The following is a 142850-nucleotide window of genomic DNA, read 5'->3' as shown; positions in this document are numbered from 1 at the left end:
GAGAGAGAGAGAGAGAGATAGAGAGAGAGAGAGAGAGAGAAGGAGAGAATAAAAAGCACCCCGGTTAAGGGGTGTAACATGACAGAAAGAGGGACAAAACAACTTTCTGCATTTTGTCATGTGAAACCCCACAGGAATAGGTATGACAGAAACCATAGACCCCGGCACCATAGGGGTCTTTCCATTGTTTGAGACAGATTATTTTTTTGGCAATTGGAAGTTTGCAGAAGCGCAAGATTTTTCCCCCTAATTATTCCAGCATATGCTCAGCACCAGTGGTGGCATAAATTGTTCTTGCGCTCTCTCTCTCACTCTCTCTCCTGCTGTAGTACAGAATGGGTGAAGCATGTTTCCCCTCTGGAAAACTTAAGTGAGATTTCATATTTAAAAATCAAGATGACAAGAATATCTGGCTTTCTTACAAGCTTACCTGTTCTTATTGAGACACATTACCTCATAATGGATCACAGTACAATAAATTAAATGTTATGAGCACAATTTCAACAAAAAGCCTTCTCAAAGTAACGCTCTAGATGCAAATTTGTTAAGCCCTTGTTTTAAAAATTCCGAATAAAAAACAAATTCAGCAGTACTCATGAGGAACCATCATACAAACTGTATAAACCCAATTCTCAACATGTACAGTATTAACATCGTGTCACCATCCATTCAAAAGAGACAAACCCAACTGTTGGTTTACATTAACCCAGAAAAGTTGTCCCAACAATGGGTTAAAACAACCCATCATTTTGTGTCGAAACAATCCAGCATAGGTTAATTTACAATCCAAAAATGCTCCTTTTACAAAAACGATACTGTTTTCTGTTGTATTCTATTCTACTAAAACAATATTCAAAATGTACGAGGAACTTTTTTTTGCTGTAATGTACACACTTATATAATCCCACTTGACCCCGCCTTATATAAATAACACACTTAAGTAAACATTCAGTAACATTGAGGTATTTATTTAGTCTATTTTAACTATCTGTAATTGCGGTCTATATTTCTCTTGACACAAACCCTTTTACGTACACCCCATACACTATAGGTTTAAACAGCAAGCTGAGACGCAACAGCCGCATGTGTCTCTCGTCAAGAATAACTCAAGTGAATGCAGGTTAAAAAGTCATTTCTGCTGAAAACCAAATGAGTTCATTAAACAGATTCATCTATTGATGCTCCCTGTTTACTACAGATGAGGTTCAGCACCTCCGACCACCCTCTCCAAATAAATGTCATATTGCACATTTTGCCGCACAGAAGATCAGTGAACTGCAGTTTTCCTGCAGACACAATGTATTCTTGTGTCAGGCTTTGAAATATGTTAGATATGGATTCATGGCAGAAACGGCAGAAAATATAACAGGGCCAAAGCCACCCAATTAACCCTGTGCTGCATTTCTCAACGCGGCGAACATCTTCAGTGCGAGAGCGAAGACGGCGAGGAGGCATCGTCTGACATTAGCACAATTTACTCCTCTAACAGGTTACAAATGTCATGTGATGAATATAATGAGGTTTGATGTCACTTAGCCTGTGGTCATGTATGAAATAGCGAAACACTAGCAAGGACGAGAGAAAAGGATAGAGAAAAGATGGAGAGAGAGGACAAAGAGAAAGAGGGAGAGAATATAGAAAACATCTGAAGACCGTTTTTTCCGAAGAAACATAAAAAACACTTTAAATTAACCAGTGACAAAGTCTTGCAAAGCTCTTCACATTACATGAGAGTACACTTAAACTCTGTCCGGAGCAGATAACCAATGTACGTTTTTTTAGATCTTGAAAGAGCACAAGACCGTTTGAAGAACTTGATGCTGGCAGTCAGGATGCTGCCAAGAGGACAGCTCAATATTTCACTTGTGCTCAGCTGTCAATGGGCCAAAAGTAAAGGCTGACAGAAGGGCCAAGATTTTTTTTAATTATCTCTGACCCAAGCACACTGTGCATCATCATTAGAGAAACTAAATATCACTGGTCACTTACTCAGGTAGTGGTAAACGGCACAATTAATGGGCTGAGAGGGGAAAACTGTATTCAATTTGAAAGCCTTCTCTCCTAATCCATCTCCTCTGATCATGGCCTGTGCTGAGCTACACGCTTTTACATTCAATTACAATAATCGGAGTAAGAGTCAACATTTTAATCGAGGACTGACAATGGTTATCTGGTGCTGAGACAAAGAAGGTAACAGTCGATGAGGAACCTGAAGTTCTATGGGAATATGTTTTATATAATTTAAGGACGCTTAAGGGTTCATACTGAGCGCAACATCATAGGCGAGTACTATGGCAATGCATGCCAATTAAAACTAAATGATAACTGCAAAATTGTAACCGAACTAAGTGTGAATCAGAACTTTGTTAGCAGTAATATATGTTTTATCATGCATTCTGTCTTTTACTGCCTTGTGCATTTTTGTTTTCGACAGAAAGTGACCCTGAAACCTGGCCCTGAATAACAAGAAAATTCACAGCATTCTGTTTAATCACACTGGACAGAGGTTACAACAGCTCAATAGAAGAGATAAGCACTCTTTGATTCAAACAACCATGCAGAACCTAGAAGTAACAATATCAGAAAATGTACTGTCAGGAATTTCGTATTTAAATGTGACCTTATTAGCATCACAGGGATTAATGAAAAAAAGCACTGCAAGATAACACATACTTGACTGTATCTAGACTACACCTTTTCATTACTAAACAAAACTTATGTCGAAAGGTTAGAACTATCTGCGATTGTATATTTTTTGAAATCTTAACTAAAGGCAAATTGATCTACATTCTGTGGTTTGACATCATTATAAGAATATGCTGTTTTAGGGTTAAAGATAAATCTGTTGCGATTGGTCTGTTATTGTGGATTATTTGTGAACGCTACCACCCAAACCCTGGTGGACCGAGACCACACATTGTGACAATACTTAAGCTGTTAGGTTGGGTATCTTTAGGTTCGCTGTTAAAATGTCAGTCTGACCGCTAAGCTAACCAGGACCAAAAGAACCGAACTACAAATATGAACGCACCATTTAAGGAGTAGTTCACTTTAAAATAAGTCCCCATTTACTTTCTATAGTAGGACATAGAAGACTATATATATATATATATATATATACCTTAAGTCGACAAAATTATAAGATGTCATCAATGTATCTCCCAGCCTACCATAGAAAACAGTCGAACATTGACCCTTTTTGTCTACCTCTGACTATCAGTTGAATACTGTCTGTCTAATTTTATCAGCCAATGGTGTGGGCACTAATAGAGTTTTATCTTTATCTTGGTGTCAACCAGCCTTTACAGATAGTGTGAATCAATTTGAGTAAGAATCTATTTCCCACTAGGCCCAAAAGACATCATGTTCATAGACACAGGTTGATAATCCTTTTGATATAATAAACTAAATTGCTAATTAATATATATATATATGCCTTTTAATAAGACATTCTGACAATCTCTGAGACACCGTCAGCCTCCCCCACTTCTCATATATTTCTGTTAATTGCCTGGATATCGTAAGCTGTCCAAATCCCCCGGTACCTTCGTTCATCCTTAGGCGTTCAGCGTGAGGTTTTCCCCATCTTCTCAACACTATCGAGAAACGCCTTCACTAGCCGTCTCCTTCTCGAGCACAGCTTCCTCCACTAACACGCACCTCAGGGGCAGTCGTCAGACTCCTCTGTTGATTTTCATTAATTCATAGACACTAAATTTGCCAGTTTGGGGCTCAGCCTACTTCACCCCACCTGCACCTGTGCTCCAGGGCAGGTAGAGAGCAGCACGCAACCCCTTGTCCCCTGGCAGCTGAATGAAACGAAGGCCGCCTGATTGCTGGATATCACAGGGCTGGGTGATAAAGCAATTAAGGTTCTCTAATTATTTAGCCAGGAAAGGGTTTGCCGGGGCCTGGGAGGTAATTAACTACATATAATGAAATCCTTTTATTACCTCTTTTTTTATTCGATTTGTGTTTCTGACGCTGTTGGCTGCATGGGAGTGGAAGTCTGTGTGGCAGGGGTCTCTCCTGTCCTAAGTTGTCCAGCAGATAAAAACAGATCTTCAGTTAATAGGCTCTCCGTGGACAGATGAGGTCTATTAGGAGGTTAATTTGAAAATGAATGGGGGGAACACAAGAGAGAGGACCATGAACAGAGACAACACAGGAGCCTCATAAACAGCGTCCGTGTTAATGATCCTCCTGCTATCAATAACCATATACCTTTCATTCCATAAACTGAAAATCAAATGATAGGAAAATAGAAGAACTGGTTTTATGGTTTCTCTGATACAACGTTATTCTAATAAATTAACAAGGACAGACGTAAACCGTATGTACACAACATGTCTCCTCTTAAAATAATGGTAGCTCTTTCGACATGGAAAGTAAAAACATTTGCAGACCTAAATTTAGTAGTATGGCTCCCCGTAAGACAACATTTTAAATTTGACTATTCATAAATCAAATTCAAGCACAAAAATCCTCCAGAAACACTGAAAATGCAAATTAGATTTTTTGACGGTAACACGGGATCTGAACTTTTCCATGGAGTCATTTTAAAAAACAGCAAAGCATTGTTCGAATGCATGGCACCACACCACCCCATTTCCATTTTTTTCCCACTGCCCAGGAAAATATGATCCGAGCTCATTGGTGTGTGTATAATGAGGAGGTTACGGTGAGCTGAGAGAGGTCGTGTAATTCCCCGTACCGAGGGACAGGCTTTTTGGGGGAGTTGGCTGAGCACTCCTGCTCTGTGATGCATGTACTCGTGTGTGCCAGTGACGACCCTTCCAAATCCAAGCTTCTTTGTAGGCATAGGGTGCATAAAACACATACAGTCCGACTGTATCAATATCCTCTACTATGCACATGAATGTTTTTTCAAGCAAAACCCAAAAATGAAACTTAAGATTGATTTTCTCAATTCATAAATCATTCATTATTAGAAAAGCATGGTCAAGATTATATATACATAAGAAAAGAGTATGATAATATTAATATTAAGATTGATTTTCTCAATTCATAAATCATCCATTATTCAGAAAAGCATGGTCAAGATTATATATATATAAAACAAAAGAGTGGGATAATATTAATATTGACTTGAATATGGAAAAGGTCAACATTCAAAAAAATACTTCATGTGATGCCAAATGTCACTTAGGATAAAGATACAGAAAACTAATAATGAATAATGACTTCAAATAGGTCAATAATAAACTAAAATCTCATTGATACATTTCATTTTAACACACTACACCAGTGCAGACACCCTAAACTTCATTAAATAGGCCCAGTTCATGAGGGTAACCTCTCAGATGTGGGAATAGCCCCTCCGTTCCATAGGTCACTGCTATTAGCATATCATTTGACAATATGGCCGGCTATTGTGAGAGAGCTTCCCCGAGGAGGCCTGCTCAGGCCTCCCAATGGACGTGAAGAGCCACATCATTCCAGGGTTAAGTATCCCCACTTAATTATGATAAAGACATACGGCACAGTGCTATTCAGTCTCTGCGGCCTGTGTCAATACCCCGTATGGTCAATGCTCTTTTTCCTTTGACCGTCTGACCTCTTAAGAAAGCTTCATCCATCATCAAACTCCTCACCCCCGATCATTGCAAATCATTGCGGCCGGACGCGGCCGGCCTCTGGTGGTCGTGGCCGGGACTGGGGGGTAATCTGCTGGGGGTGATCAATCATGCCTGTGGCACCCTTAGATCAGGGTCCTGATGAAATCGTATTAGGTTTTAAAAGCTAAAGTGAGCCAATCAACTCAACACATGCCAAGACCATTCAAGTCACGTGAAGCCAAAGAGATCACATTTAACGGATTAAAATTCATTCACATGCACACTATTGTATGTGTTTGTTGTTTCATGCTTTTATGTTTACGATTATGATTACCTGACAAGGGACCGCAGATGAAGAATTACTAATTGGCTAAATTCGGTACTATCCATTTGAACATTTATGTAAAAATTGTACATAGTCCTCTTTCAATACATTTTTATAATAACAAAAAAATTCAAAGCACCAAAATGTATAATCATCAAGTATTAGATCTGTTTGTATAAAGGCTTCATAAAAGGTTTTATAAAAGAAAACACAAGAGCATCTACTTGGATACGCAATAATGGATATTTTGTCATCATTTATTCATCTGTATGTCATGCATATCTCATATTATTTTCTTTTTCTGTTAAACATAAAAGAAGAGAGGCATAATGGCTTTTTCCATGAATATGGATGAGTAAATAGATAAAAGTCCATATGGCTTCTGCGGGATATTCCAAGTCATACAAGATCTTTGACTACTTTTAAGACATTGTATTGATGCTTATTTTTGTCCTTTTTGCAGCACACTTTGGTGTAAAGAGCAGCCCTGACATGCCCTAACATTGGTGTTGTGATACACGTAATAAGAAACATAACAAAGGCTTGGAACAACATTAGAGTGAGACAATGATGATAAAAAATGTGTGAACAATTCCTTTCAACTATCTGCTCATTTATCAAAAATGCATATTCGAGCCAAACATAAAAACAAAAAGGACGCTTCATCCTCTCTTCCGTCTGTGGAGGAACACCCCCCCTCACGCCGAAGATGTGCTGCTGACCCCGAAAGCTTTGCAAAACTAGCTCAGCGCTCTAACCCGAGGGTATGTGTTGTCATGCAAGTGAGATAAGTATATTCTGCGTGCGGCCGGCATTTGTTCCATCAGGCGGTGTGGGCTCTGGACCCCGAGCGCTAGCAGTGGGGAGCCCAGCTCAGCACCTGCAGTGCTAGCGAGGTGGCTATGGAGATGCTTTGGCCACAACCCAAATATCTGCCTCTACCTTCTGCGCGGAGCCCAGCCTAGGGAAAGCAGGAGGCAGCAATATTGTGGAACAAATGTCCTCTAATGTGAGCCTGCTGGTTGGAGGCTCCGGTGGGGCCCGCCGCCGCACGGCCTGAATTTACCCTTCACGCAGGCCGGCCGGCAGCATGACGGAGGAGGTGCTGAAGGCAGGTTAACGCTGTGGGGACCTCCAGATGCTCCACGGCCCAGGCACTTTGGCCCAGCAACAAAACGGTGATGACAGAGAGAGCCAGGCTCGGAGTTTAGGCATGCCAATGACTACGGGGGTTATTGAAGACTTATAAATTGCCAAAATGACACAAACTTGGGCTTTGAAGGGTGTTTACTCGCTCTATTTGTCTTCATTGGAGCAAGTTTGGAATGTACCTTTGTCACTTAAGATCAAAGTAACCTCCATCTAAGCGGTTTTAAAGCATCCAGTCATACCCCCTTGTAAGAACTGATTGAAATCGAGAATGTAGAATGCTTTGGGATTGGAATGGTTCTCCTTTAAAGCACTCTTTGAAGTTCATCTTTACGACTCTCGGAAGAAAAACAACAATTACAAGCACAGCTGCATACAAAGCTGTTAATGTTCGCCCTGCAAGAGACGTGCCTCTCACTAGAGGAAATGTTTTTGTTTGTCTGCCTGCGTTGCTCTGTGATTTGAGAAGATTCTGAGATAAGGACGCCAGTCTCTCTCAGGGCTGCTGACAAAGAGAGGGTAGATGTACTAATTTAGAGCTAAAAGTGACAGCAGTGACAAAAATTAATCCATATGTGCCGGTCCCCCATTAGCAGACAAACAGCGTTTTTGGAAATAAACCGCCGGAATGAGTTCATCTCTACACGCTCATTCATACACATAAGAGCGCATATTCATAGTACTGCACTGAGATCAGCTCAAACTACACAAAATGTGGAATGCATTAATACAGTCTGTAAATTTGCTAACCAGTGTCAATAATAATATAATAATAATATCCAATAATAGGCATATTACTGACTGTTAGCTACATTTAGCTACATCTGCATCTTCAATTTCCTCAAAAGGTTTATGGTTTTCTTCGCCTCTCAGTCAATATGGAGCAATACTTGCCGATTCAAATATTGACAGCAAAATTCACTTCAGAAAATGAAGGAATTGATGGGCCATTACCCATACCGTTTTTTTACACAACTGAAAATACAAACATTTGAAAACAGGTTTCACAGTGCATGTTTTTGCAAATTGTACCATTATTGTCTATAAACTGAAACTAAAACATGGTGTCGTAACGTGCATGCATATTGTCTGTGTTTCTTTATCAAGCATCTGCTCGCCTGGCATGTTTTTGTGCATCCACGTGAACACAGAATGTTTCGCGTGTATGTGAAATGTTTCGATAACAATCTTGACATTGCTGACTTGTAAACGTGCCTTAAGACAACAAGATGGTTTCTAATGACTTTCAGGTTGATCTATTAAAATCTCCTTTTTTTCTCGCACAAACTTAATCTAACTTCCATATTTATAGTATAATTTGTAGTATAGACAAATACACTCATAATCTGAAAGCTGGGGGTTTTAGAGGCAGTCAATGATTATTTAGATAAAATTAGAACATTTTAAATAGAACATTAATTTGATGAACATTCTAATAATTAACCCTAAAACTTAAAAAAATAACTGCTGCTTCTTTTTAACAGCTGGTATAGTTGTAAGACACACACGTTTAGCCTCGCATCTCCAGAATCGATAATGCCAGAAAAACATACAGCACAAGCCAAAAGTGTTACTGTTTTATTACTACAAAACAAACCATATTTCAAGTCCAATATATTCCACAAAAAAATAAAACCTGAATGCATTTGATTTAATATAAGATTTGAAAACAATCAATATGCCTAAATTCACAACCATTTCAATAAATTCTCTGTGCAGAACATCAATAAACACGCTTGCAATTCCTGCACTATAACAAAGGCCAAAGCTGTGGGGAGGGCACTGGTGAAAACTATTTGAAATAATTTTCCTGATCAGTGGTCTCACTATCAATTGGAAAGCTTCCATCTGCAATACTGTGCTCTGTAAGAGAGAGCAATATAAACTGGAGGAAGGTTGTCTCGTGTGAATGGAATTTACTTTTAGTGTTCCAAAAATGACTTTCCATTTTTATGCGATTGGTTTAATTTGTGCGCAATTAAAAGTTGCAAACGAGTGAAAACAAAGCGGGTACACTTACAGCCAAATGCCATAAGCAAACTAAAAAAGGGGGGGGAGAGAGAGAGAGAAAGAGCCAGTCGGGAAGTTTACTGATCTCCAGATCGTCGTTTCGACTGGGTGGTGGACTGCTCCAATCTCAAATGAGCAGTCTGGGGCACAGCAATGCAACAGAAGGAGCCATAACCATAGCAACGGCCCAGTCCCCAGCTGTCACGCAGGAGTGGAGATGGGTGCTGTGAGCACAGAGACCACTTAACCTCGGCTGCACTTCAACTTAGGGGAGTCAAGATGCTGTTCAAATCTTCACAGAACCCCACTTAATATGGAGACAATAAACCCTGTGCGTAGACAAAGGATGCTTTTGAAACAGCCAATGAATAAATGAGCTTTGCAAGAGCTCTTCATGTACATTAAGTGCCTTATCAGAACGTTGGATGTCACCTTTCAGAACAAGAGAGAAAAGGAGCCCAAGGCTGTGCTTGGTTAAGCTCTCAAAAATGTGCACATCACATGTTCATTACGATTCATGAAATCACCAACATCCCTTTTATTTGTCTCGGCCAAGAATAACCTTCATTCAGACGTGCTGTAAGCTATTCATTGGACGGCAACGACAGTACAGCTCCTTCAGCAGCTGAGCTCGCTAAAAAATAGCAGCACGTCTGCTGCGGGTATTCAATTACTGACCTGCATCCAATATGGGTAACTGGGTAACTGAGGTCAAGCCATCCCATAATCGACAGCATGCATAATGTCAGACGTAATAATCTTCATTCAAAAAAGCAGATCACGCTCATAAATACAGACAAATCTTTCGGACAGCGAAAAAGAAGGTAAGCAAGACGTAAAATCATACGGGCAGATTAGGGACACCGTTGAGTGCACTTCTATTGGCCTGAAACCCTGTGTCCTTTCCTGAATCCGAGCACTGATGGCAAGCGATTTAACTGGTTTTATATTTACAGCTGGCTGATGGGCCTTTTCTCGCAGCGTGTCTTACACGTGTTTGTGCCAGCAAACCATGAAGCGCTCCCTCGCAATAAGAAATTGTTCTTTAAAGGAAATCGGTTTGCGGAATGGAAAAAGAATTTTAAAAAGAAAGCAAGCACTATAGCAAGCGTCTGAGCCGTTCCACGGCCACGTCTTCTTTATTCTTGCCATGTATTGAGCCAGCAATACCAGCGCCAGACCTTTTGAATCATTTCCAAAAAACACACAAGCCATTTGTTTTCCAAATGCATGTTTGCATGATTAATGCAGCGTAAACAGTGCCACCAACACAAATTCATAACATATGACTTTTTAGGGATTGCAAGGTTATGGGCACCAATTTGAATATGACACTATGATGCATAAGTATTTTGCGGCATATCATAAATAGCAATTGGTATTCATCATAATTTGCGGCTAAGCAAAACCGGCCCCCTCCTGAGAAGGTCATCTCCATATTAATACGAGAGAACAATACTCAGATGAGTAACGATCCATTCCAAATGACAATGTTTGTTTCTAATGACCACTTCACCCAAGCCTGACTCGTGGAAAGTTGCCATATTGTGGCACATCAGCAGGGTTAGTGAGGCAATCGGCTCCGCCATCAGCTGAATCTGATAAAAAATGTTTCTTTCTGAACATGCCTTGCTTGTTTGTTTACGTAGGATCATATCGCAATCTACTGTATACATTGCCATTTGAAAGATAAAACACTTCATACATTTCTTTGTTTACCTCACGTGGCTGATCTTACGCAGAGTGTGAATTAGTATTCTGTTAGGTAGATATGAAAGCTCATGGTTCTGTCAGGTATTTTGCTGGGGGTTAAATGTAGGACGTCACTTTAAGACAAGCAGCACACTCAAAGTCGCTTCTGCAGCATAAGAGCAGTGTTTCCCATCTCAACCAGCTCAGTGATTTACTGCACCCAGCACAGATATTGAATTCCATACACACCTGTACAGAGGAGCTTTAAAGAGCTGCCCAGGCTGACAACTTTTTTGCACAGCTTTTCATTTTAGTCCTTGATACATGTATACAAATTCAGCTTTAAAAAGCACATTGTGGCAGATGAAAAAATATCTGAATAGAGTGAATTTTTCTTTTCTTTTTTTTATAACAGCGGTGAGGTAAAACTGCAGAAAACAATTCAACTTAAAAGTGCATTGTGATGGTCCCATAACAAACTTAAACCACCCAATGCTGTAAAGTGAAACTTATTAGAATTTAGTTTGTTACAAGTTATATAAAAAAGTGGCACACATGTAGAGCACGGATCACCATGTGCATGATAAAACATTTTATTAGTGTTCTGTTCAATGATAAAGAGCATATCATTTTCAGCAATAGTGTAAGTTGCATGTACAGGTATAATGTTCCTGAGTCTTAGCATATGCTGCCAGCGTAGTGAGTGTGCTTAGGTTCCTTCCTTTGAGTAAAAACAACATAGATATTAATTATGAAATATAATTGTAATACAATATGGTAATGCTTTACAATGAGGTTGTATTTATTAGCTAAAGCATTAGCTGACATGAACAATAACTTTAAAGTTAATGTTAATTTCAGCATTTACGGAGACATTTTTTAAATTAAAAAGCATCTGACAGTTAATACACACTTAACTAACATACATATTTGTATTGACATTAACTAACATTAACCAGGATTAATAAAAAACAATATCGCGCATTGTTAGTTTATGTTGTTGATGCATTTACTAATGTTAACAAATACAACTTTGTTGTAAAGTGTTGCCTACACTTTATTAATAATTATATATTAATAGACATGAATTCAAATCCAGATGTCAATTCATTATCAACAAAGGGGAGAAATACTGTATATACGATGAAGAGGAACAATAAGGATGAAAAATTATAGCTTTTTTCTTTGTTTCCGTGTATCTCTTTAAAATTGCAAAACTAAGCTATTGAAAAAGGTCAAATATTATGACAGCCTGCAAAATCTAAAGGTGTGTGTGTTTGTGTGAACCTTCTGGTTGAGGTTACCCACCACTGCGTATCAAACGGTGAATACAAAATAAAATGTACACAGTACACACAAACAACAGACATTTACATAATACAAAAACTATCAAGCAGGGGTCTTCGTCTGCTTTGTTGTTTGTCAATGTGTGTGTGCACAATGCAGCGCATGTGTCATTTTTGCAGTGACACACATTGGCGGTGACAGAGGTCAGACGGGCTGGCCTGTTGTTTTGAAAGGGAAAATGCTGCATTGTCCTGCTGTAGTCTCCTCTGGCTGGGATGCAATGCTCTAATCAGCACTCTCCCCCTTTCAACACAGCCAGAGAGAAGTGAGAGACGGCCTGCGGTCTCCGAGGGGACCTGCCTTCACCCATCCTCAGGGACCCCTCAATGGGCTTTAGAGGCCAAATGAGGTGTAAGTCTATTAAAATGGGGTTTGTCTGCAGATTTCGAGCCCATTGAGGGTCTTTGCTGCGTCAGTCAGGTGCTGTTAATGTTGGTTCAATCAAAATGAACCGATATTAACTTCAGCTAGAAACTTGTAGAAAACATGGACAGATTGGGAATCAATAGGGGAAAATGGGAACGTATGAGATAATTAAAGAGACACGAATCTACCAAAAATCATTATAAGGATGTTCTTTTTACATACGTAAAAGTCTAAATAGTTTACAAATATAATGGGTACCCATTAGGGATAGTTCACACAAAATGTTTATTCTGTCACCAATTTACTCACCCAACCCAAGTTGTTTCAACCCTGTGGAAATGACTTTGTTGTGCTGAACACAAAGCAAGATATTTGGAAAACATCATTCCCTACCATAGTAGGAACCAATAAAATAGTAGTTAGTTTGCTTTCCGAAATTCTTCAAAATATCAAATTTTGTGTTCAACACATATTCAATATATGTTGGTAAATTATGGTCCAGAACTGAAAATTACTAACATTCTTCCAAATATCTTTTTTTGTGTTTGACAGAAAAATAAATGTATATGGGGTTGGAAAAACTTCAGGTTGAGTAAATGGTGACAGAATTTTCATTTTTGGGTGAACTGTCCCTTTAAGTGGGTTACGAATATGATTAAGATTAAGATTTGACCCATGTTCCAACACTACCTGGTCTCCACTATTTGAATACACAATAAAAAACTACAAAAAACAACTTAATTAATGAACGTTTCATAGACTAAGCGTGGTGGATGCTTGTAGAGTCTGAAGCCATATGCCCTACAAACAGATGAAGGAAAGATAAATTAAACAAGGCTGTTTATTCATATGGAGAAACGAGATGAAGAATGGTTTGCAGCAAACAGTGCATTTTAGAGGACGCTGTCGTCACACTATTCATTATATAGGAGCGCCTGTGGGTCATCATGCTTTATCTAAATCAGGTTCTAGCCCATTTTTCCCCAATACCGCCAGGCAAGAGCCATGTGTTCTCTGATTAACCTACTTCAGGTAGAGTCTTCAAGATCTGCCCTTCCAACGTGATCTCCTTGAGAATATATAGCTAGTGTGATTATTCTGGGTCATGTGATATAACGGTGAGAACAATTGGACACTTTGTTTCATTAAATCACAAACGTACGCACAGAGATGGATGAGAGCTGGTCTGACAAAGACATTTCCACTAACTGAATGGTGAATTTAAATATATCTCTACGCAAAACAAACCTTGGGACCCAATTTTGTCTCATTTTTCTTTAATTAAAGGTTCATAGTTTACGGATACCTGATGTCAACGTTCTCTTGGTTTACGTCTAATATTAGGACAGATGTTCTAGCCTTGCAGGTATGATAAACAGAGCCACCACGGCACATTGAAATGCACCATAAAACACAGCGTGGCATAATCCAAAGTAGACTTAAAAAACAGGTTACGTGACAAGAGGCAGCAATCTAATTCAGCCCGGGATGGACTGTCAGGGCTAATTACACGTGATTGTGAAAGTGCGCCTCAGAGCCGAAAAATTTAATTTGCTATTGATTTGCTACTTAAATGGCTCACGTCCATTCTTATCATTATTACATGGAAGCCACAATGCCAATATGCAGAGAGACCCAACACATCAAAGCAACAAAGTCCAGACTCAAGGTCCTTTGTTTGGCAAAATAAATAAATTTCAACATTACCGTTGGATTAAATCCTCTCAACTCGACCTTAGAATGCAAGACCTTATTCTGTCAGTCATGGTATGGGACAAGAAAACAAGTTGATTAATATTCATGAAAATTTATTTAACTATATTCAGGTCCTGGTTCTCTGTGACTTCATAAAACCCTTTTATACCTGTTTGGACATTGAAGGGACAGTTCACCCAAAAATAACAATTCTGTCATTTATTCACCCTCAAGTTGTTACAAATCTGTATTCATTTCTTTGTTCCGATGCACACAGAGAAAGTAACTGGAAGAAATGCTTGTAAGCAGACACAGTAGGAAAAACTACAATGGTATTAGTGCCCCAGAACTGTTTGCTTTCCTACATTCCTCAAAATATCTTCCTTTGCGTTGCAAATTTTCCAAGCCCTGTTTGGTTACAAGCATTCAACAGTGTTCATCACAAAAAAGAAATTGATAAAGATTTGGAACACCTCGAGGGTGAGTAAATGATGACAGAATTTTCATTCAACTGTTCCTTTAACCTAACCAGCAGACCTTTACTAAAAACTTGCCACAAAGTGAAATATTTTTGGCAACACAACAAACACGTTTCTTTCTCTCTTTTTTTAATAGCAAAAAAATTATAAAACAGTAACAATACACTTTTAGAAATAAAGATGCTTCCCGATGCCATTTAACATCCAAAGAACCTTCCTGTTTCACAAAAGGTTCTTTGTGGTAAAAAATTATCTTCAGATTATAAAAAGATGGTTCTTTAAAAGACCTTTAAATGAACGGTTCTTTGTGGAACCAAAAATGGTTCTTCAATGACATCACTGTGAAGAACCTTTTAAGCACCCTTATTTTCAAGTGTGTAGTTACAAAGGTGAATATAGACTGTGAAAATACTTAACACACAAAAAGTGTGTTGACGTTTAAATAAACGGTTGAGAGAGCTAATGAGTAATAATTTATTCAGACTAATTTTTTATTTGCTTTAATGGTGTGGGATGTTTTTGTAAAATGTGGGGCAGAACAATAAAATATATTTGCACACGTTAAAATGTTTTGACAGTTTTTAAGCGCTCACAAATACAGTTTGCTTCCTCAACCTTTTATTGCTCGAGTTTTAAAAATAAGGCAAAAAACAATACAACTTTAGATACTTTCTGAGATTAAACTCTGAACAAAAATCAAAATGGATGCTTCCACCTGACAACAATGTTGATTTGTTGGACAAGCAACAAACGGTGTCTGGCAAATATTTTGATGTTCTAAGCAGTGTATCGAACAGCACTGGAGGGCAGGTGGGTTTAAGAGGAAAGATGAGGCGATGGGTGACGCTTGGGTGGCTGTGAATCTAAATTAGTGGCATACATTGACTAGAATAAAAGCTTTGAACTGATGTTCTTCTATCTGTTACTGAGCTCTAAAGATTTCCCTTCAGCAAGAATCAACTACAGCCTCTTATAAGACAACACTTTCCCAGCAAACAAGCAAAGCGGCTTTAAGATGCATCCAACATCACTTCTGTTTAGATATTTAATTATTTGGTTAGTTATGCTTTCTTTTTAAATGTTAATACATAATAAAGAGACACAATTATGTAACTTAACATTTAAAAACAGCGAAACAGAACCCAAACCTAAAACCATTACTAATTATCAATATCAATTCAACATACGTGCCCATATGTGTTTTTATGAGTTACTCATGTACAGATTTTCCATCAACCGTCAGCCTGCAAACGCCGAGCTCTTTTGTTTGTGTCTGTGGCTGTATTTGCCCCTGGAGACAGTGACAGCAAGTGTAAAACCACTCCAGTCTTTGTTGTTGGGGCTGAGGTCAGCAGACCAACATTGACCTTTGCAGTTCTATTTCAGTGATGGGCATTTGTCACTCTGTGGAGGCCAGTGTGCGGTAATAGATTATTGACCATTGCACAAGTCTCATCTCACCATGTGGCCTGAGCCCCGCTGTTTTCTTTAATCACCAAAACAGAAACTGAAGCAATGAAAATTGAAGTACTTAATCCACATTTTACACTCCAAATTCTAAACTCTCTGCAGAAACATTCATGTTTAGTGATCAGGTAAAACCATATTAAGGGTTATTGGAAACATCTTTTATATACTTTAACCTGTTCTTTTCTTATGGGACATGGCTTCTCATTTGTAAACACAGTTGGCCGGCATGGGAAGTTAATCCAAGAAAGGATTAATTGCAAATTTCTAATTACATTCTCTTAATTAATTTGTGGGATTTCTCAATTAATTAAATGGACACCAAATCATCCTTTCAATTTACTCGGGATGTATTGAGTACAGCTATTTAAACATATTGCTAAAACATGTTACAAGTGATGATATGAGTAGGATGTCAAATCAGTATTCTTTTCTATGTGTGATGTAACATGTCTATCCATTAAATTCAATTTGATTTCTCGTTCTTCTTTAAAGCTAGATCTGCATGCATTGGTTATCATTTATACATTTGGGGTGGTTGTAACAAAAGCATCATAAAACAAAGCAGTCTTTGCATGATCTAATAAGAGTATAAGTCTTCTGATTGCTCCTGTACTTTTAAAACTGTGACACTGCAGGCTTCATTATCAATAGCAATTCTGAGTGTAAATCACTCACATTTTATATGTAAATAAATAAAGCAAACTGGAGAAAAAAAACGTATAATCGAAAAGTGAGGAATAGAAAGCAGTGAAACAGTGATGTGATTTGCTCAATGTTGTGTATTTTGTTTTTGGTGCAGTCTGGAATTTTGATTATATGATAATTCATCTCTGAGCTCCAATTTACCCCCCGCTGTTCGCTTTCTATGTTGGACCATTTTGCGAATGGTCTCCCAGAATGCTAAATGAGCGACTCGTTAAAAAAAGCCTGTCTTCCAGCTAAACCACATATTTATGGACATATTTGTTAGCTTTTTGTCAACATTAAACCTTTAGGCAAATGAGTGTCCATATGTGTTATTATCTGCAAAAAAGTTTGATGCACTCCGTCTTCGAGTTCCTCGTGATATTGGTTACATCGTCGCCAAAAGTAATGACTCGGATGGCATGAAAGATTATAAATTAATTTGCTCTGACTGGTTCTTCATAAGTGATTTTTTGCATTGTAATGGGTTTGATGCGGACTCGAGGTCGCAAAAATTGTCCCTCTCTAGGACGTTGCATAATAACTACCTGCTGTTCGGAGTCTCTGGCCCTGTCTGTCAAACAATCTGGGGACATTTAGTGTTATTTCACCACTGCTTATTTAGCCACAGGAAGCCTATTAATGTCAGCGGGCTGCATCCTCTCTGGAAGCTATGAAAAGAGAGCGTATGTCCCATTGTTTTAATAGATGTACATCTGTGGCCTCAGTGCAGTGTCAGCTTTGCCCTGAAATCTTACTGTACATCTGCAATATAAGCAAAGACAATAATATAATGTTTGACATCACCAAAACTGTCCTGTGGGTTTCTGGCACAGTCCCAAACATGTCTTACCATCTGAGTGAACCAGTACCCAGGTAATGGAAGACTATATTCTATAGGATGATACAATCTGCTGGCACTTTGACTGGTTGTGAAGGCAGTGCCAACAGAAAACATCATAGAATATTAACCCTTTTTGTTGTCTGGCATCAGTAGCAGATGGTGCTGCACATTGGAGCGGGATAACAGCTGTCAATTTCAAGGTACTGCTTCTATTGGAGAATTTTTTTCATTTTTTGCTTCACAGGGAGCAGGAGATGGTTTTTAAAAACATAATAACCAAAACCGACGCACTTCTTCACCCTGATGAACTCCCTTCCCTTAAAAACTGAACGTGGTGCATAGTGGGAGGGATCCAGCAGTGCCCCAGTTGTCTTGAAGACACGGGCGCACACACACAAACCATGACTGCTGAATCCCACTCCCTTGAGTCTGGGACTCTTTTTAAATTAAAACTGAATCCTGCAAATAAATTCCTCATTGTGGGTCCTCAAAGCACGGGAAAGTTGCATGCACCCAAGTGGCGTCTTGGGAATTGTCCTCCTAACCCAGTCCCGATCTTCTGATTTACATGAGAAAGGCAAAGTCTAAGAGACCTGGCCCCTGAGCTGAACCGCTTCCCATTTATTCATTTCTTTACCAACATCGCTCGCTTTCCATCAGGGGCTACGGAGGAAATCATAGTAGCAATTTAGATTTGGTTTAACGTACTCCCGGGGAAAGAGGACAGGGAATTGCCTCGGTGTAGTGTATTTCCTTTCCCGCGCCCAGTACGAGCAGCATCGGTCTAAGAAGCAAGAGATCAGAGAAGAGACGCTGTGTTCAACCCAAATTAACCAGAAAAACGCCATTTTCACTGCAATTTTAAGTGAATAACCGGTGACAACCCATTTTAATTCTACAATGTAATGCATTTATGTGAAACAGGACATAAAGAAGAGAAGAAACGGAAGAGAATGGATAGACCATAGCTTGAATGCACAGTTTTGAAAGAAAGCATCTGCCAAATTCGTAAATTCAGTGCTTTCGCTGATTCATAATTTACTATAAACCTGGAAGAAGTTCTTACAGTCGTTATTTATTTTTGTTTAAAGTTGTTAAAGTAACTGAATAAAACAAATAACAATATAGTTTGGCCCATTGGCAGATAAACCATACACGGTGCGTGGTTCGATTCCACACCTGGTTTGAAAGTGGTTTGACACACCATAGTCAATTCTAATACAAGCTCCTGAACGGTTAGTAAATTGCAACGGCAAAGTTTCATGATCAAATGGAATACATCAATTCTGCACTTGAAGGAAATCAATTTGGAATTGACCTCGGCTCTCTCATCATCTAGGGTGACATTCCCTCTTTATATGCCTGTCTGCATTTGCACTCATCAGCAGCGCTCAGTGCTCGAGAACTCGCAGAACTTGCAGAATCAGTCTATGCTATGCAATGCCTCTGGTCCAAAACCTAGTGAGCTGCCTTGGAGACAGGAAAGGGGACCCATAAGAGAACAATTCGGTCTAGATAAGCAGCATCTGAAGGCTACATGGTACAAGCATTGCATTGTCTTGCTTCTTTGAGACAAAAAATACTTTTAATTTTCAATAAAAAAAGTCATAAGTAGTTTTGTGCAAAGGCCAAAGATGCATTGTATGGGTGAAATTGTTAATTGTTCTTCTGTGCCAAAATTCATTAGGCTATTAAGTAAACATAATGTTCCATGAAGATATTTTGCCCATTTCCTACCGTAAATATATAAAAAATTATTTTGTTGAGTGGATGCAGCAAAATCTTTAACAAAAATGGCGTTGCTAGGCAACCATAGGCCACGCTAGCCATTGAGACGAGGAGGTATAAACAAAGGATATATGATTATGATTATCACTGAAAATACCTTGCAATAACTCTGCTACTAAATTTAATTAATGCTGTGATCCTCTGTGCCTTCACTGAACTTGTCTATATTGGTGGGTTATTGTCACATGACCTTTCAAAAGTTAAAATATTTTCATCTCGTTGCGGCATCAAAACACCCAAAAAAACGGTAGCGTCACACCGCATGCGCATCGCGACCGCGTCGCTCCCTATTTGAGGGCACTTGTCGCGCATCTACATTTAAAATAACGAATATGCGTGCGCAAAAGAAGCGAAATGTGAATTGCCCCATGACTGTTTTATGGTACAAGGTCAATGAAAAACTTTACATCAACACTGCCTACATTTTAGAAAAGACTCTCATCCACGTAGCCAAAAAAATAGCCAAGATGTCCAATAACACAAAATATTTGACTGTTTAAAAAGTTTGTTAACTACTCGCTGTTAACTTTCTGATGAAAAGTTAAAAACTAAGCAATGTGACTCAACGGCAAAATGCAATATGCTTCTGTATTATCATAATCGGACCTGAAATATAAACTCCCTATCCCAGGGAGAGATTTGGGTAACAAATATTTACTTGCTGCATAACAATGGAAAATCTCTCCCTTAGTCGGATGCACAGTAGCTTAAAAGAAACGCATTTCATTTACATAAATAAAGGTTTTCATTTTCATAATTAGCATAGTTTACTGTTCAGCTCCTCAATACATTCTCCTTAGCGCCCCCGTTATTTATCCTAAATGGTATCCTCCCCCAGAAAGATTAATTGAAGCTGGGATAAAACAAAATGGCTCCCAGGGGGTGGACGACTGTTTGTTATTCATGTTGGTCTGAAAACGGCAACAGTAAATCCTCTAAGTTGTTGTTAAGCTGGGGTATTACCATATGTGTGCCATTTCCGCATAGTGACAGCCCCCTTGGATCAACTGGGGACTATTGATCCAACAGCACTCCATTTCAAGTTAATTGTGCTTGAAATGAGGTACGCACTCCCGAGCATACCTTTGTTTGATAGGTGGTTATTTATTTTTATTTGGCCGGATGTTGATATCTGGGAAACAGGAAATATTCCATGCGTTCTGTTTTTGGTGATTCCAAAACCGTGATCAAACTTTCAATACCTGATATGTATCTAAAGCTCTTTGTCTCTCATCTACGTCTTTTATATCTTAATTGGCAAAACACTTGTCATAGCTTAACAGACACCATCTACCGATGGCTAATTAGAAGAGAACATTGATTGAAACGTGGCACGATAAAAACCTCTTTTTATCCAAAATGAAAGACAACGTCTACACTCGAACTCGCTCGTGGAACGTATTACATTAATTAAGAATTTATTTTAAAACACGTTCGTTTAACTCGCCACCTCTAACTGCTGTTCTGAGATGTTCAAATGAATAAATAAACACCACCACCTGCTTCTACAGCTAAGAGCTCTTTTATGAAGAACATCTTCTCACTTTGTGATGCAGATAACGCTCCCACAAGAAATCATTTTCAAGCCATAAGGAAGAAATAAATTGCACGTAAACCAGGCGTTTCACTAAGAGAGAGATAATGTGCAGCCACTTATTCCTCCGTTCCTGGGGATTTTCCGCCTCCAGCCGAGTAAAACTTTAATTTCTGATCGGTATAAGGTGTCTGCCGCTCAGGTGGGTCAGCCCTTTCTGGGACACCACCCAGAAACTGAAAGTCAAAGCGCTATACGCTGTATAATCTCTGTCATCATTAAAGCCAAAGCCGATTAACGTATGCGATGTACGTAAGGCAGCGTACCTTTGGCTCTTAATAGGGCGTACAGTAACAGGATGCAGAAAAATAAGGCGACGGAAGCTCTCATTAGCTCAAAAAGAGAGAGGGGGAGAAAAAAACTGGATAAGCTCAGTTACAGAGCAAACAGTGGCACTTGCTTGGATTAAAGTCCTAAATGGCTGCCGCTTCCTAATCCCCACTGAGAGATGGAAGCGAATGGAAGGGAAATGAGGGTGGATCTGAGAAAGAGAAATGACAGAATATGACGTGCACCTCCTGTGTGATGATCAGGGTCTGTCCTCAGGCACTCCGTGCCCCAAAACACACTTCGTCTTTCTGAGCAATTACTGCGCAGTGGCTTTGCATACTTGAAAGAATATTACATCTAAACAAATAAAGGGGTAACAGCGAAAGAGTACATTAAATAGACAAGCATATCGAGGTAGGATTTCATTTGCATGCTAGATTATTGCGATACTGGTGGTGGAGTGGCCTGGGGGGGCGGCGCTACTTTTAATAGGATTCTAGTCTCTTAAAATCCATTAAATCAATTGAGCGGACACATTTATAATCTGATTTCAAATTCACCATGAAAATGCTTAACCGGTAGCCTCTGCCCCAGGCTGGCCTTCTTGGCAGCTGAATTCCACACCACCAGCTTCCCACAGAGAGAAGCCCAAATTAATAATATCATCCTAAAACTAAACGAATGACATGAATAAAATCACGATATAATTAACAAAAAGAAGGAAAGTATAAATAATGTCCGTCTATGTAGGAAAGCAAACCAAATTTTTCAGATTCTTTGAAATACGTAACGGAGAAATGGTTAGACAGATACAGCGCAACAATTCTGTTGTTCACATCCCGAAGGCTACAGATGCAAAGCTGTGTGAGAAATGAGCAGATCTCTCAGGGCTGTACATGAATGAAGGTGGAGAGCTTTCCGCTGGCAACTAAATCCCTGTTTGTGAACTCGGTAGAAGACGCCGCTGGAGGCGTTCGGTTCTGTGCCCCCGGCACACATGGCCTGACATGGTCAGGGTCATGCCTGAGTGCCTCAGCCCGTCGTACTTTTTCAGCCACTCCGCTCTCTCACAGCTGGGGTGGCAGGGGGATAGACAGCACGAGAGCAGGGCTTCACACCGGCCAGCTGCACAGGGCAGGAGGATGCACCCGCACTGGGGGATATTCATGTTGTTTATAATTGGGGCCGCTACCGGAGGGGGATAAGGGAAAGGGGCAAGAAAGACAACAAGAGGGTGAACGTTAAAGCTTTGTATGTTTCGGTCTCTCACATGACTGGACCGTGTTGTGTTATATATATTTTTTGTTATTGTTTGTTGTGTGTTTGCTTTTGTTTGGAAGGTGTTGATATATAAAAAGAGTAGTCTGACTTTTTTAATGAGTTTCTGTATCAAGTCAATCCAAACCTGTGTGACTTTTTTTGTAGAACAAGAATGAAGAAATTTTGAAGCATGTTGGTGACCAAACAATATTGGCCCCCATTGATTTTCACTGTTTGGACACAGAACCACTTAGACATTTCTCAAAATATATTATTTAGCATTCCACACGAATCATATATAATCCAAACGACATAAGGGTGAATAAATGATGATAGCATTTTTATTCTGGCGTGAACTATGCCTTTTGTGTTTTGTTTTATTTATGCATGCCTTACTTGGGGTTTGCTGTATGAAATGTAAACCATTAAAAGTACAGATTGATGTTTGTCTTTTACAACAAAAAAGACTTGCTGTACTGTATTTTTTCTAAGGTAGCTTGAGTGAGGACAAGTATCCAAATAAACTAAACTCGTTTATATTCTGAATCATGTAAAACCTTCTTATAAACCTTATTACCAAATGCTTCCTTGTCCAATAACACATTATGAAAACACTAATGCCTTCTCTAAATTACAGGTTTGTTCTTTTCTTATCATTATGAAACATCGTTGGGGCACAGTTTTGCAAACAGTTTATGCATTACCAAACAATGCAGGGACAGCACATCCCCGCATTTCAAACACAAAAAAGTGCCACATTGTAACAACAGTAGGCTGAAAATTAGAGCCGTTCTGTCTACATCCTGTAGGAAGCCCCCAGCCCGATCCCACCCTCCTGACAGCTGACCGTGCTGCAGTTTGCCCATCACTGATTAATAAAATCTCCATTCTCCCAACCGGCACCCAACCGGCATGTACCTCGTCTGTGGATGCTGACAACAACATCAGTGAGTGAAGCGTTCAGCGTGGATACAATAGCATTAAGTACTGAACAACGGTCAACAGTGAACACAAACACTGATTTCATTTGTAAAACACACAGCACAAAAAAAACTTAATCGGACGAGGCAATTAGCAGTGTTCTTCCTGAAGACTTTACTTCTCCCCTAACCTTTACACAACAGTTTATGTCAAAGGATTTGTCACCTCCGCTGTGAGGCAGTCTTGGCTTTTCAAAAATACATAATAGGAGAAAAGAAAAGGGGGGAAAACTCCTCCAAGCCTCCGCTGAGGATTTGGCCACTTATATAACTCCCAATTATCAAAACTTCTCCAGGCAGCCTCTGCACTGTTTATATGACTCACAAAATATCTAATACTCAGCTGTGTATAATGCCACTGTGGCCACATGACTGCAGAAAAGGCTCTTGCGCTTTCTGCCCCACTGAGTCAGGCATAATAGGTGTCTTGAAGGCTCCGGGCTCAGGCCAGCAATGCTAACAAAGCCTGGGTGGCTTGCAGGGAAGAGCATGTCTTCAAGCAACTTGCCAAAAACTCATTTTCAGGAGCACTCAGGGATTTCCTCAGGATGCTTTGGTGGTGCTATGACATGGCAGGCTTTAGATATCATGGCGCATGAGGGACCTGGGTGTGTATTGCATAGAAATGACCAAAATAACCGCAAAGGAAAAAAGTACATTATAATATAATATAATATAATATAATATAATATAGTATAGTATAGTATAGTATAGTATAGTATAGTATAGTATAATATAATATAATATAATATAATATAATATAATATAATATAATATAATATAAATACAAAGTATATAATTTATAATAATAATGATTATGTTATGTGTTAGGTTATAAATTATATGTTATATTGCATATACCGCTTACAATAATGACAATCATATTGTTTTTCCTCTGGATTAAAACATTCTGTGAAAATCAACAGGAAAAAGAGGCATTATCCTCAAAGGAGGCCGCTCCCAATGATTGACCACATCTTTCACTTTTCTGCTCTCTCTCCTTAGGCCCACGTTAATGTACCTGTTTACCTGATGGGTGGTCTTGAGCCGAGCTCAAATAAAACCCCTTTCCCTGCAGATCTAAGTGTAGAGTAGCTGCTAATCCGATTTCAGGAAACAACCAAGCCGCCCTCTAGCTTCCCAGCTTATTTCTACACCACCACGGGGAGGAGGTGGGGGGTGCATCATTCAGCAAATATTCCAAGCCAGACTTTGGGACCACCTAACCTGTGGCTTTTATTGCCGACCCCGTAATGAGGAGGGGAATATTACCTTTTCACTGCCTGTGCTTTTTTAACTACGCTGTGCCCTCGCGGGGACATTACAGTGGCCAAATATAAAGCCGGGTTTCATGGAGCCCGAGCTTATCTGGCCTCAGAAAGTATGTGAGACATGCCGGTGAACAAAGGCTCGTCTCTCTGCCAGCAAGCAGGGTGAGGGGATCTCTTTCAGTGGCCACAGATTGCCCTGTGTTCCCTTAATTGACAGACCCTGGCAGGCTGGGACAAAAATGACATGCAGCTGCCCCTAGCCCGGCCTGCACAGGTAGACCACCTTTCAGCAGGAAAATTGTCTTCAATTCTCTATTCTGTATGGAGGTCCTCTACCTCAGCCCTGTGGCCACGACTCAAGAACAAGAAACTAAACAAGAAATTAAAAAATATATGTTTTGTATGTTTAAGCAAACAAAAAAGTATATTGGCAGCAAATAAAGGAATTTTTCTAACAAATCTAATTCAAAGCATTTGATGATTTGGTACTTCAATGTGCAGAAAGAATCATTGACCACAAAAAAGGAAAAATGCAATGAGGAGGAGGGCTTAAAGGGAGCTTCTGTGTTTGAGGAGCACAGACGCAGACTGTCTCTGGTCACCGTTTCTGCCCAGTTTAGTGAAAGCATGTCCTCAGCTGGCCAAACATAGGCAATGCAGTTCCTTAAACACTTCAAACCATTTATATTTATTAGAATCTATTATATTAATGCCTAAATAAAAAAAAATTCATAACACAAATTAATGTCTACATTTCTCGACTGCAATTTCCCAAACTGCCCTAACTTCAATAATAAATGCCTTAATGCTTAAAAACAGCACTAAACATTTAAAATCCAACCGGGCAAGACCATCACAACGATCGAAACATTACAGATTTCCAGAAATATATTTTCAATGTGCACTTAGCGGTGAAGAAGCGAACACATGATTAGACAGATGACATCACCTCAGAGTGCGTGTTAGCAAGGGCCGGCGCTGTAAATGTGATCACTGACATACTGTATACGATGGCATAAGAGGAGGAGAGTGTCACTGCTGATCCCTGATGTACTGTCAGATGTCAGCAGACCCTAGGGGTCTGTTTCTACTGGGAATACTAGCGACCATACGGCATCTGTCACTGCCGCTCAAATCCGACCACCGAGTCTCACCCGCACCACGCCAGATCTGTGCTACAACACACTACTGAAGACCAGACTGAATAAGATCTTTAGATACATGTAACTTTAAAAAAAATTCAAAATATTTTTATTTAACTTTCTCAATTATTATTATAATTTTTTTAACATTTTATTTATTTAATATATTTTGATATTCATCTTTCACAAGTATTATAAACATCAGTGTCCGGGCTTTTCCGGGAGTCATTTTTGTCCGGGAGTTGCTTGTTAAATTATATAAGTATTACAATATTTGACCTTCGATTCGAAAACGTAACTTCTATATTAGACCGTTTACATTTTTATTGTCTGAATAAAGTTTGTACAACAAGTGAATGAATAAATTGAATGTGTTATCTATTGTATGAAATAATCAATATAATATTATATGTAAGGCTTTAGGGATGTGCTTATACAGAAAATAACTTGACTTCACTGGTTAAAAGGGATCTGGCCTGGTCTCCTTAATTGTTAAATCTACAGTTTTTCAAACTTTACTTTTAATTTGTGTACTTATTGATTTATACTTCATATGAAATCCAACAATATTCAATGCAAATATCCAAAGCTTCTAAATATTTAGGAACTAAAATACCCAGAGTGGCCTCTGCATTTATTTCACAGGAGCATTTCGCTATATACAAACTATTCAAACACACGTAAACATTTGTACATTTACATTTACATTTATTCATTTGGCAGACGCTTTTATCCAAAGCGACTTACAAGTAGTTTTTTTATACAGTGACACATTACTGCAGAGCAATCAGGGGTAAGGTGCCTTGCTCAAGGGCACTTCAGTCATGACCTGCTGGCACTGAGATTTGAACCTGCAACCTTCTGATCACAAGCCCAACGCTCTAACCATTAGGCCACAGCTGACCCACGTGTACCCATTTGTATGTGATGTTGGTCAGAGTACAGACTACAGAGAGAGCTAGAAAGAGAGACATGTTGGTCAGAGTACATAGAGAGAGGGAGAGATAAAAATGTCCCATTTTTGCTCTCCCTCACTGTTACCTGAGGAACTCCACTGAAGTCAATAAAAGCTCTTGTGTCTGTCAGAGCTCTTTCACTGCCCTCTTTGATGGCCCATCACTCTAGAGTTGCTCAGAGATGACCTTGATCCCACACTTACTCCACAGCCAGAGGAGCCTGTAAACACTCCCACTCTCAGCCGCTTAACAGTCACACACTATACAAACAAAGGTAAATAACACATGGCTTTGAATGTGAAGGGTCCATTTTCTCTGGTACCTGGACGTCTGCACAGCCCCCGGGGGCGTGATTTGTTTTTTATTTGTTTGTTTTTTACCTGTGTCTGGTAACTATAGCACCTTGATAAACACTATGTCAACGAACAAATCCACCTTTTTACACAGTGGCCAGACGAGAAAATAAAACAGTGCTGGGAAAACCCAATGTCTGTTTTGATGTTGCTTCTGTTTGTTTGTTTTTTACCTGCAGTGGCTTGTAAAGGACAGAATGACTCATTATGAGTCATACTTACTGAGAAATGTAATGAATGAAATCTTAATGGCCGCGTTCACACAACGAAGCACTGCGCTTGTAGAGTAGTGTAGTTGGTTATGTTCATACAAAACTTGGTTAGAAAACTACAAAAATAAGCGGCTTGACTTTGTCTATTAGAGTAACAGTATTTAATCCGCTTCTGTAAGACTGAATGAACACAACAATTCAGGGTAGGTCAATATAGCTGTCAAATCTGACTGAGTAGCCAATATAAAACAAGCCTACAACTTGTTACTAAATGATTATTAAATTGATAGATTATAAATAATATTTTTTCATGTTCTATCGCAATTGCAAAAAAGCTGTTTCAAAATAACAATACATTTCTAACAATAGAAAAAAGATGTGAAGCAGCTGCAAAATAAAACTAAATTGAGCAATTCTTTCCTTTCCAATATCATCACACACCCCCATAACCAAGACTGCAGCTCAAGACTCTGTCTGAGGATCACATCATTAAAATAACTTGTTTTCTTTGCTTTTGTTCACCCAAATGCTCAGGTAGACTGGAATCTTGAGAGCGCTGGTGTAAATGACCTCTCCAGTGGCTCCCGAGGAACACTCAGAGAGCGACTCTCGTCTCAAGCACATAAAATGTTATTGCGTGCTCAGTGGAGCTCTAACCGGGGCACCAACAATAGCCATCACCACTAAAGAGCTTTTGGCTCCGGTGGGAGCTAATGAAACTCAAAGAAAACAGCACTAATTCTAACGCTGGTACCCGAAATGGCCTTGACAATTAGGAGTCGTCTCCTAAAATAAATGCCGTTGTAGGTTTTGCCAACAGATGACAAATGCGCCATCCAAATGACTAATTTATACTGTGGAAACAAAGCTATATGAAATACTCCCGACAGAAATCTGTTGAAGGCACTGTAACTTTAGGTTAGATATGATTTATTTCTAAGGTTTATTATAATGAGGAAACCATTAAGAAATGATGCCGGGAAATGACAAATAAATCTGCAGTCGTGTACTATTTAATCTCCTATATTAATAAGAACTATAATACCACAGTGATGAAGACAGAAACATAATGAAACTTCAAACGCAGTCTATTCTAAAACCTATTCTGAAATGATAACAGTAACGTCCTCAGTATTTCAATAACCTGCGCATGCTTTCCACCAAACACGTAAGGCTATTTCCCGTTACTCATTACTATATTCATTTTTTTTAAATGTCTTGCATTTTAATACACATTCATAACAGTGAGAGTCAACAGTGAACACAAAGCTCAGCATATCTTTGTTTATGCATTAATGCAAATATAATGACAATGTGCTTAGCTGGTGACAGCGTTCACATTAGAGCCTAAAACAAAACAAGACTTTCACATTTCAAACATACGCTCACAAGTCACTCCTTGTTTTTGTGACATTAACATAAAACAATGCAAATAAGTAAACAGAACTTGATAAAACTGATGCCAACATCCAATATCAAAAATATAAATCATATTTTTTAAATAAGCATAATTTACCATATACCTGTGCAGGTTAATAATTATCTTTAAATCAGAAGCAACCACTATCACATTATATCTATGTAGAAGTATATGAGATAAGCAAGCGCCACACAGTCAAGCGTTTCAGAGCTGTCCTTTATTGCCATGCTCATCGCTGTAATTTCTCGACTGCTGGCCACTGATTGCATTTCAGCCCAGAGGTGAATATTACATGCTCACTTAGCACCTAAGATCATACAGACCGCCGTGTGTCTTCCCCTCCACTGGGTACTTGGCAAAGCAAAACTCTGTGAACATAGTATAAACTACAGCTAATCCAGCAGACAACCACATCTGTTCACGGAACAGATGAGAATGTATATCTGAGTGTGGATGTGCACCTTTGTTTAAACAAACCGATTTAAGGGCTGATTTTAATAACGTATAGAAAATATATAGAATAATAATATCGTATAGCCTTATGGTTGTGGCAGAGCGCATAAATTGATCAAATGTATACCCTGAAAGCAATGCAAGTCGCTTTGTATAAAGCTAAATATGATATAAATATAATGTTTTTCTTTATTGTCTTCTCTTGGTACATTCAGTGTAGTTTGGTCAGTAATGTTGACCATGGAGAGCAAACAAATCTTGTGTGCAGGTCAGGTGGCTTAATAAATGGTGTTCATTTTTAAATCACATTAATTTGGCACTAAATTAATGTAACGCTCAAGAAATTGAGAGCATAATTGGCCTCGATGTCAATCAACATTGGGACAATATTTTGATACGCAAACAAAAGGCACAAAAAGTCAGACAAATATTAAGCCTTCCATTAATGTCAGGATGAACGAGAGCAACAATCACTTCCCCTTCGATGAGAGCTGAATGCATTAGGAAACAGTGAATGTGGCTGAGAGGTGTTTTGTGTATTCACGGGCTATGGAGGACTTAACCCTGCTATAGAAGGGTGAGAATACAATAGCTCAGGCACCAGGGGTCTGAAACTATACACTTTAATAAAGTCACCAACGGCTAAATGAGGAGCCGCTATCGCACTCGCATTACCAACAACAAGGGCCGCACTATGCCTCCAGGGGGTTTGTTTTCCACAAATATGCTAAGCTAATGCAGACCCAAAAACACAGAAACCCGATCACAACTCAAGGCTAAGGTTGTGTGGGTTTTAGTCGGCGCTAGTGCTTTTTTCTGCACGAGAAGCTTAGTTGTGGAACTTGAGCCTTAAAAAAATATATCCTACGCATGCTAAAACAGGACACAAAAGAAGCCGTTCGGCTCCGCACCGATGGCTTTCTTGGTCCACGTTGGCGCTGAGTGGCGAGCTACCTGATGGCTATCCCCAGGCCTGTGTTTGCGCGCTAAATAAATTGTTATCTAGTGAGGTTTTTGTCATTTCTGGTTTGGTGCCAGGAACATCCCTCCCAGCCACCTGTCTTTAGATAGGGAGCGAGAGCGAGAGCGGCAAACTTTGGATAGGCTCTCTTTTGGGCCTCCCATTTGGACACAGGAGAGGTCGTAACCTCCCTCTTTATTTTTCCCAAGGCTGTTGGGCTAATGAAGTAACAACAAACCGGGCCGGCGGCTAATTTGGAGTGGCATTTCCTGGCCCCTCTTGGCCCACGGAGATGTGTTTCATTTTCTCTTATCAGTGCTTCAGTCATGTGGCTTTCCGCATGGACGCCCCTGTCTCCCCCCATCGCTGGCCTAATGGAAACTTCGTTAATGTCATTAATCTGCCGTCGAGGACATGCACTAAACACACATCAGCCTGTTCCAGCTTCGGGGAGAAAACACCAGAGGGTGTTTAGACTTGGGCTTCACACAGAGAAATGACAATAAGAGAATTTCCTCGTCGTCTGTTTGTTTCTGCGGAACGTGCGTTTTGTTTTTGCTGCCTCAACCGACTGAACCTACTCTTTGATCTGTGAAAAACACGCGCAAATGGAGTAAAATATAGATCATATATAATATCATTTACAGATTTTTTCATGCTATTCATTCATTTCCTCCCCATTCGAGGACCTTCATGTCCTACTCTCCCTCCCGGGGCCGTATTAAAACAGAGGGCTAGCTTAATGCCATCTTAATGATGAGTCAGGTGACTTGGTAAGGCCACTCTCTAATTAAGAGGCTTCATTCACACATTCCCCCAACTCTATGAATGGACGCTCCAAGACTGACATTTCATATAGTTCCATTCATCGCTAGCAAAAACACGAGGGGGAGCGGAGCTCAGCTGGGAGGGATGGGTAAGCGAGGGGACAGTTTTCTTTTGTGTGCCACTAAGCTTCTGGGGCCAAATGCCAGCAGGCTAACCCCTGTGCTGGCTGCCCATGTGTTTCTCCTTCCTCCCAAACCGAGTAATTAGGAAGATCTTAATGGGTTTCCAGGTTTATTAGTGGCCGAGAAAAGCTTCAAATGTCACTTTAATTAAAGGGGATTCCACGGACAGCTTGTGTGGCAATGTCAACCCTTCAAAAAATTCCTTGTTTGGGCAGGAGAAGTGAAACGGGCCTTCAATGCACACAAAGAACGGTGAAGCTCTAAACGGCAGCTGTCTAGACGTGCGGTCAGATACAAAATAGATCATTTGACCTCGATGGAACATTAAACTGACAGCGATTATCTGCTCACAAATGCCACACATGTGTAGAGTCTGTTCCTTTCATATCAGCGCCAACAATCCGACTCCCTAAAAACCGTCCCATTCAAGAAGCGCCCTCCCAAATTATTTTGGGGGATGAATTTATTCCTGGCATATCCTATGCTCATTCATGCAGGATATAAAATTCTAGATTATTTCTTGCTTGGTTAACCTGCATCCGGTCGCCTCGTTCACAAAACCACTCTAATGTCGCCATTAGTTATGCTTCTATGGTGGCCAAAAGATGAATCCCGAGGTCTCTGCGTTCAATAAATGTGTACATGAATGGTGGAGGCAGATAAAATGTATCGGAGAGATAAAGAAGGGGCCAGTTCATTGCTGGAACATCAGAGGGGAAGATAATTAATCAATATGAAAATAACATGGGCTTCACTGTTAAATCAGAGGCATGGAAAAGCCGATCTGCCTTTTCACCTTGAAGAAGCTCAGAAGACGACAACAAAAACGCAAATATGAAGTTTAATATTACACCGATGCATTCACATTTTTATTACTTTCGAGCCACTACGATCATGAATTATTTTCATAGATCTCAGCTTGTCTGCGGATTTATTCACATTAAATAGTTTTCAGGGTTAAAACGAATATATAAAAAGAATACAAAATGTTTTTTTGTTTTTTAATATACCTTTACACAAAAACTGCAAACAAAATAATAATTAAATGTAAAGGTTAATGTCAATAAAACAAAATTGAATCCATGGCTCATAAAACAGCTTGCTGGACAAACACATTTAACTGTCCTCTTAGCTACGACTGCTTTTGGGGAAGGGAGAACCTCAGTCAAACATTTCTGAGTTTTATAGCACAGGTGTGTAACAGCGGGAGCCTGAAAAGGTGATCTGGTCATTGGCCATTGGAAAACAACTGTGTGTCAAAGGATTGTCTGTGATAGATAAGAGACTCGTAATCACCTTTTATTATTGTGTGTCAATCTGCATCAACAATGCAAACTTGAAAACAGCCCAAACACTAATGCAGCTAACATTTGATTAGTAAATACTATATTTGGATGACAAGACTCATTACATCTTTAATTATGGGGTTACAAAGTTAGGCTGAAATCAGGAAAAAGCTAATGCCTTGATGTAAGCATTTTAGAACCCTCACTTTCATACAAAAATGTATTGCTGTATCACTGTGGAAGTCATTTTCTTGTCTTTCCAAGGAGTGAAAGAAAAATACAAAACAAGAAAATGATACAAATGTATAATTTGCAAGCGAAAACGCTGGGCTTTGAGCAGAAAGCACCCTGCGATTTTTTTGCACAAAGCGCAGAGCCCAGAGTCTACCGCCTGTATTTCATGCTGCGAATTGCATCTGGTGGCAGCAAAGCGAAACAGCAAGCTTTATTTTCTTCAGACAGTAATGCTAGCGTACCTTTGGCACAGAAAGCCAGCGTCTCTCATAGCTCACTCGGGGCTACTCAGTCAATGGAACAAAGTTAGAAGAATGGAACACAGTCTCTGAACAAAACACACACACACACTGGCAAGAGACGGCGAGACCAGAGCTGGAATTCAACTCGCTGTGCAAGATGAGCAATATGGTGACAGGCAAGAGTGGCACAACCCTTCCTCTGAAGCCGAGCGTGTTTTCGTCCTGAAATAACCTGTGTTTTCATAAGGAAGACTATCTTTACAGAAGGCAGGTGAACATGGTATTCATCTGTGCATCCAAGTGCAAAGGTTTGGCTGAGCTAATCTAATTGTGGCCACTATATTTAGCAGTGCACTTTTGCTTTTCTTTGCCGTATTAACGCTTGACAGTGAGCCACGTTTACAGCGATAATAAACAAAGGAGTAAAAAATCTAATCCAATTATGCCAACCCAAACTGTACAGAGATGACCATGAGTGATCAATAAAGTCACTGTTAAAGCGTCAATAATACTTGTACCAGTGAAACCCTTGTCAATGTCTTATTGAATTTCAAACACGTTCTCAATAGAAATCTGATGCTTGTTTGAGCTAAAACGCAGAATTAAAAAGGCTCATTAGAGATATAACACGACTCAACAAGCAGTTCAAAATCTTTTTCGATAACTCTGTTTGAACCAAATGAACATGAATGAATGGTCTGAAACAGCCGAACAGTTGATTCATAATAAAGCCACGTTTGAGATATTGTGATGAATTAGAATTGAAATGTATGTTGTTTTCTTTACATGCATGTCTGGCAATATGTATTCTTGTGGCATAAGAATCAGGTCAAGGTATGATTTAAAGTGGCTCTTATGTCAAGATAAGATGAAGAATCACAAGGTGCTCTCTGACACAAGATAAATGGCAGTTGACCCAAAGACACAAGGAGGTGAGAAGCCTTGTAGCATTGTTTTGCTACTGCTCTAAAAAACATTTCCTGTGTTGCCTGAGAGACGAGCCACCCTCGGGCCATTTTAGACATGGATATATCATCTATGAAAAGTTTGAGATAAGGGCAACTGAATGAGACTGGCTGTACCTGTAAATTGGTAAAGTTCATCTCATCTATCACTTTCAAGCCTTAATATAAAAATTCCAAAATTTGGTAAATTGTTTTTTAGTTAATAATTTGTATCAATAATTCAAATTATTGAAAAGAATTATTGCGATTAACAAGTTAGGGCCTCTCAAGCTATTTCAGGTGGCAAACCAATATAACATTAAAACAAAAATGTATTTAGTGTAATATTATCTCAAGACACTGATCATTTAACTGAAACTACAGAATCAAAATCATAAATGAATGAAAACTGAATCAATTGTTCAATTGTCAAGCAACATTGATGCTTTCTGTAAAATTATAATGATTTTATTTATTTACTTTTTCTTAGTTAAGCCATTAAACTTATGAACAACCTAGACCACAGTTTAAAAATCACCGCTTTAGGAGCACAAAATAAATTGATGTTAATAGGATAGTTCGCCCAACAATCTAAATTCTGTCTTCATTTACTCGCCTTCGAGTCGTTCCAAATCTGTATACATGTCTTTGTTCTGATGAACACGGAGAAAGATATTTGGAAGAATGCTTTTAATCAAACGGTTCTTGGATCCCTTTGATTATTGTTGAAGGAAAAATTACTTTACAATTGTTTTGTTCTGTTGAACACAAAAGAAAATATTTTGATGGCTGTATACAGCAAACAGTTCTGGGTCATTTTTAACTACCATTTTTCCTACTAGGGTAAGCAATGGGGTCCAAGAACTGTTTGATTACAAACATTCGTCCAATAATCTTTCTCTGTACTCAATCAATCAAACAAATAAATTTATGGTGATTTGGAACAACAAGAGAGTGAGTAATTCATGACAGAATTTTAATTTTTGAGTGAACTATCCCTTTAAAACATATGCAAAATGCATTTAAGACACAATTTAACATTCAGACGTGTGGCTTCAGAAAAAAATATATATTTTCATTACATCTCACTCTTATTTCGTCTCGGTGACAAAAACAACATCGCTCCTCTAAAATCCAAAGGAGAAAGAGCGTATACGCAGAGTTACTCAACTGCATGAACGCATGCCCAATTCTGCTACAATATTCTGTGAGCCGCGCAAATGATCAAACTTGATGACAGGCTCAGTCTGAGGAAGAGACAGAGCCTACAAAAGGAAATGTGACAGGCTCTTCTACAACAGATGTTTCTACCGAGGGGAGTCTACTCTCCACTGAGCAGTCTCACACATGAGAGACACCCAAAAGCTCTGGAAACCGTCCTAAAAATGTATATTCACTGTTAAAAACTCTTCCCCCAGCCCCCCATACGGGCGACCCACCACTAAATATTCCAGTCAGAAACGCAGAGGGGTGTTAAAACAAGCAGAAAAGTACCGGTGCCAAAGTTTTACAAAGGGCCAGAAAAGAACCATTGTTAGATCAAAACAAAAGATGAAAACGAAAAAATAGCAATTTTAAGTCTTACCACACAGAGCGTTTGCCTCTATTGATCCATAATCCGGTGAAGAGCCGCGTTATTGACTGAAAACAAAACACATTAGAAAGGCCATTTGTCAGAAATGTTGCTCTTCAGATCTATCACGAAAAGAAATATTTTCCCACTGTAAACGATAACACACGTCTGTTCTTCATTTCCAACAGATCAATGTTAATATGCAGGGGGTCCTGAAGATGGATTGCGGACACCCTTTAACCAGTTAAGTGCTGGGGTCATGGCACACATAGGCCTGATAAGCGATATGAGCCCGAAACAAGGTCTTTATTTCATACAGCTTTCTGGGCGGCTTTGTCTTATATCTGTCATATACAGACTATGTAACATGCATGTACACAGTGTACTGTACTCTATACTAGATATACAGAAGTTCATAGGACAAGCTGACCTTTCAAATTAATTTTAGATATATTTATATGCACTCAATTTTAATATGTTGTTTTGGTCTCTCAAATATATTGTTTTACTGGGACTTGAATCCACTTAAGGTACCATTAATTTCTTCAAAATTTATTAAAAAGATGACTTGGAAAAGTGTTTTATTTGTTTACTTTTGAAGGACAGTTGAAGTTGTTTTCAGATGGTTCGATAAATTGCAACTAATGCAACATTACGCCAAACTAGTAGGACTTTTCTTCTGCAGAACACAAAAGATGTTATTTTAAAGAATGTTGGTAAACAAATAACATTAGATCCAATTGACATCCATTATGGACACAAAGCCACTGACACATTTCTCAAAATATCTTTTTTTGTGTTACACAGAAGAAACTGAATTTAAATTGATTTCAATTAAATGCTTTTCAGGAGAACTGTGTGTATGTGCACTTACAAAATACGTTTCCCAAGATCAGTATATGCAGGCGTTTCCGTTATATTTGAACTATTTAAGCAGACTCCCCTAAATCTGCGTTAAAATACTGCATAATGCCGCCTGTTCACGGCAGGTCTTAGAGAGCAGTGGCCGGTCTGGTGCCTATTTCCTTGAGACAGGATCTAAGCAGGAGCCAGACGGGAAGGCAAGCATTGCCTTGCAGGAGGCCGGATAAGGCAGCTCTGATGGCTTGATACAGCTCCAGACCCCCAAGCCTGATACCCTTGCCACAGAAGCAGGTCTAAATAAAGTTTTTCATGCCTGCAGCACGCATGCTACTGTGTGACATTGGGTTTCCTACTACAAGTCTTTCATATTGTATTCAAGGACAAAGATAAAGCGTGTCCGGATCACAACCTGCCAGGATACGCATGTACTACTGCGACTGCTCAGTTCAATAGTGAAAATGGTAAATTATATATTAAATTTAACAAACGTTATATAACTAGTGTTAAATCTAAATGATGCATATTGTCTCATATACCAGAATAAAGAAACAATTTGTTTCAGCAATTCTATTTTTTACATATTGTACAGAACAGATCAAGAAACTTCATGTGTTTTACAAATACCGTACATCAACTTAACAAAAATTTAGGCTAAACCTAAAATTATGTTCCCTTCACATAAGTGATGGAGAACTTAAAAGCACCTTAGCAGTTTAGCTGTGTGACTTAATTCTATTCATTTATCTCAACATTTGAGGGTTAGAGGACAAGTTGTGAAAAGCTTGAAAAACCTCATTAATAAAACTCGGTGGCTTCAATTACACAATAGATTTGTTAAATTTTTATCAATATCTGTGAGATGAAAACAAAAATCTGTTGATTTGATTTTGGCACTTGGGTAATTCAATTCAAAATCATCTAATATAGAATATAATAAAACACATTCACTTCAAAGTATAATAAAGTTAATAAAAAATGTGAAACCGCTGTACCTGAACTGTGAATCAAACATTAATAAAATAATTAGAGATGTGTTCCGACAGACAGCTCCTGGTATTATTGTCTAAAGTTGAGGAAAAGGTAATTAATTTGGCAGCAAATTTATTCGTACTGTGTTTGGCACCTCTAACGAAGGAGAGGAAATTGCAAAAGCGGAGATCAAGTCTTCTTCCATTGTGTCTGATCAATTGGAAATCTTTCTCTTTTAACACAATATGCTCATTGTGTATCGCGGTCTTCCACTACTGAATGACATGCTTGAGCATACCAGTAACTATGAGTGAAATCTCATTAATTACTTTTTAATATTTTAAACGCAAAATGTTTTAAATGTGGTTATTTCCTTATAAAAGACATTGAAAAAATAAATTAACCTAGAAGTAATTGTGTATTTATTCTTAGGAAGGCACCGAGACCCGATTTATAGTGATGTTAATAGATTTCTACTGAATAAAATAGTAACTTAAAAAATGATACTAGTCATGTAATCAAACCTCCTATAAACTATAACATAAAAGTCTGGCTTTAAAGACGTCATTTAACTGAAATAATGATAAAATACACATAACCGAAATCAAAATGAACACCGCATTGAAGACTCTTTTTATGATAAAAAGGGCATTTACAGCATACAGATTAGAGAGATATTTACCAGAAACTTTAGATAATCAACATAAAACACATTTTTTATGATACAGCTGTAGGCTGTTAATTTCACATCTGGTTTCCGAGTGCCCAGAGCAACAACGGTGTGTGTTTAACAAACAGGAGGGATGGTAATATAGTGTCACAACATATGTACTGTATGTGCATTGTGTTGCATTTAGTATGTTAAAGCTCAGCCCTGTTACAAGATGTGCTTGATGAGACAATGGTCTCTGCTGTTTCAGTGTCTCTGTGGCCCACCTTAAGCACAAGGGTTTTGACACAATGGCAGATGGCCCACATCGTGCCTTCAACTGGAAAATAGTTCTCTTGTGTCAATAACAACAAAATAAGAACAAAAACAGCAAGACTAGTGACTAGAACAACTATAATATTGCCCAGGGCAGCGAAAATCAACTAACAACCTGTACTTATTTTACAACATGAAAAGCTTTTACATAGCCATGCCATGCCACCCTACATATATCCATTTATAGTTGTAAAAAAATATATATTATTATTATTAAAATAATATTTAAAAATAAATGTTTTGCTTTTTAAATTGTTGGATTATTGTAGTTATTGATTAACAAATGTTATTCTAGCAAAAACAAATAAATAGGAAATAAACAACAGCCTTGACCATGTTCTGTAAACGTCATAAAACTGTGTTTTCGTAGCCATACATCATCATGGGTCAACCGTTTCCCTTTGCCACGATGTTTCAGTTTACAAGCAACACTGCAACGATGAAACGTGTAACATGACTCAATGCCGCCACCTAGTGCTCACAACGTGAAGACCACCACACCGACCATTGAAATAGTAAAATATGGCCAACCGCGACAAGACATTTTTAAGCGTCAATTAACATACATATAATATGCAGAAAATATTTCGAAAACAAAGTGAACGTCTTGAAATCTGAATCTTACAAAAATGTTATGTTATTATAAACCAACATTGCAAATAGATAATACATGGGGCTATATCTATAACTGTATGATATAGCGAATCAAAAACAGAACAGATAAAAACGCTTATTTGCTGTTCTGCAATAGCTGTATTTGCTCTATTTTATGCAACATTGCCATGTTTATTTCTTTTTTAAATTAAGCTAAAAAAGACTACCGGCCCACCTTTACGATCCTACCTGCTATAGATCCAGGCTCAGTGTAAGAACTTAGGCCAAGTGGAACAATATGCCTGGATATTTAAGATCTCTCTAAAGGTCAACGGGATATTTATCCTTCTATTTAATTTGAAAAAAAAACTATATATCACGTGCTATAGAATACCAGAAACACTGGCCTCAATGTGAAACTTGATTGAAGCCATACAAGCTTACCCTAAACAGACAGTACTGAACGAGCTCTAATTTACCTGTAATAATATAATCCTCATACTTCTGTGAAGTAAAAATAAACAAATATTAACAATATACCTATATCGCATATGTATAAAAGGTTACAGCTATTAACCATAAAGCTAAGCCTTATTTTTGTCAACCCACTAAGCGTCTTGTCAATGAAGTCTAAAAGAACATACACTATATGTACCTAAATATAGGAAATGACTATGGGTAGCATTCATGCATTCAATTTGTAAGACAATTCCACATGCCACTGACCCAAGAGGGTTAAAGAGAGTCCAGCCAGGATGAGAAGTATTTCTCCTCTACTCATTATCAGCCTCATGTACTGTATTTCCCGCACTAACTAATGAAACAGTGCAGCCGGATAAAACACACAGGCATGATGAAGCATTAATTATGCAGGGCTAAACATCTATGAAACCAATTTGTAACCAGGAGGCGTGACAGCATACACTTGTGTAATAACACCGAACCACCAGAAACCACTAGACTAGAGCACTTTTCATTCCTTGTATGTGGTCGAACAAATGATGATGTATGTGGGGCATTATAAAAGATCAACAAAACACCACTCACAGTAGCCTACTCACTACTGCCTATCAATAAATGTTCGATGGTAGCCTCTGTTCATTCGCAACATACGTCACACAATAACAATCCCAAAGCACATTTAATTTCAGTTACACGACACCACTTTGCGCATCAGCAACTAAGTCATTTGAACTCTTGACACCTTCATTGAAATAACGTTAAGATATGAGGCACTAAACGGTCGAAAAGCGCACGAACATCGTGTTTGTGAAGAACTGTCATGGCAATCACAACAATGACACGAGGGTGTGTTTACATTAATGCGGATATGACGTCACTGGTTTTAAACCTCTGCCACCGCGCGCAGGGTTAATGAATTAGATAAACATTTTAAGATTTGTTGCCATCTTACTAGTTTAAGACGTATATTTTAGCCCTCGGCTTTCTGTTTGTTTCCTTGCAGGCTTGCGGTTTCATCTGAAAGGTATGACGATCACCTTAAGGCCTGTGCGCAGGTTATGGATGCTAGTAGTTAGCCGCCATCAGCTAGCCCACTAAGCAACAGTAAACAACCCGTCACATCGGTGTCAGATACGTTTATTTAACAGTAGATAAATGCATGTTTTGTCGAACGTTTTCTTTATAATAATCATGAGGTTTTATATTTAGTGGCGTTCACAAAGCCTGTTAGCTGAACCAGTTTTGAAGATCACGAACCCAAGCGATTTAAGTATTTGTTGTTTTCGCACACGTGTGTAAAAAAAGATGAACTAAATGCGCATCAATTCAGTGCTGATTTTGCATACAATGAAGTGCATTAAAGACTTTTTCAGACGATGTTTGTAATATTTCAAGCGGCCTCTGCCTGCAAATATTATGAATTAGTTACTTTTGCAGAATTTGTACAATTCATCTTCTAAATTGTTTATTTTTAGTTGTTTACATGCTTAATGCGTCACCTTGGATTTCTGCTTCGTAGCAAAACTGAAATGGGCTCCTAAACAAGTTGTCGTTTGGTTCATTGTTCCCCTTCTGTCTTTTTGGACTGTTTTCTGCTAAGACATGGACATCCAGAAAATTATTCAAGATGCACTTTACGAGTTCATTCAGTCCTATATACCTCAAGCAGACCTCAGGTAAGGGCGTGTCAATTCACCGTGTTTAAATAAAGTTTGAATGTTCTGTGCAAATCTTTAAATTAAGTTCTCTTTTTGTCTATCAAAAGTTCTCTAGATGATGTGATTTTATCGTACATCACTGGGGTGCTAGAAGATTTGGGATCCCAAGAAAGCGTGGAGGAAAACTTTGATGTGGAGATGTTTGTTGAAATGCTGGAAGCCTACATTCCTGGTTTTTCTGATATTGACAGGTAGCCCACCTGTTGTTTCTGTGTTGTATCACAGTTTAACCCTGCTCAAATAACACAACTAACAGTGTGTTATAATTACAATAATTCTGTACATGGAGAATCTTTGTAGTGTTTTGAAAAAGTACCTTTCGCTCATTGTTGAGCCACTCTTGCTTTCAGTGTTAAAGTTTGCGAGATGATGTTTAATCTGGCATCAAAGTTGGCTTCGGCACGGGATGCAGGTAATTCTTACCTCTCATAACAAGAACTGTGTCTTTTTAGATATTGTCATGGAAACATTGTGATGGGATTGGTTTACAGAATTGTGATGTGTTTTTTTTTTGCATTTTACATTAAGAATCCGAGGAGGTGAAAACAGAAGAGAACACATTTCCTTTGTCAGAAAGATCGGATATTATCCAGGAACACTCAAGAGAAAAGACCCACGGCCTCACATCACAAGCAGAGGGAGCCACAGCTACAGAGGTACTTTGTGAGCACAATGTCCGTATCAAGACATTCATATTAAACTGTCATGGATTTCACTGAATCATACTTGGAGATCAAACTTATACAAATTGGTGTCTGTTTGGGGATGTTTTCAGGTGACTAAATCTGTTTGGGATAACCAGGAGCAGCATCTTCTTGAGATGTTTCCCAAATGTAGTGTGACTGAGGCCAGAAGTGCGTTGTCCATTGCTAAAGGAGATATGGAAGAAGCTGTTCGCCTTATAATTGAGGGAGATGTGCTGCTCAAGTGTCCTCCCTCTCTCGACGTGAGTTCACATAAAAAAGTTATAATCGAAGAGACTTTTTACAGACCTGTTACAATATGAGGAGGATATGTTGAAGTTTGTGTTTAAATGCCTTTTTAATGTTACATTTTTAGGGAAACCAAGGGAAGGCTGTATCTGCTGAAGTTGATCAGAAACTTAAAGCAAGCATTTTAGAAAAGTGAGCTTAATTAAAACTGCCTTTAGTCCTTTTACACTGTTTCACAAACATATTTCAGACATCACAATTGTAAAATAAATCACAAAATATTTTTTCTATGTTTTTGAACACATACAGGTACATGCTGGTTGACAGTGAAGAAGATAAAAAAGTGCACAGACCAGTCACTCCAAAGGATGTGAGTCTTTTGTTTAATTTTCCTAAGCAGTTTTTATTTAGTTTTAATCTATATGATTTTAAATAGGTTAATCTTTGTTGGCCATGCAATCGTGAAGAAATAAACGATTTCCATTGCTAATCCTCGATCAAATATATTAGGTCAGGTGGGTATAAATATTTATATTTACTAATTTTTCCTCTGTCTGCTTTTTTTATCTGCAGGCCCCTAAGAAATTGGTGCGCTATCACGGAAGTCAAGTGGTTACCACAAAGGGGGAACGCTTCCATCTAGTCAAGAAAGAAGAAACTGAAGATATGAAGAAGACGTTTGTCAGTCTCAAACCAGCACGCAAATATCGTTTTCATTGATGAAAAGCATCTTGTTGATGTACCATTCAGATGATATTTTATTCAATCCTTTTGTCTTTACCTATGCCTGGAAACAAATGGTTTGGTTTTTATTTTATTGTAGCCTACCTTGTTAAAAATGAGTGTTCATTTATTTAAGTGGTGCTCGAGTTTTTATGGATTGGAATTTGTTTTGCTGTGTATTGTGTATAACTCAAGCAGTTTGTGAGGTACTGTAAAAACTAAACTGTTTTTTTACTAAAAACATTGCAATATACTTAAAGTGACAGTTCAACCAAAAAATAATCACATCATTTAATTACCCCCATGTTGTTTAAAACCTGTATTTGACTCTTCAGTCAAACACAGAAGATATTTGCAGGAATGTTTCGGTGTTTTTGTGTCCATACAATGAAAGTCCATGAGGGCTAATGTAAACAGCAGTTCTTCAAAATATATTTTTGTGATGTGCAGAAGAAAGTCATAATGGTTTAGAATGAGATGAAGGATTTACATTTTTGGGTGAACTATCCCTTAAGAACACTGGAGTATTTATATTTGACTGTTTTCATAAAAATCAAACCTTGTTTGGAAAAGTATTATTACAGTCAGTGAAACATGAAGCTAAGTGGTTGTTCTGTTCTAAAATCAACCAATTTAGCACATTTCCAGTAGCAGGAAAACAGACATACATCATTGATTATATTTTTCATCCTATGTTTATTTTCATATGCAGAAATAAAACACTCCATATATGTTCCTACCGAGATTATTGAATAGCAGGGTCTGTGTGACAGTGAGTTTCTAGTGAAGTTCATAAACAACACTGGACAAATGTGCATAGATCAAACAGCATATTTAATTTCGTTTTTATGTACCGTGTACTCGGCTGGCTATAGTATGTATAGTTTTAGAACTAGAGGTGGTTTGTGTTAACAAACAGCTGTAGTCTCATATCCAAACACTGGTATTTTATACTGATAGTTTGTGCTTGGTGATCTCTGATAACTTGTTGACAAATTTGTGTTTTGCATAGAGACTCAGTTTCAGCTGTCAACATTACCAGTCACTTCCAGTACCACCATGACCCTGAAACTAATGTGCAGTGAATAAATTCAAATATATTCATATTATTTTTGAAGGACCGATTCGTGTTTCTAAAACTAACTAATAAAGTTTAAATGTTTTAAGAACACTGTCTCTGCTCATTTTGTCTCTTCAAACATTAAAAGTTTTACAAAATAATTTTCTAAACCTAAAAATGGATTCTGTAATCGTTTACTCACCCTCAAGTTATTCCAAATCTGTATAAAAATCTTTATTATGATGAACACAGAGAAAGCAACTGACATTTCCGCGACTAACATAGGCTACCAAATCAGTGTCTCTTTACATGTATATTATAGATATTTTAAAGAATTTAGGAAAGGAAAGAGTTCTGGGACACCCTTACACTACCATTGTAATTTTTCCTACTATGGTAGTCAATGATCCAAGATGAACAGAACAAAGACATGTTTACAGGTTTGGAACAAATGGAGGATAAGTAAATAAAAGCATTTTAATTTTTGGGTTAACAATCCCTTTAAGGAATATTCTGAAATATATCAGCCTAAACATTTGAAGACACAAAAGTTTGACTTTTTACTTTAAGGACTAAAAGCAGATTCTTTCAGAACAATTGTAACTCAAAGGCCACCCAGAAATCAGTGCAGATAAGTACAGAGATCATGCAGAAAGTTTTCAAAACAATCGGTTTGTTTTCTTAACATTTTACACCAGTAAGCTCCATTACATTTCTCATGCTGTAATTCTTTAAAGACAAAAATAATTCCTTTTTTATCCCAATCAGATTATTTCTTTGTATCACAAAATTTTGCATCATTATTCAATGTTTATAAGGATTTCAGGTGCCTATACGCAACAACACAATTATTCCCAGAATGTCCTGCGCTATGGTTTATTTATTTCACCTTAGTTTCTCCAGTAATATGACTTGGTAGATGGCTACAATGATGAGCAAAACTCAAATGCGAAGATGTTACAAACAATGTAAAGGCAGTTTAACTGACCTCAACTGATCCTAAAGCCAATAAGACTAACACAGTTGCGATCACAACATATACGGAGGACAATTTTGGCACAATGTATGTCAAATACCAGCGTGTTTCTTGTTTTGTTTCCCTGAACATAAGTCATAAAACTTTCAGCTTTACAGCACACATAAATTCTGTCCTAAAAAGACAAACATTTTTAATAAAATCAGATTTTTACAAGTTCAAATCAAAATAAATGTAATTACAAGTAACATTTGATACAGACAGTTGGCAAATGAGGTTTGTTCTGAATTAAAATCCTGACTGAAATGGTACCATGTACATGAAAACCAAGAAACTGAAACAAAAATGAAGTCATCATAAATCATCACAAATGCATTTACAAATGCAAAATTTAATACAGTGAGTCAGGTACGAAAGGAGCAGAAAATTCCTTCGGTTTTAAAAACATAGTTTGGCTGTCCGTTGCATTCTGCACTACCTCTGCCCTAACAGAAACATTAAGAGAAAGGCAACCACCGTCATTACTGTTTAAAAAAAAAGACAGCATTGACGGTTCAAAACTGTTCAATGGAACGACTGCAGGTTTCAAGTTGTAAATGAACCTCCTTGGTGGATATGCTCGAGGTACTCTGCCAATTTCATCTCGCCGACTCAGAACCATAAAAGTTTAATCATGTTATATGGCACCTTCTTCTTCCCAACATGGGACAAAAACTGACAACAGGCGCTCTGGGTGGTGTCAAAAGTGCTTTACAGGTTCTGCTAATGCATTAGACTATTAGTATGTAATGCTTCACACAAATGGATAAGGGATCTTATAAAGGAGAGATCAAATAAAGACGTCTCACTAGTGGTAATCTCCTTACACCAAAAAAACTAAATGATAACGGGCCCAGTAAATAAAAGGCAGACTGTCATTATAACTGCCAAAATAATGCCATGCACTGGCATTTCAACAGTCCGAATATACACACACACACAAGCATATACTCGTATCCACACATACATATAAACAGACCATTCTAGCAGCAGACAAAAGAGGTTCAGGTCAGGCCATTAACTCAGCCCATGATCATATCTTCCCTTGATCATCATGTTCAGCAATGGACCAACCTGTCGAAAAAACTGAATAATCAACATAAAATGTACTGCCATTATTCTGGTTCAATCTCAATAACAAATGTTGAAAAACTGAAAATGTCGAATTAGGGAATACTATAGAAAAAAATAGTCAGAAGATGAAAAAAGTCGTTTTTGCTTTAGTGACAGTCAAATATAGGCACACACAATTTAACTCGGGTTTAAAGCAGGTTAGCCACAAATATACTTGAAATTAGGTTATTGTCAAGGTCAAAATACACAGGGAATTCCTTAATGCATTATTCATATCTAGTGACTAAAAAAGGAAAAGAACTTGATTGACTGTTCCATTTCTCTGTACCTCATGCGGGTCCCCCAAGGCCTCTCCCAACATCTTCTCTATGTTCCTCATAATGGCCACCTTCTGATGAGCTTTCAACGGGTACTCTATCCTCTTTGGAGTCGGAGCACCCTGGAAATATTTTGTGCAGTATTAGTTGAAGATTCTCAACGCACACAGACTCACAAAGTGTGATTGAGATGAAAAAGCATACCTTGTACCAGAAGTTTACTGTGACTGTTACTCCTCCATTTAACAGGGACTCTATGTGATGCCACCTTGAAGAGTAAAAACACTTATCTTGTGACGCTTTAATGATATTTAAACATCTAAAAATGACTATTAATAAAACCCTATAGCACAATCACTTGAAAATGTAGCTGAAACAAGCACTCTAATCTAAATAAAAGGGCCTTACAACAGGAGGGCGCTCTCAGACAGGCATTGGGAAATATTATGGACTGTAGTGTAGAATTACACAGCTGGTTGGCATCATTTTGCCCCTCAGTGTGTAGGAGAAGCAATGAGTTGGAAGAGGAAACAGCCATGGCTGAGTCATTCTCACAGGCTTAAACCCAAGTCAGCAGTCCATATAGACATTGAGGCAGAGGCCTAATAAATAAAGCACTCTACTGAAAAGTGTCCAACACCGGCTGGGTCACTTCAGTACTATTTGAATGATATTTAACACTGTATCAAATACTTCCCAATTATATACGTTTAAAGAATTCTGTAAAAGTAAACTACAACTTCACCTATATATGGCTTAGCGTTATATTTGCATGTATAGTAGTAAAAGCTTGTTAACTTTGTGATCTAAGAATATTAAACAAGCAACTCTTACCAATACATTGGGATGTAAAGAACATCACCTGGTCCCACAACTGCCTCATATCCAATGGAATTTTTGAAATTAGGAAACTTGTCATAATCAGGATTTTCAAAATCAACCTATAGCAAAAAATGCTCAAAATTATTAAAGTCACAGTGAAATAAAAAATTTAAATTATTTTTCTTCATGAAATATTGCAGCGTTTATAGTTAATAGCTTATCAATGCGGGTCACTTTCTTTTTAAAATTCATGTACCCTCATAAAATCTGAAAATGCACTTCTGCCCTGAAATGACGATCAATATCGGTCGAAACTTCTGGTTCACAGGGACTTTAAGATCTAAGTCTAAAAACATATGACTTACAAAAAATAGACCAGTGGTTCTCAAATTTTTCAGGATACAAAAACCTAAGAACATGTTGGACATGTTGCACATTCCCTATGATCCTTTGACAGCACTCACAGTCCAAGACACAGAGTATCTTCACTTTTTGGTAATCAATAAATTCCATATAAATAAGATTATGTTGCGCACTCTGACCAGCGTGGCCAAAGCACAGCTAAATCACTTTGAAAATAAATATTTCTGCCCAATTTACACATTTATAGAATTTTCTAGTCTATGCAAATCTTTATTTTATGCTTGCAACATGATTTACATTTTTGCTAATCTTACACTGCACATGCAAAAGATATAAAAAATATTAAACAATTTTTTAAATCAAAAATATAAAAAATCAATGAAGAAAATCACACTGCACATGCAAAAGATGCCGAACAATGTGGACATTCAAAAGTTTTCCTTCCATCGAAGCTCGTCAAAAACGCCTTCATTGCCGTGAATGAGTGTTAAGATTTAGCTGTAGATAAATAATCAGTCTCCGCTGGTGGTTATAGCACTGGTGTAGTAAATCTACACTTTGCTGGAGAACCGTTAAACTAATGTGCATCACAAAAAAATCCATGTATTCCGCCATTGTTGTATTTGCTTCTTCTTCTTTGTTGTGTTTGGGTGTACACACGCATATCACACCTCCACACCTAATACGCATGAGCACGATGTCGTTTTCTCATTCTTGCATACTTCTGGGTTTACACGGAAATGAGAATGCAGTGGTTTTCAAAAACTTGCACTTTGAACCCCGTTTTCAAAAGTTTGCGTTATCAGTCGCCTAAAACGCCATTTCCGTGTAAACGAACAGCCAAAACGCATAAATTGTTTTATTTATACTTGTGTATCGGCCTTCTCTAAGAACGACTGGTCTAGGCTGCTATAAAACATATAATACCTGACTCTGTCTGTCACATGGATGATGAACAGGATACGGATAGAGGCAGTCGAACTGATCAGGAGGAAAGAGGATGCACCTCTTATATCCTTTAATTTGTGCAAAGAAATTCTGTTGCTCATCATAGTGTGCCGGTGTCACGTTGCCTTTTGATTAAAAAAACACAAAAGATTAGATGACAGTAACTGCACTGCTGATTTATTAGCTTAAAATCAAAGACAGGCAGTAAGAACAAACTTTGAGAGAATTCTCAAAAGGGAAATTGTACTCAAAACTCAAGAAAATTTGGGCTTTTGCGTATTTGTTTTAACTATTTTAAACGAGAATCTAAAATAAAGTGCATTAAAACTATACCTTCCATTCCGATGAGCAGCAAATTTGAGGTCAGTGGACCCCAGTTTCGTTTAGCTTGCTGTTTGTTAATCCAGTTCCAATTGAATCCAAGGAAATCTACCACAATCTTTCGGCCTACTGTATCATTCAGAGTTTGCTGCAAGTACACCCTGCAAATTAAACAATGAAGAAAATCAATTCACAACATCAATATGTCAAATAGGGCTGTTAAAGGGATACTACAGCCAAGAAACTTAATTTCCCCATGTTTTACTCATCCTCAAGGCATCCTAACTGAATATGACTGTTATCCGTCATTTGCCGGAAAAACAAGGTTTGCGCAGGCTCACAAGCAGCTGAGGGATAATGAAAGTTAGACACGATCGTTAATAGCATTATCAATATGAATATTTCCCTTAAATAAATGCATCGATTTGCTTCAGAACACCTTTGTTAAGACCATGGAACAGTGTCGAGCAGTTTTTTGTGCGATTGATGTACTTTTTAGAGCTTCAAAAAATTGCCCCCCATTCACTCCCATTTGAAGAAAAACAATACGTGGTATTATAACTCATGCTGCATTAATCTTCAAGAAGAAAGTCATATTCAGTTTGGATGCCTTGAGGGTGAGTAAAACATGGGGAAATGTTGTTTCTTGGCTGAAGTATCCTTTCAAGCGATATATCACATCTAGACTAAAATATTGTGTTTAAATAATATATGTCTGTGTACTGTGCAATACATGTGTATATTTAAGAAAATTATAAATTATAAAAATCAATTAATGTTTGTATATCATTTAAATTTATATATGATATACTGATGCAAATATTTCCTAAATATATGCATGTATGTGTACTTGTACGTGTTTATAACTACAAAATAAACATGAACAGTACACAGACATATATTATGTAAGCACTAGGTTTGCCAGAAGAGAATGGCTTTATTGGACATTTGCAAAGATTACGTCATGCACAGGTCAAATTTTGTCCCGTATTTTATAATTAGACTTGGCAACCCTAGGGAGCACAAACTTTTATTCTGGATGAAATTAATCATTAAACAGCCATAATGTCATGTATTGCTTTAGACCCACACTCTATTCTCTCTGAAATTAACAAGATTATAGCTAACTGAATATTATTGTTGCTTTTATTTACTCAGGTCAAAGGGCCAGAAACAACATGACGGATGATATAAGTGGTAAAGCCACCAAAGTACTACAGTAAAAGGTCAGAGATGTGGGCTGGACAGTGGACACCCGTTGGCTTAAGTAACTACCCCAAATTACTATAGTAAAAGGTCAGAGACGTGAGCTGGACAGTGGACACTCGTTGGCTGAAGTAACTACTTAGTCATGTAGCGGAGTAATTTCATTTTCTGGATTGGATTTCGTGTATCTTATTCAGAACATGACATATATACTGTTCGTGTCAGTAAAAATATCTAAAAACTGTACACAAATGGGACTTTTTTTATTACCAAAAACTGTAAAGATCATTTTTGTCTTGACAGGCTCAATATAAGTTAAAGTATAATTAATTTGCCACTTTTTTTGTAAAGTGAATAAAAATATGAAAGACTCGTAATTCATAACAGCAACATACTTGCAAAACATGACATACCTTTCTTTTCCACCTTGCTCTTCTGTTTGATGCATCTTGTCCACAAACTCTGAAAATTTCATTTCTATTCTACGAGACCTGGGCACAAAGTCCTCAAAGTTCACCATTTTCTTCTCGTCATAATACAAGAATTTGTGATTTTCTGCTATGTAAACAGAGAAGTCCCCATTGCCAATGTTCTCTTGCAAGTAGGGTATGTCCCAATTCATAGCGGGGTATACCAAGTTCGTGTCTGTTAACACAACAGGCTCCTAAAAAAGAAAAGAAACCACCGAAAATCTTGAAAAGCATTATCATATGTACAAAACAAGAAAACACTCTTCAAAACACCAGCTTAAATGAGTGTTAAATGCACTGCTTAATGTCTAACTTGGTGTATATTTGGTCGGGCCATCTGTAGTTCATCATCCAGTAAGCATAGTCGCCTTTAAATTATTGCATGTTTTCAAATGCGAATATTTTAATTAAACATCAAACACCAATTTACAAAAGCAGAAATGCACAATACTGCCTGAACCCTGTAGCGAACACGCAAGGCTCGGCGTCAAATCCAACTTGCATAAAATAATACTGATGCTTCACTATGAAAAAAATGGCAAGTGCTACGTGACTAGAAGAACGTACACCGTTCCAACACGCGCGCGCCCGTCCGCTGCAGCTACACCAATAACCCACAGCATCACGCATGCGTCACAACTACAATTTTATTTACAAAAAAATGGCACTACTCATTATGTAGTTAGACTACACCTCTGGTAGGAGCGTTATTAAACGATGCATTTCGTGTTTTATAAATACTTACATATGTTTTACAATCGGCTGGCATTTTTTACATCCATGACACGTCAAAACAGCACGAAACCAATTCCACAGTTAAGTCTAGCATCATTCGATCATGCAATTTTTATATGAGATGTTGCATATTAACTTTAAATTTTGCGTTTTATTTATTTTGTAGTTTAGTGTACTTTCACAGTGCCACTGTTCTCTTATAATACATTTAAAAAATGTTATCTATAATCAAGTAAACGTACGTGAATAAGTGTCACATTGCCCAAACTCCGGTACATATTTGTTGTTTTATTGTCTCAGCAATAAAGATATTAATATGCATTGCACCTTGCTTTCATACCGACATTGATACATTAATTAATACATTGATTTTCATTTATACAAGTTTAATTTCTGCCTGAATTCTACATATCCCATGGCCCGTTTACCAATTTAACAGCTACAACTAAAGCCATCCCATCATAACACAGTAACTTAATAACCATTGCTTCTAATAATAACTTTAGATCTTAGAGCTGATGTTATGAATAGGCAAACTTCAAACTTTTGAAGTTTGATTTACGATATAATGTTTAACCAGGGGTTTTCATTGTCTGCTTGAGTTTGAGTTAGCCTCGCTAGGCTTTGCGAAAGTCAATATCCCTTTTGCGAGTGATGCTAACACCTTGCACAAGATGAGTCCAACTGCAGCTCCTCCGTCTGTCTCATTATAATACAACCCAGGATACATCTGACAACTTACCTCGTTATTTATTAGCATCTCGGCGCGTGGATCCATATGCGAGAGTCGGGGTATCTGTCTTGTTTGAAAAGTGTACTGCCGAAGCTGCGAATCCTTCCAACCTGGATCGCTCTCCGCCGGGTCCGCTTCAGCCACGGTCACGGCTGCCATGTCTTTCGCGTGCGCCAGATGATTGTTTCGCGCCGAAACTACGCCTTTACGACAGAATCGAGCGATCTTAGATCGCAGAGCTTTAAGAGAGAGATGTGCTCCCTCACCTTTACATTCCCAACTGAACCACGAACAGAGTCAGCCTGGTGCCTAGCGAAATGAGCACAGTGGGTGTGAATGAAGAAATGATGGTTTGTTTTCACCGGAAGTTGGACATTTCAAGATAAGGGTCTCTAGCGTCCTTCATCGTATTTCCGTCTAGAGTTACGTTTATCCTAAACTCTCTTTTTAAATTCAAAAGGATTATGATTGATCAAACTTGTATCCTTCATCGGCTGGAACATCGTCAATGTAAAATTTGTTTAAATGTAGAACAAATATTTTGAATTTTAACGTTTTTATTGATGTTTTACATCAGACCGTGCAGCGGCTAAACAAATGTTTACTTGCAGAACAATATAAAAATATATAAATATAAAAAACAAATGTAAAATGGCGTTTTTGCTTCTGAAACAAACCCCCAAATAGTATTTCGTGAAGGCCATTGGATACACACGAGGTTAAATTACAACATAAGTGTGATTTCTACATGATAACCATCAGATGGCTTTTTAACTGGCTACTGTAAGCTCCTCTTTCCTTCTCTCGAGTTTGTAACTTTGTGACATACAGGCCACCACCAGAGGGCGCTGGAAATTTATCCAAAATATACACAGTGTCGCGTAAGAGTGGATTTGTTAGTGTCAGTAATAACTTCACCGGCAGATGGAACTATTGCACATGTTTGATACACTTGCAACCTTCGTCATATATATTTATTCTGCCTCGCCTACACAGCTTACAATTTTAGGAAATATGTGTCAAATTACTAACCATTGTAAATGATGCAGACTTTTAAAAATGATCTAAAATGCTTAGAGAAGTATCTGATGATTTATAGTTAGTGGTGTGATTCTGGCATGTAACGATTCATCTGAAATCCACGTGACCCAACTGTTGTACAAACTAGGGAATGTCAATTGGAAAAGATGAATCTTTCCCACCCACTGCTACTCTCACACCCATGTTGACCTTAGTCACCTCTTAGTGTTGTTCCCCCAGATGTCTTAAGTCATAAATCCTATTAGTCAAGGTTTCTCAGAGATGTTATTTCCTCAATCTCTGTGGATTATATCATCATTTCAGTCAGATGAGAGGTCTGAGGTACTTCACTGTGAATACTAGATCTACACAAACGAAGACAAACAATTCTTCTGTATAGCTTCATTTTAATAAAATATATGTTATTAGTTATATTATAAGCAATGCACATTTTAATAAGAAACATATCTGCTATGAATTCCCATAGTGGGACACAAACTGGGATGGGAAATGCCAGACATGACAAAGTCAAATTTTAGCTTCCATTGTGTCACCTCACTCTCAGCCACCTCAAACTCATGCCCCACTGCAAATCATCCGTGGCAAGGCCAACCTTTCAGTCGTGACCCTGCTTTCATTAGAACCCACAAAAAAGGAAGTTAAGCAGTAGGGTTTAAGGTTGAATCAACTGGGGCTTGGTTTATCAACCGTGCCTTATTTTGTGGATTCATTACCTGTTGTCTAAAATGTTTTGACATCAGCTGATATGATGATCCAGTATCAGCGATACATTTTTACCGTTGCTTAGAAGGAAAAACTAGGCCTCCAAAAGAGTTTAAAATGCAGAAATTTGTTTTATCACATAGGACATGCAATGTTTAGGGACTTTTATAATCCTGTGAATATTATGATTCGCATTTGAAATGAATGTGTCATATAAGACTAACAGCTAAGGGGAGTTTATATTTTGTAAATAAGATGTCAATAAGGTGCTTTAACTGGACATGAGGACTACATCAGAACCAAATGTCCCCAATAAATTAAGTTTTAATTTGTTTTTAAGTCAACATTCAAAGCGCCACGGTCTTGTCAGTGTAATACTGTCGGGTTGGCACTTTCGCAGATGGGATGGTAGCTGGCAAGTATTTGTTTATAAACCCTACTTGTTTGGGTACAATACTTGAACTAACTTCTATTCAGCAAACAGTGTGAATCCATGCAAAGCCTTTTCCCAAAGTCCTTTTGAAGGCGACAGGCCATTGAAGGAGGTGGAGAGGGGGGATTAGTGTCTTCAGTAGCAGTGCATTTCCGAGGGAGCTGATTAGCTCGCCATTCATTGTTAAATCGAGCAAAGGAAGGCCCTAGAAGACTGAAAAGAGCCAAATAGGTGGGCCTGGAATAAAACATCCACAGGAAGCCCAATACAGGCTACATGAAGTTTTCCCAACAAATTTTTCCTCTCCCGAGATGGTTGTATGAAAAAGGAGATTAGCATACAAAATTAGACGCTGGATGATTTGCGGGGCAACTTGGTTCATGTTTTCCCTCTGTCTCAACAAAGTTAATTAAACTAGTCTTAAACAGTAAAGAAACAACCAAGCGCAAAAGTATTGGGAGTGCTTTGAGGATTACTACAACAGAAAAGGAGGCATTTGTGAAGAAGAAATTGAGAGAGGCGTGAAGGAAGGAAGACTATAATCAAATGCTGTCTCCCATTGTGCCTCTGCCCTGGGGTTATGTGACACCAAGCTGAACAATACAAAAAGAAAAAGGTTATATGTGATGAAGACAAAGAAATAATCAAATCTGGCCAACAGCAAATGTGGTTTTGGAAAGTGTGATTCTGGTGAAATTCTGTATTGGCAGTATTGGCTAATCACATCATACATAATAAAGATTATCCAACAAATCTTCATTGTTGATTTTTGATGTTGTCATTATCGTGAAGCACATTTATTTAGCAGAAGATTACAAAAACAACAAATTCATATGCATTCGGACCTAAATCAACAAATACATTACCAAGAAGATTACATATCTTTAATTAATTATAAAAGTAAGGGGATGAATGCAACATAAAAAAACACTACCATAGAAAACAGCACTATAGTATCTGTGCAATAAATTAACAATATACAAAGTGCTTCCTCTTATTTACAGTTAATATACAGTAACAGGATAAAACTATTTTCACGACGCTAAACAGACACTCGGGAAGAAAATGTTTTTTAAACATGATATGGAGACATACCCTGATAACAACCCCTTGTATAATCATTCAAATAAATAATCTAGTAAAGTACATGCCTGTTGGTGAAATCGTTTTTTATAGTCTATTGTGCTTTGAATGATTTGATGCAGTGCTATAACAAAACGCAGAAAGATTTAGTATGGGGTGTCTTACTGTACGTGCATTTAACAACCTAACCCATAGCTGCAAGTGAAATATTACAGATGAAAATATATGTGACCCTACATGGGAAACCACAGGTGAATTATTGTTTTTGTGATGACCTGTTTTCTACATATAATGTAAAGAACATTCTTTGAAATATAACCTTATCCTCTTTAATACTGACAGAGTAAAGTCATGTCAAAGATTGAAATCATAGTGAAATTAATGATTGAAATGCTCCTAATCTCATAATTCGATTGAGACTTTAGATTGGATTTCACAGACAGGGTCACATGTGCTAAGATCTCTTTGAGATCTAGACCTCCTTTAAAGCATTCCCTAATATCCAATTATACCTCTGGACCTCATGTTATTTCCTTCACAACCTAAAGGCATATTCTGAAACAAACACAGCTGCTGCAAACAGTTCAGGACATCTCTAGAGCTTCTTCTTTAACCGATAGCTTTTCCTGCGACTGCTGTCGTTCTTGACTTGTTTGGTCCTCTTAACACAGTAGTACTTTGTCACAGTTTTACGGCACTGCTCGCATTTTACAGCACAGCACCAGTGGAACTTGCAGTTGCAGCTGGACACAGTCTCAGCCCTGCGCTCTTCTACAGCCAGACCGCAGTCTCCACACAGCCGCTTGCAGCTGCGCTTCTCCCATTTGGTCAGGTTCTTGCCCTTTCTCAAGCATTCACGGCCTTCTGTACCTGGCAGGCCCAGGGTGCGGTTCTCCAAGCAGTAGTCGGGGGAGTCCTCCAAATGAACCAGCTCTTTACGCGAGATGGAGCTGAAGGTCTCGGCGATGGCACCGCGGCTGGCCGCGCTGTTGCCTGCTCCACGCAGCAGGTCCACCTTCAGAGCTCTGTGATATTTCTCCTTCAGATAGTTACCCACCTCGCGGAACTCCGGCAACTGCAGCCAACAGGTCTGGGTGGTGCAGCTGCCAGACACTCCGTGACACTTGCACGTTCTCTGCATGGTTCCTTTTACCGCCTTATTGGGAAGAGGAGCTCGTGTTAAAGAATAACCATTGCACTTCTGTGGAGAACACGTTTCATTCAACAGTTCATTCAGAATCAAGGGCATTCACTCATGCATTCCGGAGGCAAATGTTCATGTTTAAAAACACTCTAATTGGAATTGAACTCATCTGTCTAAATATACAATGCTCTCTTTACTAGACAGGCTATACATCCACTTAAAAAACACACAGAAGGAAACTGTGTGAGTTAAGAGGAACCAGTTCAAGGTTCAAGTCTGGGGTCTCTCTTTTCTGGTGGGCATACAATAATTCCTGACTTCAGCTGAAACAAACAGCTGTTCGCTTAAAAAGGAACAACTCTTTTCTGAGGGAGGCACTTGCTCGGCGGAATCAGGGTTTCACATCGAGCCGGATTGTTCGGCACAGGAAAGGGGTGTATTTATTTTGCATAGCCATTGTCAACATGTTTTCTGTCACGGACAGACGCAGTGGTAAGTCCATTGAAGTGTAAGTGAAAAAGAATTCTTTCACATTTTTTCAGTTACAATGATGCTCCAGGTGCCAATCAATTGACAAAACCTGCAGACGGGGCACAGACAGGATAAACAAAGCGCACTTCAGCCGCATGGCCGTGATCCCCGTGGCTTTCTCAAGTACAACAAAGACCAACATAAATGTAAGATCCTTATTGCAAGAATAAAACTAAACACTTATTTGGGAAGCAACAGAATACAGAACCTTTGGAAAGTGCGGACCCCTAGGTCGTCTAATTAAGCTCGCACCACTGATCCCAAGAATCTCAAGTTAAGGGTCTATCATAAAGGACATTCACAGGGTGTAAATAGGCCCTTCTGGTACAACGCACACTCTATTGGAAGAACGAGTGGCACCTTGCTTATAAGGCCGTGAATGAAACTCTTGGGTGGTACGTAATCATTAGAAGCCCTGAAAAATGATTCAAAAGGCACTCTACAATCGGTTGGAGGCCAAAAGAAATGTCTGAAGTTTAGGCGCCGTCTTATGGTGCAGGTGCCCAAACGGCCCGATCGTTTTCTTAAAGGCTTAAGCTGAGAGTGACTCTCTAAAGGGTAAAAATGACTTTATGTACCTTGCGTCCTACTTCATTGTTGTGCAGGTTCATGGCCGCTCTCGCGTCTTGTCCAGTTTCCAGCGCGTCCACAAACTGCTTGGAGATGGCCTCTCCGAATCCCACGTTATCACTGCAGCCTCCCCACAGCCACCCCTGGCCACCTAAAACAGCAATAGCATGATGCTTTTGGACAGACATCAAGCATAAAAATCTACTTATAAAATACATGGCATTACATGTTTTTTAGTTTACAGCTTTTTACCTCGTTGGCCGTTCCGGGTGTCATCACAGCCGCAGTTGTCAAAGTCACCGAGGCTGCAGTTCCGGGTGAGGGTGTACATGACCCCAGCAGAGCTTATAGCATGGAAGAACGCAGTCTCTCTGTTTGCTGTGAACACATGCGGCAATTATATTAATCATTTGCTCTTGGAGTTTGTGCTGATTTTGACATTCTTTTGTGCTACATTGTAAAAGGCACGCTGTTACGGTAAGGAAATCTAATCTTACCCTTAAAATGTTTTTTGTGGGTGTTATCCTGATAAAATTATGTTAAATTATTTAGCTGGAAACCATTTATATGGATGTTATGTTCTCACTATTCTTAGCTTTGTATACTGTGCTAGGCTTTAATGGACTAGTTTTGATGCACTTATGTATTTTGTTGCCTATGTTGTGATAATTGCTTCCAATGTTTCCTCATCTGTAAGTCGCTTTGGATAAAAGCGTCTGCCAAATGACTAAATGTAAATGTAAATGTTATTATATCAAGCAGATATGAAATAAAATAATGCGAATTCAATCGTGTATTACACTCTTAAAAAGTGTGCTTCAAAAGGTTCTTCGATGTCATGAAGAACCTTTTGGTTCCATAAAGAACCTTCAACATCTTAAGAACCTTTCTATTTCACAAAAGTTTCTTTGTGGCAGGAAAAAGGTTCTTCAGATTATAATATTAGTAAGAAAGAGATGGTTCTTTAAAGTTTAAACCTTTGACTGAAGGGTTCTTTGTCGAACCAAAAATGGTTCTTCTATGGCATCGCTGGGAAGAACCTTTTAAGCACCTCATTCGTTTATTATTTTAGTGTTTTTTATATGAACTAAACATGTTTCTATTTAAGATAGTAGCATCCGTCTCAACCAGGATGGCCTTTGACACTTTTCCCCAGCAACAAACATTCAGTACAAGTGTTGGTCTACTCTCATACATCGTCTTTCTGAGGTCGGCATTGGACTGCAACAGGTCCCTCTTTGGCACTTGAGGAATGCCTGATGAAAAGAGTCTGAGGCAAACCTTTGACCCACACCCTTTGACTTGAGAGGGCGTCCATTTCACTCACTCACTCTGGTACACAATATACCCTTGGTGGCTTTTCTATTTGCCTGTTAACAGAGCAGGTTTAATTGACTCAAGAATGTTTTTATGCACATCAACATTGAAAAAGGCTTCTCTGTGGTCTAAACCAGGTCATTGTGTTTGTTTTAGATGGTGTATCTGTGATCGTTACAACTGAATCATAACATAGTTCCCATAGTTCCCAATAACAAGCACCCTCTCACTTTTATTCAAAAGACATTCATTTTGATAGACTGGAATCTTAAAACAATATATATTTATAAACAGATTACATTTTCACTAAAATAAGAATCAGCAGAGGTCATAGTTCTCACCACTTCTCAGTCCACTGTGGGTGGAAAGCTGAAGAGCCCTCTCCGGGCAGTTCCAGCGGTCCCATGCAAACTGATACTTGCACTCTTCAATCCCACTCTGTGCTCCAGCAGCTACACTGCTGGAGTAGATCAAGTAAGCCTGAAATAGCACAAACCAGACCAAACAATGAAATACTACAAATTCTCGATTGAATACCTTTAGTAAAGTGGTCACAAATCTACTGCCTGCAACCAAAACCCATTATAATTTTTGTCATCATGCAGGGTTGCAATATAAATCCCCGCAGGCACAATTCACATAAAAATATTTCTGATACATGTTTATGAAATATTATATTAATAAAATGCATGAAATAAAGTCTTAAAATTAATCTTAAAGTTATGGAAATAGTACAAGAAATATAAAAGTAAAGGTTTTCTCCAAAACGCAAAATGTAAACAATAAGGGTCTTTATAGTGTGATGAAACTGTGGTTTATACAATCTAATATGTCTCAAGTGGTTTAGAAGACACAGCTCTACAAGTGCTCTCATGGACGGCTGGGTTGCTAATGATGACCACCCACCACAGGCCCCTTCCCTGGCCACTCACTAAAAAGTCCGCACAACTTCACATTGTGAATGAGCTCAAGTGTGTGAAAGCTATATGGTCCAGTCCACACCAAGAAGCAAGCAATACCTAATAGAAGATATACAAGTCGAAGAAATACAGTATACAGCACCTGCGCTATGCAAATCTTTAAATTTGACACTTGCTCACATTGTGATCACAAAGCGCAAGTCAAATATTAGCTACTCAAATCCGTGAATAATTTCAACTTCTTTAAGTGTTTCAAGGCTGATAAAGATCAGAAAAGGAGATCAAAAGATGTAGGCTTACCTTTGGGCCAGTCATCAGGAAATTATTCACTGACCTGGAAGATAGATCAGCCCATTAAATCAGTGTTGGGTCTGAGGATTTACATGGAGAGACAACATTTTTTACATGTTTCTCTTGAGATTACAAGAGAAAACCACACTGAAAAACATAGTTTTTTTAACAACGCTTCCATTCAAAAGTATATTTCACAGGTATATTACAACTGCTCATCATATTCACGGTAAATTTCAAGATACAAATAACATTCAGTCCTACAGTTTCAAAGTAAAAAAGTCAAGAATTGTTTATTATCCATCTTTTACGAAGTAAATGGTATGGTACGTGTAGGCTTTAGGCTATATGCACAACCAACAATTCTCGTATTAATGCAAAATGCGTTTATAAAATAAACGTTCTTTAAGGCGGCCAGAGAAGCTTATTAATATAATGATATAATCTGTTGAAATGCTTTTGTTTAACGAGAAAACCGTATCCAATGCAAAAAGCGGCAATGAATAATCCAAAAATGTTTTAAATTATGAGATAAAGTCTATTACCGAGATGCTATCACCAAAGTGCGCGCGTAAACAACAATATAACGACGAACTTACCAACTGCAGCAAGACTTCATGTGTGCCATTAAGATGAACGAGTAATAATAAACTTCCCAATGTATGAACATCCTGAGAGAGGACCGGCAGACTTTTCGTCACCTTGGAAAGCAGAGGAGTCTGCAAGAGCTCTATATAACCTACATCCAGAATTTAGAGGCTGGGGGTCTCATGTGTGAGCCAAGGGGGTTCTGAAATGGAGCTCCTCTCATCCCAACAAGAGATTATCTGCTTAATTAAAGATTTTCCCTTTTCTTCAACTTTCAGCCAATCAGAACTATTGTACCAGAGCGAGACCGAAATGATCAAAAGGGCACCCTGGGCTCCTTCGGGACAAATAGCTGGGAAGAACTCCCTGCGTGCTAACAGTTGGAGTGAATGGGATGGCATCTCTAAGGTTGTGCCTTAAAACTAAATTTCAAGAGCAGCATGAAAGGGTTTGATACAGTGTCATAAAAATCTTATTGAATGATTATTGGAATTATCGGGTGGATCAAAAGACTAATGTTATATGTAGTGTTAGGATGTGGTGTGTTATACAGGTTTACGTATGCTAGCCTATACGCAGGCCTATTCACAGTGTAAGCAAAGATACATTCTAAAGTTAAATGAAAAAAAACTAAAAACTAAAACATTAATTAATAAACAATCACAAAAGCCACCAAAACTACGAAACATAAATTGCGTGTTTCGGGTAATGATTAATTCATGACAGCGGTTATAATACAGCGTTTTTCTGGTTACATTGCCAAATTCCAAAACATCAAGCGATCTCAAACCCAAATTCGTGGGACGAATTAAGAGATTATGATATACAGCTGGATTTTGCATAGATAAAAAGGATTATAAACCTAATTGATGAGATTTGTGTTTGCATTTTTTTTCGGTAGGATTTAGTTTAGAGTGTTTTATCTGTATAGCTGACCCTTCATGACCTTTAGGGTCTGATTCTTTGACGTCTTCGTATCTTCTTGTGTGCAAATTAGGATTAGGAAAGATTTTCAGGAGATTCCACGGGGATGTTTTTGGATTACGCCGTGAATAACATTCATGAAATTCACGAATTTGACACTATATAAGACAATAAACAATGTCCACAATAAAATGATTGTGGGGGACAATAGAGAGTTGGCAAATGTTAAATATTCTAAAATGTTCCTCCATTGAAAATGACGGATATTTTTTGAAGGCTATTTCTATTCAACTATTAAAACTATAAGACATTTTTAATTACAAAAACTATTATTCAAAATAAAATAGTGCAATATCGCTTAGAAACAGAACTGAAAAAAGTAAATAAAACTATTTGAAAATGAATTCACTAATTGCAACAAGCAATAATTAGACGCATTGCAGACGCATGCATGCAAAGACAGCAATTTAATGTTTAATGCAAGTCATTCGTAGCCTATGGTTTCACAAATAGTCTAGCTCGTGCATAAATAAAAACAAGCGCGAGAAAAGAAAGCTTTATTTGAGACATACACACATTTTATTAAATTATGAAAAGATTAATATTGATTCAAAACTCATGGTACAATTTACAACTCTCACACTTAAATATAAATTGTCGTTTATTTCATGGTAACATTCTTTGAAAATGTGCCCATTAAGGCTCCCATTAAAGGTCAACACTGTAAAAATAACATTTAGTTTCTTTGTTTTAAACATGGGTAGGCCTATACATTTTATATAAAGTCAATGTGTATTTTATGCGAGCAATTCTGTATTAATTTGTCGGCGTAGTCAAGAAAGCCCACTATATTTAGAAATTTCCCAAAGTTAGGCAACATCATCTTTGTGTTCCAATTTTGAGTATAGGCAAGTTGAATTATAAGACAAAGGGCAAGTTATGAACTTTTAAATATTTTAATTTCCCATTTATAAGGACAAATAAATAAGTCCCATAATAAATCCGTAATGGATTAACAGTTACCTCAACAGATAACCTGAGTAGGCTAAATATTTTAACATAGCATGTGTTGTTTAAGTGCTAAATATTGTAAAACATATCACCATACACCTGGTCATCATATTTGTTAGGTCTATTAAAATGATAAAGTTTATGGTGAATTAGAAAATTCCTCATCATTAGCACCATTTATCCAAAATGTGACATTTGCCATGGCATTTAGCATAATTTCATGGCTATCGCCAATGTTTCTAACAGCAATGCCAGAAGATGAATGATCCACATTTCCATTTATGCTGTACTGATAAAAGGTTATTATTCTAAAACATTTATATTATGTAGCCTATTAATATGAAAATGTTTGGTTAAATTAAGATTACTCAATAAATTCTATTTCTACTTCAGAGCAGTTTAGCCAGAAAAAACATGGGTCAACCTATTCATGAGAGAGGGCTGCAATGAGACACAAAAGTAGTGCCACCTCCTGCCACTTGAGGCAGACTGCAGCATAATTATTTTCCCAATGTATGTTTTTTTATCATAAACAACCCACCCTCATAGTCCAATACACATCATGGAACAAAAAAGTTTATCAGAATGAATGTTAGTCTTATGCACGCTGGAATGTCTTATGAAATGATCTTATGAAAGTGGATACATAACCTTCATTGAACACGGTGAAATGCTGATAATGCATTTATACATTTTGGCTTACCATAACTTTTTCGTTCATTATATGAATTGAATAAATTAACCACTTTTGTGGCTTCCATCACCGGTGCGTTTAACACGGGCCATGATGGTCTCACGGGGCATCCTTCTGCAGTCCGAGGCCAGGCCAAAGTAGCACATGAGGTCTATGAATGCTTTGGTCACATTCAGTCGACTGCCAAACTCACTTGTAGCATAATCATGGGGGAATGTGTGATGGTAGTTGTGAAACCCTTCACCTGAAATTAAATGATGGATATGTTGTCATAGCTGTGCAAGGAATAAATATCACTGCGTCACAAATGTAAAAAATGCTTTAAAAATAGAAATAAAGAGGGAATCGTTCCTACCAATGGCACTGAAGGCAACCAGTTTGTTCTCTCTAGGGTTGATGTTGTGGTCATAGGGTCTCATTCCCCACATGTGAGCTGCACTGTTGACCAGCCAGCTCACATTGAGGACAACTGTGTATCTCAACAGACCAGGGATTAGGTAACCCACCCATAGACTCTCTTGCCAAAAGAACCATGGTACAACCGTGGGGATAAGGAAACACACCACTACCACAGACAACTTGTAATATCTAGAAAGAGAGAAATTAAGCATATTTAAAAAACAAATCTTCGTATTTTCTCTCTGACAGACTTTGTGTCGTCAGTGTTTCCCGCCATCTCGTTTCCTCGTTAACCTTCCCTGAGTGTTTCAGTACCCGCACCTGACCCTTGTCAATTATCCTGTGTTTGTTTCCCTTTAAAGCCTCCTCGTGTCTCTAGTCCTGTGCTCGTTTGTTGTACTTGTATGCTGTTCTTGTTACCCCTGTAGATGATTCCTGCACTGTATGGTGTGTAACAAGTTCATGGTCCTGTACGTTTATTTCCAAGTTCCTTGTTTGGTTGTTTTTGCCCCCTTGAGGGAAGTGTTTGTTTTCAGTTTTTGAGAGTTAGTTTGGTTAGTGTTTTCCCCATTGAGGGTGTTTGTTTTGTATTTATTTATTAAAGTCTTGTTAATCCGTGTCTGCCTGCACTTGGGTTCTTCCACCTGCGTGTCAGGTGTGTGTGTACAGAACCACCATAGAATGATAAAAATCCACCCATTCATTTTTTTAAACCTCAACAGTCCTCTAGAACGAGCCGTTGCCATTCTCTCAGTAAACTGAAGTCACATTGATTAAGCCCTGCCTATGACTGCTGATGGACTGCTGTCTCTGCCCTCATCGAGTTGTACACTCTTGTTTTCACGCTGGGCCACTTACAGAGATCAAGAATGTTTTGTATAAAAATAAGGTGTTTTGTTGTTGGATGCAAGACTGAACACAAGTCTTCATTTACTCCCGACATCTGAGCCACAACGCTGTGAATTGGTTTTATTTCTCAACGGAATGTGCAGAAGACACTAGGTGAAGTGACTTAACACCGGGGTGCTTCACAAACGAATGTTAGTAAAATGCTTGATTCATAATGGGTCATGTTCTCAGTTTTTAAACATATTTGCAACAATTTGCTCGTTGTAAAGACATACGCGTTTCTGTATTCACTCATAGAGAGCATGTTTTTTCAGTTTTTAAAGATGAAGTGTTTGTCCTGTGTATTGTCACTTATAAAACAATGTGCTCGCTGTACAGACATGACGTGTTTGTGCATTCACTTATAGAGAGCGTGTTTTGAGTTTTTATAGATTTAATGCGTTTATCATGTGAACTTTCACTTATAGAGAATGTAAAGCTGACGTCACGCCCTATGTTGCATGTTGCAATCTTGAGCAGATCATACTCCACTGTTGTTGCTGTGATGTACCGTTAATTGTTTTGTTTGATATAAAGAGAAATCGAAAGAAAAAGAACCATGGGCCTTTCCTGAACGACTCTGCGTAATGCTATTGCAGTTTTTAACACAGCAAGACCGAGTCTGTTATATCTCCTAATCAAACAACAAAACACTACATTGAACGCACTAGCAACCATCCTCTCAAGATGGCGCAACATTCAACACGACATGTAGTAGCTTCACATTCTCTATAAAAGCAATCTGCCGGATTTAAAGACGTAACGCGTTAGTGCATTCACTCAGAAAGCAGCAACAACCTGTTTGTCTTGTGTACTCTCACTTATACAATACAAAGTGTTTGGTTTTTAAAGATGAGACAGTCTTTCTCATTCGCTTTATGAACAGTCTCTTCAGTTTTGTGGTTACTGGAAGCACCCTTGCAAACAGCACTGTTTTCTGCATGAAAGAGGGCGGAGACCAGCAGCTCATTTGCATTTAAAGAGACACACCAAAACAGCCTGTTAAAAAATTGACATGCAGGGCATATAATAAAAGATCTATGGTGTATTTTGAGCTGAAACTTCACAGACGGACTTATATTAAATTTTGTTATAGGGCTAGATTTGGGGGACTTTAAGTAAAAAGACAAAATCTTCCTACCAACCTCCTCTGAAACATTACAACTCCATCTGCTTTAAGATCACTGAGATCCAGCCTGCTGCCTTTCTCAATAACATCTGGGTGTTTTCGGACCAGCAGCCAGCCAACGTGAGCAAAGAAAAATCCCCTCCGAGCATTGTGGGGGTCTGCATCGGTCTCCGAAAACTTGTGATGAACGCGATGATCTCTGGCCCACTCATAGATATCATTCTAAATGAATAATATATATTGACATACATTTATAATATATAGAGAGAGAGATTGAAAAAATTAACTTACAGCAAAGTACTTGACATTTGGCAAGCATTTCCAGCCTTGCTTTGCTCAGAGGTACATTATAAATAGTTCAAGCACCCCTTGGGAGACATTTTTTGCCTCAGAGTCTGTTTTAATGCCTTTGTACTGTTTTTATCCACTTTTTAAAACGGTTTACCTGAAAAGCCATGGAGTTTGCGACTGCTAGGAAGATTCGTAATGGCAGTGAGGCTTTGTAGGACCTGTGGCTCCACAGGCGATGGACACCAGCAGTAATTCCTAGAGCACTTATCATGAAACACACTCCACCTGCCACACAACAGAAAAAGTTTTAACTACTCAGTCATTCATGGTGCACGCGCCCTGGATTTGTTCTATGAGTGGACAAAATATCTCGCTGTGTGCTCTCAGACAAGGCTGCCAGGGATGTGGGATACCAAGCCCCAGACTGTGAAGAAGAGTGCACTGTTATGACCCTGCTCAGTTTACAATGGAGAGTCTATATAAACAGCAATCAGTCATTGTTCTAGGGTGCAATATTATGCTGTTCTGCGATGGAAAAAATGCACCAAACAGTGAAGCAGTTTTAGCTTTTGGGGAGATTTCAAGTTATTCTTATAACTGTCTCTCTCAAACACCATTCGAAACAACAAAGGTTCATGGCATATTTTCGCTGGAAATAAATGTTTAACGTTGTTTCAAATGTTGAATTATTAGATCAAATCGGAGATCTGTAATCACATCTTTAATCTTTAGAGAACCCCAAGCCCGCCTAAGGCAAGACATGTACATTGCAATGGTGGAACCAGAAAAGCAAAACACACAAATATTTATTACAATAAACATAAGAGCCAGCTTACAGTATCAGAATAAGAAGCAAGATGACTTACTCCACACGAGGGTTAAGGCAGACGTGGATGGAATAAGGATCAGTCCATAAAGCGCTCCTATGTGTAATATAGACATTAACACAACGTTTCTCCAGACTATTTGTCTAGAAGGTTCCGGGCCCTCTTTCGGTTTGTAAGCATCATACGCATCTTCTGCTAGCGTTGTTTTTTCCATTGCTTTCATGGTCCTTAATGTTTTCTGTCGAGACAAGGAGTCGATTTTATTCTCACGACCGTGTGCAAAGGGCGTTTTTCAGATATTTTAAGAAAACGCGCTCATCTGTCAAAGCACGCATACAATTTACAAATATATTTTTTAATTCTGGATAAAAATGGGTTTTATATCCAGTATTATATTAAATCTTAATATAACCAGCAAACATCAGACGCGCTAAAATAAAGGCGCATTAACGCGAGTGCCCTTACCTTTTTCTGTGATGCAACCATAACTGCGTAGCCTATTGCAAAATGATTGACGTGTCTGGCAGGAGGCGGGAGAAGACAATAGCGCTTTATGGTCGGATGAATTTTGTCTTACCTAAGCTTCTGATTTCGGTTTTTGGACGTTCAAAACGATGCAATTGGGCGAAGCAGAAGGGATGCCACCCGTACCAGTTTCATTGGTTGCCTGGTTATCTAATGCTTATGTTGAGAACGCATGGCATGCTGTATGATTACACTTCATTCATTGTTAAGAATGCAGTCACGCTAAGAATCGAGTCACGTTGATATTTGTGGCTCAAATAATAAACATAGGATTCAAATAGTTCAGCAAAGACCTGGATACGTTTTTTTAAAGCCTATAGAAAATATGTTATTTTTAAAAATAGTGCTCGAATACACATTGCATTTAATCTCCTGACTAGCATTCATGAGGTCATGTGTAAAGGCATCATTTTAAGTTCCTACTTAAAATAGGAACTATAAACATAAAAAACAATATTTATTTGTTATGCATTTACAAATAGGCTACTTCCTTTATTTTGCATAGAGTTAATTTGTACCATCTCAGTGTTCTAATGAAACATTATTGGCCTTTATGAAAAATACTAGATCGACACTGACTTTTCCTCAGCCAGTTATTGAATACGAGTTCAGGAAACCGCATTATATCAACTTGCGGTATGCCACAGGCGTGTTCTCTCGCCAAAGAGACAACCATTTAGCTGATGCTTGCTCAGGCTGTGCACTTAAAGGGATAGTTCACTCATAATGAAAATTCTTTCATTATTCTACTCACCCTTATCAGGCCTAATCCCTTATTTCAAACAAAATTCTGACTATGGCTGTTTATGCAGAATACAAAAGAGCCAAACCAAACAACAACAAAAAATTCCATTGAATATAAAACCACTGAGATATTTCATATTTTTTGTAGAAAGGTTTTGCATATCATAAGTGTATTTTTTATTTTATATTAATTGTTTCTTCCTTTATTTCTCACCTATTTTATTATACTTACCATCAGATTTGCCAAAATGACACGTTGCAACCTTGGTACATATTTATAGCGCTCAATTGCACATCAAGTAGCGACACGCAAAATGTAGGAACGTCGCAATGGCACCCTCTAGTGATAATGTAAGTGGTTTGCAACGCAGACATCGCAATGAAATTAACTTTAATTTGGCAACTTAAAAAAATACATTTTAATGTAGTTTTAATGACTTTAATGTAATACTGCGTCTTTCCATTTTGAGCCAATTCGTGGTAACTACACTCAAAATGTTGCTTTCATATTTAAAGGTAAAGAGGTATTCTTCTGCTGTTGTTATGTGACCAATTCCCTTGTCCCAATTTTCTTTATCTTTCAAAAACAAGCACCAGTTCACAGTGTGGAGTGTGTGGAAACAGGTCCACAGGGACGGCCACGGTCGGTGTGAAGGCTTCTCCAAGAATCTTCCTCTGATAATCTGAGCCGCAGCAGAGCTCTTTAAAATTCCTCATTGCCTCACCGTCAGGTTTGCATGATATGTAGACAAGCCTCCTTATGGCTGGGTGGTTCCTTAAGGCTCTGACAACTCTATAATGCAAGCCAGCCCTGGACGGGTTGACAACGGCTGTCAGTCCACCGTGAGAACTCAATGTAGCCATCAAATTCGGTAGGACGACTTCTGCTTTGCCTGTGAGAAATTCACACTTGTCAACACTGTTAAGTTTTGCATTATACCTGGCGTCCTCAACTGCTTGTTCAATGAGCTCTATGCCAATGACTCTTTCCATCTGGGGAGATAATAAAATGCCAATTGCTCCTGTTCCACAGCAGACATCCAGAAGGGTTCCCCCGACACACGCCCGATTAAGCTCGGCCACTGTCTGATACAGGGCCTCTGCTGCTTCCCTGTTCACCTGAAAAAACGAATCAGCAGAAATTCTAAACTTAAATCCAAGCACCTCCTCAAAGATATGAGGCTGTCCATATAGAAGCTGATAGGGGGATTGTTCATGACTGCAACGGGTCATTGAGCTCTCCTGGAAGTAAAGAGAATCCAATTGACAAACTGCTGCAGGACCTCGAGTGAAGTATTCCACCAGTGAAGCTTTATGGAGCCTGATCTCCTCATGTGTCAACTGTTGAGGATGGAAGTAAACTATAGCCATAGTGTGACCAGCAGAATTTGTCCTTACCGTGAGTTCTCTCCAGTGACCACCATCATGAAACAAAAGACATGGACTGAGTGGTGAGAGACGTAAAAAATCTTCATAATGCCTTGCGACCATCTTGTGTTTTGGGGGCATGTTCATAAGGTGGTCGCCACGGACACACACAATGTTACCCATTTTTCCATTGCCTATATAAAATCCAACAGTCTTTGGATTCCCATCCATCCCCTTGTTGACAGAGAAGGTTGACTTATTGCGGTATCCATCCGTCACTGGTGAGCGAACTATGGGCAGAAGGGGAAATCTTAAATCGTTTGAAACATCTTGGGATGAATCCTGAGACAGCTGCTTTGCCATCTCAAGTAAGATGTTGTGTTGCTGTTCTTGTTTCCACTTGAGCTGTTGCTCATAGCTCAGTCGCCAAAGGGGTGTCACGGTGTCTGCCAGTCTCTCTTCCAAGGAAAGCGAGTCGCAGTTAGCAGGTAGTTGGCGACTTTTATTTTTTCTCTTTATAGGCTTTCTGTCTGAAGAACTGTGGCTCAATACTGAACTAAAGCATACTTTCGGTAAAGTGATTATTTGTTTCAACAATGGGTTCTTTAAATGTAGGCGCATTGTTTCATGCAATATTCACTGATGCTGACTTCTGTGCCGAGTGAGTTAGCTAGCACGTGACATCAAACAGTCAAACACATTTCTAATAATGACGTTATACGAGACCAACACAGATTTGGAAATGTTATTACCCACAACAAAAGTCCTGTATGACAAGCCTCGTCTTCACTACCTTTAACGTTACTTGAACGTGTACAAGCAACACTATTTTCGCAAGATAGAACTTCATACCAACACTCCCACTCTGCGTGTAGAAAGCGACAGCTGGTTTCCGGAAGTACAATAATAATGATTTTCAGCTTTAACCGATAAGGAAAAACTATTAAAAATATGCAATGAAAAATATTAAGAAAAAATGGCAGCTGATTATACTAAAATAAAATAATATACAAGCTTATTGAAATAAATGTATCGAACAGGAATTTTAAGGACGGATCTAATTACCGTTTAATATATTAATACAATCTAGACTACACTAATTAATTCTACACTAAACTGTTATAACATATTTTGTGTTTGTTTTTTAGTCTCGACACTTTTCTTTCGTTCATTAAAACAATGTGGACGTTCTAGACGCTACCGAAAATGTCTTTAGCTTGCTGTTAACGTCATCAAGGTGCGTCTTTCGGGCCAGGAAAGGGATCAGTCATCAGTTCCGCCGTCGCAATGGAATCAAACAAGGACGAAGCGGAACGCTGCATCGAAATTGCAATCGCAGCGTTGCGAGATAATCAACATGACAAAGCGAGACGTTTTCTAGAAAAAGCACAGAGACTGTTTCCCACCGATAAGGTTAAAGGTGCGTGTAATGTACATACGGGTTTACCGTAGATCGTAAGTGGTCTGTTGAAGGGCCACAGGAAAACCTGTAGTCAGTAGATAACTTAAATGGCAGTTATGCCTCTGTAATCTCGTGTTTTTTTTAAAAGTGTGACATTACAGTGGTTTTTCTACTCTTGAATGTTTATTAGCGTTGTCTTGAATCATGTATTTTGTGCTTTCGGTTACATGTGAGTCTTATTTAATGGAGTCGATGCCCATACTCCTAACAGTAAACTATAGATTGGTAATAAAATGTATTTAATATTGATAGCATAGCTGTGTAATATTTTCTGTTTGTATATAAGATATCATGTGGACACTGATGCTATTCCTCGTTATTAAAACGAAAGAACTCTTACCTAGCTTTACTAGAGTCTATTGCTGAGAATGAAGGACCTTCCACAAATGAAGAAAACATCAGAGAAAATGATGGTGCTGGTTTACGAAACAGAACGCACAACACAGAAAACCACTCCTCTGGATATGGTGCCACAGACTCAGCCAAACCGTATTCAACAGAACAGCTAGATGCTGTCAAAAGGTTTATTATTGACTGCTTTCCTAACATGGACATATCTTTTTGGTTATGTGCATTCACTGCTGTTTACCCACTGACGTCTCAATATGCTCTTTCCCTTATGCAGAATTAAGAAGTGTAAGGACTATTATGAGATTCTTGGAGTCACTAAAGAGGCCAATGAGGAAGATCTAAAAAAAGCCTACCGAAAGTTAGCTCTGAAGTTCCATCCCGATAAAAACCATGCGCCTGGTGCCACAGAAGCTTTTAAAGGTATCAAAATATCCCTATATTTTTGCAATCTGCATGGAGAATGTTTCTTAGGGTTTTCATAATAATGGCTTTTTTTTCATTGTCTTAAACAGCTATAGGCAATGCTTATGCAGTTCTTGGTAACCCCGAAAAAAGAAAGCAGTATGATGTCTATGGAGAAGAGAGAGCCCATCCCACTCGGCAGAGGACCAATCACAGAAATTTTGAGGCTGATATTTCCCCTGAGGACCTTTTTAATATGTTTTTTGGAGGAGGCTTTCCAACTAGTGAGTAGTCCAGTGTAGTGTAATCATAGCACAAGCTTATGTTTTAGAGACATATTATTAGTCAGCGTGGTGTAGTACACTCAAAAGCAGTAAAATTTTGCACTTCTAGGTAATGTTCACGTGTACAGCAATGGCAGGATGAGATTTGCTCATCACCAACGACATGAAAGACGAGAACAGCAGAGAGAGGTAAGAGTCATGTATTGTCTTTGATTTAAGACGGTCATAGATGGGTTTGCATGATAAAGAAAGAATTTATCAATTTATGTGGGAAAAATGTAGTTGCGTTATATTCATTGCGCATTTGTCATGTAAGCGTGTGTATTTGAGCATTGGAATATACCAACAGCTTGTTCATTATGTCATAATGTATTGTTTATTTAAATGAATATTTTTTAGGGTGGCCTTGCCTTGTTTGTACAGCTGATGCCTATACTCATTCTGATCATAGTCTCAGCTCTCAGCCAGATGATGGTTTCCAGCCCCCCGTATAGCCTCAGCCATAGATCGTAAGTACACCATGTGTATTGTTTTTTATTGTATAATATATTATTTAGTATATTGTATTTTTTATGTTTTACATTGTGTATTGTATTGCGGGTGATTCATATCTGTGACATTCTTAAAACTTTTAATATATTGAAGATCCATGGGCCACACGAACAGGCGACACACTGCCACTCTGAAGGTGTCTTACTATGTGGGCGATCACTTCTCAGAGGAATATACAGGAATGAATCTAAAGAATATTGAACAAAGTGTGGAGGAGGACTACATTTCAAATCTGAGGAACAACTGCTGGAAAGAGAAACAACAAAGTATGTGGATTAATGATGTTATTGCTCTATGTTTAGAAAGAAGCAGATACCTTATAGAAAGGACATGCCTGCACATCAGACAAGATTTTTTAATGTTCTCATGCATTCCTGTGAAAATATAAGACTGCTTAATAATGCATGATGTGCTTTAAAATGTTAGTGGCTTGCAGTCTTTCCCAGTTCATGAATAGAAAAAAATGTAGTTGATTTGTTTGAATGGGCTATTAAAAGCAATTTTTACTGAGATTTAGTTGTTAAGAGGGCAAAATAAATTGTCTGTTAACCTAGACATCTGTGTTCTGATTTGTAGAGGAAGGTTTGCTGTATCGGGCACGTTATTTTGGAGACTCAGACTTGTACCAAAGGGCACAAAAAATGGCAACACCCAGTTGCTCAAAGCTTTCAGACATACAGGTTCTGTTACATGGACACTGAGTAGAAAAAAGTAAGTTCATACATGTGTCAATTTCCTGTTTTTTTTAACTCAAGTGCAGTAGTCAAAAAATGATTTATATTTCTATATACTAAGGTGGTGTTTTTTAATCTTGGTTGCTTTTAGGTGTCCTGTGTTGAAGACGTTCAGAGATGATCATGTACAGTAATGCTGTGCTAAACTGGGACATTGCACATTGTACCTGTAGAAGAGGAGCAAAGATGCTGGTGCAACAGGAGCTCATCTGTCTCTCAAAATTTGCGGAAAGTTGCAACTCCTGCAAGATCCTAACATTGATTAAAAATGCTACGATTTAAGAATGAAAAATAGAAAAATGGAACCTGCGGTGGTAAAGAGAAATTTAACGGCTGTTTTTTGGTAATCAATGCTGCTAGCTTACAGCTTTTTTATTTACAACTCTCTTCTTCTCGGAGCATTTCTTCAACACCCATATTTGGGTTTCTGAGCCAACTGCAAGATTTTAGTAGTGTTTTCGATCTGTTTATGACCACAGGAAATTAAACGATTACGCTGGGGTCATTCAGCATTTAATGAATTGTTCACTGTGGTTTTGCCTGTTAGATTTTTAAGAAGAATGTTTATGCAAATGAGAAAATAATATTTGTATTTATTAAATGGTATCATACTATAAATTTTTTTCCATTTAATTTATTTCTTAAGAGAGAAAATGACAGAAACGAGCATTCATTGTTAACAGTGTGTTGCCGATGTATAGATTTTGGGTTTTAGAGCATATTCAAGTGCCTTGCCAGCTCCAGTCTTGCTGTGTACTTTAACTCCCTGTATACGTGTAATATAGAAAGGAAATAACATCAGATTTTAGGCTGATGTGTTCAGACTATTTACCTACTAAACAAGCATTTTTTTTACTTTACTTTATTTCACATTCATTCTATAACATTTTATGTAAAATGTAAATAGCCTGTATGTACACAATATAGTTACCCAAAAGACATGAAAAGTAATAAATCTCTTTCTAAAATGTGTTTAGGAATTCTGCTTAATTACTATATGAATTTTATATTATTTTAAACATGGACTTGGCTATTCCGATTTAATGTAGGTGCTTTAATATTCCATCTGACAGTAGTAACCAAGTGTTGGTATATTTAAACAGTAAAAATATGAGGTGTACAAAACACTAAACTTGAGTTATTTATTAAACAAAAGATCAAAACACAGCATAACAGGGGGTTTATTTGAAAATGTAAAAATGGCATACAATCTTTAAAATAAAGGTGCTTCAAAAACCATAGAAGAATTTTTTTGTGTAGAATATCCAAAGAACCGTTCTGTTTTACAAAATGCTCTTTGTAATATTTTGTAGCCATTATGCAGATATTTGACTCCATAAGGTTTGCACATGTGTTGTATTGTAATTTTTTGCAAAGCCTCCTTAATTTTTTCCACTCAAAGAACAACATGGATGCAAATGTATTAATACATATTTAATTAAACATTTGAATAAAAAGAAAAGACATAGATTTTGACATTAAAGTTATACTTCACCTTAGGTTAGGACTTTATGGGAATACATAGTGATATTCATTTTATGACCCTGTACTTAGTTTTCATGATTTTCCTAAAATCTGCCTATTTGTGAAAGAACTTTGAGGTAAGAATTTTGTGATGGCTTAAAGTGGGACATTGAAACACATGGAAAACACAAGAAAAGGAAAATTGTATTTAAATAAAAGAAAATGAATTCAAAGGCATATCTAAGAAATGAAAGGCTTATTATTTATCTTTTTGGACTTCATTTAGTGAAGATTTAGTGAAGAACAAGGTACTTGTTTTAGACATTTCTTAAAGACATTAATTTCTTGAAACGCCCATATAATTCATTCAAATTTAATTTCCAGAAATATCAGTATTGTAATACCGATATTGCACACCGGATGGCAGTCACAAGACTTTCTACTAGAACTCAATCAGGAAAACGCTATAGACCTTACACCTTTGCTATTCATCAGCACTATTTTATATTCTGTGTTGTGATAATAATAAATACCCACCCTAAAATGCATAAGAATATTGCTGCTGTTGATGCTAACATTAACATCCCTGCATTACAAACTCTATTAAAAGCCCATCTCAACGAACCATAACGCTCATAGAGCCACTTTTTTGCTAGGACAGCTTGTTCGACCAGTTGAGCACTGGAAAATACTGCATTAATGTTGTTTGCTCTTCTTCTTCGTATTTTGCAGGTGTAAGGCAGCATGAGGTCTCGCCAACATGAACGACAGGAACTCCAGACAGAGATAAAAGGTCACACTCATCTTCGACAGTGTCATGTATTGCTTTTGATATTACACAGACACACTTTCAGTAGCCTACATATTATATAGACAAATCACGTGAGGTGCTTTGTATTCATGTGACTTAATAAGTACGTGTTTAAGAAAATGTAGCTTTTTTTTCTTTATGTGTTTTTATACAACCAACTATGCTTTTTATAGCCTACTGCTGATCCTCATACTCATTTCAGTTCTCAGTCAGATGATGGTTTCCAGCCCACATTTCAGCCCCAGCCATTAATAGTAAAACCAAACGATTAGCAAAATAAGGAGCATTATTTAAAATAATTTGTTATTTATTGTGAGTATTTATTTTACACTGCATGGTTTGTGTGACAGTAAAACGTTTTTCAATAATGATATAATGTGTTTTGTTTGTTTGTTTTTATATCTAAGACCAACATTGGAAATGCTGGAACACATTTATCTTGTTTTTGTAAGGCATCTTGATGATTGATGGTTGGCTTGCGGGTGAAGAAAAGCTCTGACATTTTTAAAACTTTCCATCTTTTGCAGAACCACGGGCCACACGAACAGGCGACACTCTGAAGGTGCCTTACTATGTGGGCGATCATTTCTCAAAGGAATATACAGGAATGAATCTAAAGAATGTGGATCAAAGTTAGACTACATATCAAACCCGAGGAACAACTGCTGGAAAAACAATAAAGTATGTGAACTCTTTTGGTTTCTGTATGAAAATTTGTTGGTATATGAAACTGAAGCTTCTGAATGAAGGTTGTTATGTGCCTTACAAATATTTAGATTTAGAGAAACTTTAATGTTAGAGTTTTTTGTTATTTTAACCTTAAAGGGATAAGTCACCCAAAAAAGGAAAATTCTGCGAATGTATTTTTGTATTTTTGTTCAATTTATATAGGTAAAATTTCACAAATGCAAATTACGTTCACACTGTGACATTGATACATGCATATAATAAAATGTCAGCGCATGTCTGTGGAGGTTTACATTGCTTGCCTGAAGCATGTGTTCATCTGAATCATGTATTCATCATGGCATACTTAGGTGTTCTAAAACAATTGTAATTGCTATTAAAAGCCTGCAGTCGTAATCCTTTCCAGGTCAAAGTTTACTTTTATATATTATTGATATTAGGGAGATGCATATTTAATGGGCATGACATTAAGGCATAGTAAAATGATACTTTCTAACTGGTGCAGGTGGGTCCAGTATTGGAGTTTGATGAAATCGTCTACTGAGCTGAATTAATGGGCCGTACAGAGAGGGGAGGAGCCATAGAACAGTTCCTGGACTGCTTTGAGAGTCAGTAACCATAGAAACAAAATGCTTTTAGGGAAGAAGACAGACTCCTTTTTGTCTGTGGCTGCTGCTGTTTAAAGGCTTGAAACCATAATTATAACCAGAACTGATTGTGTTGCAATGCCAGCTGACTATGATATGAAGTTCATAACGAACACATTTAATCCAATAATGATTCAAAAATGAGGTGGATTGTGGTTGACATCAGGTAGCAGACACAAGTACCTAAAATATGTGTGTGTCTGTGTCTTAACCAAAACATTGCTCCATTTAAGACTTGATTTATTGCAGGAGATGCCGAAAAAGGATCCCAGCTCCCTGGAGGCTGGGGGCAGGCGAAACTCTGATGTTGGCTAATTCTCGCTGAGATGTGTTTTTCCATGCATTTCCAATAAACAGCACAGTGAATTTAGATATACAAGGTTAGCATAGAACACTTATAGTGGGGCTGTAAAAGGTATGTGGGGAAAGTCAATTTCCTTCAGCTACAGTGTTGCATTGATGAGTCATTTATGAAAATGTCAAGCCATTTAAAATTTCGCTCCCTTTTTGGGAGCCTAACCCTAAAACAATTCTAAAATCCGTCTGTCAGCAAAATGTGCAAGTATAATGTCTTCCTGACAGTATTGCTATATTCAGAAAATGGCAATAATGGGATAAGCCCTTGTTTAACGCCTTCAGTTAAGATTAATTGAGCCACTTTAAACATGAAGCTGTGTGCTTGAGAGAAAGAGAATGTCGCTGTGACAGTTTGAGTGCAAATTTTGCATTGTGGCGAGGACAAATAACACACTGAAACACTGACTTAAGGATTAGAGCTTTAAATAAAGAGAAAGGACACCAATACAGAGAGGAATGTCCTACAAATATTGTTTTACAGTAAATATCTCTTAATGTTGTTGGAATGGATTAGCAGATCATATAATTTCATTAAAAAATGTAATATGATAGAATGACTTTACAGACTGAATTTACATGCTCTTCACTCCCACCATGTTACGTACCAGCTGTCAATAATAGTCTATACCGTAAAACTCTAACTGCTATCTTTACACTGCCAAATACTTCGAGAGTTGTGTTTAAAGAGTTGGTATGCCAGTTATACCCCATTAATTTATTTAAAGAATTTATGACTTTATGATCAAAAATGCTTCTTCTACCCTTTCAAAAAGTACCACTTTGCTCCTGAAGAGTGTATATTTGTATTTCAAAGGTACATATTGGTACCAAAGAGTGCATATTACCTATTCATGCCAAATGTGTACATACCTGTATTTAAATGGTACATAAAACCTTTTAAAGGGTACTGCCCCAATGACAGTTAAAATTGTTGACAAATTTTTAAGACAGTAATGTCGTTGCTGCAAATAGCAATTTTTATCATCTTTATTTTTAAGAGTGTAAAGGAAAGTCACATGTTGTAAGATCAATATGGTGCTCTTTAAAATGATGAGACTTGAAAGCTTTCATGGTAATGTTCATGTCCATGTATAAATATTTCCATTCGTCTCCAGTTACTTGGGAAATGCCAACAAGAATCAGAAAAAGCAAGTATCACTTAAAATCACTAAAGGCAACCGTTAAGACTTGCTGTGCAAGGTAATAATATCATCATTGCAGATGAAAGACAATGAAATGAAGGAGGGTAAGTGTAGAAGTTGCCTTTACTGCAGCATATCAGTGGCAGAAGTGACACTGTACTGCAGTGCTGGGAAGTGCTGAGAGCAGTAAAAAATCAGCACCCCATCCCAGTGCATGTGGCGCAACATCACCTCTAAACATTGACGTGTCTTAGAATGAGAAAGGAGCAGGCTACCTAGAATCAATGTTTGGGAAAAGCATGGGTTCATTTTGTTTAAAGCCTTTTTGGGTATTTAAACCATGCGAAAATGTATTTTTGTTCAATTTATATAGGTTAAATTTCACAAATGCAAATTAAGGCATACTGTGACATTGATACATGCATATAATAAAATGTCTGTGGAGGTTTACATTGCTTGCCTGCAGCATGTGTTCATCTGAATCAGGTATTCTCACACTTTAACATGAGTGACAAGCATAGTCAAAAATGAAGACCACTTGAAACCCCCTGTGGGACTTTCAGGGTTGAGTTACACGACACATTGTCATTTTCATGCACAGAAAAACGATGTCATGTATGTTCAATCATATAGTGAAAATGAACTGCAAACAAACAGGTAGCAAGCCATTTTACACTTTAGGCATTTATTCTACAATAAGTTTAGACAATTCTATGATAGAATTGATCAACAAAGGTTATCTGGGTCATGTCACATTGATCACTTTGCCCAAATAAAAATATGAAGTGGACGCATGGGGAAGCTGTCACAAGTGTATTCAGTAAATAGGTTGGTAAGGTTTTGAGTATGTTCTCTGATTATACAAATGTTTGTCTCTCTAACAGTGTGTGTGTGTGTGTATTAAATATCTACGTCAAATCAGGGATAAATGGGAAGGTTTCAACTGAAAAGCTGAACTGTGGTCTGAGAACAATGTATATGTAAATATCAGGTTGGGGTTTATCTTTTTTTTTTTATCTTTTATTGTTTTGCAATGTATAATTGCATTAGAATACAATTTGTAATAATAAAAAAAAGACTGTGTACCCGCTCTACAGAATAGACAGAATAAACAGTGTAAAATAAAATGAACAATGTCAATCTATTTTTGTAAACACTTGCTTTTACTCCAAGTTCTATTGTGACATCTTTTTTGTGCATTATTGTTTCTTTTGATACATCCATTATCTGCCTAAAAGAATATGGCCGTATTTATAGAAAATATATAGTAACATATTATGGTTACATTTTAATAAAGTCCGTCTGCTTTTCTGTTCCCATGGTGATCATTGAGACCCAGATAATTCCAATGTCACTTTTACTGTCATATTATGATGTCTATGGACACAATTTACATTCTGACCGCGTTTCCACTGCCAAGCTTGATAGTAGCATGCAGCTTTTAACATCTCTCTCTCTCTCTCTCTCTCTCTCTCTCTCTCTCTCTCTCTCTCTCTCTCTCTCTCTCTCTCTCTCTCTCTCTCTCCCTCCCTCCTTCTCTCTCTAGTAGTGGGAAGACGCATCCCGTAATCAGGTCACATTTCACTGTAGTCTCAGCATCCGTTTCTCGCCCTTTACATCGGAGGAATCGAGACATCGGAAAGACGGAATAATGGTGTGGATGAATTTGGCATGTCTTTTCGTCCCGTTGCTAATGCTCGTACGGGTGTCCGCGCAGGTGGACGTCAAGAACGGGAAAGAAGCGGCGAAAACCGGGAATTTCATGGAAGATGAACAGTGGCTGTCCACCATTTCCCAGTACAGTCGCAAGATCAAGCACTGGAACCGCTTCAGAGATGTGAGTCTCCTTTAAGATTATCAATGGTGACATTGCACGACTGTTTCTCCTCATAAATACTGAGTGGATCGCATTTATTTGTAAGAGTTAGTTACAGACATACTGAACGTTTCTCTTAACACATTATTAGTCTGTTAACCTAAAACATGTATACACTTAGGACAGATTATATGATGAACTGATGAGTTTATAGATAATGCTTGAGTGTTTTAAATTGTACGTTTTGTATCATTACAGAAAGACTTTTAAAAAGCCTACATAGCAATCTTTTGCATCTTTAATAGCCAACACTGCTGTGATCATGTTTACACGTAGACTTGGTTCCAAACAATGTACCATCTGTTGTTGTGTGTTTAATTGACTACATTGGTTTGATTACAGAATAGAGCAGATTGCATTAGAGTGTCATTCATTGGCCAGCTGTGTGATGTGATGTAATAATAGGCAACTTTAATAATTGATAGGGGCTTTGCATGCATTCGGAGGAAGATTTATCAATTGATTCATTTCCCAAAGGTCATGCTGTATTATCATAGAGTTATTATAGATGTTGTGTTAATTGATCCTTTATCAAATGCCAATGGTTTTTATGTTTATAATGCAGAAAATAACATCTCATCCCAAGCATTCTACTGTTAGAAAAATACACTTGAGAGTGGGTGCCAACAGAATTCTGATGAATATGTAACACTATTACTATAACTATCATAGATATTATGATAATTGACAGCGGTAATGTTCAACCTTTGAAAGGTTCTCTGTTGGGCCGTGCTGCTCAAATTGAAACACTAAACCTCCAAATAAACCGAGATTTATCTCCATCAGTGTTTGGCTGGTAGCTATTTTTACCCTTCTGGAAGTGGATTAAGTGTATAACTCCTTAAATGATTACGTAGAAAAACACGTCCAAGAGAACCAGGAATTTATCTAAATGTGTCCATGAAAAGATTAAGAATGAATTCGACCAGGATTATAAATGGATGGGTACAGCATTTTTACAGCAGTGGTTTAGGTTCAAACAAGGCCCTGCAGCGCAGGCTCTGTATTCTCCAATCAATGGCCATTGATCACACCATCTCACACATATGAATAGCGGAGAAGCAATGCTTGTCCAACACATACGGGTGTTTTGCTGAAATAACAACTCTCCCTTCGTTCAAGAAAATCTAAACTGCTTTGAAAAAAGCTGCATTTTCTCTGTCTCTGTGGCCATGATTAAAATGCAGCTTTTTTTACTTAAACCATTCTAGTTGAAGCACTTGCCCATGAAATGCTTGCTGCTGTATTGTTTGGGTTGTCACGTCATTGCACAGATGATGGGAATGTCTCTTATTATAAATGCTAAATTAAAGAAATTTCAAGTTGAAGAGTTTCTTAACGAGGGAGAAAAGACTGAAAAAGTGCTTAGTAGCAAACCAAAAAATGGACCATCAAAGCAGCAAATATCTACCACATTTAAAGCAATGATTTCCATTATAGCTGGCTACCTTAGCAACAAAGGCTTGGTTGAGTTAGACAGGAAGAGCAACTCATTTCAGATTAGGTTTATTTAACAGTGTTGCCCTCCTGCTGACCGAGAACAACAGGCATACATCTCAAATCATGTGAAATAAGGTCAACTACAGTTCTATTTTCAAAGATGTTACTATAGGTCCATTCACACAATTCATGAATTTACATAATTTGCATTGTAATTAAATACTGATTTAAAATGATTTAAAGCGGCCCTAACTCAGACAGTTTCTGTATATCTCATGTTAATCTTGAGTACTTACAGAATAGTATCGCACCCTTCAAATATCCGCAGAATCTTTAGTTTGATCACATTTATAAAAGACAGATAAAGCTGTACGTTTATTTGACGCGTTAGGACGGCGGGGGTGCGCACACATTGCCAAGAAAACAGTTTCACGTACCGTGTGCGGTTCATGTCCAGAGTCTTTTAGCGCTTGGACCGCCGCTCCATCTATCAGTTTCAAACGATCTCCAAATCCAGTCATGCTTTTACAAAAAAGAATCACTACAAAGCATATTAAATGCATTAAGATAAATGGGGAATCATGCTGGTGTGTTCTGATGGTACATTTATTTTTATTCTGAGATTGCAAGGATTAGAAAAAGCAACAGGCCTTCTGACACAGTTGAGCACCATTTTAATAGTCACCTGTTATCTCTGATCAGAGACTGAAAAGGAATCTCTTGCAGAGCACATTTTATTTAATCTTTAAAGTGTTGCTTGTGACAAAAGCAAATAATCCAAATTGACGCTGGCTTTCAAAGTCCTTTGAGGTTCTCAGAGCTGAATAATGATACAACCCAAGCTAATGTTGATGAAAGCATGAAAGGCTTATAAATGTATGCTGACTTGCATACAGAGAAAGTTATGATTTGATATAAATATTTAACACTCTTTGTATTCCATGCATTGTTGATTTTTATTAACAGGACGTGTACATTGGCTTAATACAGTACGACCAGTATAAATGGGACTGATGTTTCTGTTTTAGACTTAAGTTCTGCACTTTTTGATTTATTAAGGAACCCAAACATTTAAATTGTTTTGCAAACGAAAATAGTTTCTTCTGTATTATGGTGACGCATGATCATAACTGAAATATTAAAGGGATTTAATTTGACTACCAACCCAAAAGACCTTGTAATTCAAGGGGATCATTATGGGGTCCAAAGAGGTGTTATTACCATGTTTTCTCCTTTCACATATCATATGGAAAGTGGGCACAAAGATACCCAAACACTGTTCTTTTATGTAATCGTTTGTTATTAGTTAACACCATCCAACAGCTTGAGGTACCCAATTGACATCAGCCAAAAAAGTCTAGTCACATAAAGCAATTTTTTTTAAGACAAACAACATTAAAGGGATAATTCACCCCAAAATGAAAATTCTCATCATTGACTCATCATTGTTTTAAACCTGTATACATTTATCTGTTCTGCTGAACAAAAGAGATATTTGGAAGAATGTCAGAAACCAAACAGGGGTGCGTTTCCCAAACGCATAGTTCCGTCGTTCCAACATAGTTCAACGATTCAAGTGTTTCCTGGAACAATCTTTCCAACAATCACCCGCAAGCAACAACGTAAAAGTTGCGTCTAGAGCTGTGGTTAGAAGCATAGTTCCTTTTTATTATGACATGTATACTTACATGCATCATGCCTTTGAGCAAACTAAGCAAGCAAAATGCAGAGCATTCTAAATCCATCATTCGAAATATATACACGTTTATGTGCATCGTACTATGGTGGTTAACCAGAGAGTTATGTCGTTGTTCGAGAAACGCCTGATCTCTATCCTCATTTAGTGCCATAGCAGGCAAAATAAATATGGGAGACGGGGGGGACGATATCAGTTTGGTTGCTGACATTCTTCTAAATATCTTCCTTTGTGTTTAGCAGAACAAAGAAATGTATAAAGATTTGGTCATTTGGAACAATCTGAAGGTAAGTAAATGATAATATGTATAAAATGGATCAGATATTGCGATAGATAGATAAACCATAATGCTGTGCCCAGCAACATATAATAAGAAAGTACAGGGTCAATTCTGGTTGACTTTAAAAAGTTATACGATGTTATCGATTTACTGCAATTTTGTAATCACAGTGACTGGATTAAAAACGATTACTTACATTGATGATAATTACATACTAATCAACCCTAAGTGCTGATATACACTAGAATCAGGCTTAGCTGAGAACATCACATAGACACTTAAAACTCACAGTGTGGGTTTAAACCACTTTTGTCATGCTCGCTTATCTATTTCCATACAAGTGGTAAATGTAATCTTATTTCATGGTCGGCATTTAAGACCGAATATACTGCAGAATGTAAAAGATTAGATCATTTTAAATGACAAATCCCTCTGGACACAATTACAAACACAATCAGCAACATTAATTTTTACTCGGCTCTAGATAAGATTTTCCCCAACACACACTATATACACTATATATATATATATAATTATATACAGTATCTTTTTTATTTTAACAATTTAAGGCAGCAATGCACCTAAAACATATCTCATGGTGTGATAACTTCATTATCGGTAAACACGGTTGGAGTTGCCGAGAGTGACCAGCTCTGTCTAATTCAACCCCTCAACCTTCCTGGCTGTTAAACAGAGCATCTTACAAACCAGGGGTGAATATGTTATCTATTCAGCTGAAAGTAAACAACCAGCAGCGCTGACCAATCCTCCGGTAGCTGGCAAACCATCTTTTCTCTTTCTCTTTCCCCTTCACAATGTAGAAAAGGCTCATTAAAAATCAGTGCTGCTGGCTGGCACCTGTTATTCCCCCGCTACATTTTTAATGAAGCAAAAATGTTTCAAGCCTACGCTGAAAATGGTCTTCCATTTAGCCATTCATTACCATTTAATTTAAGATGCACATGTGTTCATTCAGAGTGGGTGGAAAAAGGTTGTTCCTTGTGATTGCTTTAGATGTTTAGTAATTTATGACATTTTCGGTGTGGCTTAAATATTGAATGCGTTTGTCTTTTCAATAGCAAGAGCCTTTTTGGGCACATCTAAGCATGTTCGTTTTTCACCTCTCAGGAAATTAGCTTTAAAATAACCTCATGTGGAAGCAGCGCGTATGTGTCAGTGAGATAGGAAATGCCTATCAAAAGAAGCGAGTGATTTCATCTGACAAGCCTGCACACCAACCGCAGAGATTCAGCGCTGGCCTGTCATGGCTCCAGTCCATCAGGATTCCAATCACATGCTTGTAGAGGAGGGAATGCCCTCGCAACTGCCAGAGCAGCGTAGCATATGGTCCATAATTACTGATAATGCAGCATAAGATGATACACCCAAATACCCCATTAAGATTTCATCGTGAAAGATCAGCATTCACCGCACTGCAACACAAATGCAAAATGTAATGCTTATTCTGGAACGCAGTCAATGCATGCTCATGCACATCTGTTTGTCACTCTCATGCTCGATTAAGACACACAACGGTCCGGTTTGTCCAGCCGAGGAGGTTGCAGGCCTGGCGGAAGGAGATTGAGTGCTGTTGGATGAATGTTGACAAAGGGCGAATGAGGGCAAGGCAGCAGCATGTCTTGGCCAAAGACCAGGAGTGTAGGTGGGCTTTAATTGAGTGGAGAGAAACTGGCCTTTCATCATGCTGCTCTCGGGGGCTGCGCCTTTCCTGTTGAATTTGACTTTTTATCTGGAAAATGCAGGACCCAGGCAAATGTTTTGTCGGGTTTGATCCAGCTCCAGTCGTGAACATCTCTTTTCACCTGCCCTTTTCTCCAATATAATAAAAAGTGCTTTTACGATACACGTTGGAAATGAAAGCGACCACACTTTTCCGTTCTCCTGGCTGTCCTCAGCCTCTGGGAGTCTGGGTACCAAACAGTGTTCTCTGAAGATCAAGCTGACCTAACAAATAAAAAGGCTCCTGTTCCGGGGATCCAATTACAAAAACTATTGCATGGCGACGCTGTTTTCTCCCCCTAAGGTTTCCCATCCCTGATGAAGCCGGCGTAATTTATCCCTTTCCAGTCTGCTTGAAATACAGTAAGACTTGCTTTTCTGAGAATGCCAGAGTTAAGTGGCGCAGACTTTCTCCAAACTCCAATAAAGCGCATTATGCCTCCAGCAATAACGAGGCAGCATAAACTAAATCCTACAGAGCGCTGTAAAGGTATGGAGTTGACGTGACCTGTCAACCCATCAGAGGTTCGGTCTTCCACGCCCAGAGAATGCCTTATTGACTGCTGCTGGTGTCAGATTTGCTCATTTAAAGGCAACTCTTGCCACTGCTGTACTGCTCTCTCTCACGATTCTTTTCAGGGCTGTCAGTCTGTTCCATTGAGTTGTTGGGAGTGTTATTTAGGCTGAAAGGCAGAAAGATTGAAGATTACTGACGAAAATAATCATATAAGAACATATTTGAGCTAATTCCCACTTGCATTAGACATAAAGAAAAAGCAAGGATGCTTGAATGTGATGCGTGTAGAATTATTATTAAAGGCATACTGTAGTGTCTATCATTTACTCACTCCCCTATCATTCCATATCTGTATGACTTTCTTTCTTGTGCAGAACCCAAAAGAAGATAATATGAAGAATGTGGTTAACCAAACAGCACTGACCCCATAGTATGACATTTCTCAAAATATCAAATTTTGTTTTCACATAAGTCAGTCAGGTTCTGAATTACATGAGAGTAAATAAATGATGACACAATTTACTGTATATTTTTGCGTGAACTATCCTTTTAAAGGTCTGGTGTATGAAATTTAGCGGCATCTAGCAGTGAGGTTGCAAATTGCAAACAACTCCCTTCACCCCTCGTCCGTCCTTTTTCGAAGCACAAAGAACAAATATGTCGTAACATTTTCGCTTCTTTCCCACAGGAGATAACATATTTACGAAAGGCGCTCTGTAGAGAAATTTGTCTGTTAAAGGACAATGTAAAAATAACATGGGGTATCCATGCAAGGGGACTTATAGTGTATGTAGACAGAAATAGCTCATTCTACTGTAATATAAACAAAAGGCTTTATTATATAAGGTCTTTATACATCTCTAAAGACATTTCTGACAATAGATCCTCCAAAAAATGACACAAAACACCTTGAAATTAGTATTTTGTATTAAAGGTCTCAAGAAGTCAGATTGTTACATCTCTCATGCATCAGATTGTATTTTGTATGTTTCATTTAAAGGCCTGAGTCAGTGACAAATGCTCTGAGTGGAAAGTCAGCTCTGTTCATTCGCGGCTCTCTTTATGTTTCATCTGCTGATTCTGCTCATCTCTTCATCTAGGTCTAGAGTTGTACCCTGGAGGAGCAGCTTGCCTTTCTCCTCTTAGCTCTACAAACCCCCCAAAGACTGGCAGGCCTGTGAGCTTTTTCCTCAGCATGAGGAAAGTCAGGATATGTTCACAGTCAAGGGAGTGGGCTGTTAGCAGAGCTTTTTGATGTGCTTGTGTACGGTTAATCTGAAAATCCCAGTCGGAAAGGCCTCATGCATAAATCAAGTAGGAGGCTTGTGCATGCCTGTCAGCTATAGCCGTGGTGTGACAGTGAAAACATCGTTTGGAAGGTACTGATAATACGGTGTCTGTTTTCCTCTCGATTTTCCTCCTTTGCCGAACACGACTTATTAGATTCGGAGTCAAAGGGAGAATGGATGTGTGGGACCTCAGCATCATGCACTGCCTGGGGTGTTTGTGAACCGCGAGGAGCCTGCGTGATGTCTGGCAACGCAGTGGTGTGATAAATGTGTGGGAGTGAGGCCATTGTGAGGTCATCACCACAAGGATCCATCCGGCTTTAATCAATTATGGAAGTCTGTTTCGCTGAGAGCCTTCGACAGGCAATAATTATAAGCACGGCGTGCAAAATTTGTTACTAAAAGACCAATGCTTGACATGAAATAAAACAGACTGCAAGGTGGGAGGCCACAGGCCGAATGCGAGTCATAATAACAAATGACAGGAAATTATGCGGCAAAGCATTTTCATGATTACTATAATTTGTAAATGAGTAGTATATTTAAAGAAAAAGTTTATATTCCTCCTTTATGTCGTACCCAATGCCTTTTTTCTCCAAAAGACATGCAACATCAGAATTTACTGCACAGATAGTCAATACACCGCATTTCATATTGATGTTTCATAAAGTGTTCTTGCCGTACGTCCCTGTCGCAAACGTTTTCTATAGCAACATGAGTGCAACAGTGCACACTCCTTCACACCGCTCACTGTCTCTCTGCATTGTGATGTGACTGTCAATTGTGAGTGTAAAAGACAGATCCAGTTCACCCTCCAACTGCTGCTTGAACACACACAGACATGTGTACGTATCGCTTTTCATGGGTTTCTGGAGTGCCAATCAAACAAGTATTCTTTCGACGTAAACATGGTGCCATCAAGGCCTTAAAATCATAGCTGAATTTTATGTGTGCAGACATGTTGGATTACATAGCAGAGATATGTGGAATAAAAGAGTTGTCAGTCGGCACAGGAGGGGGTGAAGCACTCTGTGATGTTTTTCATGAGATGGAGGTCCTCCGAGAGATACTCCTGCCAGCCTTTACTCAAGGCAGGGCAAAGATGAGCTGACTCTGGATATAGGACGTGCTCAGCTGCAAATGCTTCCTAGACTTTGTCTGGATGGAAAGAAAGAAAGGTCATAAAAGATTAACGCTATACTGGATGTTTGTCATGAAATTTGATCGCATAGTAAATCATTTTAAGCAATGTCAATATAAAGGAATCAGGAGTCAGGACGTGATGATGCTGGTGATATTAAATTTGATGATATGTTATGCAATATTTCTCTGCTCTGACTCATCCTTTTCTCTTTTTAGAGAGGGGGAAAACACATCAATGTGACACAATATTTTCCACCCTAAAAATGCATGTCAACATTTTTGTGTTGGCATGCCTGGCTGCTTCAATTTGCATAATCTAAAAACAAAAATATAAGACCCCCCTGAGATGCCTTCACTGGTCTGCCCTTGTAAAACATTAGATATTTACTGGTATAGACATTTAATATGTCAGTACACCACACTGTATCTCATTTGCCAGTGAAGCAAAAACAGATCTAAATAATGCAAATATCAGGAAATCAATAACAGGGTTGTTCACTGCCATATATTATTGCTGTTAAGCACTGCAGGACCACTGGTCTTTTATCGAATGAAATCATTATATCTGACAAGGTTTTGTCATATTAGGGACATGCATGAATAATGCATGTGGAAGAATTTAGTTGAGAAAAACCAACTGTGCGTATTTTACATACTGAAGTGGCTTAATGATTTAGCTGTATTGTGTGTTTCATTAAAACCTACAAAAGTCGTTTCTAAAGCCACGCCAGGATGAATAATCATGTAATCTTTGTTTACTGCAAACATCATATCAACAGCCACTTCACTTGAAGTAATTCCTTTATTGCACATTTGTAGTTGACAAAGCAAAATTCAATCAATAAGCAATTTCAACTCTTATTTACACTTATTTACAACAGCATAGAGACCACAACAAGATAAATTGCTGGCGATTTATAAAGTTCACAGCTTGTGCATTTCGAAAAAAAATATTATTAATCACTTAACTGAAATATTTCAAGTGTTATGAGCACCAAGTGGATAATTATTTTAAAGCAACTGCTTATTTTATAAGAACACATGGGAGAATATTACAGATGTATTCAAAGTTCTGCCCAGGCAGCAAATAGATGTTTTAAGCAGTTGGAGGCTTTGTTTTCTTTGATAGTTACTCCTCAGAGATGCATCTCACTCTAACTGTCTGCTCCTCTTTTCTCTTTTCTTAATCTTCCTCACATTTCACCAGGAAGTGGAGGTTAGTGGTGCTTGCCTCATGACTTGGCTTGTGTTTGATGTCTTGTTTTAAAACGAGGCGCTTTAAAATCATCATATTCTTCAACAACGTTCTAAAATGCTTTTCACAGTCCAGTCATCACACTTTGCACTTCCTTTCACTTTATCTGTCTTGTTACTCTTTCTGTTCTATTCATCTTATAGTATGTTCATTGTTGATTTCTCTATGCTTGCCATTATTAAAAATGTGATAGATTAGTAAATAATAGATTACATAAATTGATAAAAATTGTGAGCCTGTTGCATGAAGACTTGAATTCGGAATCAAAAGCACATTTGAGTGACAACTGTTTTTTTTCTGTCAGGACGACTACATCAGATCATGGGATGAAAATCAAGGCTCAAATGAAAGTAAGTCTTCTTTAAAATAATTATGAACAGTGCAATGTATTTATATTTTGTTAACTTTATATGAATATGTTGGGGTCTATATTCAGACTACAGTTTGTTTCCTATGTGTTAAGGTATCATGCTTTGGTTGTGCTTAAAATAAATGGAACACAAAAATATTTTGGGTCAATGTTTTCTTTAAATCTGAAATAGAATGAATCACAATGAAGTATTCAAATGTAATGACGGTCACTTTATTGCTGTCAGTTCAATGCAGATCTTCAACCTTTTAAAAGCATGACGCTTTCAAAAAACTAAAACAACAGTCTGTTTATAAGGTCTTGTTGTAAACCAGACTGTCTGAATGTATTGTCTCATTACAAGCGTTGTAATTATTATTAGATGATGTGCACTGTGTTCATTTGTCACTGCAGAGAGCCCTTCCTTCTTTTTTCCTTCGCTGCCAAACACTAATTGCTTACACAAGAGATGAGGTCATCTCCTCAGTGTGCTTGAGTAGAGAAAAGGCCCGGGCATATTTTCGAACATTGTGTCTGGATTTTCAGTTTAAATGAAGTCTGCAGAATGGGGGAGTCCATTAGCAAATATCCAAGGATGTAATTAATGGATAATTGCTATAGTTCCACTGAAGGCCCAGTAAGAACCCCAAAGGCTTGATTTAGCACTGACTGACATCGGCTTTGTTCCTTCAATGCACAAATCCACTTAATCTTCATATGTCCAAAACAGAGGTCCATTCTGAGTTTAAACTTAAGTTCATCGAACAGCTGTCATTACACCCACCTCAGAACATTTCTAAGAAACTCATTCAGTAAAGTTATTTCCTGTGAAAATGCTAATATGTGTAAGATAAATGCACACATACCACAGCAAATATAACACTTAAAAGATTCACGAACCTGACAACTGTCAACACTTACCCTTGTGTTATTCCAAACCTTTTCTATGGAGTAATTGGGGTTAAATGCTGCTCTTAAAGTGATACTTTCACCCAGAAAATGTAATTATGTTATCATTTACTTCAAATCCTAAAATCCTAACCTAATAATACCTTTCGATCTTACCATTGATCATATTTTGATGACAAAGACTGCTGCAGTGCAATTGTCTCCTCAATTATGAGTAAATTAATGAAGCATTGGTAAAGTCCCCCAAGAAATATAATGTGTAGACAGGGCCAGTGTAGACATCCTTTTAATTAAGTGTTTTGTTTAATGTAAAAGACAGGAACAAAGAACATTTTATTGATAGTAAACACATCCACGCCTACCAGAAAGAGAAACCAAGCGTGTATAGTAAAGATAAACTGAGAGCGTATACATCTATAGATGCCTGCGTGTACTAACAGTGGCAAACTTTATCACATGCATTAACTTGAACACAAACTTGACACATAACATGAGCCTTCTCGATGTTCCATCTTCCTTTACATTAATGCGCTGGTTGCAACTAAAGATGCTGTGACGTAAGCGTGACGTTGGCCGTAAAGGGGTCTATAGTGCCACAGTTTTGGTTTGAAGTCACTCTCACACTTCAAAAGACATTTCTCACAAAGCTGAATCCATGTGTAACATCAAAGACGTTGTTTAAGCCAACATGTTGAGTTAAAACATGCCCCACTCCTGTCATGATGGGAACGAGGCTGACTAAATCTGCTGTGTAGGACAAATAATATCAGTCATGTTCTTTTGTAATGATGGCTAATTTGTGATTTATTTAAGATCTTATTTATACCGTAACATTCCAGGAGCGCCTGCTCTTTGGCAGGAAGCTAACAGATACCCATGCAGCAGAAAGTCCCAAAGAGCTTTATTTACAGTGGCTTCTTATGGGACGTCATGTTCTTACTATGTTTATGAGGAACAAATGTTTACGTGCCAGCGTAATGTGTTTAATAGCTCAAACTCAAAGTGCCACTGCAACATTTTGGAGATTGATGGATAGGAGGTACTAGAGACCAAAAGAGTGATGATAATGGACAGAGAGAGAAGTCTTTTTTTCTAGAATACTTGCATAAGCTTCTAATCAGTCTTCACTCTTGAGTTGGACTGTTGCTATAGCAACATCATCATTCTTGTGTTCTCTTTAATTAGCTTGAGCCTGTTGTGCTAAAGTGAGACATTCAGATTAATCCCTTGCCATCATAATCTTTTAATCTTAAAATAAGGATTCTCCTTCAGTGAGGATTATAATGTTGTATTAGATTCAGCCATTTGTTACACAAAAAATAAGGAAAACAATATGATGTGTAAATATGTGAGCTTGCGCCACAATGTGCAATTATAATGGATTAGTAGTGGATCTTAAAAATATTTTTTTGTTTTGTCTGTCTCTTTGCATGGGCGGTTGCTGTTGAGTTTGCGCAATTATGATTTATTACTTCTCAGAATAAATATATCTTTCTATCTTTGCTGTTGAAAAACAAAAAGTGAAAATCAAAAGTGTCCATGTTGCAGGGGAGCGGTGGGAAACATTTTTAAATGATCTGAACTCATAGATAACTACAGTACCTATCTTTCGGTTATAAGAAAGATTTATATGAGTTGAATCTTTATCTGTACTATTAAAAGAAAAACTAGATCATAAAATCCAGTACAACACAAGAAATCAGAGTTTGGGGCAATTGTAACACATTAATTGACTCATCAGATGACATTAACCCACAGTGTCAAAACACACTTCAAAGAATAATACCATTGGTTTAATATTTACTTACTTTACTTTTGACAATATTAGTGGCATATGTTAAAATTTAACATTGGAGTACATGTCATCTACACTTTAGCTTAATCCTTCAGAATTAGTTAATTCAATAAATGTTTATATTGATTCTTGCGACAATTCCCATCAGTCTCACTTACTGACAATACGCCACGCATTGTGGTGGCTCCAGGTTTTTTTTTTCAGTTTCAAATTGATATGCATACTAAATATTCTTTCCATTTGTATAGTCATTGTTTAAAACAGTGCAGAACACACAAAGTGCATAAAGTACACATAAATAATGGTTTGAGAGAAACTGGTAAAAAATAAATGAAATGTCAAAGATAATATATACAAGTGTATTATCTCTGCAGATGTGGATACCACTAAAGATCCGTGCCAGAAGGTGAAGTGCAGCCGACACAAGGTTTGTGTTGCCCAGGGCTACCAGCGTGCTGTGTGCGTCAATCGCAAAAAGTTGGAGCATAGGTGAGCCCCTCAGTTACAAGACAAGACTCTTTCTCTCTCTCCCCCAATACAGGATCAGAAAACCAAGAGTATGAGCAAATTATTACATTGTGTGAATTATCCCTGCAATTACTGGACAGTCTAAAGAAGAGAAATAATACACGGTAGTACAAAAAATGAACAAGACGTGTGAGTGTGTTTGTAGGGGGGAGTGAAAGAGAGACTTCATACTGTTTGTAGTTGATTCATGGATCATGTGGATCGTGTGGATTGTTTATGGATTGCAATCAACACTTTCATCAACACTTTTATTGTATTTATTGATCTTTTATGAAAGCAGTGTACAAAGGTAAATCTGACTTGGTCAATAAACTATTTAAAATGATATTCATGTTCTTTGTGACAGTACTTGTGACACTGAAAACGTATTTTAATGATAATCCTAAATGAAGATAGAATAGCGAAGAGAAATCATTTTTAAGAAACCTCAATTGAGCAATCCCTTTACTTCCAGATAAAAAAACAACTTAATATGGCACAAGGATTGCATCCCTTGGTGTTTTTTAGCAACTGAAGCTGAACATGTTTCAATCACCATTCCTTAGAGGTTTTTCTCTTTGTAATGTACAAATCCATACAGACAACGTGTAATGTAACCTAAACTGAAAAAACTGGCTAATTATAGCTCGCCCTGTTCTTTGAGTGACAAATACCCAGCCATGCCTCAGTTTTAGTTTCAAATACTGTATGTATTATTGTGTGTTAGGTTAAAGCAGCAGGTCATAAAGCAGCAGCAGGAGAGCAGCTGTAGTCCCTGCCCGGTGTCCTCTGCTGGCCCAGTTTGCGGTTCTGATGGACACAACTACGCCTCTCAAGTACTGCACACTGCACACAGCTTCCTTTCAATGGAGCTCTTACACCCAACCGATATGATAAATGTCTCTGCAGTTCAGCTCATTTTAATACAATTGTCTTTGTTGCAGTTCGTGCTCTGTTCTGGTCTGCGCTAGTTTCTTTGGGGTGGATGAATTTTTGACACTGTTAAAATGTTTTGTCATATAACCCAAAACTACACTTCTTCCAGTTGTAGTGAACAGTTTTGTTCCTATCAAATATTTCATATAAATTCAGCAGACTGCATGAGGTCATGCCAACAAAGGTTATTTTTATTTTGCAATTAGGGGAAAAAAACACTGCATGGCCAAATATATTCACTCTGCTAGCAAATATGTTCTTGAACATGAATTTCAAAACCATGAGCATTGTTAGAAATAACTGCATATTTCCATCTTGTGTGCATGATTTTCTGTGTGACTCACAGATCAGTCTGTTGAGCAATATGGGTAATGGCCTCTATTGTAGTCTGTACTGTGGCCCTTGACATGTTCAAAAATAAAGAAAATAGCTTGAGAACATTCAGGGTGCCTTGAGATGAAAGGGCCATTCTGCTGAATTATGTATTATCTCTATTATACCTATTTTTGACCTTGTGAGGGAAGAAATGAAGGTTGACTACAGCTTCTCTTTAATGGAGATGTTATTTTTGAATGAGAGATTTTCGGTCATCTTTAAAAGTAATTGCTTTGTATCTTAGCTATAATAAATTTCTCTGAATTGGGTAATGTGACACTGGACAAGTGTTATATGAGCAATGCTTATTCTTTGCGTTGTGTGTGTGCACCTGTGAATCAGTGCAAACTGGAGCAGCAGGCATGTCTCACCGGGAAGGAGCTGAAAGTAAGATGTTCTGGTCTCTGCCCCTGTACCGCCACCGTGGCACCTTCTACAGACGCGGACAGCAAACATGGTATCAACCTGCCACACACTGCCAAACATTGCAATATTCACCTGAAGAATACTTTTAACAAGGAATTACCTACTGAATTGCAAGAGTACAATAAAAAGCTCATTCTTCTAAATACACATGATCATATTTTGATGACAAAGACTGCTGCAGTGCAATTGTCTTTTTTCCCGTCCCCCTGAGCAGTTTGCAGCTCCACCTAACATAGGTTTTATTGATTTATCAACACACTCTCCGCTCTGCGTCTTTCTTCTCATTCTGTAGATGTGCTGACTTTTGAATACGTTTGATTTATATCTACAGTGTCCGTAGATTTTGCTTGTTCAGAAGGGCAAAATCAGGACGCGGTTGGTTCTTCCGTTTTTTTTATACCAACACCTAGCAACACTCTCTTATCTACTTTTTTTCACTATTACTCTGTCTCTCTGCTCATCATTCCATAGAGAGCTGCACAGGGCAGGACCTGGCAGATCTGGGCGATCGCCTGCGGGACTGGTTTCAGCTGCTCCAAGGCAACAGGAAGCAGAACAACACAGGGAATCCTGTAGCCAGCTCTGCTTCAAGTGAGGCGCTAATGTCCATTTACGACAGCGTTACAATCTATGACATCACAGACCTGAGTTAAATATCGCTGCTGTCCGTCTGAAATCTTTTATCTCTATATTTCATGATTTTTATCACTTTGCCATGAATCAACATTATTAGTCACCCTTTGTGTATTTAATCATATTAAAAGTAAAGCATTTATTTAATTTCCTGAAACACAGCAAATTTGGACAACCTAGGTTTCGGAAAGACAGCAACAATATAGCATTTAGCGTATAGCAGCCTCTTATGCATACAGCAGACTACAGATTAACTGTATACAAGAGTATGCTGCTACTATACTAACAAGTACTAGTAAATAATCTTAAATATTTCTTATTTAAGCAACAGTTTTTACATCTGAAATTGAAATGCAAGATTTTCAATGTGTCTCAGATTTTGGACCACACTATAAAATGTGTGTTCTGAGAGCCTTAAAGATGGTTTTATGATAGTTTCCAGTAATAAAACCACCCGCATTTTGCATTTAAATGTGCCTAAGGGCCAGTATAACTCAAAGCTATTATATGTGAAATGGTTTTCATGCCTTTAGAATAAACCCATCACCATTTTACCCCCAAAAAGCAGTTTCGCTGAATTGGGAAATGCCAGTAGCTTAAGCAATCCATTTGCTCCTACTACAAATTAAAATGCAAGTTTAATGGCAAATATATGGCCAGATTCACCATACGCCTCATCAGTTCTCAAACTAGCTGTGACCTTGCTATGCCTCTCTTGTGGCATTGTTTCTATTATTTGCTCCTGTTTTATATTAACGAAAGATCTCCGTTTCAGACCATTTGACATGTACATGTCATTGATCAACGACTGTTGATCAACATAACTTCATTATGAATCCCTGGATATGTGTTGTTGAACAATGACTTGAAAACAACAAAATAAAATTATGTTATTTTAACAACAAATTTCATTGGAAATATGTTGGATTTTTACTGCACATATTTCTGATCTACAGTGAGGCAACTGTGGAAAATGATGGTGGCTTTCATTTGCCAGTTCTGAAAATAAGAGATCACTTTGACATGTATCACTTTGACATGTGCCTATATGTTTCTGTACAGTTGTGGACCGGACACTTGTTGCGACCTGTAAGGACTCTATTGGCTGGATGTTCTCTAAGTTGGATACAAACAATGACTTATATCTGGACCAAGCCGAGCTGGCCGCCATTAATCTGGACAAATATGAAGTGTGCATACGGCCCTTCTTCAACTCCTGTGACTCTTTCCGCGATGGCAAAGTTTCAACAGCCGAGTGGTGCCTCTGCTTTTGGAGAGAGAGTGAGTTTTCAATATATCCACTGAACTCAAACATATTTTAATAACTTTTGCTTGTGCAAAATTCATATAACAGCTTGAACTTCTCTTAGCAAAATGTATATTCGTGGTATGACTGTGGAATAGTAGAACAAATCATTAAACTAAGCTTGGATAGGAGAAACATTGTGACATCCGGAAAATGAAGCACTTCAGCTTTAAACCCAACTAACTGGGATGGTTGTCTTGGCATTGCACATTTGTGGCCTGAAAACCCTGCTGGGTAGTGACACGGTCGACAGTTTGCTCTGCTTGGATATATCAGCGTGACAGAAGGGGGACACATGGCCGAATGTCAGTGCCAGCACAAGTCAGTGTCTGAGCGTGTTGAACACAGAGTTTCAGACAGTTGGGAGTTTAAAATCAGAAATTATGTTTGAGTTTGGTTTGAGGGGGCTGTTTGGTTTCCATTACGAAGATGAAGAGATTTTGCCCACATAGACTCGGCCTGTAGTGCAGAATGTGTATTTTACATAGTACTCACTGGACTGATGTTAAACATACTATTGTAGAGCTTTAGGTAAATCCATCTATCTATGCGGAGAGTTTTTGAGACGCCCGTCAGTATCTCATTTGGTTTGCACTGGATTAAATTTAATTGGTTTTCTAAATATAATCAAACATTGAAAGGAGGGAATTGAAGCATATGTGGGATGTTTGGATTACTGTAATCCAGAGCTTTCATTTCCTTCAAACGCTCTCTCTCGCAAGCCCTCTGGCTAGAATACGAGAGATGAGGGAGCGGGCGAGCACAAATTGACCTTTAGCTGTTTATGGTATGCGGCAAGAGTAATTTGGAGTATTTATTCAAGTAGATATGTAAGTCTTCGCTGTATGTGTGGAGGAATTGGTATTCAGCGTGTTGCTAGGGTGACTGACAGCATGTGCGCGTGCGTGTGTGTTGTCAGCGTGAGAGCGCGAGTCTGTTTGCATGTGCATGTGTTTTTCAGCAACATGTTATACATATTAATGAGACTCGTCAGCGGGTGTGTGTTGCTTTGTTTGAGGAATTCCTTTGTGTGAGTGTGTGTTTACTTAAGCCATGGAGCATGGCAAGATTCTTCAGACAAACAGACATATGCTTTGCTCTGCATCTCATCGGAGGGCACAGAGCTATATCACATACACACACACTGTATTAACTTGCCTTTTGTTTGATGTGATTCTGCTCACGATGTGGCTGGGCACTCTCATCTCTCAAGGGGAGGGCACAGTAGCTTTTGGCCTGTCACACTTTATCTTCCCCTCCTATTTCCCCTGGTGGAAAGGAAATGGTTATTACGGAGAGAAAACAACATCACTGTTGGTTGTTGATAGGCCGTTCAGATTCAAACTCTTTGGGACTGAACCCAGACGGGCAGTCAGACAGAAACTCATTGCGTTTTTTAGACTTGACCTGGCCCGCCCTCACATGTAGCTGTGAAACATGATAGCTTTGAATTTGATTCGCTGATATTCATGAACGGACTAATGCCAGCTATCACCTTGAATTAAAGTCATTCAGTTAAAGGGATAGTTCACCCAAGAAGAAAATTCTGTCGTGAATTACTCACTCTCTAGTTGTTCCAAATCTGTATACATTTCTTTGTTTGGTTGATCACAGAGAAAGATATTTGGACGAATGCTTGTAACCAAACAGATCTTGGAGCCCATTGACTACCATAGTAGGAAAAATGACAATGGTAGTCAAAAGTGCGTGCCCCCAGAACTGTTTGCTGTCCTACATCTTTAAAAGATCTTCTGTGTTCCACAGAACAAACAAAATTATAATGTATTTTTTCCTATTATTGTAGTCAATGGGGTCCAAGAACTGTATGGTTATAAGTCTTCTTCCAAATATCTTTCTGTGTTCATCAGAACAAAGAAATTGATACAGATTTTGGAACGACTCGAGGTGTCGGGTTAGGGTTTAGAGAATTTTTATTTTGATCCCTTAAAATATAGCAAGACTAAGCCCCATATTGGGTTTGACAGAAAATGGGTTTAGAATGGCGTGATGAAGAGCAAATGTTGAAGGAATTTAAATACTTGGGGTTGAACTATTTCCTAAAAGCATTGTGAAAACGTTTTGCCATTTTCCCTCACGGCATTAAAATGAAAATTACAATTTGATGTGTTTAATAACGAATGTTCATTTACTCAACCTTTCAAGATCTATCCAAAGCAAGATATATTACTCAAAATGTAATTGACTAGAATTACATTGGCATATAACTAAAGATTATAACAATCCATTATGCTGTTTGTAAAATGTGGGTATGTTTGGGTGTGATAGTGTGTTTTGATTGTACGGCTGCACAGCTATAATGCTACCTCATCGGGGAGTTGGTGGGAGAGCTTGTGTGAAGCGTTTGTCTGGAGGAGATTAGCGCCGGCTCTTTCCCCTAAAGGCACTGATTGTTTTTCTTCCTCAGAGCCTCCCTGCCTGGCTGAGCTAGAGAGAATCCAAGTGCAAGAGGGAGCCAAAAAGAAACCGGGTAAGAATGAACGCTCCGCTGAGACTCTCTGTGCTATCTCAGGAAGAACAAGTGAAGGTGTGAGGGAGAGGAACACAGATTTAGACAAACGCACCTGAGGCTACACGTGCAAAATGTATACCGCTAGAAGATTTAGAATGATGAAGGTCAATATAATAAAAGAGCGAGGCAGAGAATAAAAGTGAGTTATTTAACAGATGATAAGCACGGGGCTGGGATTAGTTTAGAATCAGGTGTGGGGATTAGAGCGGAGCTCCTGGCAGTGGGCAGCGCTGCGTGTTGGGCTGCATCGCTCCTAGGACTCTCCAAGGACATGCTGCAGATACACCAGCCAATCAGAATCAGGGTAAATGTAAAAGCACCCGACGCCTCAGAAAAAACAGCAAAAACATTAACTTGCATATAAAATCACCTCAAAACACGAATATAATCACGTTAAATTTTTATTTTATGGATATGAGGTACTTTGATAATATTAAATGCAGGTGCAAGACCATTTTTCCCATATATGCTAAAAATAAAAAATACTAATATGCAAATACATTTACACAGGTTAAAGGTCTTGTTTTTGTTTAATAATTTTGCATTAAAAGCCATATTATAAAAAACATTTGCTCATGGTGATGTCATCACACCCTGAATGAAACAAACTGGTCACTCTGTATTTCAACCTATGCGTTGATATACTGCAGACAGAAACCCCAGACTTCAACCCTCGCCAAGGTTACATTTTCTGCATTACAATGAGAATTGTCACTTGGGTCTGTCACATGATTTATAGGTAGCAATATGCTAACTAGTTTGTAGTTTCTCCCATGAAGCAACGCTTATTTAATACCCAATGTTCACCCCAAAACACAGACTTTGGCTTTTTAATATGTGCATGTGTGGTTTTTGCTATTTTAGACACATACATACCCAGCTGTGATGAGGACGGCTTTTACAGGAGACTGCAGTGTGATAAGAGTAGAAGGGAGTGCTGGTGTGTGGACCAGCATGGAGGAGAGTTAATGGGCTCCAGAATCCATGGCAACCCCGACTGTGGTAAGCACAAGCACATACGCGCTCGTACACACGCATATACACACACAGGGAGGACAATGCTCCTTCTGTAGCTACAGGGCTTAGGGCTTATAGATCCAAAAGAACATCAGTCACCCATCTGACAGAAGACCAAGTGCTACATTCATTAGGCCAGGTTCATTTCCATTCCAAAAGAGCTGTTGTCTCGCTGAAATAAAGGTCCGTAAGATGAATTACTTCTGGCTGTGTCTGACCGGCAGGTGATAAAAACAAATCCCCTGACTGGACATAAAATAGCAATTAAAAAAACGCAATGTCAAAGTCACACCTTCTGTATGGCTTTTGTTTACACGTCGACTTCGATTGAGAGGTTTTTCACACGTAGATTGCTCAGTTTGCACATATGGCTTATCATAACACCATGCACGTATCAGTAAATAACACTTTTTTTCTTCAGACGAGGTGGTCACGTACTCGGGCGATTTCGGGAGTGGGCTCGGATGGGAAGATGAGGAAGAGAAGGAGGCAGAGGAGAATGGCGAGGAGGCCGAGGAAGAAGAAGGGGAGGTGGGGGAGATTGATGACGGTGGATACATTTGGTAGAACGTAACAGAATTTCCGCCTTGCTCAACGTAGCTTTCTGTGGCCCATCACTACAGAGGCAGGTCTATCTTCTGACATTAAATGGTGGACACTGGAGGGTCGATCATCTTTATACTGCACCCCAAACAGCATCGAGTTAGGGAGGGGGTGGGGAGGGCTCGCTGGTTAGTGTTAGCTGTAGTGAGATTATGGTCTATCGGCAAAGAGTTTTAAATTATTGGGCTTATGAATACTTGTGAACCATCATATTATTTGTTGAATCGGTGAATCAGTCTTTAGCATCCGCAAACACAAGCTCTAGGCGCTTGATAGGTGTGATGTGATACGTTCTTATGCAAGTCTAATAAAAACACTTTTATCACTATACACTTGGAAATTCTACATGTAATTTTAAATAGTTTGAGGAACGGATCTGACTTTTTAAAGAATGTACTACTTCATTAGACCTTCTGTCAACCATTGTTATGTCCAACGGCTTTGGCTTTTTGAGACTGCTTTTGTAATGTCTTTGCTCTTAGAGTTCATGTAAATTGCAAGTTTCTATGTCCTCACGATTATTAAGATAAAAACTCTAGAGCTAAGATTGTTACCCTGTTCCATCATCATCATCAAAAATGTAAGATCTGAACAAAATCAGTTTCTGTATCTTTAATACTAACACTTTGCATTAAGCAGCCTTGAAGTACATTTAAACATAAACATTATTTGATTTTATATGATGCATTTCTCTCACAAACTACAACCGATTTTAGCCTGTTTGCCAGAAATATACAATGCACTTCTACGAAGTACTGATCCCTGTCCTGAAGGCACTGTTTTTTTCTCTCTTTTGTGTAATAATCCAACCGAAACCAGAGCCAGGCGATGCATTATATTTTCATATAAACTATGTCTCAGCGCAGTAGCTTTCTCTCCCACAAACCCTGATGACCATATCATTGTATTCCCTTTCGAAATGCACAGTAATAAATCCAGAGAAATGTGCTCTTTGGTTTCATATTTATATCATAATAGAATTTGCTTATACTTCACTAGGTCAGGCTGTAATACGGTACCTCAGAGCGACATGGCTATTATAACCAGGCAGTATATGGATGAAATGGAGTCAGGAATGAGCTTTTCAAAATGCAATCTGACATATTCCCCTTGCCCGTATATACCCAAAGGAACCAATCTGTCTTTGCAGATGTCTTCTAATCAGATCTTTCCATCATTTGCAGTGAAAGATGAGTTAACTGTAAAGTCACGAGGTGTAAATCTTGTGTCGCGGGGAATTATTATCTAGGTCTAAATTTATAAACTAAGACTAAGGAAAACAGGAACCTTGCTTGTACTTAAAGTATCTCTTTTTGTATCTATGAGGGGGAAAAAATTGCAGCAAGCTGGCTTTACAGACTTTCTTTATTCCACTAGTATCAAGTCTCACTCGCTATAGCACATGAATTGTAAAACGTGTATGAGTTATACTCGGTCTGGTATGCTAATGAACTCTGGCATGCTTTCTGAGCTCCAAATAGGGAAAATTCATTGTAACATCCAAACAAGTAAACATATTCATCAACGTACTGCTGCTTTTTGTGCCGAATACAAATCCTCCAAAAAATTGAAATATCAATGAGACAAAGCTTGGGGATATTTAAATTACATCTGGATTATCAGATAACATCTCTCTGGTTTGTTTGGGTGGAAAAGCGACCTACTCATTAAAAGTAAATTGTGAATGTTCTGATGTCTTGCTCATCAGTGTACAGGAGTCTGCAAACAGTGATGTTATGCCACTTGGACTAGTGTATGATTGTATTGTACTGTACATGCCATTATTATTGTAAATACTTGGATTTTACGCAAAACTTTCTATTTGCGCTGAGTTGCAGTATATTTGCATTTAGTTGCATGTTTCTTTGTCTGAGTGTCATCTTTCTTGCCTGAATATGATTAAAGGCTCTGGGCCCTAAACGTGTTTCCTTTCTTCTCCTAATTACTTACAAGACTCTGCGTACAAACAATGTTTTGGCAATTTGAAAATACAGTGAAAATACCAAAGGCTAAATGATTTTAAAGACACACATTTTTAAGTGGGTTCATATTACTTAGTGGCAAAAAGTATTAATTAATTTTAATAGAAGTCATAAGTAAACATAAGAAACATCTTTAAATACGCACTTGATGTCATACAGGGAATTAAACATCATAGTATAATCTGCATAAGGTCTAAAATTATAATACCGCATATATATCTTACTGATCTGGTGTGGTAACATGCTCGATATCTATTGGAATTGCTAGAAATCAATCAGAAAACATAAATTGTATTCAGGTATAAAATTGGTTATCTATTTGAAATAATTGTCAAATTGTAAAATATATGACTGTGGCCATAAACAGCGAAAATACAACACATTAATAGCTAACTAAACATGGCATAAATTAAAGCTGCTTTTCCCAGTGATCATAAAATAGTTAATTTGCTAAAAATCAATTTTAGATGTGCAGGCATTCAAGCAGGATTTATATGCAAATGTTTAAATCATTCAAGCCCTTTTTCCTGAGTCAAGTGGTTGAGACCAATATTTAACAATGCACTACATGTCTTTTCCAGGAATACAAACCTGAAAAACAGCATTTATGTTGTTGTTATACTGCTTGGAAACTTCATCGCATCTTTCAAATTTCCTGCCACTATGAAACATTGATTATTTTCACTCCTGATTTCATTCTCAAGTGTCTTGTACAATTACATGAATTGATGAGAATAATCAAAGCTTGCTTTGAATGTTTTGTAGTCTCCATGTTTTTCTGACATCTTCCTCTGCGTTGTCTAATGCCTTAAACACAGCGGCATTTCCAGTTTGAGCAAAGAGTCTCAGCAGTGGCTCAAGAACTGTCACTGGGATGCTAAAGTTGAGGTGAGGATATGTCACTTTAGCTGAAAAGTCTCTTGTGTTGCTAGACACGACTCCTACAAAAACAGTTTATAAAAGAAAGCATGAAATCTTCTGTCATCACGTTTAAGAAAACAATATGCTTATTGGTCACATGGTGCCCTCTTCTGGTTAGAGAAGGTACAGCACAATAGAATAATGCATGCGGTTGTCAGTTAAGGTTAACGTGTATCATTTCTGAGCCACTAATGGCACAAAATAGAACTGCAAAAATAATGACTGTTTCAGACCAGTAGCCACATCCCACATTCACACCGTTGGTTGAGCCAATGAATAATATTACCCAATAGTTCCCCAGTGCTAGGACGAACCACAGCGCCACCACTGGCTCCAGACTGTACTGCACATGTAGTTTGCAACATCACAGGCTGTGATTGATGGGTGATGACTCTGGATAAGATCCCTGACGTCAAGGAAGGTCCAGAGCTACCTCCTAAAGCCCCGTAACCGAAGACAACTACGTCCTCACCTGAACAAAGACAGAAAATGGGAGAAAGTACATGCAGGACTAATGTTACTGTTATATGTGTTTGTGTATTGTACTTAACATAAAACTTGACAAATGTATATTTATATTGTAGTTATGTCATAAAACTCTGCATGTAATACTATCAGTTTAACTATATACATGAACATGAAAGGCATGTTTGGAACCACAGCTTTCCTGTTGGTCCCTCAAAAATTTCAAGACTCAAATATGTCGTCTCATTTCATAAGTTATTATGAAATGGGTGCACTCTACCTTGGTGAAAGTGTGTGGCAAACTGGGGAGTTAGTAAGTTCAAGACGGGCTCCTGAAGCTTCACCACAGCAATATCATAGGGAGATGATGGTGCTGATGAGAACAGCACCTTACCACTCACTGTGTGAAATCTGTGATGCAAAATTTATTTAGTAAACTGCAAAGGAGATGGTGATTGCATTCTTAAAGAATTGTGTGTTTACAATTTGACAAAGACTCACATTATTTGTATTTTCTAGACCATTTTGCATAAATTCAAAGTACAGCATACCTTCCTCCCATGTTGGCTTTGACTGTAAGCACCGATTTGTCATTCACCACATGCCTGCAGGTCAGTACCAATTGCTGGTTAAGCAGTACACCAGAACCCCACAAGTAACCAGCGTCGATCAGTGCCACATTTGGGTAACGTTCACACCCATACACTGGCCTGGCATTGTTTGTTAATGGTGCTTGAAGAGATTTGTAGATGAACTCCATTGCCATTTTTGTCAGTGACTTCTGAGACTCAACAGCCTTCAGCACATTTTTCAGAATTAAATGTACAGAGCACACTAATGTCAACCCAATCCATTCGTCTGACTTCCAGCATAGTGGTGAAATGATCAAACCCACAAGGCAAGCTTTGTCTTCTTGACTAACAAACAGTCCTCCTCCTTCAACGCCAGGCAAGCAGCGGGCATCAGTCAGGATCAGTGTATTTTCATCTCCAGCGAGATTACTCACAATACCTTTACTGATGGTGTTCATGAAAAGATCTGGACAGAGACCACCAAAAGGAGAGCCACAGGCGAGGACAGGGAATCCCTTTTTAAGATTGCAACTATTCAACAATGGCACAGATTCCATATAGGTGGATGAAGTAGGCACTTTAATAAAAGCAAACCAGCTTAAGAACCTGGAGTGTTCCAGAACCTCCGTGTCCGTGTAAAAAACCCAGTTATCTGCCCTCTTGAAGATTTTATGAAACGCGTCTTGAAACTCTAAACAGTTAACCATCATTAACAGTTTGGCCTCTTGACGGATCGCGTTGGGTCGGTCCATTACGCGGTGGTTATGGTTTTCTGAAACGTCAGTGCGCTTTGTGTAATCTACGTACACTTGCATATCTTTACAAAAATTGGCAGGATACAATGGTTTTGAGTCATTCTTCGCGAAAGGTTCATTTATAAAGTCAGAAAACACAATGCCAGTGCAGACAACAATTCCAGACTGGGAGTTTAGAAATACTCCACTACAACTTATTGCTTTATTCTGAGACCCAGAACTGAGGTCGAGGGGCGTCTTAGATACCGTGACAACACAACACGCCTCCTCAATAGCCTTCATTTTTTATGAATTATAAAACTAACCGCAATAAAACAAATTATGCTAGGCGTTTAGGGCTTGAGTTATCGCATCTTAAAGAGCCACTTTCTTCCATTTGCCCAATTTACTAAATTAATTCGCAGGTGTGTCAACCAACGGGCCAAAAAGATTAATGGTTCATTAAAGTAAGTTGTTAGTTAATTAAAGTTAGTTCATTCATTCCCAATTTGTATTAATATATCGGCGAACCAACCCACTGAAGTTGTACGACCACAGCATGAAGTCTTCACAACGCAGAATTTCCGGATATGATTTGATTGGTGTATACTTTATCACGTGATCATATAGCGCATCGATCTATTGGCTAATCGGCAGCTCATACACAGCTGCTGCTTTCCGCGTTGGACCAATTGCTTTTGTAACCGTTTTATACGGTTTATTTTGCGTTGTATGGTTCATATATGAACATAAAAAAGATATGCATACATTTATGTACATAAGGAAAATTCAAAATATTGTATTGCATTCATATTTTATTTGTAAAGCTTACATAAATATTGTGTTACAAGTTGCATGTATACAATTAGCCATTTCAAGAGCCAGCAATTTCTCATTAACCTATTTACAGGCAGGTGACCCAGTAATGACACGTTTTCATATTGCACAGGCATCTTTTCTGTGAAATAAAGAAAGCCTCTGTACTCTCATGTCAAAGCTGCAAAATCACAGTCGACAGTCAAAAAGTACGTATTGCACTGATTATTCAGGTAGTCTGATGTTGTAGTTAAACAGGCAAATTCAGATACATAGACGCAACTATGTGTTACATCAGCACTGTTTTAAAAGTATCAAAACACTATAATAGCAAACATTTTCATGTTTAAATATTAAAAACAAATCAAATATCTTATATCACTTTGAAGAGTATGTATACATTGGCACAACACATAATCACTTCAAAGGTTATTTTGTATAGGTCGAATATGAAGCTGAAAAGTTTTTTTAAAGACCACCAGCATTAAGGCACAGAGGTAATGTAACAGAAAACACTGATTTTGTGTCATTTGATGATTTTAATATCATCAAAATGTATCACAGCACAAATAATTACCTGAATGAAAGTCCATGATTCAAATGAACAAAGGTGTGTTTACACTTGGCAGGGTATACTGTATGTTACTAACATGAAGGTAAAAGGTGTTTTGTACCACTGTCAATATCTTTTTAAATTACCCATATACATCAACTACTATCGTATTGTTTTTCTATCCCTGCTTTGCTTTAAGCATCTTTAAATGCTTTTTAAAAGTTACTTGCTTAGATAGATACACATTGAATGAATGTTTATCCAATAAGTCTATTCTATATCCACACTGGATTTTAAAGCTATACAACACCACCGTTTCCTATAGTTTTAATAACAATAATAAATTCATAAGACAATTAATTAATGAATAACTAAGGGTATATGGATTTTGATAAATAAAATGTAATAAAGCATGACATTAAACTGTCTGTCTTGTGTCTAAAATATTCTTGCTGTTCATTCTCTCCTTTGCTTACTCTAGCTTTAATCCGCCTAGTAGCATGGCCTTGTAAACTAACGGTACGGTTTAGTGTGGTAACGAAATGTTTATATGCTCATCTACTTGTAAGTCGCTTTGGATAAAAGTGTCTGCCAAATGAATAAATGTAAATGTAAACATGCTAATCAATATACTGAGAAAGCCATCGAAAACCTTCACCATATCCTTGTCTCTTCAACACACTACACATAAACACTTCCATTGGCCTAAGGTTGAGATCCTTTAGTGACACATTTCCCTGTGTAGACACACAGAAACAAAAAGAACATGTAAAGCTCTTGTAAATATTACAAGATATGAATTAAAAATATATCAAATTACTAAACAGTTTGTAACACTTAGATTCTATACCCTAAGCCTGAGCAATTCTGGTTTAATACATTCTATTTACTGACCAGTTAATAAGTTATTTTACTGAAACATATTTCCCAATTTACTTACCTTTCCAGTGGTGTGTCCATAAAGACCAAACATTCCTTTAAGGGCATCCTCACTAATTGCTTCTGGACGATCAATTTTATTCCCCAAAATAAGGATTGGTGCATTGGAGATTGTTTCATCGGTTAGGAGAGCCTATGATTTAAGAAGTATGTCAGATAATAATATAGCATAGTGAAATATTTATATGTATAAGTAGGCCTAATGTAAAAACAAATACGTACATCCAGCTCAACTTTGGCTTCAAGTAGGCGTTCATGGTCAGCACAATCAACAAGGTAGACTATTCCATTTATTGCTGGTAGATAATTCTTCCAAACCCTTCTTGCTGAGAAAATAAAGAACAGACAAAACTGGTTTGTCACATTGTGTCCAGAATTTCCAATATGATTGCACTGATGAATGTATTTTTAATACATTTTAGGCCCACAAGAAAAGCATTTCAAAGAGATACCTAAGTGATATCTCCACATTTACCTTGAGCATGACCACCAAGATCAAATGTTGTGAAAGTCATTCCAGCGATAGTCAACTCCTCAGATGCTAGAGTACAGAGCACAAACAGGACACAACACATTGCGTACATTGTATACTGAAGAAACGTTGTATACTAAATGTCATTGTTTGCATTATTCATATAAAAGGATGATGTACATAGTACTGAAAGAAAACTTTACTTACTAGGGTGAAGTGTTGGAACATGCTGCCCTAGTCGATCATCTTTAAGCATGTGCAATAATGTTGTTTTTCCAGCATTGTCTAATCCAAGAAATACAAGTTTCCCAGACTTTTTATATAATCCTACAACGAATGAGAGTATGAAGGGAAAATACATAGTTGAGTTAGTTTAGTTAAATTAAGTTGTGCCTGCCAACTGTTGCATCAACGCTTAAGGGGCAAAGTTTATGCTAAAACCATGAGCACTTTAACTTCAGGCTGATACTTTACCTAATAACTGTAAGACACTGTTGAATCCTCTGTAGAGCCAATCAAATATGAAAGACATTTTTGTCCTTTGCTCCCTGAAATTAAATGATGACAAAATGAAAGAATTGTTCTCTGCCAAAACCATACAGTCCAATCATTTTGAAAGGCGCTGTTAACTACAAAATAAGCTACTGTACTGTAAAAAGGCGATGAACCATATACCTATAACAAATTACCCCCACAATTGTTCATACAGTTTGCATGTCTGCATACACATTCACATTCAAGTATATTGAAGAAAATAAAGTCAAAACCTCAAAGCTATTAACCACCCTGCCTTTTTTGTTGTGAGACCTCACCAAATTCATTATAAATTTGATACTTTGACCGTGTTAAACAGTTTTAACACTAACTCTTGCTTTTTAAGCTCTTAAAATCTGTTGTAAACAAGTGTTCATACAATACAAAATAGTTTGTTTTGCTATTTATGTGGCTTTGCATTTCTGCACATTGGGGATAAGTGGAAGCCCTTCAAGTATACTTGAAGAAAAGAAATGCGAACTCTCAAAGATATTATACCCTTGCATACAACAAGCAAGAAACTATTTCTAGTTGCGAGACCTTGTCACTTGACGCCATGGATATAGCGCACAGACATAGCTGTCACTCAAATGACAGTAACTCTAAGCCTAATGTTCCACTGTTTCTAAACATTAATAGCATGCCGTATGATCATATGTAAATAACGGGGAATATACGTTATAATGTATTTATTTCATTTGCCCATCATTCGTGTAATTGTCACAGTATACGCGTTTAGCGCGCACTTTCCAGAAACGCGTCTGTTCACTGGAGGCGCTCTTTGCAATAAAGAGCAAACAAGGGCCAAATGCGCCTGTTAAATGTAAAAATAATAAAGCTTTAACCTGGCACTGTATTGCGCAGTCAAATGGGTGAAAAACAGGTGTAGCTCAACACATTCTTTTACACTGAGAGACAGTGTTAGGTGTTTTGGTGTTAAAAGTTATTGCCATTGTGCGTTTAATCCGGTAAGGCTTTTTTTACAAGGCGCAAGAAAATGCGTCAGTAACAATGAAGTATTACAAACAACAATGCGTCACTCAAAAACATATATGCCAAACCTGGAAGGGTCCGCGTCTACAGTAAAGCAGTCCGCTCACTGTGTTGTGTGCTGCTGAACGCCGACCCAACGTTGACGTTTAACCGGAAATGCGTAGTATTAAAGGGTGGGTCTCACTTCATTTCTAGTTTATCAACTGGAATCTGGTTGCTAAATGATAAATCTGACATATTACTAGGAAAATAAAAAAAACACAATCGAAATTTCGCAGGTTATCTGACTGTGTGCTTTTGCTGCAGCAGGTTTAAAGGACCATATAAACCTTGAGAAGGTTTAGGCTCTAGGTGTTACTATAACAGTTCAAACATGCTTGTCACTCATGCATGTATGACAACAATGTCTACATTATTCCCAGCTAATACAGTAAAGTTGCAACGACGTACCATAATAACGTTGGAGCGACGTAACTTTGCGATTCCCATATTCGTCCTGACGAAGTAACATTGGACGTTGTTGGGACATGGTGATTACCTCCTGCGACATACCTGGAACATGCCATATTCGTCGCAGCTATGTATCAAATAACGTTTTGGGAACGTGATGAGCACGTCCTAACGACCAAACTGTCACGTTGTTAAAATCGTTTTTTTTTTATTTACACTCATCCTGCACATAGAGGTTTAAATTAATTTGTGATTTCATCTGTGCGTCATTAAATTTTATTCATAATTGGAGTAATTCTCTATTCAAATATTTTTAAAGCAGCACAGTATAACGATTATAAAACTCAACAAAGCACTGTACATCACAATCAGATATTTTATTCATACTAGGTCTACATGACGTACATAATCGAAACACAATATAGATGATTGAAGGAAAAATGCATTGACCGGGATGAAACAAAGATTGTTTAAAATTAACACTATATTCTTGTTTTACCACATAAATTAAGCAGTTCGTTTTTAGAAATAACAATCAAAAGCTTCTTTAGTCACACTCATTTAAACGCGCCAAATCCATCGAAAATATGTGTTAACTCTCTTTATTTTATTAACTCTTTACTTTATACCTTACAGATGTGTAAGGTAAAAAGTAAAGAAAGAATATGAATAAACCACTAAAGTAATGTCAGGCAGAGAGGAAACAATAAATGACCGTTAATGTTTAAATGACGCCAACCCGGGCTCTTTGGAGAGAAGGCGCGTGCGCGCACATCATAGCGCACACTAAATAAAAAGAAACGTAGTCTTAACGTAGCATAGTATAACTATTTGTAGTTAATATGAGGTAACATAAATGGTAATGAAACTGCCATAAACCTTAACGTTTTCAAAAAATCTTCCTATGTGTAGACGTTATACAGAAATATCAAAATAATATTTAACAACAGCAGTGTCATTGAGAAAAGCTTTAATAAAGCAATTGTTCAAAATGTTACAGTACCTGAGGTTGACCAGACTGCTTCCTAACTTTACTATCTGTTAAACAGAATACCTAGCCCTATCAAACAGGAAAACTTAACTTAATAAGTTAATTTAACTTAACTTCGTAAATTAATATTTGTGACTTTTAGTTCCCCCTACTAACTATGTCTTTCTAAAATATACATTGTACTATACAGATATTCTAAACATGTGATCAGACTGGTCCATCCGTAGTGCTTATCTTTCTCAGTTCTTTGCATAGTAGAACCATTTGTCAACTGAAATAAAAGAAAGAACCACGTAAATATTGCACAATACTGAAACATGCCATTTGTTTCAGACAAATAAAACAAACCTGAGCAAGGAATTGGAGTGCCATCTCCACACGGGCATGACTGAAAACATCAAGAACAAACAGATATTTATCACATTATGTAGAGTAATAAACAAATATAAGTAGAAATCTGTGAGGACGTCACTCACAATGTATTTGTTACCATATCACATAGGGCACCACAAAAAATGCAATATATAATGATATTTGTAAGTTATCAAAATAAAATCTTAGTAATGAAACAAAATGTTCTTACTCCATCAACAACTGCTTTGGCTTCATCTACCGAACAGTAGAAAGGACTGTCTCCTCCTGAGATACATGTGTTCTTGCTAAACAGTGAAAGAAGAAATTGAAAACTTTAAAGACGCAATGAACTTTTCTGTGTTGATACATTTCTTATTATGGCAAAAAGTTAAAATAAGAGATATATCAAAGGGCTTGTCCTTTTACTTAAATAGACAACAGCCTTCAGTTTACATCCTGGGACCACTTTATTAGGTACACCTGTGCACCTTCTTGTTGACGCTAATTTGTTGTCATGTGTTAGTGTAGCAGATATAATGTTTGAGATTAAACCACAATAAATGTTTTCATAATCGTACAGACAGCTTGATCTTGAGTGTTAACGCACCGGCTCGCACCGTTCCAATATGGTGGACGACCAATGTATAGCAACCCATAGAAACAGCATCTAGTTTTTATAGATATGCTTCAACGCCCTAAAATCTGTATGACCCAGCGACATCTTTGCACATGCGCAAAACTTCCTACTTCGGTTTTCAATCTGATCAAGTGTAAACATGTCCTATCAAGCGATTACAGATGGCAGAAACCTCTCCCTTACAATCCGACTGAAATTTCAATCGGTTTGGGCATTTTTAATCTTAGTGACATGTTTATATGGAGCATTTTCATTCAGATTGAAGTTTTAATAGGATTACAATGGTCCATGTAAACGCAGCTAGTGATGGCTACAATAAAATATCAATGCAAAAACAAACAAAAGCAAATTTGGCGTACATTCTTTTATATGCATGTATATTATAAAATCATGAAATTACATCAAGACTGTTAAGAACAACATTGCCTTACCAGTTTAGTTCTCCAACACTGGTCTGCTGTGAAATAAGTGCCTTCCAAAAACCATGGGTGGCTTTGATTGTCTCAATGGCAAAGTCCTGAATATGTGTAGCATATTAACAGTGATATAAATTAGGTTGAACAAGACAGCTACAGGAAAAACTGTATTCTTTAGCACATTTATGTCTGGTGGAGTATTATACATTTTTTTCAGAGGACTGAAAAATTTGTGAATTTATTGAACAACGTACCTTGTCTTTAAACTCTCCATTGAATGCAAACTGGTTTTCCGGTTTTCCATCGGGCACTTTGTATCTCCTAAACCAATCAACTGTGGCTTCAAGGTAGCCTGGCTTGAGTCTCCTCACATCGCTAATATCTTTATTTTATAACAGAGTAACAATCACACATCTTTGTCACTCTTATGAGTCAACTGGGAAGCACTGTGTGTGCAGTGTGTCTGTACTTACTGTTAAAGTCTTTTGCCTCAGGGTCATCAACATTGATTGCAATGACTTTCCAATCAGTTTCACCTTCATCAATCATCGCCAAAACTCCCAGGACTTTCACTTTGACAACATCCCCACGGGAGAGTACCTAAAAAGATCACTCAGCATGAAGTTTATCTATCCGTGCAAAGTAAATTAGCCTATAATATATAAACTTTCCTCTGTATTAATGAAAATTTCAAAATATTAAACAAACACAATACCTTGTTACCAATTTCACAGACATCAATCGGGTCATTATCACCACAACACCCTGTGTCATTGTCTTTGTGCCCAGGGTCTTCCCAAGTCTGTCAGAAAAAAAAGAGCTTACACATATACAGTTTATATTGGAACTATATTACTTGGTACAGTACATCCACCATGATAAAAAGTAACTTAAAGGTCATGGAGTACATAGAGATAGTAGTTTTAAGGTATTTAGTGTTTAATTATCCCTAACTTGTTTCATATGACATGTTAAATGTACATAGTCGGTGTATGTTTATATGTCTTACTTGTGGGATTGCTCCATAATTCCAAATATAGCCTTTGTGTGGGAAAACATTGGCCACATAGCGCAAATTGCCCTTCTTCACATCTTGCTTAATTGGGTTCAGAGGGTCTTTTGTAGCGATCTGAAAGAGAATCATAATGGTGACTTATAGAATGGCACACTTGCTGAGTGATGTTCTATTTTGTCAATATACAGTAAACTTAAATACAGAGCAAAGATATTTAGCATTACAATGCACCTGTCCTATAACCACTCATGATTATCTCTATGTAAATATATGACCTTGCAACATCCAGTTACAAAGTGCAGTGGGATTTTCTAACCATGGTAAAGTTTACTCTGGAAGTATACAGTATTCAAATATTTCACTTGGGATATTGCTTAGGTGGGGACCTCTTTGCACAGATTTATAAATGAACAAAAATTTAATCTGTCAGATACAAACAGTCAACATTTTGTATTGTCGTCATACCTCCATTTTTGCATTTGTCCACCTTGGCACTTCAACGACCATGTGGAAAATATTCTGCAAAGCAAATAAAAGAAAGAAAGGAGAACATTTATTTACCAATTGCACTGTAAAACTAAAATTTTCTTTATAGAATCATAAAAATAGAATGACACTGACCAAGTTACAAAGGTAAGATAACAGACAAGTACAAAGTATTCAAATCATGACACTACGTCCCTTCACCTGTTCATTTAACCTGATAAAGGAACTGATAGAGATCATTCTAGATTATAAAACGACCATTAAGCGCTAAAGGTTTTTCACAGGAGATATTTACATTGTCAAAACATTTAATTCATCCTTTTAAAAAATCAGAAATCCTAAAAGTTCTCATGTTGTTCCAATTGCTTCTATTGTATACCTCATAAGTCGTGTTGGCTAAAAGCACCTGCTAAATTACTAATGTAAATGTAAATTTAAGAATATTGTGTTTAAGATACTTTACCTGAGCTTCATCAGCATACATAGGTATGTCATGGAATGGTGAAACGTATTTTCCATCGGAGCTCTCTATATAAAAGCAAAGTTTAAATTATAAATCAACTTCTATCTACAATCACAGTTGTATGAATCAGGAAAAGGTACATTTGATCACTTATAAATCCACGTTGTGCACCTGAACAATTCATGACTGTGAGTGCACTTTTAAAACCTTTAATCCATCTGCTAAGGTAGGACGTCTATTTCACAGGTGGCAACAAAACAAATATATAAAACACGCCCAATTTCGAGATAAAAATATTCTTTATTTTAGATAAAGCTAATTCAAAGACAAAATCTGAAAATAGAAAAAGGACATTCAAAACGATGCAATATGATTAATGATGCAACGCGACTCTTATGTGTATTTCACAGCCCTCATTTACGCATTTCTACGATTCTAGCAAGACACAATTACACAGACCGATAAATATTACACTACTTGGTATTAATTTACATACATCTGACTAGAACTTGCCACTTTCTGTCTGTACTTTAAAGCCGGCATAACAGGTTTAACGTGTAATTTCCCCTATACAATAAAATGGCGTTTAATAAAATCCACCAATTAATTGTCATAAATCTAAACATTTAAATATCATAGTTCAACATCATATCATAAAACCATTGAATTTACGGATCATTTGGTTAAGTTTTAGCTAATGAATGACTCAAGGAAAAACGACACGTGGGACTTGCGGCCCACCCCCTTTCATCTTCATTCAATAATCTACACTCGCAATGAAACCTTCTCATCATTAAATACTAAAGAACATCATTTACACTTACTGAAATAAACCCTGTAGCTTAAAGTGTTCGGGTTTCCTCGTTCTTCAATGGTGAAACTCATGTTGTACTCACAGTGGTGAATTGATTCCGGGAGACTGTGTACGGCACACAGCGACTTAGGAAGCTAGAGGAAACCAGGCATGCGCAGAAACTGAGTTGCGTTTGTGTCTATCAATGCAAGCGTTGTGAATAAGCTATTCTTTTCTTTTGACAAATTGGTGTTTTATCACTTAAACAATTCTTGCAGTAATATTGCGCATTTTAAAAAAACACACCAAAATTGTATTTACCACATGTTTGATAGTTTGTAGCTCATTTATATGTTTGCTAAAAGTCAATAAGTGCGCTAAGATTGATCTCAAAGTTGTATTAATACAAGTATGTTTTATTGTCGTGTTGGATTAAATGAGTAGACTTGCTTTTCTTACACTTGCTGACACAGCAGCTGTAACACTATTACTGTAAACATTATAATGGCCGCGGCCAAATACCCGCACTTGCGTTCTAGGCCACTTGAGAGCGCGTGCACGCGACATGAAGTAAGAGCGCAAGTCTGCCCACTGTCTAAAAAACGCCAGTTTAAGTGCAGTGCCCTTAACGCCCACTAAACCCACAGTATCTTGAGTGCCGCTTCCGAGTGGTTATACAACTACTTTTTAATGTTAAATCTTTATTTATTCTATGGTTGGCTAACATGTGTTTTTCTTTTGTTTTTGCTTTTTTGGGTACAGCTGCTTTGATACAATACAAGTAAAGCACTATGCAAATAAATCTGTCTTGACTATACAAGTAATTAGATATGACATATAATTGCGTAGTAACACGTAAGTGCACGTTTTATTGGTGAAAACGTCAGAGTTTTATGTATTTTATAAAACTGCTTAAAAAAACAACATTTGTCACAACGGGGGGTTAGAAATTTCACTTGCTCACTTGGGATCTTCACACCCACTAGAACACTTTGGCAGAAAACAGGAAATACGTCATGAAAGTAGTCAAGTGGCCAAGTGCAAAGACCGCAAGTTTGGGTATTTGCACGCAGCCAATTGTCCTTGGTGATGCGCATGTGGGATGGGAGTTTACGTGACGCGTTTCCCCGTTGACGTCATATCCGCCCAGCGCTCTTCGCTTCCTGTCTGGCGGAGGGAGGGGTTGGTGCTGACGGCTGGGAGGACGAGCTGAACGTTAAGAAAGCCTCGGAAAGCGATAAAAAGAGAGGGAAAGGGCCCGAGGTGTCACCTTCCATCGGGATAACTTATCGCTCGACTCTGATTAGCACCCGAGCACAAGCGATGTCGTCCAGTCATCGGTTTAGTGAAAGCAGGGCCATCCCGACCAGGACGGTGCTGATCAACGACTCAACGCAGCTACCTCACGACTATTGCACCACTCCAGGGGGCACTTTATTCTCTACCACCCCGGGAGGTAACGTTAATGCCCTCCTGAGACCGATATCTGGTTGTAATATGAATGGTGATGACAGTCTAATGTTAGATGGTTGCCTATGTCGCCCAATAAGCTTTGACTACTTATACTACAGTAGACAGCATTTTTGAGCATTGAAATCAATGTTGGCATGTTGTAGTTTATGTATGTACAAAAATGCATAAAAGTGTCAGGATGTTTAAAAGATGGTGACCAAAATATCCAGGAAGGTTGCTTGCTAGGCTTTGAGATGGCCGTGTTGTTCAAAACAAAAACAGCATCGACGAGCGAGCGCGCCTGTGATTGGACTGTGGCGACTGATTGACAGAATAGAGCAGAACAAAGGAATGCATTAGTTTAATGCATCCAGAAGCAGGGTAAAAATAATAGCCATTGTTATGCTTTTTGTATGTGTTGAACAGAATGGTTTTGTATTTATTAAATAATTTATTGTTTGTTGTGACCAGTCATACTAAATTAGTCATGAATTCCATTGTTGCAGCCTTGACTTGTTATGTCATAGGCTGGTATTTATCATTAGTATTGTATAAGAGTGTGCAATCCTGACTGTTTTGATGCCAATGCAGGTACCCGAATCATCTACGATCGTAAATTCCTGTTAGACCGTCGTAACTCACCCATTGCCCAGACCCCACCAGCACACCTGCCGGTTATCCCAGGAGTGACGACCAAAAACATCCTGAATGAAAAAAAGAAGAATGAAGCTAACACCATCAACAATCATGATGCCAAACCAGGGCAAGGTTAGTCTAAAACTGATCTAACTGGAACTGTTTCTACGTGCACCTCCCTGCTTTGAAATTGGTCAACATTTTGTAATGCAAACAGTTAAATGAATGGGTCAGGTTTAGACTAGAAATTAATATACATCGAGTATAGAGTATAATTATGACACTCTTTAGCTTGTTAATGGTCGTGAATTTTGCATACTTTTTTTGTCACAGGTGACGATGCTCAGTTTGAGATGGACATCTAAAGAAGAGAAGCCAACAAGAAGAATGATTATTTACCTGGCACCTGTGTGCCAGTGGCTTGTAGAAACCAATGTTGGGAGCCCTCTCCTTTAGCTCTCTCTAGCTGCGGGGTGCTGCATAATCATGGGAATAAATTACTAATGTTTGCCCAGTTGGGCTTCTGGAGCCCTGAAAGTTAAACTATGAGCCTGCTCTGTTTTAAGTTTCAGGGTTACCATCAGCTGTACTTACTTATGTCACAGAGCAAGATAAAAATACTGTATTTTTAGTGCCCGGATTTACCAATTTACTGTAATAGCAACATAAACAAATCAGCCATCAGAGATTTGCTGCTGAATATCTGATGCACTGCTGATAGTTGTATTCAAAGTACACTGTTACAGTGGATACCTTTTAAAGGCACTTACAGCAGTCTACTTTGTTCATAAGTAAACTCACTTACAGTCAAGTCGAAAAAAGCAGTTATCAATATGTACATGCTCTACCAAATTTAATATTTGTTATCTTTCCCTAAACTGGTCCTATGATTTTTCTTTAAAAGGGATAGTTCACCCAAAAATGAAAATTCTGTCATCATTCACTCACCCTCAGATTGTTACAAACCAGTATAAATGTCTTTGTTCTGCTAAACACAAAGGAAGATATTTGTAACAATTTCAGTAACCAAACAGATCTCATTCCCCATTTATTTCCATAGTAGGGAAAATAAATACTATTTGAGTCAATGGGGGATGAGATCTGTTTGGTTACTGACATTCTTACAAATATCTTTGTTTGAATTTATCAGAACAAAGAAATGTATACAGTTTTTTAAGGGTGAGTAACTTATGACAGAATTTGTGGGTGAACTGACCCTTTAATGCTTATAAGGGACAGAGGGTTATCATCATAATTTTGGATTAAAGATGAGAGCAATTCCACGTGCATCAAGTATTTTATATCAGTTTAGACATCTGTATACTTTTTACTTTATTTTGGGATTTCAAGGTTTTCGTGTATATGTTTAGTTCAGAAGAACAAGTTCATTGTTGTCATACCACAGGGACCTTAAACAATCATTTGAATCATGATGCCAAACAAATACACATACTTTTTAGATTTATGCAAAACTTCCCTTATAATCACCATTTCGGTCAATGGAAATGTCAACTCTAGTTTTCTTTCATCCTTTCTTAAAGTAAAGGGTAGGGTTGAAAACATCTTGTAACAATTTGAACAATTAGACTGTTATGTTGGTCAGAGAACGGTTGCGAAGTTCAGACTCATCCTGGTAACAGTCTGGTTTATTCCTAGCTTGCGTGGCGAGTTAGTTCAGGTAACGCTTGAAGCATCAACATCAGCTTTGTCGTCACTGTATGTGATGAACACTTCTGGTCAAAGGTAGACAATACCCAGTGCTGTTGGACTGGATAAGGGTTTCACATAGTTAAGGAAACAATACAACTAATAGAGCTGGTCTCAGGAAGTACTTGTGCTTTGTACCTCTCAAGTACACATCTTACTGCCCCTTTCATGGGAGTAATAACCGTGAAAATTTAACCTTGATATCAGCTGTGACATTTGCTGTCACTTAACAATACTACAATTCTTACAAACCTTATCAAAGCAAAGGTAGAAAAGCACTGAAGTAATGTTTGGTCATTTAGTCTATTTCACAACTACAGAGTTCAAAACTTCTTTCAAAGATGGATAGTTTTATAGTGACCAGACATTCATATTTGGATTCACATCAACAAATCTTGAAAACTTGAATTTAATCTTTCCGATGCTCTTCTATGCATGTTGTTTTGATCTGCCCTTTATTTCACATGTCATTATCCTTCAAACATTACATTATTTTTCAGTATGACAAATCTGTGGAAGAAGCTTTGATTAATATTGAAGGATAATTAAACAAAGAGATTATTCAAACAAAGTGGCTTAAAAGAGGGTGCAACTTACTCTCATGACTTTGTGTTTTTGTTATTCTTTGGCGCAGAGAAAGATTGACTTTCTCTCAAAATAATCTCTTGCTTCGCCTCTGTATCCATGCCTTACTTTACGTCAAATGCAGTTTCCTTGCATACCTTAAAACAGGAATAATTCCCTTCCATTTTATTTCATTCCCTGTTAAATTGAGAATAAGATCAAGATATGTTTTACTAGAAAACGTTTATATTTTTGGAAACATGTTTAATATCTTTTACTTTCTTACAGAGATGGGAAGATTTGAACTTACATCAATGTAATGTTTGTAAAACAAGTAATGAGTTGGTTGAATTAAAAAAGAATTAGGTTTCACTTTGACTGGTTGCATTTAAACTTTATATTAATTATTTCATACTGGTGAATTTAATTTAAGTCCTTAAAATGCATGCTGTAAACCCTTTCAGGTTTCGGTAAGTAGCATTATAGTAATAAAGATTTAAAGGTAATTTATATTTACTGCCCTTCTGTTATAGATTTTGAGTCAAATCCCCACTCTGGAATATTAATTTAGATTTTGAAAAAAGATCACTTCTTACCTTAGTTTTATACATCCCCTGAGTTGTTGGAAGAAACAGAAATGCATTTAGCTCTGTACAGGGGGATTTTTGGATGGGGTGTTTTAATGTGACAGAAATGTTAAAGTATATTTTCTTTCTCTGAGACCCTGTTCAGTTTGATTTGAATAAAATGGCAATGCCAGTGGACACGGTTACAGCTAGATAAAAAATGTATTGATAATAACTGTCTTTGTTATGTTATATAGTGCTTTTGTCCTATCCTGGAATATCATGTCTATACATGAATGAAATACCTGTTTTGGCCAATAGGAGGAGCACTGTAATAATGTACAAGATGGAGAAAAAGTTGAGATGTTTAAAAATAAATGTATACACGTTTATTTGCAAACACAAAAATATGTACATGGAAAAACAAAGTGTTTGCTTTACCACAGTAATTCCCATAAAATATTTACAAAAATAATTCAATTAAAGACATAAAAATGTTATGAATAAACTTATCAACCACATCAACTTTTGTATCTATTTTAGTGGAAAGAACCACTGCATGAATTTTAATATATTTTAGGAAGTCTTTTTCATGGGTAATCACCCTCCATACATTATATGTGATTTACAGGAATGTGTGTTCTTAGTCTGTTTCTGAGAGAGTGAGCGACACATCCTAACAATTTTTTTACGGTAAAGTTTTCAGATACCTACAGAAGTACATCTCCGCAGAGCCATGCGTGGTGGTGGTGATAGTAATCAGAAATACTTTTATTACAGGCGCGCGCAGTTGCAATTGTTATATGTGGAAAAACACATCGCAACACAATATCTTGTCTTCATAACCACATTAATGTTTTTTGTCAATTGGATCTATTTCACATGCGATAAAAAGCGCTTTTCGTTTTTTTATTAAAACACTACAAAACATGATGGGATACAGTTTACATTCAAAAACATATATTTTAAGAGGGGCTAAGTGAAGAAAAACAATGAAAGATAATACAAACCAAACAACAATTCGATATTAACAATATCAAATTAAGCCTAACAAAATTCCAGCATTTTATTATTGGCTTTTGACAGCGTTTTTGAATACTACTATAAACAGCGTAATTAAAAAAAATAAGCTAACAAAAGTCAATTATAAATAGACCCTTTTCACAAAGACGTAACTTAACGTCGGCCTTTTCGCAAAGCAGTGCATCATAACAGCCGCCTTGCAACAAACAACAAGAAGAAGAACTTCAGTTTTGCCTTCGCGTCGGAATTTACCAACAGTGAAAAAAACTGACAGAACAGTATTCAAGTAGGCCTATCACCTTCACTAACACAAAAGAAAAGAAAACCCACTAATCAAACAGGTACTGTTCAACGAAGAATTTGTATTCCTTAGCTTTGATCTTAAGCGAAATTGTTTCTGCAAGATGTTGTACATCATCTAGCAGTATTTGTGGCAGCTGTGCAAGGGAATTGGTAAACTCCCTTCTGAGGCGCTAGCGGAAGTAACGATATTCGCGGCAGAACGCAAGATGCGTGTCGTCATGTGAAAAGGGCCCATTAACAAAAACATTTACCTCCTTTTTTCACAGTTTCCAATTTAATTTAATTTGAATAAACGTAAAAGATAAGATTAAATTAAATTCTTACCCATTTTAATAATTTTAATTAAATACGTGTTGAATACTGCAAAATACATCTCTCCTAATAGCATATTCGATTGTTGCGTATACCGAGCTGCAGCGGACACATTTAAACGACTTTACTTGGACCCTTGCGGCGCTGTCTCTTTAATTCCGCGTGGGTTATATACATGTTGCTGCTGATTGGGCTGACATTCTTGACACACCCATCAAACAAGAGAAAACGTATCTCAAACCCTGTTGCAAACCGTTTCCAGGAAAACGTTTCTCACCGGTTTGAGCTTGAACATGCCCCTGTTGTCAGGTTTTTGTTCACTGATAAAACATAATACAATTTAAAATCAGTACTCTATGCTTTTAGACATCATTTTATTTTGTAAACTTTTAAAATTAGTAAAATAATTTAAAATCACATTTTTTTATATTTTTCTCCAGTGCGGTCAACCCCGATATGGCACAGAAAATGAAAATCAGAGCATAATGTAACAATGTTTGTAAATGTTATGAATTAAATGTTAAACATTAAATGTTACTATTTTATTGGAGATCTCAGTGGTACAAGAGGACCCCTGTTAGCTACTTGTATTTAACATAACAAGAACACATAGGTTGAGAAATAATGATATGCACAAATAAATGGCGCAAAGGCAAATAAATGATAAGAAACATTGCAATATTTCATAAAAAATATAAGGATTATGAGTTTTGACTTTAAACTTAATTTAAGAATAAGGTAGGACAATCACATGTACAGTGAATCACTGCAGCTCGATATATGTGCACCGATCTGTGTAGCTTTCACTGATAAATCCCAGGCCTTTAATCATCCATATTTCGAGATTTTTTGTTGTTGTTTTTTGTTCACGGACTGTGATACTCAGAACCCAACTGGAATTTAAATCAAGTCCCTGAATAGGGAAGGATTGCTCTTGGTGCCAGGGTCCCAGTAACCCGAACTTTCAATAGACCAGCCAGTTGTATAAACACATGACAAGAATGTCATAATGACATTCACAGACCTGTCATATATTTCCCAGTGATATCTCTCTGGCACAGATCTGATAATCTCCTTAAATAGAAAAAAACGGACTGTTTACTTCATAATCTCTGTGATCCAGAGCTATCCTGAAGATTTATTTTTACATTATGATCATCAAATATTTGAGGTGGATTTCTGTAGATGCTACTTCTCAAGCAATGTTTCGTCTTGTGCTCCGTTTCCTCCGATGTTTGGTTTTTGTAATGTCTGTGTTATGGCCTAAGAGAACTTTGCCTGGGCTGTTCTTGTGAATGTCTGGAGCCGCCCACACTGCCGTCTGGTTGCCAGATGTACTGTATTTCTCTTCACCCCCTAAGGGTTAGAACCGTTATCCTGTCACTCTAAGAAGGGAACCAGAGAGACATTGAGCAAGGTAGAGCAGAAAAGAGAATTTGACAACAGGACAACTTCGATGGTGGGAAATCTTAGTCGAGCTGGAACAAAAGGCTTTTTATATTTTAAGGATACTGCTGGCAACAGCAGAGCAAGTTTGTTTTGACTGGATTTACATATAAAGAGCCCTTAACTTTCTGAAGCTGAGATGCAAAAACCCAAGGATGTCAGCACACGCGGCACAGACGTGAGACCGTAAGCAGTTTCTTTAATGGTCTATTACAGAGATGCTGTCCATTTTGGACGTGATTTTTTAGTATAGGTAACATGTTTTCAAAGAGAGAAAGTTCCAACCACTCGTTCGTTTGTTAGTGTTTTATAACCAATTTTATTACGTGTTGCATGTGTTGATGTTCAAGGAAAAGGAAATTGAATCTCTGTGGTCTCACCCCTCAACACAAAGCACATCTATATCTTTTCATCAAAGCCATTCGGGAAATTACCTAATAATAAGAAACTAACATGTCTGGAGTTTACTATTATGACAATTGAGATTCATTACAGCTCTGTGCAGATTATAGGTGTAAGCGCCAGTGGAACATCCCAGGCTGTCCCGCTTACACAACACGCTGATCACCAAGGTAACGGCATGGCTGAGGACAGGCACTCACTACAGTCACTGAGCATTCGCAAAAGCAAAGCTAAGTCCATCATCACAAACAAGGTGGCCCCTGTTGTCATCACGTAAGTGCAACCTGATTCTTTTTAAAACAGACATAAGGACTCTTGTATGCACAAAATGTCACACATGTGTGCTAATATGTGACAAATGCACTGAGCAAAAACATCAGCATCTTCATATTGCAAAAAGGTTTTAATTCATTTTTTATCTCTTCTAAACCAAATATATTAACTGACTGGGTTTTAATAAATGGCATTAAACAAATATATTCATGGAAATAATTAAGAAACCATTCCAGTCAGTATCTGTAAGTCAAAACCATCAGCAATGTGAAAACTGACAGCATGACAAGACACAGGAAAACTGTGATAAACTTCTGTTTTCGTTGTTCCTAAATGCATGTACAAGTATTGTTGTATTGATTCAAAGTGAATATGAATAGTTTTCTCTGCAGTATTTGGGGTCTGAAAAAATACAGAGCATATTTTCTGTTATTCTGTTATATTATATTCTGTTGTTTTTCCTGTTTTTATTTTCTGTAAATAGAAACAATGTTTTATTTTATTTGGGATGATACGTATTGTTAGTAGTTCACAGAATGAAGCAAGATGGTAATTTTACCTCAACACATTCCTATAAATAGTAAATTCAGAAATTTTTTTAATAATTTTGAAATCTTAATTTTGTGTGGCTGTATAATACGATTCATCTCCATACAGATATAACTGCAGGGAAGAGTTTCAGATTCATGACAAGATCCAATCTGCCAATTATTCATTGGGGAGGATATCTGACATGTTGCCTGAGCACTATCTAGTGCTGGTAAGTTTGTTTTAACAGAAATTTATTTTGACATATTTGGCATTTTTGACAATTATTTGATATAAAAATGTATTACTGACCCCGAAATGTAGATCAATGAATGAAAAGTTCTTGTCATGAACATTAATTTGTTTTATGAGTTTGCTCTATTTTGCCCAGGGGGAGTTTTTTATGGTACAGGATGTATACAATAGAGCTGATGTCTTAAATACTACAAAAAGCTGCGGGGCCCCCAACTTCCGCAAAGTGAAGGGAAACTACTCACTCTTTGGAATGGGTCAACCAAGCCTCAGTGGTTTCAAACAGGTCCTCCAGAGATTGCAGAATGACAAGTATGAGGTCCGTGAAGATTTACATTTTTAGTAGAATGGAAAGAAACTGCTTGTTGGTGTAATGCATGTCCCCCACGAGAAAATTAGTTCTCTTTGCTGTTTAAGCAATATACACATTTTCCTTTTATAAACATATGGCTAACGGGCATTAAAACACATGAAAAACTCCACAATGGTAATGCGGTGTGTTCTACATTGATGATCAGATTAATAACATTCCCACAAAACATTTGAACAGGAGGTCATCTTCATCTGTGTGAGGGAGGAGCCAGTAGTCTTCTTTCATTTAGATGAAGACTTCATTCCATACACTCCCAGAAGAAGAGAAAACCTCCATGAGAACCTGCACGACCTGGACAAGGGGCTTAGTGCAGTACAAATGGAGCTCTCCATCCAGAGAGAGGTCAGTTTAAGAGACGGCAAGCCTTATTTCATGTAAGCAGAACTAGATTGGCTAACACTAATCAGCGGATCGCTTGCCATCCTTTTAAGGTAAAGTGTAGACAGAGGTCAGAGCATCTGTTCTATGTCAGTTTTTAATTCTTTGGTATATTTAATATATTTTTTCCAGTTGTGCGACTTGGCCAAATTGAGTGAAAATATGCTCTTTGTCTATAATGACATTGAGCACTTCAAAGATGAACCTCAGCGTATTCAAATTCTGTCAGAGGAGGACATTTACACCACTGAGGAGGTCTACAAAAGACCACTTTTCAGTCAACCATTGCACAGGTAATTGCTCATTAAAGTACAATATAAGCAGAACAAACTAAACTGTTTACGGTGAAATACACTGTATATTGTTTAATCACTTTGATGAATTCAGAAATTATAGGCTACCACTCCCTATGGAAGGAGCACCTCTGGAGGAGATATTTGATGAGTTTGTTAGGATACTCAGGGTAAGATCTATCTATCTATCTATCTATCTATCTATCTATCTATCTATCTATCTATCTATCTATCTATCTATCTATCTATCTATCTATCTATCTATCTATCTATCTATCTATCTATCTATCTATCTATCTATCTATCTATCTATCTATCTATCTATCTATCTATCTATCTATCTATCTATCTATCTATCTATCTATCTATCTATCTATCTATCTATCTATCTATCTATCTATCTATCTATCTATCTATCTATCTATCTATCTATCTATCTATCTATCTATCTATCTATCTATCTATCTATCTATCTATCTATCTATCTATCTATCTATCTATCTATCTATCTATCTATCTATCTATCTATCTATCTATCTATCTATCTATCTATCTATCTATCTATCTATCTATCTCTCTCTCTCTCTCTCTCTCTCTCTCTCTCTCTCTCTCTCTCTCTCTCTCTCTCTCTCTCTCTCTCTCTCTCTCTCTCTCTCTCTCTCTCCGACCGACCGACCGACCGACCGACCGACCGACCGACCGACCGACCGACCGACCGACCGACCGACCGACCGACCGACCGACCGACCGACCGACCGACCGACCGACCGACCTACCTACCTACCTACCTACCTACCTACCTACCTACCTACCTACCTACCTACCTACCTACCTACCTACCTACCTACCTACCTACCTACCTACCTACCTACCTACCTACCTACCTACCTACCTACCTACCTACCTACCTACCTACCTACCTACCTACCTACCTACCTACCTACCTACCTACCTACCTACCTACCTACCTACCTACCTACCTACCTACCTACCTACCTACCTACCTACCTACCTACCTACCTACCTACCTACCTACCTACCTACCTACCTACCTACCTACCTACCTACCTACCTACCTACCTACCTACCTACCTATCTACCTATCTACCTATCTATCTATCTATCTATCTATCTATCTATCTAGGCGTGTGCCAAATCAGAAACAAAACATAGAAAATATAATAAGTGTGAAGAGTTGTCCTTGTCTCCTATACATTTCCCCCTTACTTTGCTGAAGTTTAAAGTAACTTAATGTGAGAATAGCTTCATGTGAGCTCTGTTTTATTTATGCCCCAAGAACCCAGAAAGTTTGACTGAGCTCTTGTCAGTGAACCTTATTTTCATTTGAAAACCCACTCTAAAAAAGGTTGGGTTATTTCAACCCATCGTTGGGTCATAAATGCACAATTATAAATTAACCTATGCTGGGTTTACCCTTTTTTTAAACATGTTTTACAGTGTAATACTGTAACACAGACATACACTTACAAATGTTAACTTATGACCATCAAACATGACCTTATAATCAGAAAATTGCAAAGTATTTTTAGGTTCTTCATGTGTTCCATATTGAGTTAATCTTTTTCAATTTTCTTCCCCTTTTATCGAAATACTTGTACGTAAGCAGACTTTAAATCACACTTTGCCTATATTAGCCTTTCCCACACTGATACATCTACCTCTCTGTCATATGCAGGAGAACCCAAACCTCTCTGTGATGAGGGATACCTCTAGACCACTGCCTGCACTGCTCTTCAGCTGCCAAGTGGGGGTGGGACGTACCAATCTTGGCTTAATCTTGGGTGCCTTAGTCTTACATCACCTGCAGGTGGCATCACAAAACCCCAGGTGCGTACAGTAGTTATGTTAGGTATCCAATTCCTGTTTTCCTTTTTAAAGAAGACCATTTCTTGTTAATTACTTAGGTTCTACTGTAAATAATAATATGATTTGAAGGTCAAATTAATTTGTACTTAAACGCACATCTCTACAGGAGTGAGGAAGTGCAGAACATTAAACACGAATTGGATTTCAAAGTGATTCAGTTGCTAATCGATCGCATACCGAAAGGTCAACAGGTCCTCAAAGAGGTTAGAATTTGTTTGTGTTTATGTAAACTAATGATTCAAGTAAACAGTGGCACATTATCCTAATGCAGGCTTTTATTCTTACCACAATAGAATGTACTCTTTTTAAACACAGTATACCAATGATTTATATAAATATATGCCATAGGTTGATGATGCTATTGCCATGTGTTCAGAGATGCATAACATAAAAGATGCTGTGTATGAAAACAAACTAAAGCTGGAAGGCATTGGAGAAGATTACCAGATTCAAGTGAGTCTCAGCGTTTATTATATTTATGTAAAATGAAATTCTTATTAAGTGACATTTAATAATATTGTTTTTTCCAGGAAAGCAGCACAAAGGGGTATTTCCTGCAACAAACATTGCAGAGTCTTGAGCGTTACCTTTACCTGATAGTATTCAATGCTTATCTTCACGATCAGGTATTTCTTGCTATCTCGTATAGAAACGCATTGACAGTGTTTCCTATTATTTTAACATTCCTTGTCTTGCTTCATCTTAGTTTCCACAGTCATTTCCCCAGAGCTTCAGTAAATGGATGTGTATGAATGCTTGGATCTACAGACTGTTGGTCAACGTGAATAGTTTGGAGTCCTCGGCACCAGCCAGCCTTTTAACCGATGGGATCAGAGTGTTGGTGAGGGATTAGGTGCAAAAATACAGGGCATAAATATTCTAACAGATTACACTGGTAAAAATGTCAAAGATGTGTGTGGGGTAGTTGACAAATATGCTAAACATGTGTCCTTTGGTGTGATATAGCAAAGAATTATTATGTTATTAATATTTCTTTTCATAATGTAAAATATTATAGGAAAGATTTATCTTCGTTGTTACCCATGTGCAATAACACCATTTTTTATTTTTTTTTAACAGAAATGCTTGGAATTAAAAAAAATTTAAGATAACAGCACAGGTCGGGTCTACCTTAAAATTAGACGTTCTCGTCTATCTCTTATCAAAGGCGAATAGTGTTTCTTTGCAGATTCTTCTCAACATTGCACACTTTGTATAGGCATGAACATAATAACATCAATTTCTCTAAAAGGTATCCAGCGAGTTTTTAGTAACAGATCTTCTCAGTACATCCAAGAACATGAAAGTGGCCAATTTCAGGCGCGTTTCCAAAATGGCTCTCTATGGTACAGGCCAGCCATGCTCTGAGGTAAACGCATTCTGAGGCACTTTTAAGATGGATATGTGCAGCACAATCTTCTAAACCACGGCTGTCTGTTAGGTCTGATAAAAACGAATCAAAGCTTATTTTTGTCCTCAGGCGCTTTCTGTCGTGTTGTCCTACCTGACGGACCACAGACGTGGGCATTGTGGTATTCTCTGGATTAATTTACAAGAGGAGCTAGCTTTGGAGGGAAATGGACAAATGTTCACACCGAGAGAGCCAGGCTATTTGGAACAGCCCATTTCGGTGTGGGTTCAACACCCACGTCAGCTTCAGGTGTATTGAGCTAGATCATTTGTGTTTCTTGACTATTGCATCATATCAGGACCTAATGGCCTTCAGAATATCTTGTACATTGTCAATTCTATTAAAAGGTCAATCTGAATTCATCTCTAACATGGTTAAAGACCTGTTTCACAGTGCAAACATAAGCAGTTTTTATATATTTATGCGCATACAACACTTTCTATTTTGACTGAATCCAGGTGATTTAAACAGTTTATATCTTCACTTTGGGCTTTGAGTTCTATGTAGATTATTACACTTTAAATGTCAATTTAATGGCCCTTCACATGTAAATTAGTTTTCTCGACCACTAGGTTTGGAGTATTTCTCAACTGGACACTTTCAATAAAAAATTTATAATTCATAGCTGTAATTAATGTGTAAAATGTATTGCAGCCTCACTTCATGTAAAAATTGGTTACTCGGCAAATACTTTGTAAATGGAAAAGCACAATGGATGCAACCTTTTGCAGTTTTGCTGCTAGGCAGCTATATTTATATATATATTATAAGGTATGAGAAAGTATTAGAGGGACATAAGATTACAGGTAAAATGGCTTTTAAGTAAACTTTCTCTATGAGAATTGCTGCTGTGATCTACAAATCAGAACCAGGGGCTGTATTTGGTCTAAAGGAACTGGAGCTGGCGATGAAAGAGAACATCTTGAGGTCTGAGAAGTGGCTGGAGGTGATTACAGAGCAAGAAAAACAGATGAGGATGCTAAGCAGTTGTCAAACCATAGAAGAGCTCTTTATCCAACAGAAAAGCATCTATCCAGATCTCACCTACCAGCGGATACCTCTATCTGAATGCTGTGCACCTAAAGAAGAGGCAAGTCAAAACACTATCATGTGGCAAATCTAAAACCTTAATGTTGAATGATGTCTCTCTTCCAAAGGTATTTGATCGGTTGTTGGAGGCCATGAAAAGCAGTCTGGCTAATGACCCCTGCTGTGCTTTTGTCTTCAACTGTCTTGATGGGAAAGACAGAACTACCGCTGCCATGGCCATTGCCACGCTCACCCTGTGGCACGTTAATGTGAGATTTTTTCTGCTGTTGGCTGTTTGAGTTTAAATAAAAGAATCCACCCTTGTGACACTGATAGCTAGAAGAGCAGTGTCTTAACTGAGCTCATGTAAGTTTCATAAACTCATAACACGACCCTGTTTCTGCAGAGCTTTCCAGAGTGTGAAGATGAAGAGATTGTCAGTGTCCCAGATGCCAAGTACACCAAAGGAGAATTTGAGGTACACTTTGAAGGTCATATTTCTCCTTTAATGGCCTGCAATTGCAAGTTCATAAATATATTATTGGGTTCAATTATGTTTATTAATAACTCTTTATTCCAAAGTGTTATATTAAATATTATATAAAATGTGACACACAAACATATGACATGACACGACATGGCATGGCATGGCATTGCATAGCATAACATAAGTGATATTTTCTGTAACAAACACTGCAGAGTCTTGAGGGTTATACCTTTACATAACGTACCATAATAAGAAGGTGCAACTTTGCAAATGGGGTTTCTTTTATTTCAAAATCTTTGTATTGTGTTTCGCATCACATCACACATCTATGTATTTTTCATCTGGGTTTTTGCTTATTTTCAATTTGCAACAAATAATTCATCCCCACTTGTGCACAAATTGTGTTGTACTAAAACTGTTTAAAAAAAACAAAAAAGCCACTACCTCCATTCAACTCTGTTATGTGAAAGCATGTTAATAAACTAATCTACATATATATTTTTTGATGTTTCTGGAAAAGTGATGTTTATTAAGAAGTGCTGATATTCTTGTGTCATCCAAGCTGGTTACAAACCCCAAAACAAAGCTGCTTTGGCCTATGACCCATATTTGTCTATCCACTGTATGTGTTCAGGTGGTGATGCAGGTCGTGAGGCTCTTACCTAATGGCCATCATGTAAAGAGAGAAGTGGACACGGCTCTGGATATTGTTAGCGAGACAATGACCCCTATGCATTACCATTTACGGGAAATCATCATATCCACTTACAGACAGGTTGGCAGAAAAACATGTCATTGAAACACGGCTTGATAAATGAGCAGAGAGAACTCAAAGAAACTGCTTTGAAAATTTTACGAATATTTATGAGGCTAGGAGACATTTGGAAGTGTGCTCGGATATACTGGTACAGCTCATTTAGAGCAAGCCACCATGATATAACATTGGTATGAGAGCTCGTACACAAACAGAACAAAGCAGAGGACAGCATGTGCTGTGACCATACGGGACCTTTGATGAGCATCAAAGACTTCCAGCTCTGTTTGATAGCCCTTTTTAAAGATAAAGAGTTCTAGAAGTTCCTTTACTAATAATTAATGATGAAAAGGCGATACAACTTCTCAGCTAATGAAAGGCATTTTGTTTGGAAGCAAATAGCAATAAAGATCAACAATGCATTTTGCTAATCGCAGGCTTAGATATACTGTAAGCAAGAGCTGGTTGCATCTTGCCGTTCTGAAATTGAACTTAACATTTTCTATATGACTCTAAACTTAATTGGAAAACAATATGACAAAACAGTAAATCCAGCAATGTGCACTTTGTTCTAAATGCCATTTGAGCCCTGCTGAGTAAATCTTGGCAACAATTTAGCTTTAACGCTACGCATGCTTACAATATCAGTATTTTTAACTTCCTACAAGGCATGCATATCAAAGTTCACATAGAAATGATAACAATCTAAAGTAATAAACCGATGACTGTGTTTGCCAAGCAAGAAGAATAGCAGTTTACTAGAATTTATTTTCTCTTTAGATCAAGACTGCAAAATCTGAGGCTGATGCTCATTGGCTGCGGTTAAGAAGTCTGCAGTACCTCGAGCGCTACATTTATCTAATTTTGTTCAACTGCTACCTCCATCTAGAGAAAAGAGACTCCTGGAGGCGATCCTTCAGTCAGTGGATGCATCAGGTGCGAGCCTCACATCACTGATTGTAGGCTTATACGATTTCTATAGATAGAGCAAATACTGTCCACCTCTAAAGTCTGAAAAAAATTTTAATATCTCATGAAAGCACAGGATTATTGACAGATGCACACATGAAATCTACAAATTTAGGTTTGGATTAATAAAGTATCTGTTTCCATTGTGGTTTCCAAAAGATTAATTAAAATCCAACTTAATGTTTTCTTTCAATATCTTGTAAAATATGTCGTTTGATTAAGACTTAATCACGTCCATTTTATAATAACATCACTACATTTTCAATATTTTACATAAATCACATTGGTAAATTAGAGCTATACTGATATGCTGTATAAAGTACAAATACTCTCAGTGGAACAAACTTTATTCTTTATTGTACATTTATTTTATTTTTGTACTCCTATATTGCCTTTTGATAAAAATTAACTCATCAGCCAGGGTCACCCTGGTATACATTTAATCTTAGTTTTAAGGGGAGAAATAGAATACAAGGACCGTATGTTGAGACTGTATGATGAATGTATGTTTTAGAAGAAGCATTTCATCCAAAAAAAATTATAGTAAACATTGTGAGAACAAACACAGGCTTCTGGATCAAGGTGGCTTGCACAAGGAACAATGGTTATAGTGTGTGAATGTCTGTAATTTTCTGTTTCCTGGATATTCTCGACCTTTTCTCAGCAGTCCAATGGCTCAACCACTTCTTGCTCTGCTCCAGGTGTTCCTTTGCCTAGACTGAGCATTCCTCTTTTCTCAGATATATGACAAAAAATACCGACTAAACTCGGGTGGAGAAGCACTTTATAGGCTTTTATAAAAGCTCGCCATTGTACATTTTCTGGATTGTAAAGCAGACAGAAAATAGATCAGCTGGAAATTTTACCAAGGCCTTAAATGCATTTTCTTCATCATTGCATCTGGAACATAAGAACATTACTTACAATGAATATAGTAAGCCCTTATATTCAGAAATCTTCCACTAAAGCAGTGTTGTATCAATTATTATTTTCTTTTAATATTGCAGGTAGCAGCTAAAGCTGGCATCTATGCCATTCTTAACCACCTGGGCTTTTCTGAGTTCGAGAACCCCGAAGACTCTCTGATGGCCAGGCTGCGTTTCCGCTGGCTCCCTCACACTGTCCAGTCTATTCCCATGAGAGGGGAACTTATTTAGAAAGACACAGTGGGCCAAGCTGACTACATATTGAGTCACATTCTTTTTTATAATAAGCATTTTCATTCTATTTTATACTCTCTTGATGGATTTGTTTGCTGTTAAAAATAGAGAAGCACAACCATACCTACACATAAAGAAGTCTCTGCAAAATAAATTTACATCTGATCCGTTGTAGATTCAGTGAAACGTCATGTGCCTTGTAGAAGCTGTAACTCATTTACATCATAATGCACCGTCTGCAACATCCTTGTGTTGTTGAACCCTTGTGTTATGTTTGTTGGCAATATTGTAGCACATCTGACTGAGGCTGACGTTTTCTAGCCAAACATAAAAATTCACCTCAGCTTCAATTTATATTTTAAGGTTATTTTTAACTTTTCAATTGTCAAATATTTATTTATTTATTTATTGCCGGCATTCCATAAACTAAAGGACACCAACAAGTTCCTACAATCTCTGCTACATCTTACATCAGCCCTATGCATTTTGGGGTTTGGTTGTCAACCAGTGAAAGTTGATGTGAAATTAATTCCCTGAAAAATTTGATGTTGTTAAAATAAGCTCCACTTCCACTGTCCACTATTGACACATTTAGTGACTAGGGTGCATTGTGACTTGTGTCTATGTATGTCATAACACAGAAGGAATCATTAAATTTTTATTGAGAGGGTTTGTCAGAATAGGCACCAAGCAATGTAGAATATTGTTGATGTTGCTACACCTGTTATTGTTGTTGGTTACAAATAATCACAAGGATACAGTTATTTTATTGGTGCTCCATGAACTATTATAATAAACATTACCGAGTCTCTCCGGCCATATTTGAGTTTGAGGGATACATTGCCATTTCAAAAATCAACCCAAGCCCCCTTAGAAAATGCTTTGTATTTTAGTATTTAGGGCAGTGTTTCATAATTTATATTATCATCATAACTGTTTGAGTGAAAAGTAGAACAATTAATTGTGTATCTTATTGGAAGCATGATCTTATACTGGCATGGACTGTTATATAAAACCTGGTACAAAACCCTGTATTAGGTTTACAAGCTCCAGAAATAATGGCTGTAAATGAGAAATCTTTTGGCATTTTTTTATTCAAAAGTTATAATATCATCATAACATCAAAAGCAAACCAGACCATAATAAACTAGATAGACTCTTGTATGTTATCTGGGATGCAATATATGTTCCTTTGAGCTGCAGTTCTTAAGGATCATTGAAACTAATGAGATCATTTTTTTCAGATGAATCATTTCTTTTTATGTGCCCACATCTCTGTAGTCTAACTATTTCTTTTGTATGATTTAATTTTATCATGCCGATTATAGGTAACGACAGCAGACAGTTATGATATTCAACCGTGTTAAACAATGAAAAGCTCTTCTGAACTGAAGTCCACATGTGCACTTTGATCTCAGATTTGCTCAAAGGCAGAATACATGTACAACTTGCACTGTTACCGCAAATTAAATTAATTGATAAAATGAATATATGAGCAGCACTTTTTTATTATTTGTTTCTTTTATTGTAGCTCCATTGAGGATTAGTCACATTGCAGCTGCCAGCAATGTTATGATTCACATTATCCTTAGAGAGCACAGCAGTCCCTTGAGTTTAAAATGTCTTCTCATCAGTACCAGTTTGTTGATATAGGATTGAATAGTTGCCTGAGGTAAATTGCTCATTATTTTATTATTTTATCTGTTTACATTCAATAAAAGCAGTAGCTTTAATGCATATTTATAACACACTCGTAGCGTTTTAGATTGGTTTTAATGTATCATTTTATTCAGATAATGTTTAGTCTACCCATGGGTTATTCATCTGAAATCACAGATTGGTTTTCCGTTGCTGTATTTTGTGTCATAAGAGCACTTTTGGCGCAGGCAAACCAAAATATATAGTAGACACAAACACATGTCTGTCTATCTTTATTTATCTTGTACAAAAGTACAAAGACAAATACTCTCCTTATGCAGTCTAATGCGAAGCTTGCTGAGAACTGTCAATCTGCTGGTCACCTCTATCCATGTCAGATAGTTAAGAGGATTCCATCTATCATTTCTTTCAATGCACTTTAATATGCTTGCTTAATGCAGTATGTCGATTATAAAAGTTGCCTTATTACTATGTAATATGATATTAATAAAACTAATTCTAGAAATCAATTCTAAAATATTTATAAAAATGTATAGCCTATATGTAGAGTGTAGACGTAAAGTGGGCTATATGTATTAATTATAATTCATTGTGGTCCACCATGTGTCAGATGTCTTCCACCCTAAAATTCTAGCTTAGCCCCTCTAAATAAATGTGAGGAATAACTGTACAGATATTCAAGGATTATATAAGGGCTATTTAAATTAATCAAACAGTAATTTCCTTTTCTATTTATAAATAAAAAAATCGATGTTATCTTTTTAAATAGCCTATGGTACATAGCACGGTCATTGTATGAATCATTATTTGTATACGTAACATTTTGTCATCTGTGATTTTACTAAAAGTGTAATCAAGTGAAAGATTTTACATAACATAATATGGGTGCTTCCTCTGAGCACATGGCTGCATCTAAATACCTAAAGAGTTGCCTACCTAGCCGCATTATTGGCCATCGTGTCTTGTTTGCTGTATGACGCTCAAACATGCTGTCTGAGGCAGATCTGTTGGTTTCGAGACACAGCCAATGTGATTTCTGAAGTTCAGGAGAGATGCTGCTCTTGCAGTGTTTAGAGACCATCAGCAAACACGCAGCTTCCAGGTTCATTCTGTGAGGCTGCATACTTTGATTTTTTCCCGGCACATTTAAGGATCAAACCTACACATGGGTGATACGAAGATAACTCCTGAAGTGTTAGAGCAACTGCTGCAGTTTTACAACCTTACTCGCCAGGAGTTTATTGACACGTACAAGATTCAACCACTGGTGTACACACCCGAGTTACCGTCCAGCGCCAAAATTGTATTTGTAATAGTGTACATGGTTATTTTTCTTCTCGCTCTTATCGGTAACAGTTTGGTGGTCTACATTGTGTTGCGAAAGCGCGGTATTCAAACTGCCACAAACATTTTCATCTGTTCTCTCGCCGTCAGCGACCTTCTCATATGTTTCTTCTGCATCCCGTTCACTTTATTGCAGAATATCTCCTCTGAGTGGTTCGGCGGTAAGTCTAACCTTGCCTACCTAAGAAATGTCTTATTAAACAAAGTTTTGAGATGTCTCATGTTTGATATGCGCAATGGGATTTATTTAATTGTTGTGAATTGCACACGCAGGCTGTGTATAGACTATCAAGACCACCCAACAATCACGGTGGTCTTAAAACAACATTTAAGTCTTTGGTGGGACTTTTGGTGAATGGTTTAAACAACTTTTTATATAAATCTATATTTTTTATATTTCATTTCCTGGGGCATTGGGGCTTAAATAGTTTGTTTGATAAGAATAAACAAAGAATGTTTTGAACATCCCATGCTTAGGTTAATGGTATTGTGTGTCTGACTTTATCTTGACAGTCTACAACAAACCAAATAAATACGTTTAAAATAATTAGTTTATTTTAGTCTGTTTTTTTGTATAGATTTGGCAGGCATATGCTTCTCTGCAAATTTTCAAGGTTTTCCAAGTCTAGGCATTTTGAATTTTGAATGAAACAGCATGGAACTACACTCAATACATTTCATCTAACAGTGTCACTTAAGTCTCTTAAGTTACATTTAAGATATTTTAAGTATTACGTTGGAAACCACCATAGCCAAACTTACTGTCAATCTTTGTATTAAAAGATTTGTCTAATATTTTTGAGAAAAATTATACTTCAGAGGTTAAGTTATTGATTAAATATCATTATTTTGTGTTATTTTGTAGGTGTGTTGGTTTGTAAAACCATCCCTTTTGTCCAGACCACTGCTATAGTAACTGGTATTCTTACTATGACCTGTATTGCTGTGGAGAGATACCAGGGCATTGTGCATCCTCTGAAAATTAAAAGACAGTGCACCCCACAAAGAGCCTACAGAATGCTGGGTTAGATAATTTTTATACATTAAAGATTTATTTTCATATGGAGATTTAATCATTTGACATGATTTGCATTTTGCTGCTTAATATAACAGCGATGTTTTCATCATGTTAGGGGTCGTCTGGATTGCAGCCATGACAGTTGGATCCCCAATGCTGTTTGTGCAACAACTGGATGTACTCAAGCATGATTTATTTACCCCTAATATTCAATTTTAACTTTCTCCTGTTGTGAATATCAATTTGTATCCAGTCACCGTATTCATGTTCTGTGAATTATTTGGGTATAGTGTTTATTAACACAGTATGCCTGAGGATTTGTCCATGGGATTGACTGAGTCTCCAAACATTTAGCTGCATGAAAGCTCTAATGATGTTCTGGTCCAGAGAATATAACTCGCATAGCATTTTTTTATGTATTCTATGTATTCATATTATGCATATTCCTCAAACACACATCTGGCCCAGTTAATATGCTGCATCTGTTTCTCTCTTTCTCTGTGCACAGGTGAAATATGATTTCCTGTATGAGCACCATCATGTATGCTGTCAGGAATACTGGAGCTCAAGTGCACATAGAAAGCAGTATGCTACATTTATTCTAGTGTTCCTTTTCCTTCTGCCCCTTGGAGCCATGCTGCTAATCTACACCAGAATAGGGATTAAACTCTGGATTTGCAAACAAGTAGGGGACTCCTCAGTCCTAAATACTATGAATCACAGGGAGGTCAGCAAAATATCCAGGTAACTATTCATGGATCAATTATAAGCATTTTCAATCTTAACTGTCTCGATGTATAATAAATTCGTATGACTTTGGTGCAAATGATTGTTACATTGCATCTCTGCTAGTCAAACACTCAATCCTCTCTCCTCATTGGCATAGAAAGAAGCGACGAGCGATCAAGATGATGGTCACTATTGTTGTTTTGTTTACTGTCTGCTGGGCACCTTTTCATACAGTTCACATGCTGTTTGAGTACAGTAAGCAAATACTTACAAATATATGAGTGTGTACACTACTGTCTGTGACTCCCGTCAACTGAATCAAACTTTATTGTTTCTAGGTTACCTGGGCAAGAAATATGATGAGATCACCGTCAATATGATTATTGCCGTCACACAGGCCATAGGGTTTTCAAATTCTTTCAACAATCCTATTATATATGCTTTCATGAATGAAAACTTTCAGAAGAACTGCATGTCCACCATTTTCCTCTGCATTAGGAGGTCTGGTCACCGTGTGGATGTGAATGACAAATCAAATGTGCACTTTTCAAAATCTCCCAGACAGGAAGAAGACATCTTTGTCATGCCCAGGATACATATAGTTGATCAGGTGGCATCTGCAAGGTCCAACACGCAGGCATCTCTATCCTTTCTGGAGGAGAGGATTTCTGCTGAGGACAGTACAATACATGCAAGATGTATAAGAGATTGATCTCATATATAATAACATTACCTCAAAAGGCATAAAAACCATGGCAAACAATTAAACGTGCATTTTATTGATGAGTAAGGTGGTGCCTACAAGTCCACAATTTCTGTATCTGGCAATTATTTTGATCATTTTTAATAAAATCAATATTCAAATACACCACTTTTTTATTGTTTGTGTGAGACATTGTCCCTTCAAAGTAAAATATTCTACAAGGAATGTGTGATAGTGCTCGAAACTATAGAAAAATGTAATTCACATGGATAATTGCATGAATACATATCTGTGTTAGAATTGAAAAGTCTATTTGAGAAAAAACTCTTTTATAAAACGTTTTTAAAAAGTTGAAATTGCTTTAAGAGATCTAGATTATTCGAGATGGTGCACGACTGACACCTAGCTGTAGAAAATATCCCATGCCGTTTACAACGTCCAATAGTTATTTTGTTGTTTATGTTTACCATACGATTTACATCGCTGACATAATGTAGTAGACAAGTGTAAGATTGAGATTTATACAAAGGTTATCTTAAAAAGCAAACATTTATTTGTGATTTAATTTAAACCGAAAAGTTGAATTTGTTCGACCGAGAAATTGTAATAACATTTTACTGCCCACAATTTACTTTAAGTTGTTCCATAAATCTATTGTTAATAAACATAATAATAATTTCGTATATTTGTGAGTATGAAAACGTTTTACATGCCGCGTTTCGCTCAGGCGCTTCCTCTTTTAGAACTCGGCTCAGGCATATTCTCGGGCAGCTACGGGTCTTACTTCCTTTTCCTCGTCCCTGAGCGAGCCGACGCCAAGATGGTGAGTTCAGTGTAGACAAATGATTCCGAAAATCTAATTTAATCTTCACCATCCAACAATTTTATATCCTTGTTGTCACCGTAAAACACGCAATAGCTTTATTATAATCGACACATGGCTTTATTGGGACGAACGTACATGACTATTATGTATATTTACGGAGGTACGCTAAACCAAGGTGTCTCGGTTCGTAACATCGTGCTGCCGTCAAGTATTGGCAAAAAGTAAAAATACCTACATCATGCAATTGTCCCTGTAAAATATATTGGAGAGATATAAACCGAAGTCTACCGCAGAGGTCCCAATAATAGGCTTTGAGCTCAGAGAGCTAATACAGCTAACTGTTAAATGCTAACTTATCAAGCGTATTCACACCTGTACGAGATGGGTTCGTATTTCTAGTGTGAACATATTAGTTAACCCTTTTTATTACTAATTACAGTTGCTTGCTTTGTGTTTGTGTATTAAAGTGTATGTTGAGGGTTCCTCCTGTCCTGGGTTGCCAAATAATGTTTTGGGAAGAAATGGCATGTTTAGAAGCTGAGCTACAGTCTAGCTCCTAACATACATGCTTGTCAATATTCAACTGAACCCGTAGTTTTGTTTGCATGATTTGATTTAACACTGCTGAATTTGGGATATTGTCAGAACCAATCACCACGATTCTTGCGTGTGTCTTTTTGCAGAATGACACCGTCACTGTCAGGACCAGAAAGTTTATGACAAACCGACTGCTTCAGAGGAAGCAAATGGTAAGTGTGTGGCGAATAGCGGCTGATTGAAATCTACAGTGGTCGTCCACTTTTTAACATGCATTTGCTCTTCATGTTTTTGTTTTAGGTTTGTGATGTCTTGCATCCAGGCAGAGCAACAGTCCCAAAGACTGAGATCAGGGAAAAACTTGCCAAAATGTACAAAACCACCCCAGATGTGGTGTTCGTCTTCGGCTTCAAAACTCAGTTTGGCGGTGGCAAGACAACAGGGTTTGCGATGGTTTACGACTCTCTGGACTACGCCAAGAAAAATGAGCCCAAATACAGGCTGCAGAGGGTAGGCCACTGACTGATCATTTTCTTTTGAATCCTTTGATGACTTCCAGCACTAGCTAGTAATGCTATGGTGACCCTTACAAATTCAAGTTGATGTACAATGCTTGACTTGGCATATATTGTTTCTTTTTAGCATGGTCTGTATGAAAGGAAAAAGACATCCAGAAAACAGCGCAAGGAACGCAAGAACAGAATGAAGAAAGTTAGAGGAATCAAGAAAGCCTCTGTTGGTGCTTCTGGCAAGAAGGTAATATTTGCTAGAACTCAGTTTCTGCCTCAGTCTCATTTATTGTTTTGGCTGTCCATAGATCTTTTGTTTTAATATATATTTTAATATATATAATTTGTCTCCTTTTGTCAAATGTACATCTGGACTGTAGAAGGTAAATTCTTTCACTAGTAGACTAACTGCTGTGGAAGGAGAGTCTGGAGTGATCTGTAAAGTTATCTCCAACCATCTAGTTGCAATGTTGATTGCCAATGCAATTGAACATTATGTGGTTGTGTGCTGTATATATATATATATATATATATATATATGGCTTGGTTAGAAGTAATTCATTAGCGATGTATATATTATATATCTCATACTACTAATGGTAGAAATGGTAATGGTAAAAGACCACATAGTGGTCCATTACATCTAATTTATAATCCTGTAACTGTCCCGTAGACCTACGGAGTATGGTTTACATTCCCAGCATGTAATTCCGTATTACAGGGAGGTTTTAGATTTAACAGTTCAAAGATCTCATTTTTTTTTTCAATCTTTTGCCCTCTTCCCTGATGTTTACAGAAGTGAGAGAAATTAGATTTCAGGAGAAGGTAGAGTGGAAAGCGGCATGGTGTGCTGATGTGATCCACTTTAACCGATTACTTAAATAAGTGCTATGCATGTTAAACCCCAATGCAAAGGAACTTGTATTTCTAACTTTGATGAAAGATCAGTTTTCTTGTGTAGAACTTCTATTGTTCTACATATTAGTCCATAATAAACCACTACTAATTTATAGCATGCTGTGTGGTTAGTATTCACTTGTTTGAGATGAACTTGCCTCTATACTGCATGTCTGCAAGTGTGACAGTCCCCACTGGAATATTCAGAACAGTCTGTTCCTTACCCTGTTGAGTCTTTTAAGTGAGCGGTTAAGATATAAAATAATCTGGAGTTTTGTGTTGGTAGATCCGTATGTCTGTAATAGTTCTCCTTTACATTTAGTCTCAGAACAGGCGCCTTTATCCAAAAAAATTGAGCCATTAGTGCAACAAAATAACAGCAATGCATTGGTGCATTAAAACTATTCTCCCCCTACAACAATATACGAAGCTCGTGTAGTTTGATATTCTGTAATGTAATTCTCACAAATTCTCTTTTCTTTGCTCTTACAGTAAGATCTTCAGGAAAGACCATCATCCTGGAAATGTTCTTGTACATTGTCAACAAATAAATTCTTTAAAAAATGGATTAAGGTCTATTTTGCTTGAATTTCTTACAGAAGTTCTGTGGAATTTCCAACACACTTAAACTGCATCTCACAATATATTTCTGGTTGCGTGCTAGATTAACTAAGTGTTAATTGTTCACACAATATAATTATGCAAAAGTATCATTAGGCTTTTTAAGTGTTAAGTGTAATATTTCAGTGACAAACTAGTAATGTTATACTGAATACTATTCCAAAAAGAAAGTGTTCTGATTTAGCAGTGTTTTAATGTGTGAAGATCTTTATAGATTTACTTGGACTAACAGCAGAGCAAAATCAATGGTTGGCCAATGTTTCTTCTTGAAGGCACCAAGTTCATCTTGTGTTAATCAAGCACTTGCAGTCTTTTATTACTGTACTCATTTATTTGATGCCCTTAATTTCACATTTGCCGGTCATGTTTGTTTTTCTGCCCATGTCATTAATTTGCAAAAGATGTCCCCTGACCTGTTCATGGTCTGACTCCTGATGGAAA

General features: G+C 37.7%; 14 protein-coding genes across 15 annotated transcripts; 7 read left to right on the top strand and 7 right to left on the bottom strand.

Moving 5' to 3' along the window:
• Nucleotides 1-40182: 40182 nt before the first annotated feature.
• Nucleotides 40183-43511, top strand: cuedc2 (CUE domain containing 2). 2 transcript variants are annotated; one of them, XM_079472628.1, is made up of 9 exons: nucleotides 40183-40427; nucleotides 41004-41079; nucleotides 41169-41312; nucleotides 41472-41533; nucleotides 41650-41777; nucleotides 41897-42067; nucleotides 42181-42245; nucleotides 42363-42423; nucleotides 42627-43511. In XM_079472628.1, the coding sequence occupies exons 2-9, from the start codon at nucleotides 41006-41008 to the stop codon at nucleotides 42771-42773; spliced, it is 852 nt and encodes a 283-aa protein (XP_079328754.1). In that variant the 5' UTR covers nucleotides 40183-40427; nucleotides 41004-41005; the 3' UTR covers nucleotides 42774-43511. The 2 variants fall into 2 exon arrangements, with proteins under 2 accessions (XP_079328754.1, XP_079328753.1); XM_079472627.1 differs by having other exon boundaries at nucleotides 40192-40427; nucleotides 40923-41079.
• On the bottom strand, nucleotides 43463-52279 carry hif1an (hypoxia inducible factor 1 subunit alpha inhibitor). The gene is made up of 8 exons (XM_079472626.1): nucleotides 51850-52279; nucleotides 50316-50566; nucleotides 48709-48857; nucleotides 48355-48500; nucleotides 47077-47183; nucleotides 46447-46510; nucleotides 46254-46364; nucleotides 43463-45925 (listed from the first exon to the last, which is right to left on the bottom strand). Exons 1-8 carry the CDS (start codon nucleotides 51997-51999, stop codon nucleotides 45869-45871), a joined length of 1035 nt encoding a protein of 344 aa, XP_079328752.1. The 5' UTR covers nucleotides 52000-52279; the 3' UTR covers nucleotides 43463-45868.
• Nucleotides 52280-54787: 2508 nt separating this feature from the next.
• Nucleotides 54788-60542, bottom strand: wnt8b (wingless-type MMTV integration site family, member 8b; the record flags this gene model as incomplete). The annotated part of the gene is made up of 6 exons (XM_079472330.1): nucleotides 54788-56255; nucleotides 57353-57495; nucleotides 57597-57722; nucleotides 59003-59141; nucleotides 59882-59915; nucleotides 60472-60542. 6 exons carry the CDS (start codon nucleotides 60540-60542, stop codon nucleotides 55695-55697), a joined length of 1074 nt encoding a protein of 357 aa, XP_079328456.1. The 3' UTR covers nucleotides 54788-55694.
• A 1291-nt stretch (nucleotides 60543-61833) lies between these two features.
• scdb (stearoyl-CoA desaturase b) lies at nucleotides 61834-67300 on the bottom strand. Its single transcript, XM_079472329.1, has 6 exons — nucleotides 67089-67300; nucleotides 66663-66861; nucleotides 65951-66081; nucleotides 65522-65727; nucleotides 63445-63677; nucleotides 61834-63333 (listed from the first exon to the last, which is right to left on the bottom strand). Exons 1-6 carry the CDS (start codon nucleotides 67107-67109, stop codon nucleotides 63134-63136), a joined length of 990 nt encoding a protein of 329 aa, XP_079328455.1. The 5' UTR covers nucleotides 67110-67300; the 3' UTR covers nucleotides 61834-63133.
• Nucleotides 67301-68082: 782 nt separating this feature from the next.
• On the bottom strand, nucleotides 68083-70532 carry trmt2b (tRNA methyltransferase 2 homolog B). The gene has a single exon (XM_079472326.1). It carries the CDS (start codon nucleotides 69879-69881, stop codon nucleotides 68466-68468), a length of 1416 nt encoding a protein of 471 aa, XP_079328452.1. The 5' UTR covers nucleotides 69882-70532; the 3' UTR covers nucleotides 68083-68465.
• Nucleotides 70460-74429, top strand: dnajb12a (DnaJ heat shock protein family (Hsp40) member B12a). The gene is made up of 9 exons (XM_079472328.1): nucleotides 70460-70680; nucleotides 71067-71244; nucleotides 71348-71493; nucleotides 71586-71759; nucleotides 71869-71948; nucleotides 72159-72268; nucleotides 72405-72577; nucleotides 72888-73022; nucleotides 73137-74429. Exons 1-8 carry the CDS (start codon nucleotides 70548-70550, stop codon nucleotides 73010-73012), a joined length of 1119 nt encoding a protein of 372 aa, XP_079328454.1. The 5' UTR covers nucleotides 70460-70547; the 3' UTR covers nucleotides 73013-73022; nucleotides 73137-74429.
• A 5274-nt stretch (nucleotides 74430-79703) lies between these two features.
• spock2 (SPARC (osteonectin), cwcv and kazal like domains proteoglycan 2) lies at nucleotides 79704-102694 on the top strand. The gene is made up of 10 exons (XM_079473318.1): nucleotides 79704-79990; nucleotides 89694-89739; nucleotides 92817-92931; nucleotides 93677-93785; nucleotides 94603-94717; nucleotides 95158-95277; nucleotides 96382-96600; nucleotides 99051-99113; nucleotides 100020-100157; nucleotides 100594-102694. The coding sequence occupies exons 1-10, from the start codon at nucleotides 79805-79807 to the stop codon at nucleotides 100737-100739; spliced, it is 1257 nt and encodes a 418-aa protein (XP_079329444.1). The 5' UTR covers nucleotides 79704-79804; the 3' UTR covers nucleotides 100740-102694.
• On the bottom strand, nucleotides 102644-106046 carry tysnd1 (trypsin like peroxisomal matrix peptidase 1). Its single transcript, XM_079473317.1, has 4 exons — nucleotides 104695-106046; nucleotides 104424-104554; nucleotides 103965-104150; nucleotides 102644-103698 (listed from the first exon to the last, which is right to left on the bottom strand). Exons 1-4 carry the CDS (start codon nucleotides 105750-105752, stop codon nucleotides 103496-103498), a joined length of 1578 nt encoding a protein of 525 aa, XP_079329443.1. The 5' UTR covers nucleotides 105753-106046; the 3' UTR covers nucleotides 102644-103495.
• A 202-nt stretch (nucleotides 106047-106248) lies between these two features.
• Nucleotides 106249-109912, bottom strand: sar1ab (secretion associated, Ras related GTPase 1Ab). Its single transcript, XM_079473723.1, has 7 exons — nucleotides 109825-109912; nucleotides 108704-108777; nucleotides 108437-108556; nucleotides 108233-108298; nucleotides 107980-108083; nucleotides 107759-107890; nucleotides 106249-107555 (listed from the first exon to the last, which is right to left on the bottom strand). Exons 2-7 carry the CDS (start codon nucleotides 108759-108761, stop codon nucleotides 107439-107441), a joined length of 597 nt encoding a protein of 198 aa, XP_079329849.1. The 5' UTR covers nucleotides 108762-108777; nucleotides 109825-109912; the 3' UTR covers nucleotides 106249-107438.
• A 651-nt stretch (nucleotides 109913-110563) lies between these two features.
• On the bottom strand, nucleotides 110564-115871 carry ppa1b (inorganic pyrophosphatase 1b). The gene is made up of 12 exons (XM_079473924.1): nucleotides 115683-115871; nucleotides 115393-115516; nucleotides 114569-114633; nucleotides 114085-114138; nucleotides 113614-113733; nucleotides 113320-113406; nucleotides 113078-113204; nucleotides 112859-112986; nucleotides 112620-112705; nucleotides 111781-111856; nucleotides 111546-111585; nucleotides 110564-111468 (listed from the first exon to the last, which is right to left on the bottom strand). Exons 2-12 carry the CDS (start codon nucleotides 115451-115453, stop codon nucleotides 111437-111439), a joined length of 876 nt encoding a protein of 291 aa, XP_079330050.1. The 5' UTR covers nucleotides 115454-115516; nucleotides 115683-115871; the 3' UTR covers nucleotides 110564-111436.
• Nucleotides 115872-116477: 606 nt separating this feature from the next.
• eif4ebp2 (eukaryotic translation initiation factor 4E binding protein 2) lies at nucleotides 116478-120809 on the top strand. The gene is made up of 3 exons (XM_079473316.1): nucleotides 116478-116817; nucleotides 117405-117581; nucleotides 117783-120809. Exons 1-3 carry the CDS (start codon nucleotides 116685-116687, stop codon nucleotides 117812-117814), a joined length of 342 nt encoding a protein of 113 aa, XP_079329442.1. The 5' UTR covers nucleotides 116478-116684; the 3' UTR covers nucleotides 117815-120809.
• A 655-nt stretch (nucleotides 120810-121464) lies between these two features.
• pald1b (phosphatase domain containing paladin 1b) lies at nucleotides 121465-133755 on the top strand. Its single transcript, XM_079472593.1, has 20 exons — nucleotides 121465-121650; nucleotides 123876-124045; nucleotides 124703-124805; nucleotides 124965-125144; nucleotides 125376-125540; nucleotides 125709-125869; nucleotides 125964-126039; nucleotides 127566-127717; nucleotides 127863-127959; nucleotides 128105-128209; nucleotides 128287-128382; nucleotides 128463-128597; nucleotides 129009-129125; nucleotides 129237-129416; nucleotides 130060-130257; nucleotides 130325-130465; nucleotides 130603-130674; nucleotides 131318-131458; nucleotides 132218-132373; nucleotides 133414-133755. The coding sequence occupies exons 2-20, from the start codon at nucleotides 123951-123953 to the stop codon at nucleotides 133561-133563; spliced, it is 2520 nt and encodes an 839-aa protein (XP_079328719.1). The 5' UTR covers nucleotides 121465-121650; nucleotides 123876-123950; the 3' UTR covers nucleotides 133564-133755.
• A 2635-nt stretch (nucleotides 133756-136390) lies between these two features.
• On the top strand, nucleotides 136391-139028 carry qrfpra (pyroglutamylated RFamide peptide receptor a; the record flags this gene model as incomplete). The annotated part of the gene is made up of 6 exons (XM_079473436.1): nucleotides 136391-136730; nucleotides 137435-137593; nucleotides 137703-137764; nucleotides 138096-138331; nucleotides 138474-138571; nucleotides 138655-139028. The coding sequence occupies 6 exons, from the start codon at nucleotides 136391-136393 to the stop codon at nucleotides 139026-139028; spliced, it is 1269 nt and encodes a 422-aa protein (XP_079329562.1).
• A 382-nt stretch (nucleotides 139029-139410) lies between these two features.
• Nucleotides 139411-142356, top strand: rps24 (ribosomal protein S24). Its single transcript, XM_079473735.1, has 5 exons — nucleotides 139411-139842; nucleotides 140529-140594; nucleotides 140683-140892; nucleotides 141025-141138; nucleotides 142281-142356. The coding sequence occupies exons 1-5, from the start codon at nucleotides 139714-139716 to the stop codon at nucleotides 142281-142283; spliced, it is 522 nt and encodes a 173-aa protein (XP_079329861.1). The 5' UTR covers nucleotides 139411-139713; the 3' UTR covers nucleotides 142284-142356.
• The last annotated feature ends 494 nt before the right edge of the window (nucleotides 142357-142850 follow it).

The sequence above is a fragment of the Barbatula barbatula genome, assembly GCF_947034865.1.
Source record: "Barbatula barbatula genome assembly, chromosome: 14".
Taxonomy (NCBI): Eukaryota; Metazoa; Chordata; class Actinopteri; order Cypriniformes; family Nemacheilidae; genus Barbatula; species Barbatula barbatula.
The sequence above is the reverse complement of the archived record's forward strand: the minus strand, read 5'-3'. Positions and strand labels throughout refer to the sequence as shown.

Excerpts from the sequence above, each read along its gene's own strand:
- spock2 (XM_079473318.1), top strand. The coding sequence starts at position 79,805 with ATGGTGTGGATGAATTTGGCATGTCTTTTCGTCCCGTTGCTAATGCTC. Across the intron at positions 92,932-93,676 it reads CGCAAAAAGTTGGAGCATAG|GTTAAAGCAGCAGGTCATAA; the intron begins GTGAGCCCCTCA and ends ATTGTGTGTTAG. Across the intron at positions 95,278-96,381 it reads TGTAGCCAGCTCTGCTTCAA|TTGTGGACCGGACACTTGTT; the intron begins GTGAGGCGCTAA and ends GTTTCTGTACAG.
- pald1b (XM_079472593.1), top strand. The coding sequence starts at position 123,951 with ATGGCTGAGGACAGGCACTCACTACAGTCACTGAGCATTCGCAAAAGC. Across the intron at positions 130,258-130,324 it reads GCTGTGCACCTAAAGAAGAG|GTATTTGATCGGTTGTTGGA; the intron begins GCAAGTCAAAAC and ends TCTCTTCCAAAG. Across the intron at positions 130,466-130,602 it reads TCACCCTGTGGCACGTTAAT|AGCTTTCCAGAGTGTGAAGA; the intron begins GTGAGATTTTTT and ends CTGTTTCTGCAG.
- rps24 (XM_079473735.1), top strand. The coding sequence starts at position 139,714 with ATGAAAACGTTTTACATGCCGCGTTTCGCTCAGGCGCTTCCTCTTTTA. Across the intron at positions 139,843-140,528 it reads AGCGAGCCGACGCCAAGATG|AATGACACCGTCACTGTCAG; the intron begins GTGAGTTCAGTG and ends GTCTTTTTGCAG. Across the intron at positions 140,893-141,024 it reads CCAAATACAGGCTGCAGAGG|CATGGTCTGTATGAAAGGAA; the intron begins GTAGGCCACTGA and ends GTTTCTTTTTAG.
- ppa1b (XM_079473924.1), bottom strand. The coding sequence starts at position 115,453 with ATGAGTTTCACCATTGAAGAACGAGGAAACCCGAACACTTTAAGCTAC. Across the intron at positions 114,634-115,392 it reads AAGCTACAGGGTTTATTTCA|AGAGCTCCGATGGAAAATAC; the intron begins GTAAGTGTAAAT and ends GCTTTTATATAG. Across the intron at positions 113,734-114,084 it reads GGACAAATGCAAAAATGGAG|ATCGCTACAAAAGACCCTCT; the intron begins GTATGACGACAA and ends ATTCTCTTTCAG.
- eif4ebp2 (XM_079473316.1), top strand. The coding sequence starts at position 116,685 with ATGTCGTCCAGTCATCGGTTTAGTGAAAGCAGGGCCATCCCGACCAGG. Across the intron at positions 116,818-117,404 it reads ATTCTCTACCACCCCGGGAG|GTACCCGAATCATCTACGAT; the intron begins GTAACGTTAATG and ends ATGCCAATGCAG. Across the intron at positions 117,582-117,782 it reads TGATGCCAAACCAGGGCAAG|GTGACGATGCTCAGTTTGAG; the intron begins GTTAGTCTAAAA and ends TTTTTGTCACAG.
- hif1an (XM_079472626.1), bottom strand. The coding sequence starts at position 51,999 with ATGGCAGCCGTGACCGTGGCTGAAGCGGACCCGGCGGAGAGCGATCCA. Across the intron at positions 46,365-46,446 it reads CAGTAAACTTCTGGTACAAG|GGTGCTCCGACTCCAAAGAG; the intron begins GTATGCTTTTTC and ends AAATATTTCCAG. Across the intron at positions 45,926-46,253 it reads CCTTGGGGGACCCGCATGAG|GTTGGTCCATTGCTGAACAT; the intron begins GTACAGAGAAAT and ends TTTTTTCGACAG.
- scdb (XM_079472329.1), bottom strand. The coding sequence starts at position 67,109 with ATGGTTGCATCACAGAAAAAG. Across the intron at positions 66,082-66,662 it reads TGCCTTAACCCTCGTGTGGA|GTGGAGTGTGTTTCATGATA; the intron begins GTAAGTCATCTT and ends GTTGTGTGGCAG. Across the intron at positions 63,334-63,444 it reads GGTTGCCTTCAGTGCCATTG|GTGAAGGGTTTCACAACTAC; the intron begins GTAGGAACGATT and ends ATTTAATTTCAG.
- trmt2b (XM_079472326.1), bottom strand. The coding sequence starts at position 69,881 with ATGCGCCTACATTTAAAGAACCCATTGTTGAAACAAATAATCACTTTA.
- tysnd1 (XM_079473317.1), bottom strand. The coding sequence starts at position 105,752 with ATGAAGGCTATTGAGGAGGCGTGTTGTGTTGTCACGGTATCTAAGACG. Across the intron at positions 104,555-104,694 it reads AAAGCCAACATGGGAGGAAG|ATTTCACACAGTGAGTGGTA; the intron begins GTATGCTGTACT and ends TTTGCATCACAG. Across the intron at positions 103,699-103,964 it reads TAGCACTGGGGAACTATTGG|GAGTCGTGTCTAGCAACACA; the intron begins GTAATATTATTC and ends CTGTTTTTGTAG.
- dnajb12a (XM_079472328.1), top strand. The coding sequence starts at position 70,548 with ATGGAATCAAACAAGGACGAAGCGGAACGCTGCATCGAAATTGCAATC. Across the intron at positions 71,949-72,158 it reads GACGAGAACAGCAGAGAGAG|GGTGGCCTTGCCTTGTTTGT; the intron begins GTAAGAGTCATG and ends AATATTTTTTAG. Across the intron at positions 72,269-72,404 it reads TATAGCCTCAGCCATAGATC|ATCCATGGGCCACACGAACA; the intron begins GTAAGTACACCA and ends AATATATTGAAG.
- cuedc2 (XM_079472628.1), top strand. The coding sequence starts at position 41,006 with ATGGACATCCAGAAAATTATTCAAGATGCACTTTACGAGTTCATTCAG. Across the intron at positions 41,313-41,471 it reads GGTTTTTCTGATATTGACAG|TGTTAAAGTTTGCGAGATGA; the intron begins GTAGCCCACCTG and ends TCTTGCTTTCAG. Across the intron at positions 42,068-42,180 it reads AGTGTCCTCCCTCTCTCGAC|GGAAACCAAGGGAAGGCTGT; the intron begins GTGAGTTCACAT and ends TTACATTTTTAG.
- sar1ab (XM_079473723.1), bottom strand. The coding sequence starts at position 108,761 with ATGTCTTTCATATTTGATTGGCTCTACAGAGGATTCAACAGTGTCTTA. Across the intron at positions 108,299-108,436 it reads TGTTCCAACACTTCACCCTA|CATCTGAGGAGTTGACTATC; the intron begins GTAAGTAAAGTT and ends TCTGTACTCTAG. Across the intron at positions 108,084-108,232 it reads TCTTGGTGGTCATGCTCAAG|CAAGAAGGGTTTGGAAGAAT; the intron begins GTAAATGTGGAG and ends TTATTTTCTCAG.